The 118674-nt window shown below is 38.8% G+C and overlaps 7 protein-coding genes and 1 long non-coding RNA gene across 13 annotated transcripts; 3 read left to right on the forward strand and 5 right to left on the reverse strand.

Annotated features, from left to right (window-relative positions):
• The first annotated feature begins 4047 nt into the window (after nt 1-4047).
• gnb5b (guanine nucleotide binding protein (G protein), beta 5b) lies at nt 4048-13062 on the forward strand. The gene is made up of 11 exons (XM_062418216.1): nt 4048-4173; nt 5251-5362; nt 6094-6230; nt 6387-6428; nt 7663-7739; nt 7970-8102; nt 10775-10918; nt 11134-11225; nt 11845-11893; nt 12368-12464; nt 12872-13062. Exons 1-11 carry the CDS (start codon nt 4048-4050, stop codon nt 13060-13062), a joined length of 1200 nt encoding a protein of 399 aa, XP_062274200.1.
• Nucleotides 13063-19109: 6047 nt separating this feature from the next.
• Nucleotides 19110-23187, forward strand: bcl2l10 (BCL2 like 10). Its single transcript, XM_062415881.1, has 3 exons — nt 19110-19157; nt 20168-20629; nt 22077-23187. Exons 1-3 carry the CDS (start codon nt 19125-19127, stop codon nt 22197-22199), a joined length of 618 nt encoding a protein of 205 aa, XP_062271865.1. The 5' UTR covers nt 19110-19124; the 3' UTR covers nt 22200-23187.
• A 3368-nt stretch (nt 23188-26555) lies between these two features.
• LOC133979645 (uncharacterized) lies at nt 26556-30179 on the reverse strand. Its single transcript, XR_009925064.1, has 4 exons — nt 30089-30179; nt 29721-29815; nt 27944-28020; nt 26556-27518 (listed from the first exon to the last, which is right to left on the reverse strand). It is a non-coding gene; the product is annotated as an uncharacterized LOC133979645 (long non-coding RNA).
• Nucleotides 30180-31551: 1372 nt separating this feature from the next.
• trpm7 (transient receptor potential cation channel, subfamily M, member 7) lies at nt 31552-70273 on the reverse strand. 2 transcript variants are annotated; one of them, XM_062420844.1, is made up of 40 exons: nt 70107-70273; nt 61439-61518; nt 60239-60277; nt 58242-58443; nt 57520-57733; nt 56536-56660; nt 56192-56363; nt 55498-55672; nt 53810-53933; nt 53337-53409; nt 52044-52144; nt 51416-51550; nt 51246-51299; nt 51020-51160; nt 50735-50869; nt 50164-50441; nt 49829-50057; nt 49070-49225; nt 48548-48691; nt 45391-45519; nt 44804-45055; nt 43654-43828; nt 42695-42827; nt 42299-42477; nt 41895-42027; nt 40832-41604; nt 39625-39719; nt 39216-39312; nt 39012-39088; nt 38862-38899; nt 38539-38567; nt 38036-38089; nt 36963-37007; nt 36510-36575; nt 34784-35067; nt 34608-34690; nt 33748-33953; nt 33033-33084; nt 32770-32876; nt 31552-32548 (listed from the first exon to the last, which is right to left on the reverse strand). In XM_062420844.1, exons 1-40 carry the CDS (start codon nt 70107-70109, stop codon nt 32436-32438), a joined length of 5700 nt encoding a protein of 1899 aa, XP_062276828.1. In that variant the 5' UTR covers nt 70110-70273; the 3' UTR covers nt 31552-32435. The 2 variants fall into 2 exon arrangements, with proteins under 2 accessions (XP_062276828.1, XP_062276836.1); XM_062420852.1 differs by lacking the exons at nt 31552-32548; nt 32770-32876; nt 33033-33084; ... (13 more) ...; nt 42299-42477; nt 42695-42827 and adding an exon at nt 42842-43506 and having other exon boundaries at nt 43618-43828.
• A 997-nt stretch (nt 70274-71270) lies between these two features.
• Nucleotides 71271-84333, reverse strand: zgc:123258 (uncharacterized protein LOC641502 homolog). 4 transcript variants are annotated; one of them, XM_062420711.1, is made up of 17 exons: nt 83841-84095; nt 82408-82518; nt 81890-82072; nt 81389-81478; nt 81052-81185; nt 79625-79779; nt 79420-79516; nt 79185-79286; nt 78211-78292; nt 77315-77389; nt 77036-77092; nt 76503-76556; nt 75517-75616; nt 74969-75049; nt 74242-74402; nt 72424-72457; nt 71271-71741 (listed from the first exon to the last, which is right to left on the reverse strand). In XM_062420711.1, the coding sequence occupies exons 1-17, from the start codon at nt 83889-83891 to the stop codon at nt 71701-71703; spliced, it is 1608 nt and encodes a 535-aa protein (XP_062276695.1). In that variant the 5' UTR covers nt 83892-84095; the 3' UTR covers nt 71271-71700. The 4 variants fall into 4 exon arrangements, with proteins under 4 accessions (XP_062276695.1, XP_062276681.1, XP_062276703.1 ...); XM_062420697.1 differs by having other exon boundaries at nt 71271-72457; nt 83841-84101; XM_062420719.1 differs by lacking the exon at nt 72424-72457 and having other exon boundaries at nt 83841-84081.
• A 709-nt stretch (nt 84334-85042) lies between these two features.
• LOC133981866 (type-2 ice-structuring protein-like) lies at nt 85043-86881 on the reverse strand. Of its 2 annotated transcripts, XM_062420730.1 has the most exons (6): nt 86753-86881; nt 86506-86602; nt 86264-86391; nt 85967-86101; nt 85773-85884; nt 85043-85383 (listed from the first exon to the last, which is right to left on the reverse strand). In XM_062420730.1, the coding sequence occupies exons 2-6, from the start codon at nt 86558-86560 to the stop codon at nt 85307-85309; spliced, it is 507 nt and encodes a 168-aa protein (XP_062276714.1). In that variant the 5' UTR covers nt 86561-86602; nt 86753-86881; the 3' UTR covers nt 85043-85306. The 2 variants fall into 2 exon arrangements, with proteins under 2 accessions (XP_062276714.1, XP_062276722.1); XM_062420738.1 differs by lacking the exon at nt 86753-86881 and having other exon boundaries at nt 86506-86678.
• Nucleotides 86882-101446: 14565 nt separating this feature from the next.
• LOC134003503 (putative gonadotropin-releasing hormone II receptor) lies at nt 101447-106391 on the forward strand. Its single transcript, XM_062442768.1, has 4 exons — nt 101447-101603; nt 103016-103619; nt 104664-104868; nt 105678-106391. Exons 2-4 carry the CDS (start codon nt 103071-103073, stop codon nt 106205-106207), a joined length of 1284 nt encoding a protein of 427 aa, XP_062298752.1. The 5' UTR covers nt 101447-101603; nt 103016-103070; the 3' UTR covers nt 106208-106391.
• A 3944-nt stretch (nt 106392-110335) lies between these two features.
• wdr93 (WD repeat domain 93) lies at nt 110336-115943 on the reverse strand. The gene is made up of 15 exons (XM_062418230.1): nt 115839-115943; nt 115369-115570; nt 115020-115084; nt 114669-114747; nt 114439-114521; nt 114238-114316; nt 113956-114100; nt 113797-113861; nt 113378-113464; nt 113157-113288; nt 111949-112156; nt 111757-111817; nt 111487-111643; nt 110972-111158; nt 110336-110826 (listed from the first exon to the last, which is right to left on the reverse strand). The coding sequence occupies exons 1-15, from the start codon at nt 115908-115910 to the stop codon at nt 110730-110732; spliced, it is 1719 nt and encodes a 572-aa protein (XP_062274214.1). The 5' UTR covers nt 115911-115943; the 3' UTR covers nt 110336-110729.
• Nucleotides 115944-118674: the final 2731 nt, after the last annotated feature.

Here is a 118674-nt window from a genome sequence, read left to right on the forward strand (position 1 = left end):
CCGATTAAATGCCATAAAGCATTCTGACAGGCACAAACAAGCTACAGATGTGATGAAGTAAAGAGAGATTAGAATGTGAAGTTGCTTTCATTGGGACCACACGCTATCAATCTGCCTTTTGTTGTATTGTTTGGATTTTTAGGTAGTTGAGAGTACGCTTGTGTAACGAGTACATATCTGCAGGTTGAGCAACGCTAACTGAAGGAATTAACCATATGAATGTTTTAAAAATGTTACTGAAGCGTATCGCGATTTTAGCTGCACATTGTGGACAAAGCCTTATCTGAATTATTCTCTATCTGAATGACTTACACACATGTGACGGCCTCATTGCCTCTAACCTTAATTGATTGGTTGTCTGGGATTTGGGGAGTGGCTCATCAGGAGAACTAAATCACACAATTTATCAAATGTGTTTACCCCAGATGAAGAGCACCAGCGATTGAAATGCGTGACCAAATCCCGTGCAAACTCCACATGTGTTTGTTTACCAGTCTTTCGCCAGCTCCTGAAGCACTGACGATAGGCCTCAGGAACCAACTCATAAGCCTTCAAAACCGATGATTTTACTACACTGTAATCTTTACAGTCCTCTGAAGATAGCGCAGAATAGACTTCTTGAGCGTTACCTGTAAAGACACACTGCAACATTAAGGTTCGTTCCTCATCAGGCCAAGATCTTGAATCGGCAACACGTTCAAACAGACAGGTGTCTACGTCACTCATTAAATTTTGGCATCAATCTCAAATTACTGGCAACATCAAAATGTGAATCAGTGGTTTGCCCATTTAAAGCAGATGCAGAACATTTTTCCTTCCCTAACTAATGCCAATTTTTGTAGTTCCAAATCCAATTTCATCTGTTCCTTTTTGTATTTCATTTTTTCCAGTTCTTTTTCATGATCCAATTTCAAAAGCAGCAATTCTTTCTGCTGTTCAAATGTTAAGCCAAGTTTAGACATACTTATATCAGTCTCACCCCCTCCGTCCAGCAGCACACCACCTTCCTGCACTCCCCAAATCCCAGACAACCAATCAATTTAGGTTAGAGGCCATTAGGCCGTCACACACATGATCGACATATTTCGTTCTGTCAGTGCAGTATTTTGTTTTCCACTGTAAAATGAATATACATTGTAAAATGTGATCTCTTTTTTGTCGTTGTTGTTTTAAATAAGGTGTCCTTTTGTCCTACAGTTGTTGTCACAGATGGGTTGCACTGTTTAGCCATTGGTCAAAACGCACTTTTTAAACATTGCAGAGGAAGTCAGATGATGAATAGAAGAGTAGGGACTGTAAAAACAGATATTTCACATTTCAGGATATGTTGTTTTTTTTCCCTTTGATTCCTGCCACCTCTAAACTGTGGCCTGTTAAAGCTTCCTCTAACACATTCCCTGTGTGAGTGAGTGAGCGCTTCCTTTTTCTTAATCAGTGCTTTGTTTTTTTTCTTGCTGTTTTATTAACACTATCAATTAATGAAAGCCACAAGTAAGGAGACACACTCTTGTGAGTTTCATGGAGTCAGACCGTTGTTGTGGTCTGATGTATTGAGAGAGGAGAGAGGGAGGGCTGGCCTAGTTTCAGAGAAGAAAAAACCCCCACATTCATTCATTGGTTGGTATTGTTGAGCAGAGCTGCAGCGTCTTGTTCCCCTAGGCTTCTCTTGGGCTCTCAAACAGGAGAAAAAGTCATTTTGTCACTCTGCGTTCTTACATTAAGGAGAGAGTCGGTTGTATGATATGACGTCGACATTATAAATTACCATTGTTCTCATCAGCACTTGCATTGATTGTGCCATTTTAAAAACAATTGTTAAAAGAGAAGATATATCATCACCCCAGCTGTCGTGACACTGACTGGACATGCTGAAGCCAGTACCAAATGTTTCCTCTCCGACCCGTGTGTACATTTGACGAACTGGACTGTTTGTAGTTTCTGGTAGCTGTGCTTAGTGAATGTGTTCACCGTTAAGAAACTAAGAAACTTGGAATAAATTGTCAAATCTGTAAAAGTAAAATAAAAGAATTCAGCACTGTCTGTTCGTCTGTGGGAGTTTTTATTTTTATGTTTTTCTCTTCTCCTTTTAATACTTTTTAAGAAATTCAAATTATTTCAGTCCACCTGGTTCACATAAACAGATGGTACAGTATGCATTGATCTGTGTTAGAGAAGATGTATTTATCCTTTGACCAGACAAGTTTATTTCCCGCTCTCTGAGATCAATTTTCTCCCATTTCAGTGACAGTTTAAGGCCTTAAGACTGCATGAATGTTATAATAGTGGAAGCCAATTTCAGACAGTGAAAGACAATAAAAAGAAGAGTTAGTCATTATAAAGAAATGGTCATGACTTACTGAAAATTATGAGATAAAAAGTCGATATACTAAGTAAAGCAAAATCATGAAATTGAGAGGAAGTCATAATTTTGATTTAGTAAAGCAAAATTAAGAGATAAAATCTACTTAAGTTAAGGTGCAGAAATACTATTAATAAAATGTCAATTGTTATATTTTTTAGCTCATTTTTTTTTACTTAGTAAGTCAGACTTTGGCTTCCATACATGCAGCCTTGTTAAAAGTTGTAAAGTGGTTTGATGATCATCTGATAACACTGATCAAATGAAGCCAGTCTTCACAAAGTATCCATTTAAATTCATATTACACTGAGGAGGAAATGTAATCTACAAGCAGTTGAAGGATCTGTGATTTGTTTAAGGTAACAGTGTAAAGGTAACACTCCAGGCCTTGCAGGTAATGCTGCAGGAACATATGAAGCAGAGCAGAGTCACAGCTTAAACAATTCACTAAGAAGCTTACTGTTCCCTCTCTGAGTGACAATCCTCTTCACTGGAAAACTCAACTTAGTTCTTCAGGGAGAAATACCTGCCGGACAGAGAACGACAAAATCTCTTGTGAGGTAAGATTTTATTTTTTCCGATTTTGTTTTTAATACAGCTGCTATGAGGAAAATATTTAAAAATAAGACGTTGGTGTGTTTCATGTTACACATGTAGCTACACAGTGTTATAACTTGGGATAAACCACTCTTACTTCAAACCTGTAAAATAGAAATGCTCAAAACTCATCTACAGTAATTCTGTACATAAAAAATGTCATCATTACCTAAAAAAAATTGACCTATTGTGATCATTAGGAGCCTTTACAAACTGCAGTGATGAAAATAAAGACCATCAGTTATAACAAGTTTTTGTGTGAGTATAATGGGAGACATCTGAAGGCTCATTTTTAGGTGGACTCATATAACTCCACAGTATTATCTTATTGTATTCACTATTATAATACTTGTTATTATAGTATTATTACTTGTCCATTTTGAACATTGTGTAATATTGGAATCAGCAGGACTGAAATGTGAGGATTAAGTTAAGTTATGTCTTTATAAATGTTCATTATATGTATTTTCCATAACAAGAGACATTTGTAAAAATCTGAACAAAGTGAAGGAAACTATGCTTACAGTATCAGTCTGTTATTACATTATTGTACCTATAAGTTATATGAATATATGTTTATATTTTGACATTTATAATTAGAAAACAAGTTACTGCTTCAAATAAAGATATAATATCTGTACAGTAGAATTTAGATGTTTAGGTTTGGAAGTGTTTATCATGTCCTGTGTTATATTCTGAGTGTGTATGGATGTTCCCAGAATAGCTGTGCTGCACTCCTATCATCTGGAGCTCAAAGAAGGATCAGGCTGGAGTAGATTACCAACTACTTACTGCCTCCTACTCTGCCACACACACACACACACACACACACACACACACACACACACACACACACACACACACACACACACACACACACACACACACACACACACACACACACACACACACACACATACACACACATACATACACATACATATGCCTAGTGGTCACAACCTAGTACTACGATCAAAAGAGCCCCAGTCAAAGCCCCCAAGAAATGTCCAAAATGTTGTGTAACCTCTTGATTAAATCTGTGTTTGTTGTTTTTGTGCTTTCCAAAGCTGTGTGCGTGATCACCTGCAACCATGTGTGACCAGACGTTCGTGGCGGCCACTTTTGGCCCCTGCGACAGCTGCAGCAAAGCCAGTCCTCTAATGAACATCTACATTAAGAATGAGGCCATCAACTACTGTTCCTTCTGTGTGGAAATGGTACGTTTCTGTTTCTCGTGACAAAACAGCTGCTGCATTATTTCACTGCCATGTCTTCAGTTCAAGCTTTTATCATTTTATTTGAATCCATGTATTGTGGATCTATCAAGCCTCTGCAGCTCATTTCTCCATGTCATTTTCTGCTTGATAGGCATGAACCAAATAAATACTTAAATAGTTTGTCTTTAAACATTGGCTACTGAGATGCTTTTAAATGCAGAAAAGAGAGATGAAAGCCATACAAAGTCATTAAAGTCAGCATACTGGTACAAACCCGAACACAAACTGGAAATATCCTACTTTCAGGTCTCATGCATCTATGAACATGTATGATAATAACAGCAACCTGTGAGGTGTCTGCCAAGCTTCTTCATACGATGAGCCTAGTTTGATGACACTTTGTGTTGACACACAAACAGAAAAGGCACAGATGTTACTTATAATGTTGGCTTAGTTTAATTTAAGTGTCCACAGAGGTAAAGACAGTGAGCCAACTTGAACAACATCAGGACCCTGAAACTGAAGTACATAAATGGAATTAAGCCATTGTTAATCTTGTTATTTATACCTATGCTTTTCCTACTGTGACAAGTCAAAGTGTCTTCCATGAAAAAGGCCCGTCTGCAAATAATTTTTATATTCTTTGTCCAACAAATCTATCTAGACTGCATATATACCCATATATGCATTTTCATATATGCGTCTTAGTCTTAGTCTTAGTCTTAGTCTTAGTCTTAGTCTTATAATATGGCCTAATAAAAATATCTTGCTGAAGTGAAAAATGCAGAAATTATCCACATTACTCAAATTCATCCTGAAAAGTCAGAGCTAAATATGAATGTGCACCAGTGTAAATCCTGTCTAAGTGCCTGTAGTGAGCAGTAGTGCAGAGGGAGGAGGAAGAGGAGGAGGAGGAGGAGGCTGAGCAGTCAGTGTGATAGCAGAGTTACTAACCCCTACCCACCAACCATCCGCCCCGTATCCCCAAATCCTCCCCGTTTTGTCCCGTGTTTCCCGACTCCCTCCCCTCTTTTCTCATTGTGTTGATCTGTTATTGTTGTTGTTTTCCTCTCAAAGATGGCTTGTCAGGGGCTCCAGAAAGGGGAAACCCTAGCATCACTGTCGAGAGAGAGCGACAATCTCAAAAAGAAGCTGGAGGAGGAGCGGGCAAAACTCAACGACGTGGAGCGTAAGTGTCCCGAAATCATTGTCAGTTTTTACTCAAACACCGGGTTGTTTATTTAAAACAAGTTAACGAGCAGCTGTAGGTCTGTATAATGTGTGCGCGTGGTAATGGTTTACATTTTTTACGATTTAATGAAGTTTAAATCAGGACACTTTTTGTGTCTGTATTCAGCGACGATGAGAAGAAACTGCTGCCAGTGCAGGAATGTAGCAATTACTTGCCCACATTGAATTAATTACTGTATTACTTGTTCTATTTTATAATTGAGTATTTCCATTTTCTGATACTTTATACACTCCACTATAATTAATAGTTGTACTCTCTCCTCTAGCCTACGTTTTTATGACAGCTACTTTAACTTTACAGAATGAGAATTAATTTGCATAATAACATTATAAACTGTGATCTGTTGATAATATTTTTTAAAAACTAGTTCAAATCATCTCCAAGACTAACTACAACATGCAATGCTGCTTCCATACTAATAATGCAATAATACATTTCTTGTATAATAATATGACAGGTGCTATTCTGCTGCCTATGAAAAAAACAAAAAACTCCAGATCTTGCATAATTAAATTATTGGCCTTAAACCAGATCTGTGTGTGTGTGTGTGTGTGTGTGTGTGTGTGTGTGTGTGTGTGTGTGTGTGTGTGTGTGTGTGTGTGTGCGTGTGTGTGTGTGTGCCTGTGTGTGTGTGTGTGTGTGTGCCTGTGTGTGTCCTGCTACCTCAGTGCACCAGGTGGCTGAGAAGACTGAGGTGTTGAATGCCCTCACCATAAAGACCAGACGTGTGCTGAAGGGTCATGGGAACAAGGTGCTGTGTATGGACTGGTGTCAAGACAAACGTCGTCTGGTCAGCTCCTCACAGGTAAACACCTGCACTCCCATACAGATGTTATACAGTACATAAACAGGCTACAGTTTAGTGTTATTTGTCTGACTTGACAGTTTCTATGTATATGCTATGTGGGCCTGTGGCATATGATATGTTTGTAGTAATATTGATTTGTTTCTTCTAATGCAGGATGGAAAAGTGATTGTGTGGGATGGATTTACTCTAAATAAGGTGAGGAGCTGTCTATGTGGTACTTTTGTGCATATTTTACAGAAGGAGTGAATTCATTTCAGTAATAGATGACAATAAGTAAATTAAGGGCTGAAAACCAAAAGCTTTAAATTCTTTTAAACAATAAAATTACTTCCAAAAAGAACATTTGTTAATTAAATTAAATATGAAATGATAAAATATACAAAATGTCCCTTATCAACATGACTTTTGGAGGAGTTCTAATATTTCTTTGTTACAATAGGCTCAGATAAAGAGTGGAGAAATGTGAGGATATGGAGGTTAAGTTGTTTTTTTTATTTATTTGAAAAGTACTTGAAAGTTTTTATTTTAATGGTAATCTCAATACTCAATTCAAACACACACACTCAAACTCAAACTTCCTAAGAAATTCGCTTAATTTCTTAGGAAATCACATTTCATATGTCATGAGGCTCCAATTACTACAATACCCATTAGCCCGGTTGAAGAAGGAGATGCATAATCCAAAAATAAAGTGATTAAACATGTTCTACAAAATTCATTGTCTTTATTTTACTGAACATTATCTGTGTGAACAACAGAATTTGAGCTCAATTGGATGTTTCTTCCTGCAATGAGACTCAGATATTCGAAAGTGAGTTTAGTCAGTCCAGTCACACAAAACTATCTTTGGACAAAATTTATAGGACATCCAGAGGCCTGGTAGCCCAGTATAACCTTACCTCCACCTCCACTCTGTTATGCAAGGATAAGCGTTTTTTGTTTTTTTTCTTTGAATGTTCAGATGTTCTCTTCACCACATGTCCTGGTGTTGAATGGGTGGGTGGGTCATCCTCTGCTGCCATACTCCTCTGAGAGAGAGGGTGGGACACGACCACATGGAAATGCCCTTAAAAGATTAACTATCCATCTGTCCCCCTGTAATGACTCTGTGTGTGTGGCTGAGTGCACTTAAATGACAGTCAGGATTCAGCCTGGTTTAACCGTCGTGACTCTTGATGGAGTAGAAATAACCACACTGAACATAATCCCCATTAAAACTCACCACAGTCAGGTTCACTACAGATGTGTGTTTGTGTGTGTGTTTGTGTGAGAGAGAGAAAATAGTTAGTTTTATGCTTATTAAGGACAATGTGTATACATATATATTTTTACCAATAATAGATTACCACAAACACCATATTCATGTTTTTTTCTCTTGCATGTGTTTCTGTGTCTGTGTACGTGTGTGTGTGTTTGCTTCATGTTACAGGAGCATGGGGTCGCCCTGCCGTGTACATGGGTTATGGCATGTGCTTATGCTCCCTCAGGTTGTGCTATAGCATGTGGGTGAGTACAACACATTTTATTGTATAGATTGCATAGATTGAATTAACTGGTATTCTTATCAATAATCCTTTTGGAAATGCAAATTAGTGATTTTCATATCACAAGCTCACTTATATGAGGTATATGTATCTCTATCCTGTATCCAACATTATAATTATACACAGTCTATGTATGTACTGTAAGGAACGAGGCACATTATTTAACATTTGATGTTTCTGTCTCCTCTATAGTGGACTGGATAACAAGTGTTCAGTGTTCCCGCTGTCATTGGACCCAAATGAGAACCTGGCTGCAAAGAAGAAGTCTGTCGCCATGCACACCAACTATATATCAGGATGCACCTTCACCAACTCTGACATGCAGGTGAGCACCAGTGTAATGCCCTGTATGAAACTGGAAATAAGAGGCCCAATGTACATGACACTTTAATAATCTATTACTAAGGATTAAATGTGTTTTTCCTACTTGAACGGATAAAACATGCATTCAGAATACAATTTAAGACACTGCTTGTTTTGTTTAAGTTGTAAGATTTGTAGATACAAGGGTGAATATAGACTTGATTCTGAGATTCATGGTAGCAATCCAAACCTGATGGGTTTGGTGCTGTGTGGTGTATAAGCAGTTGCTTCCCATGGTTTGTTCATATTGCTAAATGTTCAGTGTCTATCCTGCCTGTCTCCCATGAATACATTTAGTACATTTGCTGACATTGCCACATTTTACTCCACTGTGCTCCTCTCTCAGCTGACAGTCAGTGCAGTGGGAGAGGCTTCAGCTGCTAAACCACCAATTTCACTTAAAAACAATCAAGCCTCACTGTCCTGTAAATAAGTGTTTTAGGATTATGATATTGTCACATCAGTTTTTCCCCGTTTTTTTTGCATAGATGTACTGTACCTCTGTAGGTTCATGAGTCAGCATCAATTAGACTTCTTTGAGGACTCCCCAGCAGGAAAGAACATGAAGGGACCTGAGATATTCTGAGACTTAGATATTTGACTTAAATAATTTACTCCACTCTGGCAGGGTAGAGGAGCACAGTGGAATGGGAGGTAACAAGAGGACAGGAAAGAAGAGGAGAGGGGAGATGGAGGGCTGGGCTGAGGAGGGGGAAGAGAAGACACACAGAAGGGGGGGGGGGTTGTCCACTACTCTGGGTGTATTAATAGACACTGAGTGGCTTTTATCAAGTAAAGAGTGGGGCACACTGACCTGAGGGCAGAACATTTAACACATACACACATGCATGTTTTCTTCCTGTCTGTCTCTCTCTCTGTCACACGCACACATCTCTCACACATCTCCTCTGTCATACTTTGTCTCAAACACAAAGACACATGCGTGCACATGAGCACGCTGTCCATGCCATTAAAATAGAGCTTGAGGCAAAAGACTGCTGGTTACATTGTGGGCTCAGAAAGTCTCTTTCTTTCCTTACCAAAGTTGTTACAGCAGTAAGTAAGTGTATGAATGAATGGATGATGATTTTAAAGCAGCTTACAGGAGTGTGCAGATGTCATACAATCTTGTATTGCGTTGTATCTGTGTGTGCATGTCCAATGAGTGCATTAGTTTTCAGCCAGTGAGATGTGACATATAAGATCTGCTGATGCACTGAGATGTGGGTTATGAGTTGTGAGGCTTTCATTTACATGTGGGACCACTGGGCATTTTAATGAACCCCCCTGCAAGTATTTAATATAAGGAGACGAGCGGGGGGTAGTTAGCAAACTCAGTGGAGAAGGACTGATGCAGAGGCTCTTTGTTTGATCAGTGAAGTTACCATCTGTGTGTGTGTCAGTAATTGTGGCTTACTGATAATTGCATTCATGTTGAAACTGGAGCTACCTCTCAGCGCAGGCAGGATGTGGTGCGTTCTGTGCCTGAGGTCATCCAGCAGGAGCTCTCTAATCCACCAGTCAGCAGGGATCTCTGATGCCTGCGTGTGTCTCTAAGTGCCCATAATCTGTTTTCATCATAGGAACTGCTGACATTTTGTGCACTTGTTTGTATGTGGATACATGATGCGTAGTGAGAGTCTTCAATGTTTATGGAGAGGTGCTGACCTTTGGTTTTTGTTATTGTATGTGTGTCTGTGTATGTATGTGTCATAATGCCATTATATACTTTCATATGATAAAATAGAGCTTCACAGCATTTGTCTACAATGCCTCTCCACACTATTAAAACAGACTTTAGAAAGATAGATGGTCGTGATGATGATGATGATGATGATGATGATGAAGATGCTTCTTTTAAGCCAATTTGGATGTCAGAATGATCACATGTTGGGAATTTACTGGAATAAACCTTAGACTTTTACTTTCAGTTATAATTATTGCACCAAGATGACATTTTCTTGTTTATTTATGGGCTCTTTCATTTCCATTTAAAATTGAAAACGAAAGCAGCTAAACCCATACAAGAAAAAAAATGTTTTATGTAAAGCAGCTCTTTTTAATATTCATTATGTAAGGGTTTAGTTAGTTTTCTTGATGTAGTCCAATTTTTTCTACTTTTTTCAGGGAAGGTATAGCATGAAATTTCAGTGTACAATTTTGAATTTTTTCTTATAACCATTTTTCATATTTTTTCTTTCGATGACCACCAGCAGTGCCATAATAAACCTGAGTCATGGACATTCCAACAAAATATTTCCTACAGTGTATTTGTCACTGTTGTGCTGAGGTTGCCAATGTTGCTTCACAGTTTTTAAGTTTCCACTGAAATTGGTGGCTTGGTATCGTGACTTTCCACCTAAAAAAAAATCATACTGCAGTGTTTTTAAAGAGAGCAAGTTCCACATTGAGATGAAGTCTACCTCATTTGAAGTAAATATGACAAAATATACTGAATATACATGCCTTACTCTTTCAAAAAACTACTTTACAGTCAAATAGGCTTCATGATTTCATATTGTTGATTGTTTGTTTATCATTGTATGTTGAACATGTGTGGTGTGCGTGTGCTCTGTAATGCATGTGTGTGGATGCATTTGTTCATGTGTACTATGTATTGTATGTGTCTGTTAGCTCCTGACCTCCAGTGGCGATGGCACATGTGCCTTGTGGGATGTGGAGAGCGGGCAGCTGCTGCAGAGTTTCCATGGTCACACAGCTGATGTCTTGTCCCTGGACCTCGCCCCATCTGAGACTGGAAACACTTTTGTCTCTGGGGTGAGCGAGATAGTGTGTCTGTGTGTTACTCTGGGTCGTGGGAAAAGCCTGTAACTGATGGTTCTCTTTGGATTCAGTTTTCATAAAACATTAGAAACTAGATTTCTACAAAACAGAAACAATAATCCATGTCTTGTGTGTGTGTGTGTGTGTGTGTGTGTGTGTGTGTGTGTGTGTGTGTGTGTGTGTGTGTGTGTGTGTGTGTGTTTTATCAGGGCTGTGATAAGAAGGCCAACGTGTGGGACATGCGCTCTGGCCAGAACATTCAGTCTTTTGAGAGCCACGACTCCGACATCAACTGTGTAAAGTGAGTTCAGTTTTTTGATAATGACAAACGTCTCGCTGTGTCTCTATTTAGTGAAAAGAAGAATAAATGAACACAGAACACAATAAAACTGAGAGGAAGAGTAGAATTGATAGTACTGTTGGCACTGCTACATCTGCTGTTGTTATTACCAATGAAAACCCAAAATTAGTAAATTCCCTCCCAGATAATCACAATGCATAATGACAATTGCTCAACATCTCACAGGACATCTAAGGGACTTTGTTGGTTCTGTAAATCAAGTTTTCAATCTGGTAAAACTTTCTGAGGCCTTTAAGTTGAAAATAAATTAACAGAATTGCATGAAATCCATTTTTATTTTATATTTCACAACCTTCCAGTTGTCCAAGATTATTTTAAAAAGTGATGTGCTTGTTGGGGATGTCAAATCTGAGCTGTTCATGACTGGCTGTTTATTCAATGTAAAAATAAAAAAATAAAAAAGAAGATGTTGGATTAGAGAATTTTTATTGCATTGTGATCATTAGTCTGCACTGAGGTGAAACCAAGTTTCAGCCTTGTGATGTCAGTCTGTCTATCATGTAGAAAATTCACTGGTGCAGAAATATTTCTAACTCCACCTCCCCCCATATGTGTTCAGGTACTACCCCAGCGGAGATGCATTTGCATCTGCCTCTGACGACTCCACAGTGAGTTTTATCATATGATCTCATATCAATATCATATTAATATGTCATATCAATATGTGTCCTGTGATTCCCAGTGCATCTGTTGAAAAAGTTATATGGATTTATTTGGCTCACTCAACCAATGTCCTTTCATAATTTGTTGTCTAGGTGAACTCAGAAATCTCAGTGTTTTTTGTTTTTTTAATTATAAAATATAAAATAAAATATACAGTGGCAGGCTACATCAGTCAGAATAATAATAAATACATACAGATACAATTCTAGGTTCCTGATATGATTCCTTGCTGCATCCATTTGCTCCCATTGGCTATACTGTATGTGATATCATGTGTGATATCAAGTGTTGAAAAGCTAAAATTAAAAAATTAAAAAAATAACACTGACCCCATCACTACCACTCACGGACTAAAATTAGATTTTTTATATTTTATATTGTTTGTGTCTGTGTGTTTCATGTCTGTTGGTTTTCCTCAGTGCCGTTTCTATGATCTGAGAGCTGACCGTGAAGTAGCCATCTACCAAAAGGACAGCATCATATTTGGTGCTTCCACTGTGGACTTCTCTCTGAGTGGTAAGAAACTTGTAAAACACATGAATGCAAATTAGTGTATCAAATGTGCTCATTAAATATTTAGTTGCCTTTTTAAAAGTTTCTATATATAATCCGTCTGATTGCCTTTGTTGTTATAATTACCATTAATCGATAGTGAAGACCCAATGCTGTCATTAAATACTTATTGACCTGGACCTACTCATCCTTTGGTAGTTTAAAGAATAATACACATTACTCATCAGCATCTTAAAAAATATTAAAGTACTGAATAAAAATAAAAGTATTTTAGACATTCAGTGGAAGTGAAAATTTAAAACACAATTTCAAAAAATCATTTGTCTTTCTCTACTTCTTCTTATTCCGAAATTCCCCACTTCCTCTTTTCATTAACTGTGTCTCCTCCTCTCCTCCTCTGCCACCCCCAGGTCGCCTGCTTTTCGCTGGTTACAATGACTACACTATAAATGCATGGGATGTTTTAAAGGGAACTCGTGTTTCCATCTTGTTTGGCCATGAGAACCGTATCAGCAGAGTGAGAGTGTCACCTGATGGCACAGCGCTCTGCTCTGCCTCCTGGGACAACACCTTACGGGTGAGCAGGAGTTTCCCAGAATAGCACGACTTTACCATGGAAGTGTTGTTCCTTTTTAATATTTGTTTCTTACTGGCACATACTAAATCCAAACACTGTCACTGTAAATAAACCATAATGATGCACAATGTACTTCTTCCTCTTTGGATGTATAAAAAATTATACATGTATAGTATATGTACAATAGGTGTATCTAAAGTTTCGACACACATTCCCATTCACTTGAATGAGAAAGTGTGTCCAAACTTTTGACTGGTACTGTATGTTTAAGTGTTTTCAAATTTCTCCTTTTCAAACTTTCCAAATTTCTCTGGTGTCCAAAACAGTTAATGAAGAAGTTATTCACCATATTATTAGTCAAAAGTACAACTGGACCTTGTGTTATGAATAAGGACAGACAGGTAGAAACAGCATGAAAAGTAGGGATTTTTATTGTAAGGGGAGATGTGCTCATTATATTAACTAACTATTATTAGAAAACGTTATAATTGCAGTGAATTTTGTAAAAAGGAAATACATTGAGATACTTCTTTATTATAATGAGAAACTTTTCTCTAACTTACATTTACTTTTTTCTTTTCGGCAAAAAGGGTATTGTATGTTGAAGTTGTTGAGATGTGAACTTATGCTTAAATATGCAAATGAATGTTTTGCAAGTTTTCAGCCTTAACCCACATCATTCTTCTCCTTCCTCTAATGCAGATTTGGGCCTAGAGTGAAGATGTCACCAGATTTATGCCAAGACTGCAAGTTCTTGCGTGAAATCAACAACCCTGCAGGAGAGTTCAGTCTGACAAACACAAACCTAAAATCTCTCCTCACAAAGAGAATATATTGTTGTATCATACAGTAACCGAGGATGGTTATTCAGTATGGATTGGCTCGTTGTTATTGTTAGCTTGACGATTGATATTGTATTAATGTTTTAGAGTAATAGTTATTGATAAAATGGTGGAAAATCATTGTACAGATAACCAAAATAACCCATAGAAATAAGCAGCATGTATCTGCTCTGCCATGTAGACTAACATTCAATATTACTGAATATTTTGTAAATGATGTACATTGCTTCATTGTCCCCCGTCCAGAGCCATACTTTAGGTGTACATGCCGCTGTTATAACTGTTCTGCCACTCTGCCATAGGTTACAGTATGTCGTGATTATCCAAAAGAAGACAACTGTAAATGTAACCGCTAATTCATCTTATTTAAAAATATACATAAAAACAACTTAGGTAAAGTCTTTGTGAGAAAAATAAAGAATATTTTAAGTATATTTTTCGTTGCTTTTGTCTTGTCTTCTTCATAATGCTCTATGGAAGTCCCAAAGCCTTGTACAAATGAATGAATTAAGCTTGCAAGCTTGAGTACTTCACAGTGAGATGTAAGCTCTATAATATTCACAATCTTGTCAACAAAAAACTTCAAAATGTTAAGAGACACATAAAACGTTTTTCCCTCTAATGCTCAACGCTCACGACAAATCTTTTCTGGCAGAGTTCATGGTTCAGAGTTAGGTTAGAAACTTTTTTTTTTTTAATGGAGCAACAGTATCCTGAGTGCTTTGGCAGATGGAAAACAGTGAGGTCAACTCCTCCATATTAAAACAGAAGGGGGACCCTGAGTGAGTCTGAATAGCACTTTTGAAAAGCTGCAGAAGTTGACCTAGATTTGGTCCTGATGGCTGAAATTTGCATTTCTTTCCTTCAGTGGAGGGCAGAGATGTAAATAGCCTGAGTGATTTTGTTATTATGACCTTGTGATTGGTTGAGACTGTCTGAAGCTGCTGTTGTGACAAGCAAGAAAGTGAAAGTATTAGATCTTTACACTGGAGTTTTGAGAGGAGTTTCACTTCCCATTCTTTTGAACTGACTGCCACCAGGGGGCACTGCACTGAATCAAAACTAAGAGTTTTGTTCCTATCCTGTCAAGGACACTGAAGTAATGTTTTAATATTTTAAAGGAATAATTCAATCAATGCAAAATATCACTTTTTTATTTTGGGCTTTTGGATTTGTAATTTTATTAACAGAACTTCTAATCACATCATCTGTACATCACAGCCAATGATGTAGTAAACCATGTGGGTGAGTTTTGTATATTAAGATGTACTTTTTCAACCATTTGTTTCCATTCATTTCTTTATGGTATGAAAGTTACATCATCATTTCTGAGTAATGTACTGTAGTTTGATTGCAGATTAATTTTTTAAATGTCTCCACTGCTGTCTTTTATTATATAATTATGAATGCAGACTTTGTGTTTGATTTTAATTTCAAATGGAAATAAATGGAAACCAATGACTATCTGTAATAGAAGTAAAGATTCATCTGAACCTTAACACCATGAATTTCAACATGATCATTAAAAACGAATAAGAATAAGAATTAAAGCCGCAAGCGGCGATGGCGGGCCCTCGCTCACCCATGCCACCGCGGGGCTTGAGGCATGGTGGGGCTGTGGCGTGAAGTAGAAAGTGAGAAAAAACCTGGAAGGAGGCCAAAAATGCAATGTTTCGTTCATCCAGTAGGGGGCAGTCGCAGGTAGTTACACATATGGTCTGGTGTGGTCTGGTGTGTATTCAGGGCGGCCACTCATCAGTCATGTGAAGTTTGGAGTGAATAGGACAAAGCATGAAGGAGTTATGAGAGGTTGATGGTTCATCCACCAGGGGGCAGTAGAGTGTAACAAAACACAAGCGGTTGCGTTCAGGGTGGGACAGTGATTACACATGTGAAGTTTTGTGGAAATCGCACAATGATGATGTCAAATATGGCACTTCCTGTTTCCACTAGGGGGCGACACGAGTGAGATCGCCTATGAGCGAATGGAGACGTTGAGGTCGGCACCCTGGACCTGTGTACCAATTTTCATGATGATACGAGTTCAATAAAGCCATCAAAAAGCCAAACGTATTTTCATGGCGAGGAATTGATGGTCGCCGCGTCGCCACACGGACGCCATTACTCGTAGCTTCACAGTCTTCATAATGTAGCTTCACCAACTGGTTCTGAATGAAGTTGATGGGGCAAAGTATGTAATTTTAATGAATCTTAGTTAACTTCCTGTTACCACCGGGGGGCGCTATGAGTTACGTGGGAAGTTAATATATCGGGACGTTCAGGGCGGAGCCATCATCATGTCCAGCAAGTTTGAAGCTGATTGGATGAAGTATGTGGGCGTGAGAGCCACTCGTATGTACATGGCGAGCACGCCAAAGTTAGGTGAGCCCTGGCAGACACGCCCTTTGACCTACGGATGCGCAGAGCACAACTTAAGCTCAGCTAGGTCTGGAGATGTTGCGTACCTAATTTGAACTTGATCGGGCGAACGCTGTGGGAGGAGTTAATTTTAGGCAGGAAAAATCAAAACCAAAATCGCCGACTTCCTGTTGGGTTGAGGTCATGAGGTCAAGAGGCTTTTTTGCATATGTGGGTATGATACATATGTGTACCGAATTTTGTGAGCATAGGACAAAGTTAGCAAAATTCCCTATGGGCATTTTTGGACTTTGTAGGGGGCGCTATTCCGCCATTCTGCGTCGACCATGTGCGACCACCCAAAAATATCGAATTTCGGATGAGGCCGGACGTCCGTGCAAAAGTATAAGCATTTTCGCATTTGGGAAAGGGGCGAAATTGGGGCACGAAATGTCGGAAGAATAATAATAATAATAATAATAATAATAATAATAATAATAATAATAATAATAATAATAATAATAATAATAAACATTACAATTTCAATAGGGCTTTCGCCAGGCGACTTGCAGTCGCCGCTCGGGCCCTAATAATAATAAACATTACAATTTCAATAGGGCTTTCGCCAGGCGACTTGCAGTCGCCGCTCGGGCCCTAATAAAGAATACATCATCTTTTGTAAAGCAGCTGAAGCTTGAAAAATACTGGTAGGGTCCTTTAAGTAAACTTCATCCTCAAAGATTAAGTCTTGCAAGCCTCCTGAACAGGATGAAAAAAGCTGCTACTGTATCAATTAAATTGTCCACCACAGGCCTATTGATCCTGACTTGCACTGCTTACTTTTAAGGATGGCTAACTCAAATGAAAAAAACACATCAATTCGCTAAAATTCAGCTCTTAACAAGATATTAAGAGCTGAATAGACTTGTAGGCTTTCAGTTTAACATTTGATTTCTCGAGCATTAAAGCATTCTATGCAGGAGAATATATTGTATGTCTGTGTTTTAACACTGCTGTTTGTCCATTTTGTCAGTGTTTGTCCTCAAAGCGTTATTGATCCCAGTCTCTTTATCTGACACGTCTTTATTTTTGTAGTCAAAGGTCAGACGTCCTCATCCACATCATCACTTCATATATCTCACGACATCCCGTGAGAATAATCATGAGCTGTTTTTTAATGATTACTGCACTGTGGGTGAAAAACACAATATTTCACCTGCGAGGTTGTTTGTGGCTACTATATCGACTGCAACATCCTTGTTGCTTTAACATGGATAAAAACAGGAAATATTAACACTTAAAGTATACCCCTAAGACTCCAAGCTTTCATAAACTTCTAGGTCAAAATTATGTATTCCAGCAGCTCATAACAGAAAACATATTATGTCATCATTCTTTTTTATTTTAGAAGTTCTTGGGAATACAAAGGGGAAGACACCACAAGGGAATTACCAAGAAAGAGAGATGGCAATTAAAGAGAGAGGAGACAGCCAAATAAGAGGAAAGAGGGTTTTACCATGTAGAGAAAATTCCCAAAATATAACCACCTGCAGCATGCTATCTAACACTGTCTACTGCACTGAATGGATTACTAATAGTTTTCACTTCCTCATATACTGTCAACTCACTGAGGGGGAGCAGATTTTGGTCTTGAATGTAACTGTGCATCAGAACCAAGAGTGAAAAACCACAAGTTTCAATGAAAGTCTCCTTTCAGGCCCACGTCCTGAAAAAAAGCTTATTTTTGTAATTCAATCAACCAGTCATACACTTCTAAAACTGTTATGTGATTACAATGATTGTTTAGGGATATGGACAGAATGGGCTCCATCCATAGCTCACAATATCTGTGTAATGTAGACAACAAACTTTCATTACTGATTAATCTGCTGATATTTTGGGAAAATCCCCATCACAACTCACCAAAGCCCATGTTTAAGTATTCAAATTGCTTTTTTATGAGACCCATAATCCAAGAATTCTGAGATACCCAGTTTACTATCATAGAAGACAATAAAAAAAAACAACATAAAAACACTACACAAATTCACATTTAAGAAGATGGGCCAATTCACTTGGGGATTTTTTTTTGTAATAAACTAAATAAACCAGGGATAGTAATAAGTAATAAACCAGTTAATCGACTAGGCTAAAAGTTTCAACTCCTGCAGCCACAACACACACAAATACACACACACACACACACACACACACACACACACACACACACACACACACACACACACACACACACACACACACACACACACACACACACACACATCACATCAGACCATGGCCACTTTTGGGGACAGTAGACTCACATTAATTTCCTGGAGACTTACCCCAACCCTAACTATGACCTAACCCTAACCTTTACCCAGGGACATGACTTTATGAGAGGGTACAATATTCGGAACACCAGTCAATATAATGTACCCCAGTACGTCCCACTTAGTACGACCTCAGTAATAAACATAAAGTAGAATTATTACTTTTTTTGGACAATGTTAACAAAAACTGAACATGTATAAGCTTCATAAATATAGAATTTATAGCAGAGCTGTTGTATTGGATTAAATTAGATTGCACAGGAGTAATGAAGAGATCAGTGAGTGTATTAGGTACAATTCATCCCTTCATGATATGACGCTTTATTGTCTAATTCGTGTTCATACGTTTAATTATTATTTTGTGTGTGTGTGTGTGTGTGTGTGTATGTGTTCATACGTTTAGCTTGCTTTTTGTATTCCATGACGATATTATGACGGGGATTTTTGATGGATTTTCTATGGGTAGCAGCAGACACATGGAGGAGGGGTTTTACATAAAAGGCCGGTAGAAGGGAAGCGGCGAGTGTACTGAGGTTCTGCTTCCGCCGTCCGTATGTGCAGAGAGCAGTCTGATATCGCTGGGAGGGTAAGCTTTTGTTCCACTTACGCACGGAAAATGTGTTTTAACTATTTATACACGTGTCTGTTTAATACTATGTGAGTGTAGTAAGGCAGACGTGTTTGTATTATACTATAAAATGTGTTTTAATGCGGGCGTTGAGCTCTCGTAGTTGAGCTGGTAGTGATCGCAGTGAGTGTGGTCCTTTGTGTCCTCCATTGCTCCGGTGACAGATCTACGGTGAGAAAGGTTCACCGGTTCATGTTAAACCACCTTTATAAACGCGACATTAACGCTCTGCAGCCCTCAGACTTCAGTGATATTTACATGGGGTTGTTATGCTTTTAAATAAGCTGTATTTAAGCTGCAGGTTATCCGGCTTGTGTTACCGACAGCTAATGTTGAACTCAAGCTGCTTCTTCTCATGCTAATGCTAGCCGCTATTGCTTCAACGCTAACGGTATCTTGATAAAATATTGTCATTTTTTTATACTACAAATATATTACAGAATAATACCACAAAAACACAACCAAGTCTCCACAGCTGGCTTCACACCTTTTTTTTTAAACATGAAAAAATGTATATGGACAATGTTAATATTTAAAATAAAAATATCATTTTAAGGAAGGCTGAAGCTGACTTTTAACTGTCAACTGTTACGTCATTTCTTTAAATGCTGATTGGTTAATACACATTTAATTGGTTAAGCTGAAACATTTAGTGATAGACAGGAAATTATTGGTCATTTATTAGCTAAAACACTAAACATTCCCTAGCTCCAGTCTGTCAAATGTGTCTCATTTTGAATATCTCTCAAGATGCTGATGTTTTCTAGACTATATAATTAATTAAGAAAGTAATCCTCAGATGCATTTAATACAAGTACTAATCAGCTGCAGCTGTAAATTGGTTACTCTTTTGTTTCTGTCCACATACTGTCTTTGTCTTCATAGAATTGCAATGATTTTATCCTCACGTTAACCAAGCTTCACACATTTACTTATGTGAATTAATTATTTTTTTCCTCCCTTGGTAGAAAATGTGTGGGCTATGGAAAGAGACCCGGGCTCTGGCAGTGGACTACCTGTCCATTTGCTGCACAAGCCCACGTCTAGCCCCTCCACCTCCCAGCGAGTCAGCCGGTGCCATGAGGCATCTGGCCCAGGTCATGGAGAAGCAGCATCAGGCTCGCTTCCTCTCCCTTGCTCAGACCTTCTTGGGGCACTGCGGGCCGGACCCCTGCTCCAGCCTCAGGAAGGTGATGGAGGAGCTAGTGGGTGACGGACACTTGAACTGGGGACGGGTTGTGTCCCTTTTCACCTTTACTGGGGTGGTGGCCAGACTGCTGCTGGAGCAGAAGGGAATGAAGCCAGGGCTGGACCCTGGGCAGGGGCAGGAAATGGAACAGGTGCCTGGAAACTGCAGGGGATTGGCAGAAACCATAGCTGACTACCTTGGAGAGGAGAAGAAAGACTGGCTGCTGGAGAATGACGGCTGGGTAAGTCTTAACTACGTGTATGCCTGTATACTGACACTAATGCAGAGCTGACTGAGTAAGAAAAGACAAACAGTGGAGATACGTTTTTATTGTATCAAGGGCATCAAGCCAGTTTTAAATTAAACTGCTATAAAAAATCCATGCATGACGTGAAAGTGAGTTATAAATCTACCAGTGTTGGAAACCACCTAGTTCGATAGGATCATGTTTACTTCTCTGGTGTAAACGTGGCTGGCAATACAATCAGAGCTTAGTTTAGGTGGAGCCTTTTTTTTTTGCTATTCTCTTGTTTTTGCTGGAAACACAATCATTCAAATGTGTCGTGTGGCTGCTGTGATTATAGGACCTTTATAACAGCATTAGGGAGAGTATGGAGACTGTGTGCTACAACAAGGTGAACCTCAATGGTGTAAATTCAGGCTCCTGATAAACAGTGTTGGGGTTTAGATTATCAGAGTTTTTTGTCATGGCTTTATGGCAGCATTCAGCTGGTTTAGCTGAAGGAAATTAAACATGCAAAGACAATTTTAAACCTGCTTGTTGTGGTGTTATTTTTTTACTGGAGACACTTAAAGGAATTGTATGATGGACTCAGAAGTCTCACTAAAACAAACTACAGTCTAGTCTATGTCTGCTTTTGTGAATGAGCTCGCCCTGGCCCCCTCCCAAACACCCACGTAAACACACACACATACACACACCCCTCCTTTCTTCTGCTGGCAGCTGGTTTCAACAGACACGTAACCAGCTCAGCCAGATGGACTTTTGTAGTAACAGTCAAAGCCTCAGTGTGTTGAATTTGGCTTTGCCCATATTGAAAGTTAACGTGGTATGACTAGAAAAACACACAGCTGTAAAGAAGCAGACACCTGGAACAGAGAGCAGGTGCACTCACTGGTCAAACCTGCGACTTCAGTCTGAAAACATGATGAAGAAATGCAGCTGCAGGAGGGGCAGACCTGCACCTGGCTCCCGTTTATATTGTCTTATAAACATGAATACATTTGCCTGCAGTTTCTGTATAAGATCTGCGAAAAGTGGCACACATTTTTTTTTTTTATACCTGCAGGTTGACACTTTGACATTATTCATCTTTTGCACTTTGAAAAACTGCTGCGTTGTCAGGATGTTTGAAAAGTTGCAGATATCAGCGGCACCCTCGGAGGGTAAAATAGTTTTTTGTGTTAGTTGAGAAACCCAAGACTGTCAATGACTGTGACATATTTTCCAAAATGTTTTGTATAATTGCCACAAGCTGTCAGTTAGGCGACTGATAGTTGAAAGGCATTTTGTTGAACAGTTAACACTCGCTCATTTGTATTCTATACTTATTGTGAATGCAGGAAAAACTTAAAGTTGCAGAAAAATGGATTCTATTGCAAATAAGCCAAAAAAGTTTCATGCTCGTAAACTTAACACTTTCTCATTTTTTTTCATTTTTCTGTAGGAGGGGTTCTGTAAGTTCTCTCGCAGTGCCAGAGAGGTGAACCAGGACTCATCCTTGAAGACAGCACTGTTTGCTGCTGCTGGAGTCGGCCTCGCTGGACTCACCTTCCTCCTGGTGCGCTAGCTGGCCTTCTACGTCCTGAAATGCGTCCAAGTTCTCATTTCATTTGGCACACTTTGGTAGATATTTGATTCATTATGTCTAACATCATTGCTGCAAAAAAACAGCTTAATCTGTAGTGAATTCAGGGTTGTGAACTCAAGTCATCAACTGAATGTTTGCACATACTCAGACCCCTCTAAACAGTTTTATATGTCACTTTTGGGTATTTACATAGACTTACATTTTGCCCTAAGCCTAATCATAACCACTGACCCAAAATCTGCGCTTTACCAATTGGGGACATGGTTTTTGTCCCCAAATGCACAAGCTGTCGCCAGTCAACTGATGTTACGTCTGGTTTATGTCCCTGAAAGCTTAAGTCATACACAAACATACAGTAATATCTGACATTTTGTCTCATGCTCCTTAAGATTGTAAAAATGATCTCAATGCCTTCAGAAATTTTGGAGTGAGTGACATCAGCTCGCATATCGTAGACATGTATAGAAAAAAGAATAAAGCACAGGTTTCTGCACAGGGACACCTTGCTTTCAGAGTTTGTATTTTCAACTGTGCAGCTAAAGAAAAAAAAAACTTGGATTTTCCCACAGCTTTTAGTTATGATTTCTAATATTGTCGGCTGCCTTTACTTCACGTGTTTTATCTGAGTTGTGTATGTGGTAGAACCATTCTAGTGTACAATGTATAAATTAATATATTATATTTATATGAGATTAAACTGCTAACGGTGGCCCTTTTCTAGGCCACCACAGCCCTGTTTTTTCATTGTTTCTGTCTTATATTCATGTAAAATGTCTGTGATTCACACGGTCACCAGGGCTGAATGCAGCAATGATGACCAGAAAACGGTGCTATGATATGTTGTGAAATGTTATCAATCTACAAACCAGGGACCAATCTGACTTCTGACATATTGCTATTAGAACAAACCGTTGCTTTAGCATTGATTCCCCCCCCCCCCCCCCCCAGATCTCCTGAAGCATTATATTTTTACATTGTTTTGGTTCTATTTATTTGTCACTGTTTTTGTAATAAAAAGTTATAACCGTATACTGCTTGTGATTCTTGTTCTTGTGCAGTGATTAACATGTTTGTCACCTCTACAACTGTCTGCTTTCTCCAAAATGTCTACACAGCAGGACACTGTAAGAGGGTATGAATAGTAAATGATTGTCCCTCCCTTCATATGCAGACATGTTTTCATAAATAAGATATGTTCTGCTGTCTGTCTCCGAGCTCCTCTGACCATCACAATGCTCGAGTTACACAAGAAGCTGTAAGTGCGGCAGCTTCACAACTGTTCTGTGAAATAATTCCCAGCAGACTGAAGCTGAGAATAATAGGAACAAATCACATTTTATCATAGTCACCATTGAAACTGTTAGTATGAAAAGGGCATTTTTTACATTTCATTTGGGGAATAGACATCCTACAAACACTTTCAAATTGGTTTCACATTGCTGATAAGTTTTGTTGTTTTGGTTCTTGGTTTTGTGACCTGCCTTGTATGTTTGCACAGTTAACTTACTTATTTGGCAATACTGAACCATGTTTGCTGTAAATAAAACCGTCAATCTCAAATCTGACATTTATCAGTGTCCGTGCTGGAGGACAAATCTAATGGAAACATTTTTTAAATGACCACATATTCTTGCCGTTTCTGTACTGCACTCCAGCTGTGAGGGAAATTGTATAAATATGAAAACTGCTTGTGTGAAACTGGGAAAAGTTAAAATGAGAGTCATAGAAACCATGTTTGTGCATTTGAGGAGCACATTCCTCTGTGACAGAGAAACAAAGAACATCTGTTCATACTGAAGCATAACCTGCCATCTCTGTCTGGGTATAATCATGCATAGAGTAGTCACAACAACTCCTAGAGGTTGGTATGAAAGAGATAAAAGAGTATTCCCCCAACTCTTCAGGGCCCACTCCTCTGCAGCAGATTTTGTGTATCGAGTGTAAGTGAGCTGTGCAAAGTGTGACAATATATGTATAGAGAAATTGTTTCTTTCCCCATTGAAGTCAAGCGCAAGAGGTGAATTGAGGTCAACCGCACAGCCAACATACAGTCTTTACTGGATACAGAGAAGCTTAAGTTGAGTAATGAATAGGTCTGTAATTGGTCTACGTCTGCTGCTCCTACTTTTACTGGCCACAAGGCTTTTGATTGACAAAATCAATAGATCAAGTAATCAATCAATCCTAATTTGTCACAACAAAAGTCATCTCAAGGCACTTTTCACATAGAGAAGGTCGAATGATATCTTGTTTCAAGTGGATGCTCTGGTTTTTTGTTGCCACCCAGCGTAAGGGCTGAGTTACTCAACTGGATCAGCCTGTTTCGGCGCGTCTGCTTTCATCAGTTTGAATGAAATAGCTTGTTTAATCTTATCAACTTCCTTTGCTCTGCCCTCTATTTACACAGCATTATCAGCACGTTAGCATGCTATCTACAGAAACGTGTCAACACACAGAGGGAATTTTGTGGTTAAAAGACTAGATGTAGCAGATATCCAGTTGATTTGATTAAATCAGACTGATGAATCTTCATATAAGCTTTGGATCTACTTTTAAATGCATTTTAACACACAAATGAATGTGGATAAACTTTGAATTTTTGTCCAGGAGGAATGATTATGACTCAAACCTCTTTCAGTGTTCATAAAAGCACCTGACTGTTGTTTTGAGGCTAGAAAAATTGTGAACCTGCCCTTTAACATACTGCATCATGAAAACAAAGATATACAGATAAATGAGACTGAGATATTTAAATGACAGAAGAAACTCTCCACTGAGGCCACTGTGCCAGCTTCTCTCTGACAAAGAGCCTGTGTGTTGGCCTTTTCATCTGGTGTGAGCACTGAAACTGATCATTTCCCTTCAGTGCTCTTCACACGCTCGCCCACATATACTAATTTCTCCACTACGTTCACAACACACACTGCTGTTTGTGAAATAGAGAACTACTACCGCCTCTGATGTGGATATCTGCGTTTCCTGTTGATAGTTTTTTTTAACTCCACCAGCACCAACAGAGCATCACAAACAGCAGACAATCTCTTGTTATTATCACTATCTGTTTATTTTATGGATTACAACATAGAGATTACGTACACAGCACAGCAGCTCCCCATAAGTGATTTAAAACTCAATCTGAGGGTCTTAAAAATGCAAATTTCAGAGCCTAAATATCTGCCTCCATTGTTTTATTCTATAAGCTGATTGATGTGATGAGACTCTGCCTTGTCTGGATTCAGCTATCTGTCCCTTTAAAGGCTGGCAATCAGTTTCCAGATGGGTTTTTCTTGCTGCCAACCAGACATGTAGATTATACCACATCCTCACTGATCTGACATGTTTCTGTGAAACCCCCTCAAAGAGAAACACGATGAACTCTCTGACCGCTCCAACACAGATGCAGAGAGATGGTATCAAAATCTTTTAATACAGCACGCTCAAAAATCCATGAATGTAAATAATTATATATACTCCAGCTAAGGCTGGGCAATATATTGATATTATATTGATATCATGATATCAGACCACACATCATATTGTAATATTGTGATTGGCATAAGTGTTGTCTTTAGCTGGTTTTACAGTAAAGTAATTTGCTGAATTTACCAGATTGATCCAGCTCTACTATTATTTGCCTTTACCTCCTTACAACAGTCATTCCTATAATAATGTTGCTCTATAATTCTATGACAGGAGTAGTTACTAGTGATTTTCTTATAGATAAATTATACAACACTCATGTTTCATCAAAATAAGGACTTTTACTTGTAATACTTCAACTACATTTTTCTAATAATATTTCTGTACTTTTATTTTCTTACTGTTAGTATTGGCAATTTTACATGGCAATTTTACATGAGTAAAGTATGTGAATACTTTTCCCCCTGATTGTATGCAGGTTTGGTGAGATTTTAGCATACACTGACCTTCATTCAGAAATGGTAAAAGCATACACACCCAGATTAAAAAAAAAGATGAATAAAATAAAAACTTCCACGTTCATGTCATGTCAGCTGATGTCACTTATCTACATAAAAGACAGGAAGCTGTATATTTGCATCCCATCATGATTGATTAGATCTGGTGGAAACAGAGGGACGTTGGAGCGGGGACAGTTCAGGAAGTCGAAGACGCTGTGATCTGTGTTCAGGTGGACGATCATATCAGTCTGCCAGGCACACAGACAGCACTGTTGGTACTGATCATTACACAGGAGGAAATTTGACTACAGGCGTGCCTGCTGCGTGGCCTTCTTCTCCACAACGCCTTGCTCACTTTTAATCAAGCACCATGAAAATCATCAGAAATGATCACATTATCGGATTTTCAGTGATATTTTATTGCATTTCTTGTTGGGATTGGTTAAAAACTGGTTAACAACAGCATAACAGTAAGTCATTTAAATAGTTACATGTTATGTGTAACATTTGCAGTGCTCAGCTCATCACAACCAAACCAAACACCATACAGGGAACAGAAAGAAGGGCATAAATGGCAGATATGAGTCCATGTTCATGAAGTGTTTGAGAGTATAAATGACAAGCAAGAGGAAATTAGTGGTGCACATTCTGCCAGCAAACACACAAAGATCACATAGTTGGGCGTTTTTCAAGAAACATGCCGATTCACTTTCTTACAGAGAATTAGATGAGAACATCAACGCCTCTCTCATTAGGGGAAGCTGTCAGTCTTCTTGTTTAACTCGCAGCATAAAAGCTAAAGCTAATAAGCGTTTTACCAAAAATGTCAAACTATTTCTTTAAACTCCTGGCATGTGACAGGAAACTTCAGAAGTTATCTAAACACAGAAAAGCTAAATATGAAATAAATATGTGGATTGATAAGGAGTTATATTTTCGGATTTTCTGCATTCTGTACATGCAGCTGTGTAGATATTTTATTTATGCCAGATGGACATGATGAGAGCAGTTTCTCAGGCTCCAGGTCAGCTGAAAAGCTTCTTGGTTTGCGTCGTGTACACACCCATGTTTTCAGTGCATACATTCATAAATAGAAGTACGAATCAGTGCCCAGCTCCTCAAAGCTCTCTCATCACCTTCTTGTCTTTGTCCGTATTCATGAGGTCTGATCTTTTCATGATGGTGAAACTTAAAGGCCTTGATTTTGGTCTACAAACACAAATGTGTCATATTTTCTTGTATTCAAATAGGTGGGTGTGAGGGATCCTGTTGTATCTTTCATCTTCTAATGGTGAACACATTTGTTCTTCTGGTTCACTGCCTTTGATGTTTTTTCCCCCCCTTTTACCCCAACCGTCTTCTTCACCAACTCCACCATCTGGTTACATGAAACACAAGAAATTCAGTAATGCTATATGGGACTGCTTTCTTTCTTTTTGTGTGATTTCTTCTTTTAACTGCATCCTAGTGAGAAGTGTAATTTAATTAACTTTGATGACCTCAGTGTATATGAAATGATGACTATAGCAATGTTTCCTGGTATTTTTCTGCTTGAATAAACAGTCACTTTGGATTAAGGAAACATCTATAAAGTAATGAACTATGTGATACCAAAACAAAGACTAAAAGCGCAATAAACTGACATACTCATACAACATGTGCATATTAAAACATAACTGAAAGTCTATTAAAACTAATACTGGTGTTTTTCTTTTCTCTGCCATATTGTAAAAAAGACACTTTACTTTTTAAAACGTGTAGATATGTATATACCTGTACAGTCCATCTCACTAACATACTAACCTGTGAAGTATCAGGAAACACTTCTGTATCCAGCTTGGAGTGGATCAGTTCACCATTCAGTGACACCTCGAAACTGTCTGCGGGGGTGAAAATAAGATATTGAAAATGAAAATACAATCAATTTAATATTAGGTACAGAAGTGCTAAGGTTCATAATGTGTATTTATTTTTCACATAGACACACTTTACAGTAGTATACTTTTTTTTTTTTGTCTTAATCTAAGCTCTACCCCCCCCCCTCCCACCCAAATTTTAAACAATCATTTTTGGTGTTTTGTAACCAAAAGGTGGACATTTCAGTTTTAATTGATTAATATCTCAGTTTTAGTGTGACACAATGAGGTCCATTATTATCAATTATTTAATATTGACAAGCAGGTGGCAAAAGCAATACCTCAAAATAATGTCTAAAAAAACTGCAGCTGTAACCTGCATGTTAAAGTTGGAGCAACTTGACTTGAGCATAACAAAACAGCTCCAGTTTCACATTAAAACATATGAAAACTATGTGGGGTGACAAATACACATGATGGTTGTTTTTCTTTATATTCAACTCATCTCACATTATACTGTGGATATAATACACTGACTACCTACATGTATTAGTCTGGCTGTAATGTAGGCTGATGTGCAGAGACTTAACATGGAAACTGACATTTTGTGACTGGATACGGAAGACCATTGCTGCCAGAAAAAAGGGGATGAAAAAGTAGGAATGATAAAATAAATAAATAAGAGGGCTAGAGGATATAGGGATGTACACAACCAGAGGACACACAGAGAGAGAGAGGGAGGGGGGGGGGCATGATTGATTTTCTCTGAACCTTTGTAATATGTTCTTGCTTTCTGAGGTGAATTAATCTTCTGTGCAATGATGCGTTTAAACTTGTAAAGTTAAAACCTGTAAAGTTGACTCCCAAGACAACTTCTTTTTAGGGACCCTGCATGGTGACTCCATCTTTCATCTACATCTTTGATTACTTTAACAACCAAGAAATGCATATATTCTAAACTCTTTCCCATTGAGAAAGAAATTGGTTCAATGCACGAGTTTAAATAAATCTCAAAAGTTATTCTCATAACCTAACCAAATACTAATACTGCTTGATATGTTGTTCATAATTATTTTTGTCTTCCTCAAATTTGCCCATGAAGATGCATGAACATGTGCAAACAGGAAAAACTTCTTTCTCGGTAAGCCATTTATTGTTTTGACCCTTTTGGATATTAGTTTCAACTCATGTATTTAGTTCTCTGTGGGATTCAGTTGTAACTTCCTGTAATATTTGTATACATATATTTGTAAAATTTGTTTTATTTTACATTTTTTGTATTTACATATGTTCATGATGACCTCCTTTGTAACATGGCTTCATCGCAAAGTCATTTAACACTTTTTTTCAGTCTGTGTGAGATTTCATCTCTTACACGTCAGCATACTGTACAGTGTACAGTATGCTGTTCTAGTTCCTCAAATGTATACGGTACTTCTTCCTCGACCAGTCTAGAAAAAGTATTTATGATGTGATTGCTTACTGGAAGTAAAGTGCTCTTAGGTTTGAAAATGTTCTTGTGTTAACGTTATCAAGTTAAAATTATGATATAATCAACAGAAAGTAAGTCAAAATTATGACTCAAAATTCTTGACCGTTTTTTTAACATAGTATTTTATAATTACTTCATAATAAAACATTTTTTCCCTCATTACCATTTTTTTCTTGGCTGTAATTGGCCTCTGTACTGCACTGTATGGGTGGACCCAGAAAAAGCAGCTTACCTGTTCTCCCCTTGACTCCCGTCACTAGCACACCAGGAACCTGCCTTATGGCACCAGCCAGCTCCTGGTAGCGGTACGCATAGCTTCATCCTTTACTGTAACACAACACAACACAGAGGGAAACACACATTAATAAACCCACTTATTGGTTTTTAAGTTTTTGTATTTCTAGTCAACATGAATATGAAAAATGTAAGTATGTACTTAATTTAAACCTACACAAATTTAAAGTAATTTTAACTGGAAAGTTGCCACATCCTTGTGTGTAATGACAGGAAATGCATTCTATCCACTAGTTTCCTCATTACTATGTATCTTTTTCTCACCATCTAAAAGTTAAGTGTAGCAGAATTAGATAAAAAACTTACCAATATTCAACAGTGACTGTAGCCATGGTTTTGCGGCTGATTCTTGTAAACCAGTATTTCATGTAGAGCTGTAAATACTCACACAAAAGCTGATCTGAATAAAATGCAGACTCATGATTCTAGCACTCTATGTTATGAGGTAAACCACTCCCACAGGGAGGGCAGACCAGTCTGTACACTGTACACATCATTATTACATGTGGACAAACTATATGACCAGCATTGTTTCAGTATCATGTTACAGTTGTACTGTAGCTTCTTTCTCTGCTGATATTTCATTGAAGGCAAACTGGCCCAAAATACAATAGGTGTAAAGTTAACATCATACAGTGTAAAATTTAAGAAATTTTAACCACAAACTTCTACAAAGTAAATATAAGTTGATGTTGCAGTGCAGAAGAACAAGATACCAAACTAAATATCGTATTCTCCTTAAAGTGAAGTGATGACTGACTACATGAGGATGTAGGCTCTAACAGTCAAACCTCTGTGATGTTCTCCTTTTAGAGAAGTGAGAGAAGCAGCACATTATCATACTGTGCATTCAGATTAGTGACGTGCAGTGGGCCGAATTAGGCCAGTCTATCAGTCTCAGTGAGCGATAGCGTGTCTCAGGTGAACAGAGGTTATTGTGTGTGGATTCATAAACCAGCAGCTGTTGCCCAACTGAGGAATCTGAGGCCTGCGTTCAAACACCAGACCCACTGTCTCCTTTTGCGGGCAGCCAGTCAAGAATTTACCAGCCCTTCATCTGCAGGACTCCACTGATGACAGACTTAATGCAGACAGCAACATTTTCAGATCCTCCCGACTTGTTTTAAGACATTTCAAAATATCCTATTATTTGATAACACTTTAATAATAATATAATAACGTATGACTTTTTTCCACATCACACATGCATTGTTCTGCACAGTGAAACTCAAATGGAATAATAAGCAAATGGGGGACACTGGGGACATTTCTACTAGGTCTGCAAATGATGATTTTCTTTTTCCAATAATCTGCCAGTTGTTTTCTTTATAAATCAAATCTGTTTAAAATGCTAGAATAATGACTAATGTCTATTATAGTTTACTATTACCATTTCATTTAGCAGACACTTGTATGAAAAGTGATATAAATCTAAAGTTCCTCAGAGACCAAAGTGGTGCATTCAATTTGCTTTTTTAATCCAACCGACTGTCAAACTCATGACATTAAGTTCATTAGGATACATAATAAAGAAAATAATTTAATCTTAAAATCTGTGAATTATTGAATGCTTGAACTATTTATTAAAATGTCTCTGGTTCATTTTCTATCAATCAACTGATCAGGTAAACATTATGAGATCATTAGAATACATTTTTTTGTTTCCTCACAGCTCACTTAAACTGTTGGGGGATATATCTGTTGGACTTACGTCTGAATTTAAGCCAGCTATCACAACACTTGTAAGACCTGAGCGATGTTGCTGAGGCTTTTTTTGGTGTTTTTTTTAAATGTTTTATTTGTTTAAAATGATTCCAGTACAAAATGTATACAGTAATACCCTTGTCAGTTCCCCTGAATAAAATATTTTATCTGTTCAGCTCATGCCAGATAACAGTATCTATAAGATACACTAGATTGTAATTTGCTTAAACAACAGTTGATGACAAAGATATAGCAATAGTACCTTTGTAACAATAAAAACTATCAGCAATATTTTGGTGGACACTTTCAATACAATAAAATTACACACATTGTTCTGTAAAAGTTGCATTGCAATCTGCCCATATTTTACAAGATTTTCAAATTCATGTATATCTTTTCATTTACTAAGAGACAAAAGTGATACAAGTCTTTATACATTTATAAAAATGATCTGGTGGCAAACTGCAGCGCTGCAGTGACTGAATCTCAGCAGGCGTTCCTCTCTGAAGCTGCTGTAACAGATGTACAATGCACTTAGATTTGTTCTTTTTTTTCCTTTTTTTTGTTAAAACAAGGCAACATCTCAAACTTCATAATAAATAATAAACCCTCTGCAATGATAGTGTACCTGTCGATATATCCAGTTCATATGTCGATATATCCAGTTCATATATATATAATTCATAAGCTTGTACAAAATATGTTTAAAACTTTTTTTACCCCCCGTTTACGTATTAAAAAACAAAGGTTATGATGGTTGTTTTGTGTTCGACACAGCATTTTGGTGGGACCAACAAAAACAATACACAGTCTGCATGCACTGGTTTCCATGGAAACACAGGTGTGATTCTTCCAGTTGATTGGATACGTCTTCCTGCTCCTTGGCTTTGACTACATTGATCAGAAGATAGTAGCCTCGTGATCATTTGCCCTCTCGCTTTAAAAGCCATCACAGCATCAGTCTCATTGATTGGCGGGACTCCTTGACGCCACCCCCAGGGTTGGGAGGATCATCTTGTGGGAACGTCACCTTATCTGGAGTGTACTCGTTCCTCTTTAGATCTGACAAAAAATAGGAACGAAAGAAAAAGTGTTATATAACTATAATATATCTATAATATGATCACTGGAAGTTAATCACTGGTAGCATATGCTAAATTAAGATTAACCAGCAGCCAAGATTAATCGGCTACCTTGAAGCTGAAAGATTTTTTTTTACCAAGATTGGGGGGTAATTCAGTTTAGGAAGGATGTAACTGATCAGCTGTAGGAATATCCCTCACCAGGAAGTTTGAGTTTGCGACAGCAGGAGTTGCAGTGATGCTTTGCACGGAAGTTTCTAATGGCATCGTCACCAAGGTTGGCGGGTCCGAATATCATATCATAAGACCTGCGGGAGTCCCAAAGTGCAAAGTTAAGTTGAAAAAAAAAAAGGTGGCTGATAAAGTTGAAATATTATTCACAAGTGAGTCACAAGAAGCAAAACAAATCACTTAAAGAAAGGTGAATGACGTGTGTAAGAAATAGTTGAAAGTGCACTTCTCACCCCTTCTCACCACTCTTTATGACTGATGGATCTGTCAGAATCTCTCCGACCCCTACAGAGACGCACACATCAAACACACAAACTTCATTAGCAAAAACATGACCTAAAAACAATATCAATACTTTTCAATGTACAGGCAGTTCATTTATTTAATAGAATAAACTGTAACTGGAGAAAAAAACCTTTAATATAAACACACAAGGACTACAACTAATGATTATGATTATGGATTAATCTAATTGATTAGTTGTTTGGTAAATAAAATGTGAATCATCATTTCCTGAAGCCTAAAGGTGATGCCCTCAAAAGTCTTGTATTGTCAACAACCCAAAGATATTCAGTTTATTATTATAGAGGACTATAAAAACAAGAAAAGATTCACATTTCAGAGACTGACATAAGAGAATTTGGACATTATTTTCATAAAAAAGACCAAATGATTAATTGATCAAAACAGTTGTCAACTAATCAATTAATTGACTAATTGTTGCAGCTTTAAAACACTTGTCACACACACAGGAAACACTACAATTAACAAACTCTCCCATCTTCATGACTGATTATTGATAATGTATTGATGATTATTCCTTACATTGAATGGGGAGGTGTGCTGTCCTTGAGTAAAGGACAAAAAATCTTTTCTATAAATTCACATGATTGCTTTTTAAGTGACTCAGTGTGTTGGTCTTGTATGCATCACATCTACTGTTTTTACCCTGCAGGTCGAGCACCAGCAGCTCTCCGCGGGTGTACTCGTAGGTCCAGTGGCTGAAGGCCAGCATGGTTTCCTCCAGGAGGTTTGTGGGGACGATCTCGTCTCCATTGTTGTTGTTGAACTTCCTGAACTCCCCAGTGATGCACTCCTCTATGGCAAACCACTGTCCAGCAGAGTGACAGTAGAGCAGAAACACCTCCAGAAACCTGCACACAGAGTGACAGTCACCTTAAAAACTCTGGTTTCAGGTTATTGTTGAGTTTGTTTGATTTAGGATTTTTCCATTAGGATGCCAGAAGTAATTCTGACTCGAAAAACTACATTGCATCTAAAGTGCAATTATCATTATGAGTAAGGAAATATTAATTATAAATGTAAAACTAAAATAATGAAATTTCTAAATAAGACAATGTCACAGGAACACAAATGTCTCGATCCCCAAAAAACGTTAAAGCTTTAATCAGTGACAGCTGCTTTGCATCACTTGGCACGCAGCTTGAAAAAAGCAGAACCACATGTGCTGTAAGACCAGAGGTAGATGTCAGTGAGTAAAGGAGGAAAAATGCAGCCTGTAAACAAACAACTGATTAAGTGTACTTTTCTGTGCGCTTAAAAAATAATACTAGAAGTGACCAGTGGTTCACAACAAGCATGCAGGTTACAGTCAAGTTGGGTGAAGGAAGAGTTTGCGTTTGTGTGTGTATATACATACATACATATATATTTGCCTTTCAAAACAACAACTATGCACATTTCGTGACCTGATTGCATAACTTTTTAAATTCCTATATGGAAATCGAAAATAAAGAGTGAAAACTAGGATGTGTGTGTAAATGGGATTTCTGTGTGTGCATGTTTACCTTGGTGAATAAGGAATAGTCTTCGGTCTAATTTGGTTGAAAGCAAATGTCAGCTTCTGAGCAGCTCGCTGTTGTTGGATTTCCTGGATTGTCAGAGAGAAACATCCATCAAACACCACCTTTACACTCTTTCATCTTTGTTTACATGAGTATCAAATTATGTTTGTGCTCCCTACCCTGAGACAAAGGTGCAGCACAGTGTCCTCCTTGTAGATGCTCTGCCAGGTTTGGACTACCTCAGGAAGGAAGGACTTGACTATATAAAGGTGTCCTGGTTTCAGGATGTCGTATTCAGACCATGTGCAGAGCACTTTGAGGGCCCGTCTCAGTCCTCCGCCCATCTCCTCCTTGCTGAGGAACTCAATTTTGGCACAGAGGCCCCGCTGGGCCCAGGAAGACATGCTGTTGTTGATGGTGTTGGGGGAGCTCTCCTCCAGACGGTACACAGTCACCGGCTCACCTGAAAGAAAGAAACAGTGGCAGGTGACAGTTAGACACACACCTGTAGAGTAAGGTACATTTTCACAATGTAATCTAACATTGACATATTCTGTGTTTGCTCCTGCTTCCCTGCCTTTGTCTCCTCCTCATCTGTCTCGGAACAAAAACATACTTAAAAATAATGCTGCATTACACATTTTGACCACTCAGAGGCATAAAGATTCCAAAACAAACTAGCAGCAACTGAACATTGATCTATGTAATATTATGCAGTGTTTCACACTGATATATTAGCCAATATTTACCTACTTCACATCCAGCAGACAAAGAGCAATATGAGTGCTCTGTTAAGAGTCTGTTTTATGACCATCTTCAAATAAAACCCTAATATTCACTGCACTGGTGTTTCAGTGAAGATTTGTTCCATTAACTCTGGGTGATGATGGGTGTGGGTCTCTATGGGCAATGCTACGTATTTGATTTCCTTCCTTTTTACATTACTTTTTGGGCATCTATGCAATTATTTACAGCAGAGAATCAGACAGGAAATTTGAGGGCAGAGAGAGAGGAAGGTGACAAAAAACAAAGTTCCCCGGAGGCCGGTTTCAGCATGATGCAGTTATGAGGTAATACATGACACTAAGAAGGCTAATTCTTTTACTACCGGTCCAGAAACTGTTGTTGTTTTAGGCTTCCGGTTCGCATGAGGAAGATTAGAGGCATCAAGAATAAATACACCAAATAAATACTAGGTGTGCCAGCTGATTCTGAAAGCACTTCTCTGAAGCTTTTAGACAAATATTTGCTGATGGTGAATGTGTCTTTAAGTATTTACTTTGGCCAGTCATTTCTTTACATTCATTACTTTTCCATGAGTTGTTGCCACCTTTTTCCAAGAACAATTAGGCAAAACGATGAGCTGAAAGCAGCAAAAAGCTGTAGGCTGTGATAGTTCTGGTAACTCTCTACACCACATTACACTAAGATGAAATAATAGTACAAATATTGCTTCATGGAGTTTTAAAATTACCATAATGCTGCCTGTTTCTGAGACAAACTGTGTGATGTGTTGACTGCAAATACACAACTGCCAACTTAACACCATAATGATGAAATGGCTACATCACATGACTCATAACCAAAAGCCACAATGGTGACAACAACATGCCCACCACTCAAAACTGCAACATCAACTCCTTCCAAATGAGTGGTTTGTCCAATGCAAGGACATCTACCTGAAAAAGACAACACACTCACGGAAGACAGCAGCTACACTTTGTTATCTGATAATTTGGGGGTGACTGAGAAGCAAACAGCTGCAGGTGTTGTAGGGGGGGAATAAAAACAATGTAGAAACCACACTCCTCTTATCTGTATCCATACTTCCTCATTCTCCAACTGCCTGCTGTCATTTCTCAGAACAGTCGGCAGTGCTTTCCCCTAACTTGACATATCTCTTACCTCTAGGGGGCACTGGGGTGAAGGGGATACTCTGGGACAGCCTCATCAAGTTGTTACGCTCCACAGCTGCAGAAGGAAGACACACACACACACACACACACACACACACACACACACACACACACACACACACACACACACACACACACACACACACACACACACACACACACACACACACACACACACACACACACACACACACACACACACACACACACACACACACACACACACACACACACACACACACACACACACACACACACACACACACACACACACACACACAGGTTAAGATGACTGCAACAGGGTTAAATTACTTTGCATGTTTATTCATTACTCTTTGTCTTCACCTATGATTCTGGAAATGTAAATACATTAAAATAATAAATAATAAAATAAAAAAATAATAATACAATACAGTAAAACTCTCCTGAATCCAAGTCTCACCTGAGTATTGGTAGCTTTCCATGGGCTTGAAAGGTGAGCCAATAGCTACAGGGAAAAAATGTGACTGTTAAACTTATTGCAAAACCTTCTACAGAAATAACTGATGGCTGTCAATGATCATCAGAGCACATTCATCCAATAAAGACAGGAGCTGTTCCAGCATCCACCAGCAGATGTCTCTTTACTAATTCACAACAACAGGCTTCATGCTCAACTTAACTGCAACAGTTTTACTTTCTGTAAGTGCATTGTGTTGCCAAGTGACCAAAAAAAAAAAAAAAACGCCTCGCAGTTGTATGCCTCTGCCAACCAGTGAAAGTGCTGTTTGCATCCATGTCTGTCCAGATTCAGTTCAACTGAGATTTGTGGTGAAGAATTTAATAAAAAGGTATCAAGTATTTTTTCTGGTGAAAGTGATCACTATATTGACAAACATAACTTTATAGTGAAAAGCTCGCTGAATATCCCTTATAGACTATTTGGATTTAAAACGTCATCACTTCATTATTTAATCCAGTTATACATTTGTGTGAAACTTCATCAAATTGTCATTAGCGTATGATTTCTTGAGTTATGGCCACAAAGATGTTACTGAGGTATCACATTCACAGGAATGGGGAATATAATAATATTTTTATTTTTTATCTAGAAGTATATAAATGCCTGCCTCTTAGCGTCATCAGTTTATTGTTTTTTTATGTTAAGAAACAGTAAATATTGGGAACAGGGCTGAAGTTTCAGATTACTTTCACTACTGATTATTTTCCATTTTTCATTAACTGCTTAATCATTTAATCTATTAAATATGAAGAAGTTGTGAAAAACTGCAGATCACAAATTCCCAGAGCCTAGTGCGACAAGTTCAAAATGCTAGTTTTGTCTGAAGACATTCGGTTCAACAATGATATAACTGAGAGAAGCAGAAAATCCTTAAAACCAATCGTAACAATAAGTTATTTATCAAAGTAGGTTATTAATTGTCAGGTGACTAATCAGCACTAATTGCCAGTGTAAGTATTCATGATATGAGAAAAAACTTTGTGCTGTTGGATCAGTCTGTGCAGGTTACTCACAGTCCTTTCTGGGTCCGAGGTGAGTGTGGCGTGGTGTATAGAGAGCAACTGCGGCTGTAACCACAAAATGAGACAATAATGGCATGAGGCACGATGAAGGTTTCATCCGGCAATATGACATGAAGTATAAGCAACTTAAAAACGATCATATGATGCAGTTTCCGCAAGCAGGCCAAAAGGCTTTTATACTGTATGTTCCAGTGAAGTGACCAGTTTGTAAAGTTTTAAGATATTCCACGACTGCCTAAGATTATTTGTCAAATTCTTGTTTGGAATAACACTAGAAATACAGTAAAAAAAAATGTTTATGGATGGTACAAAATGATTGTCCTCATGTTACTGTGGATCCTACATACACACAGTGGATGGAAGGAATGGGAAAAGGTCAAATGTCACTTTGTTAACAGTGTTTGTGTAATGCTGCTGAACCAGCTGATCCAGACAGAACAAATCCGACCGAATACATTCAGATGGAGGAATGACGGTGAAACTAGAGATCTTACCATTTAGTGCATCTTCCCCAGGAGCTCGACTGACAGAGAGTGAGACAGACAGAAACACAGGAAGAAAGGCATTAGTTACACAAAAGATTACATGCATAACAGTCTGGCTTACAAATCCTATCAGGAGCTTGTGTAATACAGTCACGTTTGGTGGTCTGAATAACCATGCATCACTGTGTGCTGGCTTTAAATATGTGAGACAAACAAGCACAGGTCACTGACTTAAATCAGACAAATCAGATCTGACTTTGACTTTTGTCTGTATAGGAGCTCCCTTAAAGTAACAAGTGTGTGTGTGTATGTGTGTACAGGACGTTACTTACAGGCTGCTGGCTTGGGCTGATTTAACCTGAATTCTTTCCTGGTAGATAAATCAGAAGTTGTTAAAAAATGACAGAAATCAGAATTTATAAAGTTAACAGGAGTTAATCTACACAGGATATTTTGTACTTAAAAATACACACACTGCTTACCAGTACTGCGGTCCTGGGGTCCTCATGGATTAGGATGTCTTCAGCTGACACTCTGCTCCTGTCCTTCTTTGTCAGAGCTACAGAGACACAAAGAATGATCACCAACCATCACGTGTTACCAGGATCACTGTTCAGACACAGCTGCTGATTTATGTGCTGCAGAAAATTTAAATAATTAACATAATTTGTGTATTGTAAACTTACTTGAGTCAGGATGGAGAAACGTTGGGTTTTTGTCAAACTCTGTGAAGCCAGCGTAGGAGTTGACTGCTCTGATGAGACCATGGCCTTCAGGCTGACCCTGTGACCAGAAAAACAGGCAGGGATGAAGAAAAAAGGAATGAGAAAGTAAACATTACTCCTAAACACTGATCAGAAGTGACTTCAATGTTTCTGAGAGAGATTGTGTCAAATGGTTGCATCAACATCAGAAAATCTACTTATGGGACCTTTAAACAAGTGTTTTACTGAAGATATATGAGAAATATATGTTCATATTAAGGCAAACATGACAGAAACACACCTAGACAAAAATGTTGGAGCTCCACACTACAACCTCCTCATGCCAATGTCTAAGCACATAACAACCAAACAATGATCTACACACACATACCTGCGGTCTGGTTTGTGTGGCCGGGCTTTGCTGTGTGCTAGAGATGGAGGTCTCTTTGGGTGTGGAGTGCTCGAGGTCCAAACTGTCTTTATGTCCTGAAACCAAAAAAACACAGTGAGGACACAACCAGACTGAGTGTGTGTTAAATTAGTATTTGTAGTGATTTGTAATTTAACCTACTGTTTAAATCACCAAATCACATTCCCCAAAACAAATAGACCAAAAAAAAGAATGTACTTTACTCTTCTGTTTTTTTCCTGTAATGTTTCCACCAAAAATATTTTTAAAGAATTATTTGTTTACTACCATTTTAAAGCATGTAGCATTCAAACAAGGAAAGCAAAACATACAGTTCATATTGTTCAACACAATGGTCAAATAATCACAATTCAAACATTTGATTCTCATGAGAAACTCCTCCCTTCACCTCCACCTGCCAAACACATCCTTAAAAATCAATAGTTAGTCCTTCATCATGGAAAACCTCAACCACTCAACCAATCATTCATGCTCCTGTTACATCATACTTGAAAACTGCAGAGCCACCCAGGAACAGAGAACAAAAAAAAAGGCCCAGACAGAGAGAGAAAGGAGAAAGGAGAAAGGAAAGGAAAAGCCACCATCTAGAGGTCTAGTGGGATCCTGATCTGGAGATGGACATGCCCGAGCACCCGGCAGACGCAGCCCTGAGCTGGACTGAAACTCAAACCTCTTGTTTCCTCTCCTGCCATGTTCCTTTTGTCAACTGGGACTTCAGACCCACTTTGACCCTCACTGCATGACGCTGAAGGATCTGGTGGTCCAGACGACCTCCGCTCCATGCGCTTTTGTCTGTGGAGTCTCCTGCGTGCCGCAGCAGGGCGAGTGCAACTTGGCAGGCTGCTAGGTTCGTGAGTGTCAAGCGTTGGTGATGAGGTCATCTGACCGGCAGCCTCAATGTCTGTTCCTTGTCTACTCATAGAGCCTGATCTGCCCTCGTCATCACAGAAAGCTTCGTTCACGTGTCCCCAACTCACCTTCCTCTCTCTCTCCCCCGCTCCTAACCCCTCTGTGTTGTCAGGCTTTGCAATGCAAGCAGGCAAGCAGGCAGACTGAGCAGAGCCCGAAGTCGAAACAACGACAACAGTAGGATACACACACACACAGTTCTCATCCTTCTCTTTTATCCTCTGGTCAACATCAGATTCAGCCTCATTCTCATACTTACCAACAAACGCCCCAAACTCTACGGTGGCGCTGTCAGGCTGGAAGGGCTGCTGGTAAAGTCCAGTTAGGGCAAGTTCGGGGTGGCTGGAGCCACTGGGTTGGGAAGGGGTGCTGCTGATGTGGAACTGAGCCCCAGTGGAGGGCACATTAGGCAGGCTGGATGGGGAGTCGGAATAGCCCGGCTCTTGTGGACGGGTCAGCTTACTCTGGGTGAGAGAGTGGCCTCGGAGACGCAGCTCCGGTGGGGAAATGGCCACAGCACTATGGACAAAGGCACTGGAGCCGGCACTGCCTGAGGAGCCAGCCTCTGCAGCAAAGTGCCCGAGCCCAAACAACCCCCTTCTCTCTGGGCTCATTGCTGGGTTCAGGTTGGGGTCCAGCCCCAGTCCTGCTCCAGTCCCAACCCCTCCCTCTACACCCATCCCAAAAAGAGAATCTGCTATGTTGACTCCTGCCTGGGAAAAAGAGGAGCCAAAGTAGGCACCGACACTACGTTTGCCTATCATGGACGATTTGGAGTGGGGGCCAGTGTCTGTTGCCACAGGGGCGATGCTGGGGACAACGTTCTTAGAGAGACTGAGCTCCCGGGTGATCTGATTGTGGACCTTGCTGGCCTCTGATGCCCTCTGGGCAGTTAGTGTCTTCAGAGTATCTACAGTCAGAGCTGAGAGGTCCTGGAGGTGGCCGATCTGGGAGTCCAGTGTGTGCAAAGAGCGTTTTATAAAGGTGACCTTGTTCCCAACCTCTTTCAGCTGCAGACACATAGTCTCAACCCTACAAAAGACAGAAAACAGAAGCTTTGGTTACCCACAACTCAGCTTGTTACCCGTTATTGTTAATGTTAAAAACTAGCATAGAATTTAAAATGTATGGTTAAAATTAAAATAAAGATATTTTCATACTGGTCTACTCTGAAATAAGTGACCAGTGCTGTAGCATGGCATGTTCACTGAAAAAAATTAATCTACAGTAAATTTAATTTTAGTAATTCACCTTTATCATTTCATTTTAAACACTTTATATTTTTGAATGTTGCCTCAAAAACACAGCAATAACAACCCCACCTTTCTGAGGTAAGACGTATGCGCTCCTCACTCCCCGAGTGAAATTGATCATCCTTTTCATGAAAGTATGTCTCCACACACTGCTCCTCAAAATCATGAAGCTTTTTTTGGTCTTCCTCGGTGAGAAACAGCTCTGAAAGAAGGAGAATCCATTACGGAGGTGTAGGATACAGCACCACGGTGCTTTTATCAACAGAAAGCAGAGACCTGATACTCATGTTGTCCTTACTGGTGGTTTGCAGCAACACTTAAAAAACTCAGAATATTCAACATCACTGAAAGCATATCAACTCAGCTTAAAATGTCTGTAATTACTGAAAAATATGAATAATCAGTGGCACAAATTGCTTAGTTTTTTCTTTTTTTTAAATTATCTACATTAAGAAGACATGAGGTGATCGTACTTGGTCCGTAGGTGTGCTCCTTCTTTCTCTTTCTACACATACAGAAGAGAGAGTAGATATGGCAAAGGAAGATGAAGGGGGGCGGGAGGACAGGCTTCTCATGGTAGGCCATAATGAAATGGTAGCGCTGGTATTTCCACACCAGATTGGAAATTGACTTCACTTGCAGATACACATTGCTAGAAAAGAGTACAGAAATGATATTGAGGATAATGACATTGAGAGGAATGCCAGTGATATTTTAAGTTTTTTTCTTTAAGGATGACGTTGATTTACCGAACCAGCCAACTGAAAATATGCTCAGGTTAGGGTAGCTATAAAATATATTTTTAACCACTACATACAAGCGTCCATCAGAAATATAAAAACATGAACACTGAAATGTTCTTCACTCACTTGAAGAAGGCGATGAGGAGGTTGACCATTAGTATATACTGTACAAAGAGGTAGACTGCTTGTAGGAGAGGAGTCAGCCATACTCCTGCTGTACACAGGCTCTTTATTGATGGTTCAGTGTTATTGGCACACACTGCGAAGAGAAAGAGCCTCTTAGGATAAGCACAGACACACACATTCGACAGATGGTCTTGTGCGCTTACAATACACTTTCCTTAATGGGTCTGAATCTGACTCTACCATGAATGTATACACACTAAGACAAAAGAAAATTCTGCAGTCAGCACAGATGGATATTGTCACATCTATCAAAATGTTCAAATAAAACCTGGATAAAATGATTGTGTAAGTATATAAATTTACACTGAAATATTGAATACTAAGTGTTATAAAATCCTCTCTAGATTTTTATTGCATGTATTCATTATGATTAAAGTGGCTAAGCTATAAGAGGAATATTCCCAACGTTACGTCTTTCTTTTCACTTGTATAACTTAAACATATGTTTGTACTTCTTAATTAACATATACCTGTTCCTGCCTTTCTAACATAAAGGTCCCAATCACAGTAATAAACCATGTGATAAATTTCAACGGAGTGTGAAACCTCGGGATGCCAACTCAGGTTATGGAGCACACTCAGGTATTTTGTTCCACCTAAGCTTCAAATGCGCCCGACTCAAGCAACCTTTTTCCTGTCGATTTATAGCTGAGTCGAGGCAGTCGATGCTGTGGTGAAGCAAAAAGCTCTGTCCTCCTCAAAGAGAACAGCGCGGGCTGCTTCTGTGTGTGAACCATGTGGTGAGAAAGAGGCTGTGAGGGGAACAATGATTAGGCTCTTGTGGGTTTGATTTCTAGTGCTTGTTTTGGGTGACAATCAGCAATCATGCTGTGATGAGAAGCTTTGAATAAAACTGCTCTTACCCTCATAATCTCCCCTACCATCCTCATCGTCCTTACCATCGATTTCATAAGCATACACTTCTCCGTACATCATCCAGTACGGTTGGAACACCACATCTTTGGCCAGCGTCCAGCTGGGCTCTTCATGTGGGTACAGAATGGCTTTCCTGGGTACGCCATAGCTCAGGAGGACTATAGCCATGATTACCACAATATAAAACATGTTGGCCACCTGCAAGAGATGACACACATACTCATTTCAAGTTGTCAGATTCTCTTTAGTACACAAATAAGTCTGGGAACCCTAAGTCAGCACTACTTGTTTCAGGCTCAAATTACAAAAGGTGCTTTTCTTTCTTGGTTTGTTTTGCCCATTTCAAAGCAACAGTTGATTTCAACTGCTGGGGAAAAAGACATTATACTAGCTAAGAAACAGCTATGAATTTGTATATAATGGTCTACTCAAATCTACCATCAGTTTATTTCATTTACTGTACTGTCTGTACAGTAAATTAAGCTAGCAGCTTTGAACTTTAACTTTAACTTTGAACGGAGCTAGGCTAACAGCTAGCTGTTTTGATTTAACATATTACCATCGTTTCAGCCAATACGCTGTTGAAGGTGGGCTTTGCTTCAAAAGGTTGTACAAATACTTGGTTTAAATTGCTTCATGAAGCACAGTACATAGAACACATGAAGTAATAGTAGGATTTCTGAAAAACAGTAGGTTACAATACCTGCATGTAGTTAATTAATGCTGTTTAAATGTGAAATGTGCAAATTGAAACATGATTATCAATATGAGTAATTGGTGAATGTACAAAAACAGCAACAACACTTTTACAGTATGTTCAGACTACAAGCTAAAAAAAAGCAAAGTTTTCTGTAGTACAGTCATGACTTTATGTATCACAAAATATCAAACATTTTAATATTATTTCTTACTGTATGTCAAGTGCTCTCCAAAGGACTGTATTTGTACATAATAAATACTGTAACTGTATCTGTTAGTCAGTCTGTTTCACAGACTATACAGCATGACCATAAAGAAAACGTTGAATACATTTCCTGTTTTTTGTAAATATGGGAGCATTTCAAAATCATGGATGTAAAATAGTGAAAGCTTTTACACTGCAAATCTTTTGCTTCTTAATCCATGTTATGTTCAGTGATTCTTATAATTATTCCAATACAAAAAAGAACTCACCATTTTGGCGATCATCATAACATACGGTCCAGCTTGCTGGTTGACAGCCAGGATGTCGAGAAGTCGCACGTACCAGAAGATGATGTTGAGACAATAAACTATCCTGCCGGGAATGAAGGCTTCCCCTCCACCCAACCTCAGGCCAAAGCCGATAAAGAAGGTCATTATGGCCAGAAAGTCGGACAGATTGAAATAGTCACTGAACCACACCTTTATCTTCTGACTTATTTTTCCTGCTTCAGACATAAACATCTGGGGAAAAAAGGAGAAGGAGGTGATATAATAATAAGTTAGTCAGTTAACAATCTGGGAATGTTGGGTCTCTTTAAAATTAAAACCTGAAGAGTACGGTTTAGAACCTGCTCTATGTGTTAAGTGCTTTGAGATGACTTTGTTGTGAATTGGCGCTATACAAATAAAGATTGAATGATTGATTAATTGAATCTTTTGGGAAATCCATTTGAAGGACAGGATAACAGAAAGGAACTGGTATCAAAAGCTACCGTCTGCGCCATAATTAAGAATATAATTAATAAAGTCATCTTTAAAGAGCCTGAATGCGTGAGAAACACCTCTGCTCCACATACCTCTCGAATCTTCTCAATGGCAGAGGTGAAGATGTAGAGGATGACCACCCACTCTTGAGGAGAAGGCCATTCAGGCATTTTCACCAGGACCACGTATGAGTAGAACATCAAGAAGCACAGGTAGAAGAGCTGACCACGAGAGACACACAAGAATAAGACTCATCAAAGTTGGACATGGAGAGAAAATTCTTGATCAAAGGTGAAGAGAGGAGTCATTTTCCCAAAAATGGAAGTGGTCTGTGTTGACAAAGAGCCTCTAATTCAGACAGTTCAAGAGAGGGCCTTCCACTAACTAAAATATTTAGAGACAAGTTCAACTGAGGCCCCCGAAAAGGTCTCAACCTCTACTTAGCACTTTTGGTTGGGACCAAGTTGTTTTCACTTGGCCTCTGAGCCCTCAGCCCTCAGCTGGAGGTTAGCTGTATGGATGAGGGCTGGTTGAGGGAGAGAAACTTCATCTTGTCTGTCTAAAGCAAAATTCACAGTATGCTCTCAGAAGGGAGGGGGTGTGTGTGTGTGTGTGTGTGTGTGTGTGTGTGTGTGTGTTACATAAGGAACTAGAATAGGAACTCTTAACAAACTAGTCATTTACAGACTTCATTTTAAGACCATTTTTTTTAATAGTGATTATGTACCACGTTACTGTGTTAACTGTGAAGTTGGTTGCTCATCAAGCTAACTGTAGTCAGACTGATCTCTGACATTATCTGATATAAGTATAAGTTGGTATCTGTCTGTTGTGGAGTTTGTCTGTCCAAAAATCAATTATTGCAGCTTTAAATCAAATACAAGTTACATTATGTAGATCAGAGATGAGAGTCTACCCATTTGTTTTAGTTTTTTTTCAATATACAATAGCTGTATGCTAATACTTATTTTGAAAAGGATTGAAAAGCATTTTGTGTTTATTGAATGAAAAGGGCTCAATAAATAAAATTATCATCAATTAAACAATAATATATAAATAAATATACTGTGTATCCTTTCAATGCCTTACTGTATTTTCATGTTTTTTGTTGTCAGCTCAGTTACCTACATTTACATAAATTACTTTAAAAACATGAATAACACTGAAGCTAATTTATATAAAAAATAAATAAGGTGAGAAATTATAGAGTAAGCACTAACATATAAAATGTGCTTTTTTGATTTGTGCTGTAAATGTGTGCTTGTTCAAAAAGATGTTGGACCTGGTTCAGATCACGTCGTACACCTTAGAGCAGCTTGAAAACTTGTGTTTTTTTATCTCCTGTATGCAAACTTGTAGAAAGCCACATGTTTGCATTGTCTGTTTTTAGTCTATATGGACCCTATTTTTTAGTTTGCACTAAGGAACTACATTCTGTATAAAATCGCAGGGTCACCATATTGCTGACTGTGGGACACACACACACACACACACACACACACACACACACACACACACACACACACACACACACACACACACACACACACACACACACACACACACACACACACACACACACACACACACACACACACACACACACACACGCACACACGCACACACACACACGCACACCTTGGAAAAGGTCAACCTTTTTAAAAAGCTGCTGAACCTTGAAGCTGAGAGTGAAGTGCTGGAAAAATCAGGCATTAACACTACAATCTGATGGCTAAGTCACTGCTGAGTGCTGCACTGATGTGTTGAAATCAGGATGGAAGCAGGTACAGCAGATGTAGATAAGCTATATTACATAGACTAGCGGTTTCAGTGATGCTATCAGCACATTTCAGTCCTGAATAGCCTGTAAAACAACCCTGACCCTGCAAATAGGACTCAATGACGACTCCTCAGTTCCTGAGAACTGGCCTCGGGCTTGAATACAAAAACACATGTAAGGCAAGTGAGAAGAGATGAGTGATAATCGTGTGTGTGTGCTGTGCAAGATGATGGGTTTCAGAATAAGCTTAAACCATTGCATTCTTTCTAATCTGGTTCTTAAAATAATCTGAACATGTTATATGCAGGTTAAGAAGTGCCGTTCATGACCCCAGAGGAAATAACATGTGAAGAGGTTCATGCTCTCCATCCATGATTCCTAATCACGGTGATGTTTGATCAGTCAGTCTGGGATTTCATGAAGAGACAGTAGAAATTGAGAACCTAAAGTTTTCCGACATGCTTGGTACAATCTACTTGCCAAGTACCTTGAAACACTTTTCTTCAGTTGATTGAACTTTATATGAAATTAAATGATGAATAAAAACTATTCATGACCTTATTTTTGACAGAATCCTCACTTAACTTTTAGTGCCTTAAACTTTAGCACAGTATTTCACAAGGTGGATTCCGAAATGTGTGATCGTGTTCCCCGGGCTTTCCTGTGGGAGGTGCTGTGAGAATATTGGTCCACTGTGTGAGTCATAAACTACTTTTATACACAGTGGTAAGAGAGCTGTTTTGCCAGTCTTAGTATCTCACTAATTTCTGTGTGGGAGTCTGATAAGACAAAGTTGCACCTTGCCCCCCCCCCACCAGTTTGTGGTATTCATGGAGAAACTATCAAGCGCAGCCAGACCGCAAGCTGTCTGGTTCAGCGACATTAAGATCCAATTTTGACCAAATCTGGCAATCCGGTACTACGACGAAGGGGGCTGTGATGGTAGGGTTTTGTTGAGGTAGCAGCGAGGCAAGTTGAATACATTTGAGTTACAGATTACAGATTAATGCAATTTTACAACTCAGCAGCAACTGTTTTATCTTTCGTCATGATGATTACAAGGTTAACAGTTCAATACGGCCAAAAATGTGCACTTTTATTTATGTGATTGGAAACTGCAGCATGATGTTGGGTCTTGTTTTGGCAAAAGTTGAATCCATTTCAACTTCTTGCCAAATGGCTGAATTTATTTTCTGCTGATCCCTATGCAGTGCTCACTCCTACAGTGTAAATGCACTGCCCTTATTCACATAAATAGGAGGGCTGCTGTCTTATACACATTGCCGAGATTGGTCTAAACATGGCCTTCAGGTTGTATCTATCCCCCGCGCATCAGAGGGGAAGATACATGGTTTGATTGACTGACTGCTAATCACAATCCTGCTCAGGCAAACCAGCAATTAATGGATGGTTGGATGAACGGGGAGATGAGTGTGTACATGTGCTCTCTGCGGTCATTGTTTGCATACCGTATTGGACCAGAACTTGACAATGGGAGCATGGTAGAAGGCATATATTTTCCTGGTTAAAGGCAGCTTCCTGGAGCGAACGTGTGTATCCATGTCAGTCTTGGCCTCAACATGATCGTGGGATCTGGACTCCTTGAACACATCCTGCAGGGAGGTTAAAAAGGCCCAAAATTAGACAACACCAGGCCACAATGTGGACAGAAAATGAGAGACAGATAGGGAGAAAGCAAAGTAAAAAAAACATATACAATGCACGTGAGTGGAAAAAGTAGCCAAATAAACAGAAAAACAGAGAAAGGCTAAGAAAGGAAATTAACGTTTATTACATAGTAGTGATGAAACGTGTTCACAGCTCATTATCCCTTTCACTATCCCGTCAGCCTAAACTGTAACAAATTGACTAATTTCCTTACTCCACTACTTGCTTTGAAGGCAGGAGAGGCCATATTTTGAGGGTTTGAAATGACAATAAGATGGAGAAAAGAAAAAGGTGACTCTAAGGTGAATCTAAGTAAATCTAACCATTTGGATGTCTTCAGCTATGTTCTGGAAGTTGTGTTCACTGTCCTCCATGGTCATCTGGTGGTCGTCCTGGCTCTGAGGGATGTGAGCCATCTCAGCCTTGGATTTGTACTCCAACAGTAGGATTGCAGGAGGCACCAAGATACTCAGTATCACCTGCAGACAAACAGTCCTTTGAATTACACACCTTAATAAAAAAAAAAAAGTAATTCAATAAACGTTTTTTATTGTCTAAGTATAAATTTAAACTAAAATCTGAAATGAGACTGACAGTGCAGTTTTGTGGCTTTTTGTAATTTTTTTTTTGCCTTGTCAAGTACGAGAACAATGCAGGGTCAAACAGTGATGGAATTATTCCCAGGCTGATATAAAAACATTAAAATGTTTGATACTATAGGTGATTGAAAACCGACAGATAAGAAGAAATGACAGCATGTTCACTGCTTGTGAGTATTTAAGTCAAAATAAGGAACTAACTTCAACAAGTAACTGAACTGAGACTGGCATTAAATATGGAAGCAAACCTTTACTTGAGCCACAGGAACACTCCACCTGTTTCCAAAACTTCACCAAACGCAAATATTAAAGCATTACAGAATCTTTATTATATATATTAAGCTGTGAATATTGGTTTTAGCACCTTCTGAGGTTCAACAGTGTGAGTTCAAGACATCACGGCCCTGGTTCCGCACTGTTGTTACTCCAGTTTTTCTTTCGTTACCCCCCCCTCGCCCAAAAAAATCTGGAGTGAACATGAACCTTGTACCAGGAGTTCTTGCGCATGTTTAGCCGTCCCATCCACATGTCTGACAGCAGCATCTGGGTGCAGGTGTGAGCCACAAAGGGCCGTAGGTGGGAGGAAACAGCCAACTTCAAACATGTGGAGTTGCTCCAGTTCTTCAGCTCGTATGTCAGCAGCTTCATGGCCATTGTCTCATCCTGCCTGAACGACTGCTCCAGCAGGTCCACTGCTAACGTCCCAAACTCACTGAAAAACATCAGAGCTGTTTGTAAAGGCTTTCACATTGCTTTTGCAAAGAAATTTCAGAAATGTTATACCTTTCAAATGATTTTAAAGCCTCAGATTCACTTACTTTGAGTACTCCTTGAGCTCTTCTGATGTGTCGTCCACCACGTCACTCTTCTTGGCCTCGTAGCCCATAGAGCGGCAGAGCTTACAGGCCACCAAAGCTTTCGCCATGTTCTCCTCGCCGTGCTGCCAGAAGAAAAGCGACATTTTCTGCCTCTTCATCAGCACAGCCCACACAAGCAGCTCATTGAAAGGGTAGGGAAACCGCCGTGTCTCTGGATCATCTATGTCTACGATCTCTTCTTTGCTCCTCTTTTTGTTCTGCTCAGCGGTGGACTCCAGCTGAGAGGGGAAGCCAGGAGCAGTAAGAAGGGTCAAAGCAAGACAAATGTTAGTCTTGGCCTTTTCATTGTTATTATTTTTCTCATTTAAATGCAGCTCTTAATGATTCTTTTTTAATCACTACATGTTTTTACCAGACAACAAACAAACCACAGAGAAGGCTCTCAGACAAATATAATATGAAAATCTTGGTTTATCTTGAACTCACTTTAAAAGCTTTCTGTCCCACACAGAGTGTGGGTAGCTCCAGTATAAAGAAGACATTGCTCTTTTTTTGAACAGTGAGAGTTTACCTTGGGTTTGTATGGCTGTGCAGTCTTGATGAAGTGGTTGTGCCTGGTCTTCTCCTTCTTGTCTGCCTGCATGCTGAACGACTCATGACTTTTCCTCAAGTGAGAACCAGGACCTGCTGTGTGGCGCCCCGACCTCTGCGCAGGGTATGAAACATTTCCATGATTCGTCTTCACTGATTTCACTTACAGTCCAAATTACATTCTGTTAATACCTTAAATAGTTAAAGCGTTGCAAAATAAACACCATAAACGACGTTTTGGACAAATGCAAATGTTCCCACTCACCCTGCTGTTGCCTTGGAGATTGTTGTAAATCATTCGAAAGCGTTTCCTGGTGTAGTTGCACCTGTAAGTCCCGCCCATCAGGTACTCGATGACCAGGCCCACATCAATCAAAGTGATCTTATAGTTTGGGGGCAGATGACTCTGTAAAAAGATACAGTGACAAAGTGAACAATAAGATCTAACAGACTGTGGTCAACATCATCTGATGAAAATCATCTGACTCTACCTGTTTAACATCTCTAACCAGGTGGAGGAGAGTTGGATTGTTGGGAGTTGTTTTCTAAAAAATAAAGACACACAAAGCTTTACTACATGCATGAACAAACACTATTTTCCCTTTCACAAACAGCCCATCTGTTTAATTTGGTGTATTTGACACGTTTCATCATATTTTACCATGTTGTAAAGCTCTTCCAGCCGATTGATTGTCAGGAAACGGTGCATGCTCACACCGTTTTCTATAAGCAACTTGACAAAGTCCACCCTGTCCATCACAAGTGCATCTAGCATCGCTTGCTCTAAGGAGCTCACCTATACACACAAACAGAGACAAACATGCTGTTATGAAGCATATTTTTTTTTATAGCAAATCATTATTTATAAAACAAATATGATACAAACATGCTGTTATGAAGCATTTTTTTTTTAATAGCAAATCAATATTTATAAAACAAATATGATAAGGGAGAGGACCCAAAATATGGTCAAAATAAAAAAATAAATATTAGCTATCCTCTCTTTCACACAAGAGCTAGAGTCCCCAAGTTTGAAAATAAACATCACCACTGAGGGCAGCTTATAATGACAATTGTAATAGGGTTCATGTTACAGTTAGACAAGCAGCTCATGGCAGCCTGCCCAAATCCAGTCCTCAGGCTCTTCAGTCGGCAGATCGTGGTCGGCAGAGATTATGGGGTCGTTTTGGGGCGAGTCCAAAGGTTTGGAGCGAATAGTGAGCTAAGCAAACAACCATGGAACTTGCGGCTCACACAAAACACACACTCAAACAAATACACAAACGTACCAGGAGCTGCTGTCCGTACACAAACACATGATTCTTGGCAATGTCTACGCGGTCCCAGGCCAGAGTCAGGACCAGCTGATCGAAGGCAGACGCGTTTGTGCCTGAAACACACAGGTACAGCCATGTGTAAAAGCACACACACATTAACACATATACATTTCCAGGCAAGTAAAGCCTTATTAACTGTGTATTTCCTGTTAGCCAGCTAGCAGGATTAGAGGGGGTTAGTAGAGCAGGGCCGAGGCAGTAATACAGTCAATTACACACTAATACAGCAACACAGCAGATTAGACTACAAAGTAAATCCCTGTTCAGTCTACTGCTCTCTTCCACTGTGATCTGCCTTATTGTCCTCTGAATCTAATGATGATGTTCCCCTCACACAGAAGTGATTGTCTGAATGTTAAACAAGAACCAAACAGGAATCCTGGTGGGCTAAAATCACCAAATTGACTAAATTGATTTCCAAATAACCAGATTTTTCAGGCGTAAAAATCCATACATGAAAAAGCACATATGCTCTTTATTGTGGTTTTAACAACAGTCACATCCAGCCTGCTACATGCTGCCTGCTGAGTAATAAATAAAGTGAATCAAAGTAGAAAAGAGAAAAGATCTTTAAGCCGCACTCAATATTCTTTAAAAGGCTTGAGAGCTTTCGAACCCCAGGGTCCTTTTGATCTCTAAGTTACTGTTTCACAGAGATGAATGTGCCTCAGGTCGACAAATATTTGCCTGAGTGGGCTTTTCAATCACTTGCAGTCCTCGGACTGTCTTTAGAAAGTCTAAACCTGTTTTTCCAGTCAAACACATTCTTGGCTTTGGTCTACATGGAATGAGGGTGAACACCCAACATTAATTTGCTGCACCTTACAATCAGTGCAACACCCCTATTTCATGAATCCATGAATAATTCCTTTACATGTAAATGACAGTGTCAGAGTTAACAATATAATAAAGAAAGGAACATCCTTTCTACAGCCTGTTGGAGAAACACAAAATGGGAAGGATTCAGAGAAAGAAGGAAGAGGGATAAGATGGAAACATGCAGCTTTGTGACTGACAGTGTTGGACTAAGGAGGCCCTGTGAATGCAGGCAACATGATCTCCTCAGAAACACAAAGAGAAGGGCACACAGGGGGACACTCTGTTCTCAAAGCATATCTATATCAGAATGAAAACATTACCAAGTCTTGAAATCTTATAATCTTCCAATGCCAACATTCAACATCTCAGAGCAATGTTTCTTTAAAAAAGAAAAAAAAAAGGTTCAGAGAGAAGTCATCGACTAACCTTGGAGTAAAGCCCTCAGAATGGCTACATCAATGTCCTGGTGATCCTCAGAGCTGATGTGAAACACAGTGATCTGTTTTCCAAAAAACAAGATAGCACTTATTTATCATGTTCCTGCTGACATTGTCCAGATGTTTACAAAGTTTTTTTTTTGATATAACATCAATTCATAAAAACTAACAGCCTAACAACTTTCAGCTGATGTCACTCATGTATAAGTAAACTTTTTATTTTGTTGTGTTTACTACTCTTCGTTCTTATCGGTTACCTTGTTTCTTTCACTACAGTTACCTGAATTTACTCTGGGGATCAATAAAGTCTTAAACTGCATTTGATCACAGTGATTTATCTATTACATCTAGTTAGTTAGTTTCCACAACTTTTTGTTATATTCATTAAGTGATTCTGACACTTAATTATCTCTATTAAGTCAAAAGAAAGCCTTGTCATTAGGTGAATGTGTACAAACTTACCAATTCTTTGCTCTTCATGCACTCCATCAGAGTCTGAAAGAGATGGATGGCATCACTGTGGCTGAAGTTGAAGGTTTTCTTGATGGTTGCGATGATGTCTGTCTCCACTCCATCAGGAAGACCACTATAGAAGAATTACAGCACGACACGGTTACTTGTTAGTCTGTCAGTAAAAAATCAATACAGTATTTCAAATCTAAATGTTCTGTCTATGATATGGATAACACAGAGATCAAATTAACCTAGTTTTCTGGCCTTAATCAATAACGTTGATAGTGTTGCTCTCTAGAGAATGAGTGTGTGCCACTGGGTGTCATCAAACTTTACTTGTAAATAAAGATTATTGTGTAACATTTAAGGGGTCAGTCAGAGTTCAAGTTAAATTTAGATTGTGAATTTTGGGAACACAATAGCTTGACCTCAACCAGCAGGAGTCATAAAGTGAAGTTACTGATAAAGCAAATTAACTCAGGGATCAACCCCGGCCTTTCAGTGTAATGACACTCATTCATTTTGAAGTTGAGCATGTCACCATGGAGATTGGGAAAAATGGCATCATCTGGGGAATAGGGAACTTTTATATACTTTTTTGCTAGCAATTTTGCGTAAGCTATGAAATGGTGGCTTACTAGTACTGAACTTTTTAAATAAAGTTCAAATATGAAGAACTGGTCCAATAGACTGTACCCAGAGTCCAATGTATGTTTATATTGCTTATATTTGCTCATTTTATAGGAAGTAATTCTGGAGAGAAAAACATAAAAGTTACATTTTCTTGCCACACTGTCTACTCCTATAATAGCCATAATGTGCTTCAACAGCATGTTTATAAAGCTCTACAAATCAGTCAGAGTGAATTTATTATTATTATTTCATATCACGCCCTTTTTCTGTGTGTTTACAGCTAGATTGGAAAAATCTTGGGTTGACAGAATTGATTGAATACTGATCATCAGCTCCGTATTCAGTGTGGAAAGACTGACGAGATAAGATTAGGCATATCCGCCAATAAAAAGATGCCCCCTGAAAAGCAGCAGCACAGAAATAGTCGTCAATTTTTTCACATAGTGTGTGATTATCTAACTACATTTTGTGCATTTTATGTATATTTCATTGGCTGGGTGAGCGTGTCCGCAGATTACGTTTATCACGAATTCAAAAATGTTTTCTCTCTTTTATAACAGGCTGGGCTGCGGTTGGGTTGTTAGAAATCCTTCTGGAACCGAAATAGATCAGAGTCACCAAAGACGCTGCCATTAAAGGAGTTGTAAAAAAAAAAAAGAACAGAAGAAGCAGCAAAGATCATCACTGTCTGCAGCACTGCAGTAAAACATTCATAACCATAATGACATTTTTATTTACTACACATCTAAATATTTCAGAACACAACACTTGCTGAAACCTTGATCTTACTTTTGGGAACCTCAAGTGTAATGGTTAACATTAGGTTTTCTCTATTTTACTCAATAAATCAACACAGTACAACAGTGTTTGGATAGATTCAGCCTTGGCATATCATCCACAGTCATCATTTTCTTTCCCCCGCCTGCCCCCGTCCTCTCTGATTGAGTGTGTGTGTGTGTGTGTGTGTGTGTGTGTGTGTGTGTGTGTGTGTGTGTGTGTGTGTGTGTGTGTGTGTGTGTGTGTGTGTGTGTGTGTGTGTGTGTGTGTGTGTGTTGTCGTCCTACCCTCCCTCCTCAGTCTGCTTGTGGACGTAGGCCAGTATATCAGCAGCTCGGCCAGTCCCCTCACACACCACCACTGGGACAGGAGGGCTCTCCTGAAGGTACTCCAGCACATTCAGGATCACATTAGGACCCCCCTCAAAGATCAGGGCCACAACAGGAACACCCTGACCAATACCTACAAGAAAGTGAACCAAAGGCCAGCTGAGAGTTGGAGCTTATGTTATATCATTGCATTCTTCTACTAAGCCTTTCACCAAACGCAGCCCCACCCAAATGACAGTTTGTGAGGTCGAGATGATAATGACCACTTCAGTGTTATCACCGTGCTTCCACCAAGCTTAAAAAAAACTGACTCTGTGATAACTACACCTTGTTTAGATCTGTCTGAGGGTACAGGACATCCTAGAAGATGCAACGCTAATTCACTATTAAACATTATAACCTTTTTCATACATAGTCCCCGATAAATTACAGCGATAATCTTTCAGGCACCACTAGTGATGTTCACTATTCACATATGCAGCTTTATTCAGTAAAATTCCGGTTTTGCACCCGATTCAAAATTCAACTGAAAGAAAAGAACCACAGACTACTTTAATGGATCTAAAGTGATCACGTACAATATGATTCTCAGAAAAACGAGTGGGGGGAACTTTTGTACTTAAAGAAAATGTTCCATTGCCGGTTGTCTTACGTGCATGTATTCTTTGGAGATTGATGTGCTTCTCCAGGTCCCGGCGAAGTTTGACCTCAGCGCCGTACTTGCCCACCGTCCCATCATCCACCAGGAGGAAATGGGAATGGAGACTATTGAGAACATTTAGTTTGCTGAGAGGGTTCAGTAGCGTCTGATATGGAGCGTTAATCTGTTGTGTGGAAATTAAGTGGTAACAGAGAAGTAGAAATTAGATGCTGATTTTTTTTAAAGTAACAATACAAAAAAAACAATCAATATTAAATAGTAAGGTCATTTGTTGTGATATTCTTAAAATACAGGAAAGAACAATTAGGAATGAGATTTTAAGAGATGTGTCTTACGTCTCTGCCGATAAGATCGTTCCTGTTTTCAATGACTCCCCACGGAGCGATCCCAATAGTGCAAATTTTCTTTGATGATTTCGAACAGTGTTCTTTGAGAGCGTCTCCCACATGCTTCGCCACACCTTTAGACAGGATGCAATTATCGGTCAGTTAACTTTCATGATCTCTTGGACAGGACATTTTATTACTACTTAATCTTAGCCATGCCTCACTTAAAAGTCTGAGTGATAATTACATAATAATAAGACTGACTTGTTAACTTATATATTTGAGTTTAAATCCATGACTGGTAAAAGTGTGCTAGATCCCAAAGCTTCTGTGGCCAATTTGCCTCGAGCGGGGCAAGTCTGCAACAGGTACATCAGTCGTGGAGTTGTTTATGAACCACAATCCTCAGCTGATGGATCTCATGGATTCAGCAGTAATTTGTGAGCCAGAGGACCGTCCCAACTGGCCCAGGTGCCAGAGAGGCATTAGAAGTAATCACTGGTCTGGGTAATTGACCCTGTGAGTAATGATTTAAACACTATGATCAGACCGCATCATCTTAACGCTGCGCTGTGGCTGCAGACACACCTTGGCCACGACACACAGTCAAATGATATGCTTCAAGCCCAGTATTAAAACTTCTGCAGCATGTGCATCACCATGCTGGGGGCAGGTTTGTGTACAATGAACATGTGAGGCACAGTTCTGTGAATCTGTGAATTTAAAATTTGCAAAGGTGCATGGATGGAAATTAATTAAAATTATTTTCCATTATGATTTGTCGAGGCAATTTGACATTAAATATTTCCTAAAGCGGTTTATTGAATTCTGGTTGCTGTGGAGAAACACAGCTGAAAACCACAATTACATTAAAATACTTAAATTAGATGACTTACTCAAATGACTTTTTCCTGTCTGAGATACACAGCTAGTAAGGGAGGGGGAGTACTTGCATTTTCCACAGACTAAAATAATTTCTCTCAGACTACAGACCTGTGTTGACTCCTCCGGTTAGAATCCAGGCCCCGGTGGTGACTGCAGCTTTGATGAGGCCCTTGCCCACCACTTGCTTGATGCGTGGGTGCAGATCAAAGTTCTGAATCCCTCCATGGACTGAGATGAGGATCTTGGGCAGCTCCATATGCCACTCCTTCAACATCAGCCGCAGGATGCTCTCCGGCCGCGAGTCGTTGGACAAACGCACATACTGCAGGCATTCACACAGACACAACAAAAAGCACACGCATGAACACATTAAGTGGAGAAAAGCAGCAAAAACTCACATTTGATAAACCAAACAAATAAATGGTGTTTTTGCTTGAACCATTACTTAAAAGATTATCTGATTATCAAAATAGTTGCTCTTTCACTTTCTTTAAATCGACAACTTATTGATCGACTAATTGTTTCAGCACTAGATTTTAATCATGTGCACCAGCAATTAAGATTTCTTTCTTCTTCATTTATCAAATCCAGCTTGAAGTGGTTTATTATTGATGACATACTAAGTTTTCAATATGAACAACATTTTATCAGTGATTTTTACTCATCACATTAGTACAAGGGGTAAAATCCATGTACACTAAACTTGAACAAAACATCTTGGAATACAGTGTTGGATCATTTTTCCACAATCCATGTGACAGTTATCTCACCAGCCCTCTTCTCACATAAAAAACTTGCCCTCAAGCAAAGAGAAGAATTTGCCCTCCTACCTTGGCTCTGTACGAGTGAGACCCTCCCTGGAAGTTGATGACACCATAGGCGTCAGTGGGGCTCGCCTCTGTGTGTTTTTCCACCGACCACTCCTCCAACTCGGGCAGGTTGGAGTTTTCCCCCAATTTCACGTCCGAGTACTTCGTGGCCAAGCTGGCTGTGAAGCCAACATGCTGCCGCACCAGCCGTCCACAGCAGCACCTTCACAATCAACAAAATCACTTTATTAGCAAGTTTTAAATTCTATCAAGGTTCTAAGTAACAGGAGACAAAACTTTTTTTGTACCCTGTAGATCACAAATACTTGAATATAAAAAACAAATGTAAATGTTATAGTGCTTTTTACCTAGAAAAACTGAAGCTACTTGTTTATAGGCAGTCTTGCCTGGTCCAATATGGCAGCAACACTGACATTGCAGCAACGGGCCGAAGCAGTCGATGTGGTGTCTATGTATATGTATGTCGATGAAAAGTCAAATCATATAATATAGCTGTGATAATATTAAAATAATATATTTTAAAGTATTATTAGACAATTGTTTTGGGAAGCAGGATAATGATATGGAGGAAACATTAAAACATGGTAGATGTACCAGGAATCCACGCCACACCTCATGACTATTAGTCTCTTGTATCCTTCAGCAAACAGTACAGAAAAAACATTTCCATGATGGCTCTTCAGTTCAATGAAAACACAAATCACTATTCAAACAAACCAAAAATAAAACAAAACTACAAGAGTCCGCCATGTGTGTACGGTCAAGATGCTAGGGAAGATAACATACGAGTATTTATTCATCTCGTCTTGTACCTAACTTTAGTGGATCATAATTTATAAGGTATGGAATTAATCTGCAGATACTCCAGTTCAAGATGGGACTAAACTTTTCTGTGGATGTCAGTTTTTAAGCCACAACAAAAGCCAAAATTTAGCCTGCAACAGTCTAGGTAAGCATTGTTTTTGACTAGCAGTAGTATATGCGATTAGCTGTGGGGACGGACGGACGGACGGACGGACGGACGGACGGACGGACGGACGGACGGACGTGCACACACACAAAATTATATCCTTGAAAAGTAACCTCAGGTTTCAGACAACCGTTAACTGACTTTTTCTGGAAACTTAAGGTAAAGTTTGTGATGAATAGGTGCACTATGGATCAAGGATTTTAAGAGTGGGTCCCCGTTTTATTTGTTTGTCATCATGCTCGCACATGGGCGACATGATACACATTCCAAACACAGCAAAGTGTGAGCAAAGACTGCTAGCAAGTAAATGTTTGTAAACAAATCACAATTTAAAAATTCTACCATTTTGGTAAGAAACACTGAATACAAACAAAAATAAACGAAACAGCACATGGCACTTTAACTCAAGCAAAGTAAATAATTTCATTGGTAATTTGAACAGAAACCAACAGTTATTTGAGAAACTACTATGCTGTAAATTAGAAGAAATATTTAGGGATGTTTTTGGTTATCAAACATGGCCAAGACTGATTAAAACAAATGATACTGTTTCACTCCTTTGATTATGGCTGGTAGAACAACAAACAACTGATAGACATCAAGACTGGAAAAAAGGACCGCATTTCAAAACTACAATATATCTCAGTAATATGATATAAAGCTGATCAAACAACCAAAATCTGACAAACAACCACAATGACATGGTTTGACAGAATTTCAACATTTCAGGTGAGCTCTAATTTTAAAGTGCCAAAACAAAGTAATTCTTATTACAATTAATGACCAACTCAAGCCTCTCCTGTTTTCTTGCCTCAATCAATTACCTAAGTCGAGAATGTGCATCCTGACACACAAAGCCTGGATGTTAATTGTTTCCTGAGGAGGGTCTCAGCTCAGTGGAAACACACAGTAACAAAAATTTGCCGGAAGTTTTTTTTGTGTGAAGTCACAGGTTAGCAAGGTTTCTTGCGGGCCAATCCTGTCTGGTAACAAAGAATGAGTGACACAAAAACCAAATGAGACTTACCGGACTAGCTGTTGACAGATCTGGCATCCTGGAAGGCATCTGAAAGGAATTTAACACGATCAATCACTGATTTAAACACTCACAAACCTCCAAATTGTGAAGTGCAGTTGCAAAGATAAATCAACATCTATAATAAAAGCCGAAAGTGAGGGCTGTGTTCCACTACTGAGAAGGAAGTTCTCAGTAGACAAAGTTGTTTGAGAACATTTAGGAAGGTTATCATCAGCTGGGCAGGCAGCCTGGTTAGATTGGCCTTTAATCAAGAGAGAGATAGGAACCCTGCCAAGGGGACTCTCACTTTGATCGCAGTCACATGCAGGCCTTTGTCGCAACGTTACATGGACCTGTGTTCACTAACACCTCTGAATCACCTATAAGCAGCGGCTCATATTGTTGTTAGTGCAAGAAAAACACTAGCAAATTATTGATGTAAAAGAAAACACGAGGAGAAGAGTAACCAAGCATCACTGTGAGTTTAAAAGTGGAAAGGAAGGAATGCAACTCATTGAAAGTGTAACTAAAAACAGAAATAGCTTACCCACAAAAGAGGGGGTTAAACAGTAAATGTGCGCAACTGTGGGAACAAGGCCTTCGCTTTTAATTTCTACTATTCTTCATAACTGGACAAATGGTTACTACCAGCTGCTGTACCTTTAATTTAGCCATTACATGTGTGCTTCTGATTCAGATTTGGTGCCCTGTGAATGAGTGGTTTGCCTGCCAAGCCAATAACAGCCCTCCATACAAATCTAACACTGCTTTGCAAGATTCCACTAAGAGTGCAGGGGGAAAACAACTGTTATAACAGACAAAACACATCCAGACCAGCTCTTCAGGAATAAAACTACAATTAAAAAACAGCACAAAAGGAAATAAATGACTGAAAACTGGATTCATATTTCATTTAAATCAAACAAATAGGAAAAGTTGTGACAAGAAAACACAAATGAGAAATCCAAAAATAAAATAAGAAATCCCATCGCTTGCAGTGAAAAATGATATGAGACGCAGGTTCATCACTGGCCTTCACCCTCAGTTAAAACTGTAATTATAGTGACAGACAAACATTAAAATTATGTGGAAACAGACTCATTTACCCATTGGAGAGTAGTGGTTAGGCCTTGCTTGACACACACCATACAATTACAATGTTTCCATGGCTAACACCACAAGGCGCACTACAGGAGCATAAACACATACCTGTGGGGGTCCTTTGACACTGGAAGTATGTACACACATTCCCTCTTGGTGAAAGAACTTTCTATCCAGGGTTTCTGGGACTGTGAACAAAGAAAAAACAGGTGTATAATGTTAGCAGCTGGTAATCCTTGTGCTTGAGTTTGATATTTGCATTTAATTAATTTAAGCTGCAAAACAAATTGTCACTGGGTGTGTTAAAAATAATGCTCCACAAATAGCGCTGACATTATATCCATTTTAGGTTCACAGACAGGTTAAGCAAGTGGAAAAGAAAATAAAGCATTGAATTATCCTGTTGTACTACAGTTAGCACAATGTTCTCTGTAAAAATGGACTCTAAAAAGGGCAAAACAAGGAGCTTGTAACCCCTTAATCCCAGATTTAGTCTATGAAAATCAAAAGGGATTAGAAGGCTTAATAAATACAAAAAAAGTAATATGTAAAATTAGGACAACTACAGTTCAGGATCCATATCTAAAAAGGTGTCTGCAAATGATTATGAGCTACATAACGCTGTCTCAATAAGTATCATGATTTTTAAATTCATTTTAAAAACAAGGATTTATGTCACAGGAATTTTCAATTAAGGCTTCACGTCTTATTGTTCTTCCAGTACAGCTCATGGGGACCCACAAGCGATTAGCACTGTTAATCCCTCCCAGCACAAAGAGGGAAACCTGCAAATACCGTCACCTGCAAACACCAAAGCGTTTCAACTATTCCTAAAACGCGAACAATAGTATTACAACAACCAGGGACGGAAATGTTGAGAACCAGGCAGGTACCATCTTGTTACTTTCAGCTGGAGCTAGCTGCAAATTGACGTCACATGTCAACTTCTCTCATTGACTCTATGTATCTACCCCAAATATCTAGATTCTTATCTCTGGTGTTCAGAGTGACTGTCATGCCCAATGCTGCCCACAACATGTACGTTGTACAAGGTGGCCGTACATCTAAACAAACAGGTCATCCCACCGCTTGACCTGCGACATTGAACCACTGAGTGTGTACCTGGATGTCGTCCTCTTCATCTCTGTGTTTAAGGGCTTTGTACAGGAACATACCAAGGCTCCTTCATGCATCTCCTGGACAAACCACAGTCACCACAGCCTCCCTTCAGCACAACCATTCGCTCTAGTTCTCTCCGTCTTCGTCCCTCTGAAGATCTGCACGCACTTACCATACAGGTCTCAAAGTCTACAGCGACACCGTTACCGTACAGATCCGGCCTGAGTTAAAAGCTGAGTGATCAGTGAGAGGTTGCAGCCTCCAAACTCCATCAAGTGTTAATCTGTAAGAAACCACTCAGGGTGCAGATGAATGTGTCTGAGACAAACTAGATATTATACTTAGGCTGGGAAGAAAGAGACGAGGGAGGAGGGGGTGTGGGAGAGGATTAGTGGATGGGCAGAGGCCTCAATGATATATACCTAGTTGTCTACTAAAGACACACCACCAACTGTGATTCATGCACTACACACAAAACCCCTTACGCACACTTACGCTTCAAGAGGTCTCTATTATTGTGAGACTGATTTCCAAGAGAGCAGCCATACAGCATTATAAAAACAAAACAAACACTCAGATCAAACTGAGGGCAGCAAACAAATGTATTTAATACACTGACAACTCATTGAGCCCACAATAGAGACTCACATATCTGTGAACAGCTCACACTCACATCTCCCATACGGAACAACTCTATATGAGGTACACTTGACAAAAGCTATTTTGATAGATTACACTAATTTCCATCTTATAAAAGGTGGCAGCACTATTAAGAGGACATTATGTGTTTTACAGCACGTCCTCAATGCTCAGACAGGTTGCTTGAATGTTATTTAAAACTTATGTTACCTGTTAAATGCTGTTTAGACAGAGAGTCCTGTTGCTGACTATGAAAGTTTTTTTGTCTTTTATTTTATATTTCGTTCACATGCTGCTGTTGCATCTGTATTGCAGATTTTTTTTAAATCCTGGGAGCAACTGACATTTTATCATCTAATTTAATGACCTGAAAATCTGCTGTGTATTGTACACGACACAGCGTAGACTAACCCCCAATCTAATCATATTATCAAAACTGCATATTTGAAAGTGAAAAACAAAAGTGAGTGCACCTGAAATGTCAGTAAAAAAATGGCTCAATTGATAATGACATTGATAAATGTAGGCTTGATTTGTCAAACAGACTGCTGAAGTCTCATTTTAACTTCAGCTGATCTTTAAAGAATGCTGTTTCACACCAAAGTGAGATTTTGTCCCCATTACTTTCAATGAAACTGCGTTAAAAGGGGGTTCTCTACAACTAGTTTAAACCAAAAGCCTTTTCACATACGGGAATGATAAAATTGTTTTTAAAACAGTCTTGAAAAAAATGTGAATCCACCCTTTAAATTTTTGTTTTTAAATCAATAGGAGCTTTCACTTCAAATTTGTGTGTGCATGATGGCTGCCTCACATATCCTGCGTCCATTTGGAGTGTTTGTTGTTTACGTCCTCAGAAATTAGTGCTACGTGTCTGCGAGATGCAATAAGAACATGAATACTAGGAGCAGTGTAGGGGTGGTATGGGGATGACAGGGTCAGGGGTCAGTAGACACGTCAGCAGCAACGTGTCCATTATCTTGGATAATGAAAATGATCATTAGTTGCAAACCTCGTCAACAGTAAAACAACCCTAACCATAACCCTAGACATACAAACAACTATGTCACAGCAGGGTAAACACAGCTGTATCTAATAACACTGATTGGTGGGTTTGATTCTGGTGTACCAATTAGTGAGTGTCGGAAATACTACTGTAATCTTACCTAAATCAAATATTATGAGCTGCAGATGGGTTTCCAATGCTATGACTCTAAATGTATAGATCCATGTATTTAAAAAAAGTAACGTTTGTGAGGTTATTTTCATGCGTTGCCTCGGAAACGTACAGCAGGTCATTGACTCTTGAGTGCCCTCTTGTTCACTGAACTGGTGGTCTAATCTGAGTCTAAAATCTAATGCACGGTATGGAGATTCACTACCTGCTCAACTAGTGGCAGATGTGAGACACACCTTACTTATATGTGCTGTGGAGCTGTGGAGGAATGCTTTGGTGTTGATTTAGATCAAACACCATCTAACAAAGTGTTAATGAGGGAGATAAAGCAGGACTGTGCTCTGCTAACCTGTAACCATGGTACCTGAGAATGTCAGCCAACAAAAGAGACTTGAGCGCTTTAGAGCCGCTGCCAAAAACACACACACACACACACACACACACACACACACACACACACACATTCACTCACTCTCCCACTTCCTCACTCCCTCCCTCTTCCTCTCTGGCTTCTTTCTCTAAGCTCCAGTGCAATGCAAGTTTTATGATTGCTTTTTTTCCCCTGTAGGAAATATAGTACAGCACCTTCCCATCTCTCTCAGTTCAATGATGTAGGATGCTGTAAAGGTTGTTTGCGGGTGACTGTGTATGTGGTCACATTTATCAAGTGTTTGTGATTAGGGATGTCCCGATCCAGCTTTTTGCACTTCCGATCCGATACCGATATTGTAGCTTTTAGCATCGGCCGATACCGATACCGGCCGATCCAAGCATGTATTAAAGATTAAAGATATTTACTTATTTTGTTGTTATACTCATGTTGAAAAGGGTTTTACTCTTAAGAACAACTAGCCAACTTAATTAGGTTAGTTTGAATAATCCACAATGGTTGGTAATAAGAAGCTGACCTGTTTATTCTTAACAGGGTTAAATAAACACAAAATAGACAAAATAATAAATAGTCAATTAACCACACAAACTGAATTGGCATCAGTGCTCTGCTCTTGAACAACAAGAGTGTAAACCAAGGCTTAAAAAGCCATCAGTGCAAACAATATTGTAAACTGTATGAAAAAAGCAAAACACACAAAAAAGCTGAGTAGAAAATAAATAGTGGGATGCTGGACAGGTCGCTAGGTGTGCTGAAAAACGCGGACCGGATTTGGGGGGAAAAGCTTACAAAAACTGGAATGGATTACCTACATTGGTGCGCTGGAAAACACGGACCGGAGTTTTGAAAACAAACTGGATCGGGAGTCCGGATCAGGATTTTCCCGTGCAGGCCGATCCGATATTGATATGCATTTTTTTGCTAATATCGGCGGCCGATCCGATCCAAATATCGGATCGGGACATCCCTATTTGTGATAGTGAATGTGTTTATATAGACAGACACCAATTTTAATCACCTACTATCTTTTATATTTTTCATGCCCCCCCTCCAAAAAAAAACACACACACACACAGAGCAATCACTGGCCTCTGTAACGTTGCCAACGCAGCTCTTCCTTCCCCCTCCTTCTTTTTCTCAACAATGTAACGGGTGCTGGCTGGTCAACCCATCATTCCTCTAACCCTGTCTGACGTAATACTGGGGAAGATAACATCTGGCTTGGCAATCCCATTACCCATTAGAAAGGACTGGAGGCTATGAGGTCTGCCTTCAGCGTGAGCGGTAGCCAAATAGAAGAATGGTTCTCAAAGACTGTCTTAGGGAACAATATTAACTTCTGTCTTTTTTCTTTTTTTTGGGGGGGGGGGGGGGGGGGGGGTTCCATTTACTTTGAGAAATTGGTATCAAAGTGTGCTGACTGTGATATGGCTTCAATGAGTTTCCCATTACTTGTAATGGAGGACAGAAAAAAGGTCTGGGTTTGAATAGGTAAGATTGGATTCATTAGAAAAAAAGAAATTAAAGGCAAATTTGTGCAACTACCTGCCCTCACCGTTTGATACAGATCAACTAATTATAATTATAATTGATTTTTAAAACAAAGATTACAATTCATCCACTGGTATATGGCTATAGTAGTCAGCATGGATGAAAAACTGGGGCATCCTCCACGGTACAGTGAGCTAAGGCTCTTGTCATGAGTTTTCTCTTGCCATAACCTTAATTCCTCACTACTGTTTCTCTTTCCATCAAGTCCAATCCCAGGAGAACTGCACAACCCTCAGAGGTACTAAAAGTCTGTGTATAGACACAGACATTGTACATTTTGGAGGGGCAATCACTTAGAGCTGAAAATATTGATTAAGAGAACATTAATAGGCAAAAATGTGATGCTCTTAAAGTTTTTAGAGCAGAAATGCCATGAGTTTCCTGGTTCCAGCTTTCGCAGATGGGACTATTTGCTGTTTACTTATGTCTTATAGGACAGTACATTGAATATCTTTGGGTTTTGGACTGTTGGTCAGGCAAAAAAAACTAAACAAAAAACATTAAACGTCCATTTTCATTATATTCTGACATTCTATAGACTTAAATTATAGATTTTATAGATGGGGGATTGATGATAATTAGTAATAGCTTTACAATAAATGTCACTGAACAACAGAAATCACTATTTAACACCAACAAAAGTGCTAACCCGCTTTCAAGTCTTTTGGGGGACGACCGAGTCATGTCTTAAGTCATCTGAGACAAATTCAAGGTCAAGACTCCTTTACGCTACAGTATGTCTGCCTCACGACTCAAGTCCATCATGTCTCTGAATACTGACATGCACATTAAAAAGCATTAGCATTAGCTCTGGGTATTTGAGCATTTAACTTTCAAATCTGCTTCTAATCATGTTTTTATATCGGTCGAGGCCAAGTCCTTTTTATTTATTTGTGTAAAATAAAAAACGACAGCGGTGCAAATTTGTGCTTCAAAAAAAAGGAGGTGCTCACAATTGTGCAAGCACGTGATGACTCAAACACTGAAATCATAGCATGTACATTGATGACAGAGCCGCTCAGAGCAAAGTGTTTGAGGAGGGCCCATGTGCAAAGGAGGGCTAGCAGATGTAATTTAGGAATGCAAGGTGTTAGGATAATCATTATTTTAAAATACAGTGACTGAATGAATTTCTACGAGCATTAAATCTTTACACACATGTCACAGCAGGCAAAGTCAGTTCAGATCTAACGTCACAATTTTGATGACTTAAGTGTGGCCCATGTAGAAGTCTCAGGTTCACAGCTGTGGATAGTAGTACCTGTAAAATGTTAAATTCCTAACATAAAATAGTGTGTTCAAATATCTATATATATTTGATGATCGAGTCAAAGGGCATTTATATTGGCTTCATTAAAAAAGGATATATCACACATTAAGAAGAAACATTTTAACAAACACAGGCTTTAATTGTTTGCACATATTAGTTGTTGTAAGATCTAGGCCTATAAAAGATGTTAAATGGAGAGAAAGAGTTGATTATAGCCTGCAGATAAAACTCCTGGAAGGTTGCACACAGAAGTTAAGTCAGCTCATACAGTCATGAGACCAAAGTGTGATGGCCCTCACACTGGTGCCCCTGGGCACGGCTGATGCACAGCATGGGCTGATGTCATGCTGTCCTACCTCCAGGCAGCTGTATAACCTAGTAATGTAAATCATGTGATGACTTGGCACATCTGATACTAGTGGTTGTGTTAGCCTAAGAAAATCCAAGTTAAATCAGTTTAAGGTTAAGAGATAGCAGCAAGCGCAGAGAGAAGTGCTCAAAAAAAGAGACTACTATAAGCACACATCTGCGTGAGAAGAGATTCAGGATATGCTAAGTTGCTATTCCATTCAGTGCTAATAGAGTACTCAAGAGCACAGTCAGCTGTGTGCCTTACCAGAAGCTTCAGCTCTGCAGAGCAGCGGGGTAAAGGACAACAGGGGTGCGCTCCATTCATAAAATCAACAAACTGAGACTGTGACAATTTATTTCTTCTTTTTTTGAAAGCCCAGTTCAAGGCCACTGGAAAAAACTTTATCAGTCAGTTTCCAAATGGGCTTGTGTTTGCGGTGCTAATGGATTAGAGCGTGAGATAACAGAGCTCAGAGAAGCACGCCACGGTCACTCTTCAGGCCAAAACAGGCATCCAACACACACACACACACACACACACACACACACACACACACACACACACACACACACACACACACACACACACACACACACACACACACACACACACACACACACACACACACACACACACACACACACGCGCTACCAGTGCATGAGTTTATACTGGAGCACAACACAGTGATGCAAGACCATTTTCTACCAGCTCACACAGCACTAAAGCCTGAGCTGATGACCAGTTCAACCAGCTTGCGTTACGTAAGAAACTGTGACTTGCAATAATAAAGCTTTATTACCAATTGGTGATACAGATCATATCACGCTGATTACTGTGGTGACCCAGTATCGGTTCACATCGTGCAGTTAGTGGTGATCCTTGCTGCACTGTCAGACTGCTTGGAGCAGCAGCACACAGCAGTGTCCCTCATCCAGGGGTAAGCTGGGGCATGTGACCGGCTCAGGCTAGCATTGTGGGAAATAAAGAGAGTTTTGCAGGGAGGTAAAAGACGCAACGCACCACAGTGGAGAGAGGTGTGGTGAAAGAATATCAATATGGTGATACAAGATCTGAATTTATCAGGGATTTGGGTGATGATATGTCCCTCTTCTTACAGGCCACAATACAGTTAACACAAATGTATCAGATGGAGTTAAATGACCAATACTGTAAATATCTCTAGGTCCATGTTAAATTAAGGAGGATTAACTAATAGCAATGTTAAAATTGTAGTATGACTTTTGATTTAGTATTTGAGTAATGTATTTAAATGACTGAATTCAGGTCAATACCCTTTTCCTCAGCAAAATGTACTAAAATCATGATACATAGAGATGTCATGATTTTAAAGAGTTGGAAATTCCAATATGACCCATCTCTAAACACACTGTGTACTAACAACCCTGACACAATAATAGCATCTTCTCTCTCCGCTCACCCTCAGCGCTTCCATCTACCACTCCAGAAAAGGACTAGACAGGAAATTATTGGGAGAAAGAGGGAGGCCGTGTTTCTTGTCAGGCCGAGGAAGAGGATAAATGACATCTTACAAAACAATGTTGAGCCCAGTCTTATCTCAGCAATGTCTGCAGCAGGCCTGTGAGACATTTAACTTTCAGCAAACAGCAATGAGTTGGCGTAAAGGGGTTTAACTAAGGTCTGAGACAGCAAATGCACTATTTCAGCATCTCTAAACTTTTCCAAAAGCCATTCAGTTTAGACGCACTTGGAAGCCACTCAAGGTGGCATTGACTTGTTACTGGCAATGACAGCGTGCCTTGTCCGACATCTGGGACAGCTGGCAGAAATGTGTCTTAAACAAGTGCCAGCTGCTCTGAACAGCACTCTTCTTTCTGCTCAGTGCCTCTGTTGTCTTCTTTATGTTTTGTAGCATTAAAACCGCTGCTAACATCAGGCAGCTGCCGCAGCTAGTTAGCTTGGGTTAAGTACCTAGCATATAGCGCTAGCGAGCTAGCTGTTTAGCCTGCTAGCGCCCGTGTGTGATTTTTGGGGTTTTCTTGCCAGACAGTGTCTCACCGGAGCGCACTTTGCTGCTTATGTCCGGCTCTGAGAGTCTCTGTTGAGCAGGCAGACAGTCAGCAAACACAGCAAATACCACCCGGCTCTCGGCTGGGTGCCTGACAGGCAGGAGGCAGCATGCATACGGGGGGGACCTGCCACTCAAACCCCCGATCAGTCACGACGATCCTCAGCGCCAATTTGACAAGACTATTAAAACCAGAGGAGGCAGCTGAGAGCTCACAAAGGATTACTTACCATTCTCTTCACCGTTGAGACTCAGGAAGAGCTGCGTCGTGGCTTTTATCCATCTATCAGCGTCTCTCTCGGTTAGCCTTGGAAGGAAAGCCCGGTGGAGGTTGGAGAGATCCGCTTCGGCTGCAGCTCCAACGGAAGGTTGCTTTTTCATAATTGTGCGACTCCAGACTGACGCTGCATGACGGGCCGGCTGACTCAGCCAGCCCCTGCACACTGTCACATGGCTGAGGCGGAGCCACCGGGCACATGTGCCTTTGTTTTAGTTCCCAATTAATACGATCAGCTGGCAAAAAAAACATCAAATATCTATATTCCGCGTTTCTCGTTTATGTGGTCTGGCTGAGCACTTGCAGAATCGTAATGAGAGGCTAAGTATAAATATGAATCATTTAAAAGACGTGTAACAGGCAAACTAATAGTTTATTCAAGTTTAACTATATATATATATTACTCATAGGTCTGCCAGAAGCTATTTTAAAAAATAACAAAAGGATATCCCAGGTGAAAAAAACACTGGTCTTTATCCTCCTCATACTTGCTCCGTCTTTTTTTAATCTTTTTAATCAAATATTTATTAAAGGGATATTTTACAACCTGGCAATTCTGAACTTGTTCTTATTACTGGATTGTAATAGGTCTATAAAACATTATTAGTAGTATTACTAGCCATTAATGATGCCATTTGTTACCACTTAAAAAAAAATCTTATGAAGTGTGCTTATTAGTGATACTACAGGGGTTTCCTCTGTTTTATAGACATTTAGTGCACTAATAAACAGTCCTAAATGAATCATGTTTCAAAGAGAAACAAAGTCCATTCAAAATATTTCATACATGCTTGTCAGAAGTTAGATTTTTGTTTACACAGGGCGATGAGCCTGTGTTCCCACTGAGCTACTCCTCATGCTTTTTATTCAATATAGCATATAACTAACAAGCTCTACTGAATCCTCTGCGCAGTGGCTACTTCCCCGTTTCCATTTTTAGAGTTTATTCATTAATACGTACTGTAACACTGTCTGGCCCCCAGCTACCTCACAAAACATAAAAAACGTCTATTAAATCAGTCACATACAGAACAAGTTACTGCCTGCCTGCGGATAAGTTGTTCATCTAGAGTAAGATTGAACTCAATGAAAAGAAAAACACATTTAAAACATTAAATATAAGTTGTTCATTTAATATAAGGCAACAAAAGCAATCACATCATACAAACAGGTTACACAGAAAATCCCTAAAACATTTATCAAAAATGTACCATATTTTGGCTGCAAGAAATGTACCCCCCCCCCCATGAAACAACCATCAAGCTAGATATTATAAAGTGCTTTCTCTTTTTTTGTATGCTATCATCACCAAGGCAGGATGTATAGGCAAAGCCATTACAGTTTTCTGAACGTGAACAGACTTTTCAGGCACTAACAAGCTTTTCAATTACTTAAAACATATCCGCTTCCTCACACAAGCCATTCACAGCAGTCACAATTGACCCATACTGTTAAGAATCCGTTGATCAAGTGTTCCCTTGGTTGGTAAATTTAATATTAAAATGTAAAAAAAAGCATCCAGCAGTCGGGTCCCTGACACTGGCAAGTCAGCATGTTTCTCTTTCTACGGAGCCGTCAGTTCTTCCCTCTGAAGAGAAAAGGAAGGAAAAAGTTAAACATTTTGTAATTTAATTGAATTTAATACCAAAGACAGAGACAGAAAGATTGCAACTTAGATGGGATTTAAATTTGTAATGCAAACTGCATTTACAACAGCGAATGAGCGCCAACACATCCCAAATCCATGCCACAGTCCTCCAGACTTAACTGCAAGCATCAGCATGCAGATGGCAACATAAACATGTTGGTAACTGCATGAAGGATGGAGTTTTAGGAGTTTTGATTCCCGTTGGTTGGAACAGATGAAGGGTTTTAGAAAGCAGAAAAGGGTACCCAAAAAAAACCAAACTGCAGAAATAAAGAGATGATGTTAATGGTATTCCAGGGCCATAGCTTTAACACAAGTCCCCGTTGTAGCACAGCTGAGAAGTCCCACAAACACACGGGAAGGATTATTTTCAATCAACTAGGGACACCTAGTGGTCATTTGATGTAAAACGCTGCACTGTAAACCCTTAAGTCCTTTATTAGGTCTTTGTATTTAATTCATAAAATCAGTTGTGTCATAGAATATCACATTGACCCTGGAAAGCAGGCGTTGAAATGTCAAAAGAAAAAGAAACTGGTGAGAAGATAAGGCACTGCAGTAAGCAACACTGTAAAATGGCAGGAGAGATGCGGGGAGAAGTCTGGTTTTAAGGGAAGCAAACCTGGCAGCAAAGGTTCCCTGGATGAGTCCAAGACCTGGTGAAGATGAAGCCAGGTCAGAATTTTATCTTATCTTTATGTGGCTCTTTTTCTTAGTGTCTCACACACACACACACACACACACACACACACACACACACACACACACACACACACACACACACACACACACACACACACACACACACACACACACAAAACACATAAAACACACAAACACAAGCAACTCCTGCGTGAACACACTACAATTATGTAACTTTGACATGTTCACTGTGACCAGCCTAAAGGAAGTTTCTAGTCACAGCAAGTTCATTTTCAGTCTGTACAAGCAATGATGGTCATGACTGTCTGGAAGGTACATAGAGTGGTTTGGTTGAGTTTAACAATACACAATTTGTAGTAAACTAGTATTTGTTGGTATTATTCTTCCATAGAAGAAGAAGTTTCTGTCAGAATCAGATGGTTCATGAATGTGTTATTATTCTCTGATGCTCCAACATGAACTTAATTTAAAAGCAGACTCAGTTCCTGTAATCTAGCATATTTGATTTTGCTCTGTTTCCTTTGTGGTCCTTGTTTTTAATTATGTTAAGTTTGTATGTTATGTATGCTTATATTCATATATTTACAGTAAGTCTATATACTGTATGTGCATTTGCTTTTTGCTCTTCTTTGTGGAGCCTTGCATTTTTACAAAAAGATCATCTCTACATTTCTCATTTAATGGGTGTGTCTGTGAGGCATTAAAGTCTTAGGACAACCCAAACAGTTCAACAACATCCTACTTGTGTGCTCATTCATTATAAAGATACGACACATTTATGTACATAACTGGGTGTAACACACACACACACACACACACACCAGGCAAAGGAACATGTATATAACAGATGTCTTTCCATTGCTGTGTATTCAGGTCCTTAAAGATAGCGCAGTGTACTGGGTTGATTGATTGATAGACTTTGTCAATATACTATTAGTGGGTGACTCAGAGCAATCTCTCAAGTGTTAGCCTTTGTTAAGGTTGGTTTTTCAGTACCTTTAGCTGCTGACAGCTGAGTGATGACAGATTTATGTAAAATAAGGGTTAGATTCAAGAGGATGTGAAACATTACTTAAGGCCCAGCAATAAAAGTAAGAAAATTGTGACCGCAGATTCTCTTCTATATTTTCTTAAAATAACTCAAAATATTTAAAATGTATCATATATGTGCATCATGCAGTAAGTTAAACACAGCACCACTCAGGTTTTATGCTTTTACAGAGCCAAACTTTCACAGACATACATTTCTTCAACAGTAAAAGGGACAGAGAAGAACTGCCTGGAGTAACATCCATTGATGCTGGCATTCAATGCATGGACTAGTTTTCTTGTAAGAGCTTCAGGTGGTCTTGTGTGACTAGCTTTCTCTTAGTGTACTTGCAAGACAAGACAGTTGCTTAACAAAACAGGAAATTACACGAGTTATGTAGCTGTGAATGCAGTGAAGCAGGGCTGCTCATGGCTTTTTTGGCTGAACAGTTAGATGCTTATTTTATTATGTTACGTACAGGCAGTTTGGCACTAAAGCATGTTAGCCTTTCACATATTAGTAATGTGAATATTCAATACCATTCTAGTGTCTGGCAGTGAGCATGACTTGGCATTAGGTCTTGCAGTCTTTGGCATAGCACTGTGAAGGAACTGGTTGTTCAAGCAAAAGAAGTGAAGCACTTCAGAAATATACTGGAACCTGATTGAAAACATTGAGGCAGTACCGTCACAGCTATCAATCAAACCTGTACAGAATTGCTTTGAATCCTCTCCCTGTTCCTCTCACCTCATAGGTGGTTCCTGCCCAAAACTGCTTCATTTCTCCCCTGCACCCAGCCACCACGGCCGAGGTTATCAGGGTGAAGGGCACCAGGTAGAGCAGAGCAGGCTGGCCCATCCCTGACAGCAGCATCACAGCAAATGTCGTTATCATTCCCAGCAAATAGGCTACAGAGAACAGGACAGACAGACATAAATCAGAACTCCAATCCAGAGACAATTAGCGGTCAGCTAAAAGGATGTCTGCTTTTCACTGAGCACAAGTGTCAAAGAGACTCACCAAAGAGATTTTGATACTATTGAAACCAAAACGTTCGACACTATAATGTATAAGGTAACGTTACAAAATACAACTTAAATAAGGTATGGAGTTCAGCTTGAAGAGTGTGTGAAGAAGAGAAAAAATGTGCAAAGCTTGTTCAGATGAGAAAACTAATATGGACAAATGGGAATGTTTTAAAGATATTGTATATGTGTGTACAATATTTCTAACATCTGAAAATATAACATACTGAACATTTATGCTTACATTATCACTGGTCCTATAAACCCTGGGCTCATGAAAACTGTTTACTACTTACTATAAGATTTATATTTAGCTTTTTATATTTCAGTTATTAAATTCAATTATTCCTTTTTCCAAAGACAGAAATGAAAATACAAGACACCATGTTTACATGTAGTACTACAAAGTTGTTGAATAACAAGATGTTTCTAGTTGAGCTTTCAGGTACCTATGCAGCAGCTGAGAAAGTAGATTTTCTTGCTGCTGTTGACCCAAACATCAAATCTGCTGCAGTAGGCCACCAGGAGACCTGTTGGACCAATGGGGATGCAGCAATGAGAGTGAGTCATACATCACAGTACAAAACCTTTGCTTTTGTTTGTCTGGTCTCAGTTCAGAGTCAGACAGTGCTGCCATTTTGTCTTCTGCTTTCTAAAAATAGTTGGTTTGACATTCAATTAAAAAAAGACAGCAGCACAAACCAAAATGAGGAAATAGCTATCAAAAGTAGCGAGTAACTTAAATTAGTAACGTTTCATCCAGCCAAAATTCTTCTCCATAAGCATAAATGACACATTACTTCTATTCTTTTATTCTTGTGTTTTGACTTCATTTATCCACACCATGGATTCAGTTTTTTTTTCTTCTGCCTCCAACAACTCATATCTGTTGGTTCAGTGTGGTCAAACTGACTGGCGCTAAGCAGCCATTGTTGTCTGTACTGAAAGTATTTACCAGCAATGTTATAGGTGAAAACTGATGAAACTTTAACTTCACCTGGAACAATGATATCTCCATAACCCAGAATGGAGAACTGCATCCCGCACAGGTTCTGAGCCCAAGCTGTGAACCGCGGGACACGCATCACCACAGGCAGCTGTGAAAACAAAACACTTCAGATGCTTAAAATGACAAAGTGTGACAACAGCATTACATTTATTAATGCAGTGACTTTCACTGACCTGGGAGGAAACAATTATCATCATATAATGACTGGTAATGACTGGTCTAATAGCAGGTTTGTCACCATTTAGGTTGTCAGTAAAAAAAATGGTTCAGTCTTGAGGTATACAACACATACTAATTCTTAAACAATGTCTTACTCCATATAGATACAGAAATATTCCCTAAACAAACACAATTTACGAAAACACTGAAGCCAAAAACCAATCTTACAACAATGCAACAGCAATGAATAAACTATTCATGAACAAATTCAGCTTGAGTAGATCTACCTTGTCAAAAGCCTAACGAGTGACTTATCAGCACCCACCACTTGATAATCATGTGAGTAAATGTGTGTTTCGTTCACTAACTTCAGATTTCATTTTTATGAAAGGATTATGGAAAATAAAAATGCCTCCTCAAGGCTTGTTTTCAGAGGGGATTTGATATCAATGGAGGAAAAACATTATATAAATGACAGGAACAGGATGTACAGCAAGAACAGAAACACGGGAACACACCTGAACCCTGCAGATTGTTATATTTCTGTTTAGGCTGTTTTTACCAACTGTACAATATTTTTGTTAGTCTGTCAATTCTTTTTTGTTTTCTTCTGCCAAATTTTAAGAACAAATCATTACTGTTTGGATAGTCCATGTTTGTCACACTATACAGAATAGTATATGAAACCATAGTAAAGCCCCACATTTTATCCAAGAGCAGTTGAAGTAAAGTTGTTTCTACTCATGATATTCTTTCCCCAGTCTGAGACGAGGCATCAGTACAACGAGTAGATGGATAACAAGGGGAAACCTTACTTTCTCGGAGGGAGCCTGGGGTTCAGCTGGGACCTCCACCATGTTACCTTGCGTCTACGACAGAGCCCACCCCACCCCAGCGCACAGTTAGTCAACCGGTCTATCATTCCACTCGGGTTCAACAACAAGCAGAGCAGATCAGCCAGGATGTTAATAAAGCCAGAAACAAACTTGACGGGGAACTCCACCAAGCTTTTGGTTTAAGTATGTTGTTCAGAGCTTGAGTGAGAAAATGTATTTATTCACAGAGAGATGATTCAGTCTTCATTCTCCTAATTAAGTTAACTTTTTTCATTTTTTTGTTTTTGTTTTGAGCTACAAGCAAGGAAAACAATGCCAGGGTCATAAAAACATGTTTAAAGGAAACTTTGTGAGCGATGATGATAACAGAATTAGTCTTTTCTCTTAAATCTAGGTATTCAAACTAATATAAGTTAGTTACTGTCATTTAAAGTTTTTCAACCACTTCAACAATGTCTAGACAATTCGGTGGAGTTCCCCTTGAAGGTATGAAGCAATGTAGGGAGACTTACCTTCTCTCCAGATGCATCTGGGCCCAGAGCAACCTGCACCATAATGCTGACTCCATTCTGTTGAGAGATGCCAAACAATTATATTACAGTTTGTCTGCATCCTGACAGCTAATAAAACCACCATGCATCACCACAGATGCAGAAACATCTCCTGTTAAATGACAGCAGGGTTGTTTCTCTTTTGCAACTCTTCTTTTTCTGGGTTGAATATTAAGGAGTGGCATAAAATGATAATACAAAATGTCACGGATATTTAAATGGAGGAAATGCATCTCATACCTTTGTGAAGAAAGGTGTGATGAAGACGAAGAAGACGTCATACACAAGCAGGAGGCTCAGAAGAATCACACAGATCTATGAAGTAATGAGGGAAAAGAGATTGAACTTAATTCAAACCATATTTCAACATTACTGCAGTGCTTTACAATAATCACATATATGACCAATGATTGTACAGTGTCCGTCTAATAGCAATATATGGGTCAATGACGTATAAGGATTTTCAACAACTCAATTTTAAATAATAAAAACAAGCATATCTAATGCAGTAGTTCAAACATTCAGAATGTTGTGTACCTGACAATTCATATTACAATTTGAAAGTGATTTTAGTGGGGGTTTTTCAAGATTAATTGGCACTGGCCTGAAAAAAAAGTCATTTGGTGCGACCATGATTCATCTTGAAATGTCTTATATAAATAAAAGATCATCATTTACAAAGATTTAAAAAAAAATGCAAATACTTTGTTTCCAAACACTTTATATTACTGAAAACTTGTAAAAAAAGATGTGAAGCGTGTTAAGTAAATTAATTTATTTCAAGATGAATCATGGTCGCACCACATGACTCTTTTTAAAGGCCAGTGCCAATTAATCTTGAAAAACCCACTAAAATCACTTAATTTCAAATGTATAATATGGAGCTTCAGGTACACAACATTCTGAATGTTTGAACTACTGCATTAGATATGCTTGTTTTTATTATTCTACAATTGAGTTGTTCTAAATCCTTATACGTCATTGACCCATATGTAAAAAAATATATAATTTGATTAATGTAAGTGACACTAAAACTAAAACTCCAATGCCTAACAAAGCACAAGGGATAAATGCCTCTGGACAACGCAAAGAAGGAACGATGAAAGAAGGGAGTGAGAGGCTGTGTAAGGAGGTACCTTGAAATTGGACAGTGAAATGGTCTTCATGAAGTTGAGGCAGAAAGCAATGCCAAGGAGATCCTGCAAGATCCAGATCCATCTACCAGGACACAAAAAAAGGTCTTGTTTTAACCTCAATAATTTACAATATAATGAAAAACTAACAATGTTAGTTACTTCTTAAAATCAGACAGACCTTTAATAGACCTGAGCAGCTGTTGAGTTTGTAGTCATTAACATCAGCAAAACATTTCTCATGTGTTTGACTTTCACAAATATTGCACACATCCACAAACAAACGCAATATTTGTGGATGTGTGCAATATTTGTGGTGTGTCTATGTAACTGTGGGGGCATTTTTGTGTGTGCAGCACTTGAGTCCAAAACAAATTTCCAAATATCATACTAAGCCGTTTATAAATAGGAATAAAACATTATTTTAAGGATTTTGTGACATGGATGCTGAGAATATCACTTCCTGTGTGTTGTATCAACCCTGCCAACATTATTATCACGCTAGACATAATCAGTTGTGATAATGACGTTGTTATTTAAGCTGCATTGTTATTCAAGACGCACAAAATATTATACTGCTAATAAAGTAATCCTTTACGTCTCAGAGAACACACATCAACTCTGAATCATAAAAGGAATTCTTAAGTTTTCAAGAAAATGTTTCAATTCAGGCAGCAGCCTTCTCTTATATGTATTCAGCAATTGCATTCGGGAAGGTAATTAAAAGTCCTACCATTACGTTTCTGGACAAGTTAAGCTCTCAACAGGCTATATAGAAGTTCTACTTTAACAAATAAACATTAAAACAGGCTGTTCTGATCTAAAGAGCACTGCTGCTGTGATGTGAAGTAATAACCACATAATTTATTGCTTTAGCACCACAACATCCCCCTGCAGGGGTGTCACAGGCACGTCTGACTGAAACCAAACAGAACAATTGAAGTTGTGCTTTGTGTACATTTGCGCCCTCACAGTACCTGTCCTCATTCCTGTAGACTCCCCAAATCACAGCAATGGTGATGCACACGGCAGCCAGTATGAGAGACCTCACTGAGAAGTTTGAACTTTTGATAGTGAAGCTAGAAAAAGAAAAAAAACAGAAACACTCAAATAAAAACTTTCAGGGTTTGAGACTTGCCTGCCTGAGAATGAAGCAGGAATGCAGCAAACCTAACTCAGCTTCACATCTTTTTGATGGAGTCGTGCTCTTACCTCCCAGTAGCACAACCCATTTTATCCATCACTGCATCTAGACAGCTGAACAGCGCGGTGGCAGATGCCAGGCAGAATATAGCGATAATGATGTAAACTGGGGGGAAAAGAGACACATGCCACATCAACAAAATACCAGATATTTGTACTCCTTTGGAATACATGAGTGCTTTTGTTTGTTTCTTTGTTTTTTTGTCCCACTCACCGAGGACATTGTAGAAGAAGTACATGAGGACGAGCATCCCGCACATCAGGGCAACAAAGATAACAACTTTGAGAGGAGAGTACAGGGACAGCTCTCCACTGTCTGCTTTGTTTTCGCCACCTCCTCCCCCTGCCGCACCAGTGTTCAGCCGCTCTCTGCCACAAATAGGAAAACATTAGAATACTAAACACTTTAATACCATGTTTTAAAATAGCACTGCACTATTCCATGACTAATAGCACTACTAACCAGGGCATAAAATTAGCACCAGCCACCAGCCAAACTCTGCTAGAATATGCAAGTTGCTGTATTGTAAATAAACAGCAACTTGCATAAATAATAAAGTAAAATCTGAATATTCACTAGCCTTTTGTCCTGTGGACTAAAAAATTATTTTTTTACGCTAACTAGATGAGCAGTGTTTCCCATTAATTATACAGACTGTGGCGGCCCGTCATAGTCTAATTTGTGCCGTCACTGTTATAAAAATTAGGATTATACTGTAATTCAGATGTTTTAATTCATACAATGTGTGTGTGTTCCTGTTTTTACATAACTGTTTTAATACTTTCTGTCTCAACGGTTTGCTGAGACTGGCAGAAAGACAGTTTAACACTATGTGTGATGGAGGAGTCACTTTTTGAACTTCTGTTTGTCTACTGATTAAGGGAATATGTTTGCCAGCTGTTGAGAGACCGTTATGACGCTGTCTATGGAATCAGTTATGGGAAGCGGCTGAGGCAGCCCAGGTAGAGAACAGCATAAAACCTATCTGACAACGCTCCACGGAGAGCCTTTTCTATTGTAACTCTGTCTGTTGCATTGGTAAACGCTCTGCTTGTACAAGCTATAAGATATTTCGAATCCAGTTTTCTTTGTTAAAGGTAATCATTAATTTCTTATAACAGCCACAGTCTCACAGTGAGCTGAACGTGTCCAAAACATTACATTGTTTTAGGGCTGAGCGGTATATTGAGCAAACGAGAAATAGGACGAGACGTTATCTTCTTTTGTGCGGATTATATTGACAGTTTGCTGTCACTTCTCGTTGCGTTGCTCTCCTCTGCTGTCAGAGAGTCTGTTCAATGCGGAACTATGGGCATTGGTCATTTTTGATTGTTTGATTGGAACATTTATTAACTGGTAAAATGTATTTCTTGTGCTTTGTGGGTGTGTCATCACCAGTTCAACCAGTAGTTAAATTACTAAGCACACAATTTTCTTCCCTAGAGAGTTGGACTGAGACCTCACCACCATATTTTCTCAAAATTCTGTGGGAAACACTGATGAGCTATATTCCCAATGATTTTATGGAGTTGACACTGACACTGCATATCAACAACATTAAAAACAACTATCGTCTCTGCTCTAGTTTGAATGTGTCAAAACGTTCACATGTGAGCTTGTGGTTAAATGCAACATCTCACCTCTCACATGCACCGCTCCAGAAACCGCCCAAGGCTACCGTGACAATAGAAATCAGTAGCATGACGGCAATACTGGGATCAATCTTCGAGTGCGGTGGAGCATAAAGCTTCACCTGCATCTCTTCACCAAACACCTGACGACATACACAAACATGAGGACATTTTAATAAGAAAAACTGCACACACTGCTTTGTGTGCCATTCTGAGAAAAGAAAAACAGTGGGATTGAATGAATGACGAATGAGGGGAGGACGAGGGTATGGGGATAAGCGGGGTGACAGTCAGGTATGTATTAACACCAAATTCAATAGCAAAAGTAAAGATAGAGCTGTCTGACCTGCTGTGCTTCCAGGAAGTCCCTGTACCTCATCAGTGCCAGAGGAATGTTGACCTTTGCATACTCTGAGTTATTGGCTGATGGAGTGATCTGAAGAGCCAAGAGGTGCAGAAAAGATTTTTATAAACACAGTCGGTACCTAGTCTTCGGTGAGATTTCATTTCATGTCATTTATGCATGCTATATTGTCAAACAAATATGTAAAAGGTGACACAGTGAACAAATCACGATTAAAAGGAACATAAAGATTTGTTTTACATGGAAATAATTATATAACTAGAAATGGAAATCCCCACACCACTGGTGTGTCACTTCCTAATTTCACTTCAGCATTTAGTATCTTGCATGTCACACTGGTATATCCTGACACTAGAATGATGATCCGGCACAGACAAAACAATACAAGGACCCTCGATGGGAGCTATTTACCTATTAACTTGCATTAAAAAAACATTCCTTTATATCAATTAAAATAAATATAGATTGATGTAAATGTCCTACCAAAGTTTTGTTGCTGGCAATGAGCAAAGATGTAGCTCCAAGATTCTGAGCAACCAAAGCTTTCTGGCTGAAATCACACTCTCCCCTCATCACCACCAATGCTTTGCCCTTTACCACCTCTGGACTGACCCCTTTGTCATCACACAGAAGAGTGGATGTCATGTTCACCAGTCGATACTGCACCTAGAAGGTGAAGACGACAATTTAATGTAATTTTCCCATCATGAGCTTAGAAAACATACGAGAAGTCACACATTACTGTACGTTACAGTACAACAAAATCACTTAATGTAAGGTGATCATCATTATTTATTAATTGTAAATCATGTGTCACCACATTCATCAAAGGGGTAACCAAGCCACCAAGTTGTAAATAAAGGCTGTAAGGTAATTCTCTTAAATTAATCTCAAATGTATCATCTTAAATGACAACTAAGGGCAGGGGACCACATATTATAACAAAATAGAGACAAAACAGAACAAATGGAACGGAGTAAATAAAAGTCAGAGAAACTTACAGCAGCATCAAGAGTTTTTGACAGGGGGGTCCAGGAGTGGTTGTGAACAATGCAGTACTCTCGATCTGTATCTCCATTTGAAATGTGCAAGATTGCCTCTTGGCAGTTTATCTGTTGGAAAAACAATGTTATTCTTTTTTTTCACACAGGCTTGAGTGTTGGAGAAAATATATAAAATAAATATATTACCCTCATCAGATAAAATGGATGAATCAGACTAACATGCTATGCTGACTAAAGGAGAGAGTTGAATGCAGTTCAAAAGCAGCTGGCCTGACAAACAAATACAGCATCGACAGACAAATCATCTAACATGGGTGGCATTAAGACAATAACAGAAATCACACATTTGTTATCAAGATCCACAAATCGTGAAAAGAATGTGTTGGATATATACACAGATTTGTAATGTACTTCTTACAATACGTTAGGAATGACACATTTATAAATATGGGAGAAGCTGTGTTGTTTCCCATTGAATGTTATAAAAGTGATCATAAATAGTCTGTTAAAATTTAAGTACATTTGACCTCATACTAAGTAAGATAAATAACACTTCCTTGTTGGTGACGTGGGAGAATTCCCCTCAAGCTGCCCAGACAGAAATTATTTGATATTTTATGAAGGTTTTAGATGTGATAAAAACAAATGTTGGGGAAAACTTGTTTTTCTTGGGAAATTAAAAATAAAAATAAGGGCAATCTGACATTAGTGCGCCCTCTTCCTTACTGATTCACATACAAGACAACTGTGAGTAGCGCTATTTGATTAATTTATTGTTTCTATTTGGACCACATTTTAAATTCACAAATCCAAATTCCTGCAAACCTTTTAGAGCTGACTGTTTATATCATTAAACAATACATTTCTTCAATATGTGAATGTACGAACAAAAAAAATCAGTTAAAACGTAAAACCACTGTAAGGTTTACGAGATATTGGCTTAGCTTTATATTGTTCATAACAACATTTGACTTACTCCACCTGTTACAAGTTGTATATAAAAGGTGCTGAAAACTTGACGTATGAGTTACTTGTTTCAATTTAGTTTTTAAACAACTCAATCTACTGCATTAGTCTCGCATTAATGATCAAAAATAGATTTTAATGAGCAGGATATGATTCACTTTCAGTTTAGTAAACTTTTAATGTCCTCAGTGTGCTCATTAGGCTGGACTCTAGCTGTCGATGCTAAGTGGACCAACATTAGCCCCGTTAGCTCCTCGACAGCACTAATTTCTCTCGGTACCTACAGGACAAGACGGTATATATATATAGATAGATATATATATATACAGATAGATATACAGATGATCACAGTCTGTTGACTAAATGCTCCGGGTATAATTTACACACTTACAGTCCTCATAGCTAGTTATCAGGCCCAGCACTCGCTAACCTTCACTTTCACTCATCAGCGTCAGTACACTTACCTGCGATGCCGAGAAAACCGATAAAATGACGATTATGAAAGCTCTTTCCATTTTGGCAACATCCGCTTTTTGATAGAGTCTGGCAGAATCAACATTAATTCACTTCTATGCAGCAGGGAGACACTTTTATATTGACTATGTTCCTCGTATCTTCATAATAGTTGCTGAGCTACGAGGCACTTCCTGTGTTGTTCTATTGACACGTGACCTGCAGGCATGAGCAGAGCACGTGACACGCTGACCCACTGCTTTCTATTTCACCTCACAGCTTCCAAACTGTGGGTCCAAACGAGACCAAACTGTGGCTTCAAACTGTAGGTCCAAACAGTACGTGGATCCAAGCTTTTTCTTTTTGGTTTGTAGTGGCAATTCGCATCCAATATATTGCATGATCGCCTTCTACTGGATTCAGACTAAAATCTCCATTTACTGAATACAATGATAACAACCCCTTCCCATATGCTCTATGATAACGTCTCTATTTTCCAGGTTTTTCTGAGAAACTAAACGCTTCTCTCATGGATGGATCACCAAACATGCCTACTGGGCCCAGGTCCAGGGGCTCAGGGGGGCTCTAAATCCGGGCTTTGGTTTGAAGTCATTATTATTACTTTGCATTTCTTGTCACATGGTCAAAGGGCTTAGTCATTCACTCAATGACAGAGCCCCAGGCGTCCCACTGAAAAACTGAAGGAATAGCCTAAACATTCACTTTGAAGATGTCAGATGGAAACTATCATGGTACCTTTTTTATCTTGTTGTAAATCCTGTTTAGGTACAGGTGAATTTAGTTGATGTGCTGCTGGCTATGAGTTGAGTGCACCTGCCCTGCCAAGGATGGGTGGGGGCTGTTAGACCTCCCTGCCCTGGGGCCCATTGTCTCATAATTGGCTCCTACATTTAAACAATGACTAAACTTACAGCAGTTCATTCACTGCAAACGTCTGAGTACATACTGCCTTACTGGGTATGACACATGATCCACGACATGTGATCCTGTCAGTCAAGTAGTCCAAATGAAAGTGAAACACAACCGATTTAGTTTATTATTTAGATCTTATTGGAGCTGTATGTCCATGACATTTTAAGTAATGCTGCAATATGTGTGTTACTGTGGCGTACATATTGACCTGAAAGTGTGCATGATGGAAGACAGTCACACTCAGACAAACAGTGGACTCATAGATGTACAGACCAGCCTGTTTCAGTACTTGAACTTTTAATTTTGGAATACAAGAAAGGATTTTGTTTTTCTATGAGGATAATAAAGCATTTGTTTTATAACTATTAAAGCTCCTCTTAGTTTCCTGTGGACATGGAACATATCTGCTGTAGTCAAATAATTACAGTTGAGATATGAGATGTAGACATTAGGGCTGCTGATGTAAACACAGCTGTGTATGCAAACATTCATGCAATCACTCCTCCACTGTGTGCGCGAGTTGGATGCATGTCTATGCGTTGACTTAGGATACAATGGGCTTTTTGACACACATCGATGGAAGTGAAGTTGAACACTTTGTGTCATGCCAGCATTTGTTATCTGTAAAAACCAAAAAACAAATAATTAATTTTAGAATTGATGAGGCCAACCGCATTCCATAACCTCGGACAGACAGAGAATACCATTGAGAAATATTGACTTTTTTAATATGTATTGTAGACTAATTAAACTGAATGCGTCAATATTCAAGCAGGTTTCACATTAAAGAGAAGTATGCTTAATGTGAACTGAAGACAAATGTGATTAAAGGAAAAAATAAATTAAAAAACATGTTGCTGTCAAGTGACATGAGTTAGTCTAAACAGCACGCTTCATTTAGGCTATAACTGTTTCTGTTATTCAACACATGATTTTACTGTGAAAACATTTCTCAGCACATCTGCCATTCATCAGTTAACCTTTCACTTCATAATTGTGTTGTGATTTACCTCCATAATTGATCTGCAGACAGCACTGCCCTTTTTTAAAACCATGGGGGTCTCCTTCACACCATGTTTTGTACTCGAAAGGTGTATTGTCAGCCCAGAACCAATCATCCTCCTAGACAGCAGGATAAAATAGATGTCTTCAGTAAGATAATTTAGAGCAGAAAACTTTATTCATCTGCGTCATGATACATTACCTCTTCACAATTTGAGCCTCCAATCCATGTGTTTGTATCCTGTGTAGTGATTTCCATTATAAGGCCCTGAATGCTTTGGTACTCCTCAAGGCTGTGTATCGATGCAAGGTTTGCATTCAAGGACTGACAGTTTTTCTTAAGGTTAAGACAGACACACATACAGACTAAGTGACATTGCAAGAACACTAAAGTCACAATTAGTAGCAATACACCAATTAAAAGGGAGTTGACAATTTACCAAAATGTGCAAGTAAACACTGCCAGGATTTCAGAATTATTTTAATCCATTATGATTACCTGAGCCTCGGCCCAACTCAAGTTTCTTGCAACATATTGGAAACAGTGACCATCATACTCAGTCCAATTTTTAGGACAAGGCACTGGTCCGAAGCTTGAGCCAGTGACATCTGAAATGCTGTTGATGTCTTTTGAAGACAAACAAGAGGAAAGAGTGATATATCGATATGATTTCAAAGCTCTAAGAAGCACATCGTACAGTATTTCTTTTGGAATGACACACACAAAGCCCAAACACTCACTATTTGCTCTAGTCAGAGCCATCATGGTGAACATAAGTAGAGATGTGGTCAGCATCCTTCAAATGAATATTATGCAGATGTCAAAGATGATGTTTATCTTCAAAAGGACAAGACAAAAACATTGAAAATAATCACAAGAGTGTGGACGAATATTTGATGACTTAGACATTCTCCAGGTTGAAAGAGACAATATGATGAGGGGTAGCAGAAAAAAAGAGGTAGCGAGGTGGAGGTGGGTATTGCAAACCTGCAGGAGAAATGTCTTCTCTTCCTTCTAGGCAGCGTCAACCTGCAGACTCGTCTTCCTGTGGAGATACTGAAAGAGAGAAAAACCTACTCTTATACTCTCATTGATTTTTTGTGCTTCTAAATCAACAAATCAAAGGGCACCCTATCAAACAGCTGCTTTAAGAGCAAATACAGTATCGTATTGAATCCGAGAAAGCCTGTCACATGATCATTTCCAATAAAAGCTCTGTAATGCAGCCAATAATTTATACTTTACTCCATTAAAATGTGTCTGACACATTATTAATTAGTTAATAAATGCTTAGATCTGGTGATGACTAGATAATACTCTTATTTTTGGAACATACTTACTGGATTTTGGGTTTATCACTCCACTGAGAATCCCATTGTTGAAGCACATCCTCCTTCACTATTTTATTAAATATAAATACTATAACAGACCCATTGTAAGAGACAGTGACTGCTTTTAAATTAAAGGCATTTTTATTTTGCTGCATGTTTTATATTACTGTATGTATTTGAAATCTTAGAAAATATGATACATCAGCTATTTTGCAGCAGAGAATCAGTTGGATGCAGTTCTTTTGAACAGAAAACTTATAGACTTGTCACCGTGGGAGTAAATACTAAAATGAATGAAGGCTGAATTCCATTTAGCTGTTCCACTTTCAGGGTTCCGTGCTGGCTCGCTGTCACTGTCATGGCTTACTGGAACAAGATTCTTAGAGTAGGATGCCAGAAGTAACTGGCCAAATATTCTTAGAGATATTTGTCCCTCTTTTTGGTGTTGTGACTTGTTATTAGCTGCTAGGAGATGGTCTTCAGCAATGGGAGGGAGTGATGTGCACTGATGAGCTTATCAAAATATACCATTTCAACCAGAGCATAGCGATGGATCTTGTCAACTCCTAGATCCACCACTGATATCAACAAAAATGTAATATTTTGATAGACCTTGTGCTCAAGGCAAAAGAGGGTACATGCTCTCCCCATGAAAAAGGCGGTTCCCAGAACATACAGAAAAACAGAAAATGCAACTCTGAAAGAAAGATAATTTGGGTTTGTCAAACCCAACAGTTTGTAACATTAGAAGAAGTGGCCTGCAGTTGACTCAGTGCCTGAACACTAACTCCAACCACTGGAGGGCGAACTGGGATAGCTTTAATATGAGGTAACATATTAAAGGCCCATACCTGTTACATTTGGCCAATATGACCATTTTATGTCAAGAAATACATTTTTTTCCATCCGTATACAATATTAAACTAAGCTAAGGAAGTATACAGAGCAAAAAACATCAACAAAGCAGTTGTGTTTGCCTCCTCATTCATGAGCAGTAGGGCATTGCAGAAGCAAAATCCCATCTCGTGGATGCAGAGCGCTAAAGCAGTGCACACAAACATTCTATAATGCCATAGTACTTCCCAGTTTATATGCTACACTGAATTACACAAGCTCAAAATAAACAGCACCAGAAAATGTACTCTGACCTGTCAAAGACCTACTAAACTTCCAGTAAGTTCCTTAACCTTACAAAAGCCAGAGAGAGATTAACCCATGCAGTGCATCATTGGCTGGTTAAGTGATATTTAGTAGATCAGACTTGGAGAAATATCCTAGATGTTTTGTGAAAGTAAATCATGACAAAGTGTGTGGATATATTCATATAAATGAAGGAAAACTGTCTTCCTGTTGTGTAAATTTCTAAATTCTGCCCCAACAACAGGTAGCCTATAAAACAATCATATGTATCTCTCGATATCAATCAATCTTTATTTGTATAGCGCCAAATCACAACAAAGTTATCTCAAGGCACTTTACACATAGAGCAGGTTCTAAACCGTACTCTTCAGGTTTTAATTTTAAAGAGACCCAACATTCCCACATGAGCAAGCACTTAGCGACAATGGCAAGAAAAAACTCCCTTTTAACAGGAAGAAACCTCAGGCAGAACCAGACTCAAAGTAGTAGTCTTTCATCGTAGGCCAACATATGAAATTGTGTTGCCATGGCTACTGTATGATCAGTGAACTAAGTGAGCTGTCATCACTTAAGGTGACTCACATGTTTGGCTATTTATAGATTTGAACTACAATATCCTTCAGTTTTGCCAGTATTTCTTTTCATCTCAATTAACGGCGGAAAATTGTCAATGCGCCAGGCGCATGGCCCAAAGGTGTTGGACTCAAGTCCCCTCATTAATCATAGGCGTGTTTTGGGCGTAACACGCTGTAAACCAATCAGAGTGTCATCTCCCATTCCCTTTAAAAGCCAGGAGCTCTGTCACTTTGGTGGATTGCAATTATAATGGCGCATTTGCCAAGCAATGCGTTTCGAGAATAAAACATGAGTTACTTTTGCTGAAAAGAAAGTTGGCTGATGAGCTGCTAGCCCGACATTTAATTCATACAAATGAAGAATATGGAGTTATAACCAGTGTTTGGCACGTTACTTTGAAAAAGTAATTAATTATAGTTACTCATTACTTCTCCCAAAAAGTAACTGAGTTAGTAACTGAGTTAGATCAATGTCAAAGTAATTAATTACCAGGAAAAGTTTGGTCTAATAAGCAGCAACACAGATCTATCAGGACGCTTTGCTGTAACAGGCTGCATTGATAGTCACACAAACAAACACGCACGCACGCGCACGCGCAGTCACTCTCTACAGCGCACTGGTGCTCGCTCCAGATTCCGGGAGATTGAGTCTCATTTGCGTCCTACTCTGTCTTTGGTTTTGCCTTAAGTACAGCCAGTCTTTGGCAGAGAGACAGAGAGAAACGCCTGTTCGAGTGAAAACCGCTTCAGTCAGGTCTGAAGAAGTAACGCCGCATTTTTTTGGCAGTAACGGTAACGGCGTTGTAACGGGGGAAACAGTAATTAATTTGATTACTCGTTACTGAAAAAAAGTAACGCCGTTAGTAACACCGTTTATTTATAACGCCGTAACCAGTGATGAGTGTAGAGGTTTGTGTCGTTATACTGCAGCAGCCTGGTGTCATCAGCTGATTTAATAAACAGTGAGTGGCTGTGCGTAAATGGCACTGCGCTCTGTGCAGCATCTCAGAGGCTGCAGACTTATCAACATATCAGTCCTACAGTATAAACAACTGTGAATAACAGACACTGTAAGAATCACCCACATTCATTAACAGATTAATACAGATGTTTTAACCACAGATGTTCAGATGATTTCTTGTTGATAAAATCACAGTCGTGGTTCTGAGATCCATTTTCCACAAAAACACCAACAACTCACTCTGTGCTGCATATTTTCGCGTCTCCTCCTATCAGGTCACCTTGCATGCAGCTGCACACCATACAGACATCGTAGTGCTGTATTGTCATTTATTTATCTTTTGATAACACGGCAAACACGGTAAACACGGCAGGGTTTTAATTGTTTAAAGTATCTAAACCTGATCTATCTCATCTCAAGAATATATGTTAAATATTGTTCAAAACCTGTTTTAATCATGTTAACCTTTCATACAGTTCTCCAAGGTACACCTCATTTTGAGACCAACACGTCTATGGGCACACAGACCGGTACAAGTGCATTTGCTATTTAGACAACACAGGCGCAGGGCGAGAACATGACAACCCTAAGAGTGCAAGTGCTTTATTCCAAACCTATAGGTAATTTCTATTTTATCTATCCAGTCAAACCTCTGCACCACCATACTCTTTGCCCAGTTGACACTTTCTTTGGTGTGCGGTGCAATGAAGTCATCAGGCCTGCAATGGCAAACTCCACCGGAGGGCAATGAAAACAAGGTGACTCAGGTGGTCAGAGGAGCCATGTGGTAGTCTCTTACTATCAAGCTGCACTCCATCATCCCTATGGCCACACGCAACAGAGAAAGACATGGAAAGAAGAGGGAGTTAGAAAAAAAATTAGAGAGTAGTTATTTATGCAGGTGGCAATACATTTTGTCAAGAAATATACTACTGTGTTAGGCCTGCTCTATGAAAAACTTAATCGTCAAGCAGTCTTTCTGCTCTCAATTTGATTTTTCGTTTATTTATTTTTGTTTTCTTTAATTTGGCCAATATTCCATAGTTTCATACTTTATCATATCGTGTTTGAGTCTTGTTCATTTCATGTTTCTTAGACTTGCTATACACTGAGAAGAACTCACAAATTAAAATAACCTTGTTCACCCGATTCACCAGGATTTTTCTGTAACAACTGGGTGTTCTGTAAAAAAGATATATGCTGTTAGCCCCATTAGCATCATTTGGTGTATAATTAGGTGAGCAGAGGGACAGTGAATTGTGTGTTCATCATTGCATTATGTTAATTTTCTTATTCTTTATAGCATTAATTTTAGACACTTTGTAGTTGCACCCAGAGGGAATGAGCATTAATGAATCTTTCACCACGGCTCTCAAAGATTTCAACTGAATAAGTGTGTGTGTGTGTGTGTGTGTGTGTGTGTGTGTGTGTGTGTGTGTGTGTGTTGGTGTGTGTGTATGTGTGTGTGTGTGTGTGTGTTTGTGTGTGTGTGTGTGTGTGTGTGTGTGTGTGTGTGTGTGTGTGTGTGTGTGTATGTGTGTGTGTGTGTGTGTTTGTGTGTGTGTGTGTGTGTGTGTGTGTGTGTGTGTGTGTGTGTGTGTGTGTGTGTGTGTGTGTGTGTGTGTGTGTGTGAGTGTGTGAGTGTGTGTGTGTGAGTCTGAGCAATTTATATGCATTCATGTTCTGAATGTGAGAAACATCATTTGTAGAGCATACATTTGCAAACAAATAGACTTACAGGAAATATCTATGCACAGATAATCATGTTGTGAGTTTACAGTTTAAACATTGCATACTCAAATGTGATTGAGGGTGCTTTGACGGCTATGGTGAGTTTGCAGATTTGACACATTTAATGCAAAATCCCCAAGCCATAGTTGCAGCAGTCATACTGGGGTCAGCAGACGAGGCAGCTTCTGTGTTTATCTCAAGGTTTGGCTGCATGAAGCTTCAGGGGTGAGACATAAAAGTCTCCATGTACACTTGAAGTTTGTCACCATATGGTTAGTTTTAGCTTCTCAACCTACCTCTGCCATGCAGTGAGGGTTGAATTATTATCATATTAATCCATTGAGGATGACACAAAGAGTTAACTTGCAAAAACAGATAATGGCCAGTGATACTTCCTGGAGTGCAAACACACACAAAAAACAGATTTATGATAATAAATACAAAAGAAACCCTTACATATTCCTTACTAATTCAGTATTTCAATTCAATAAGATGTAGGGAATGAGAAAAAGAGGCACATGTGAGATGAAAACAGTACTGCTGCCCATTCTGTCCATATATTTATATCACTGTGCAGTTCAACTGTTTAATGTGGTGGTTTTTTAAAGCATCACTTTATTTGCTTCATGAGCTCAGTTTATTGGGTAAGCTATGACAAACATGTCACAGGGTTTGTGAGATTCAAGTGGACAAAATCCACATTGAATCTATTTTTTGAGCTGTACACATATCCACATAAACTCTCGTTGACATGGTTACTGTGGGGACATGCTGTCATTTAATTACATGGGTATCCTGACCCAAATTATCTCTTTTTAATTCTAAGGTCTGTCAAAAGTGATCTGCACTTGAGCTAATTGTCCATCTGTCTTTGAGTGCTGGTGATATTTTTACTGCTGCAAAATTGTAAGCTGCCCGTGGAAAGGAATTTCATGTGACACTGATGAATCTGAAAAAAAAAACACCCATCTGATTGTATCTTGGACAAGCAGGCAGACTGGCTATTAGCTAATTGGAGCTGAGGACTATATTGTGTGACATTACAGGATAATCACATGATCACACATTACCCTGAATGGGTTGGGGGAGATTTGCATGAGTCATATATTTGCAGGGCTATCCAAGCAAAGCTAAATGGACAAAGAGCAGAAAACGGAGTGCTCAGTGAGAGGTCATGAGCAGTAACAGTCTGAAAATCAAGTCAAAGAGAAATGAAAACACTCAACACTGCAGACTATGTCATGACAGTGATTCCTATACAGTAACATCATCATCATGTGCTTCAAGGGCCTCTGTGACATAAAAAAGATAATTCAGAGATTCAATTGTTATTTATTTTTAGTGGATAATTAGGTTGTTTCGCTGTGCTTCAGCCTCAAGCTGAGGTAGTTGGTGCTTGGCCCTTACCTGTAGGGTCTAATGATTGGTCAAAACATAGTTTAACATTGTAATACTATAGTAACACTTACTTTTAACATTTGGCACATTTCACTATGACAGCAAACCCTAATGTGTCAACACCATGTGTCAATAATACAACAGATTAGGAAATCATTTTTTACTACAAAGCAACAGCAGGAAATCATTTTAACCTGAATAAATGGATCTCATTAATAGATTGCATAGATTTATTTAGCAGTCCAACAGGCTATCATGACAACATCACTGTATAAAGATCCAGCAAATGTATAAAAGTTCTTAACTTAATCTGACTGTTGTTTGGTGCCGGGCAGGTGACATTAGAGCTGTGTTTGTTGAAAACAGATGCGATGCTGGTGAGAGCAGTGAGACTCAACCAAAATAATATGGTGGCAATTGAAATAAAACAATGGCAAACAATGGCAGCTTTAAATGTATACTACAATGTAATGATGACTGTTTAGACAAACTGGGTATTATTCCTTTACTGTTTTATTTATTATTATATTTGTGTATGATTATATTGTATTTTAATAACTGTACAGCACTTTGGTTCAACTGAGGTTGTTTTTGAATGTGCTTTATAAATAAAGTTTGACTTGACTTGACTTGAGTTAACATGGATATATTACCATTCACTATACCTTAAAATAGCGGATTTGGACACGCCCCAAAGGCACTTGCGCCACGCGATTCACACTGTGCTCTATAGATCGTTAAAATGGGGCTCATAGTGTCTCTATTTCATGTGGGGAAAACTAAAATACTAGAAGCAATACACCTGGCTGAGGAGACTTCATGCTGGCTAAGGATCAATGTCCCGCTGTTTACATACATGTCCATTTTGCATTATTGAATATGTTATTATATACTATAATTGCAATGAAATGATTCATTGTCTGAAAATCAAATTAAGGAAAATTGAAACTTGCTTTGGACTGTATCATTCACTGCAGTTTAAGAGGAGTTTGCCTTTGAGGATTCTGCATCTATATGTACAATAAATACATACATACATGCATGTTAATTAGTTATCTAATTCGTCACAGTTATCATGTCTGGTTTTATTGTATCAAGCTTTTGGTTTTGTTTTGTTTGGTTTATTTTAAATATCTCCACATATGGTGTGTGATGTGCTTTTTAAAAACTGAGATTGTAAAGGTGGTAACCAGAGCCTGTGTTAACATGATGTTGTGGGTATAATGTTTACCATGTTCATCATCTTAATTCATGCTAACATTTGATAATTAGTACTGAACTCAAAGTACCGCTGAACTTGATGGGAATGTCATTAGTTTTGCAGGTATTCTGTATTGGACAGATTCAAAATTAACCAAAGTTATGATTTATTCTGAAGGGGATATGAAACATGAACATATAAAATACATAAATATGAAAATGTTATGGCAATGTATCCAATAATTGGTGGCACATTTCAACTCAAGACATGAATGTGAACCTCACAGTGACGCCTGAGGAAAAGTCTGCGGTTTTAGACATGAGGTTTCATCCTCTGGACACCTTGGATATATGTACAAGATTTCAAGGCAATCTGTCTAATATGGAAATGGAGGGTATTTTTTGGGACATTTTGGAAAATGGGACTTAAAGCACTTATCTGAAATAATATATAAAATAGAGGAAGTATTTGCAGTGAACAATCCAGTCATACCTGGATGATTGTGGTGTCTATGTTGTCATTCCAAGCAGATCTTATCCCAAGATTGTTGCATTTCTATAAAACCAAGAGGCCCACCAGGGAAAAACAGAGCTCCCTGTGAGTCAACACAAATAATGAACCACTGGTGGTAGTGGTGCTTCAAGGGCATGGTAGCATTTTAAATAACTTTATATACTTAATAAAGATACATTTGGATTGTAATCTTTGCATGCAGAAATATAAACAGATTATATATTTTCCTCCACCAGCTGAGTCATTGAGCATTTGGGATGAAAAAAAGCATGTTGCCACACGTACCAGTGAGAGGACTTAATATGATAAATAAAGTTAAATTGATTTGAATAATGTACTTAAGTTTGATTAATACATTAATCAGTGTGAAGCCTCATAAGCCCAACTAATGCACAGTATAATACCCTAAAACAGGGTTTAACTACTCTGGAAAGTCTGTCTCTATCCATCTCAATGATTGCTGAAAAGTTATTTTACACCGATTATGTTACAAAGTAATCTACCAGGAATGTGTGTTTCTACATATTTTATTGGCTCATGAAGTGCATTATCAGATGATGTTGGACTGTGTTAGAGCATAAGATGAGTCAAAGTTGTTTGCTGTGTGGTCCATGTTTTTGCAAGAACACCTCTTAATCAGGACCTCTGGGTTTAGACTTTTAAAGCTGTACAAATATTGGCTCAAGCATGTGTTTAGCTGGTACTATCTGTTTGTCTTTTAGCAATTTAAACAATATAAAACCACTTGCATGACACTTTGTAAAAAGCTCCATTGCAAGGTACAACTATCAGGAGTACAATAACACTCAAATTTACAACATCAGGGTGCTTGAGACAGAATTTCATTAACACCTAAATTTGATGCAGTATTAAATGGGCAGAGCAAATTGCCATTGATCAAATGTAGTGGCTACATACCTAATGACTAAAATACTTATAATTAGCTACACTTTGAAAGGGCATATCTCATATCCCTTTTCAGCTATAGTAACCTGAGCACATCACCTCATAAAACCCAATGTTTTGATCCTTCCTCATCATATAGTCTTTCTATACTATACATATATTAATTATATCATGGAAGACTTCAGTTATCTCTGTCATTAATGAATTTTCATTTGAAGTTCTGTCAGTTCAGTTTGTCACTGGAAAGAAGACTGTTAGGGTAGAGTGTAGAATTTAGGATGATAATATAAGAGCTTGTATCTTGAGGATTTAGTATCAATATTGTGCAAGAAAATGATGCAAGGCAACCATGGTGACAGCTTAGCTTGTTTTGTATGAACTTGAAGAGCACTGGATGCAAATTCAAGGTTTATATAAACTAAAATATATCATTTATAATATCAATATAAACTCTGTGTTTTTTTCAACATGTACAAAATTGTGTCTGGCTAGAAGAGGTTTGAGTATGGTCTAAGACTGTGTGCATTAGGAACAAAAGTGTAATATAATCATGTCTTCAAATGCACACCTCTTCTTGACAAATGGCCATTTAATGCATCATTAATGAATGCATATTTGCTTTTTTCCCATTTAGCATTAATTAAATAGTTCAAAAGCTTTTCTTTCCTGTTAATTTGAAGCTCAAACACAAGACTGGGTATTCAGTATTCAAGGGCTTGTGATGAATGAAGCCGGAAGACCAGGGTGACAAATAACAACATGTTTTAGGTCAGCATGTTCCCTTCCTTACTGGCCATGAGTTGAACACCACTTAACTATCTATTCTGAAGTGCAACCAGGGAAATTAATCCATCTCGGTGAATCACACCGGGTCCTACTACCAGGACATCACAAAAGATCCCTTATTATTAGATTAATAATGTGGAAATGTCTCGGTTTCTTAATATGAAGTGTAAACGTTGTTTTCTATTTGTCACCTGATTAATGACATCACCTGGTGAAGTTTGTTCAGTTCGATAAAAAATAGTTTTCTACTATTTAGAAGCCGTACAGGGAGTCAGAGCACTACTGTCGAGTCCTAGACATCTTTCATTGTGTCTTTGTTACAGTTATCAACCTTGTAAGTCTGTTTATGAAGACATCCATCACTGCACAGAACAACTGTTGCTAAACATAATATTCATATCCATAAACAGGAGACAGTCTTCTCACAGTGACTCACCATGCATTGTACTTAAGTAGCCTACTTGAACAATGCAGCCATAGCTACTTTCTACCAGAGCTCTTATAGTGTGATAAGAGCTGATTCAAAGCTTAGTTTGAATCAGCCCAGGATTTGTCTGCCAACCATCATCTCCAAGCAAACACTCAACTTCATATATGTAGAGGTATATGTTACCAGATAAATCCCCCGATTTTGTTCCTTATGTTCTGTTCATAGAACACATTTGAAAAAGAGAGAGACAGATGTAAGCAGGTAAAAGTGGTAAAACACTACATACAAATAGAGGTATTTAGTATTTACATGTCATTAAGCAGATATAAAATGGTGTACAAATGACAATAAATACATATAATAAATGAAAAGATAATTATGCAAAATATAGATGGGCACAATATTCACAAATCCAACTTTTATACTCATATGCCAATAAAATCCCAAATCACACCCAGAATCATACAACCTTAGCCTCATCAGATGTTATTTAAAAAAAAAAAAAAAAGGTTTACCTCACCAAATCTTAACTTGACACCATTAATAAATATGCACCAAGTTTTGAAGGACTCTGTCTTAGGTATACACTGCTCCCCCTCCAGTACACAACTTCAGATTTGATTTCAGTTTACAAAGCAAATGAAATGGACTACAGGTCCGTCTCTGCAACTTTTTCAAAGGACTGTTGTATTAAAAGTTGGACTCATTTCACACATCAGTAGTTTGATGATTGCAGTCAATCTTTCATATAATATTCAAATGCGACAACAATGCTGCTATGCATATGAGATGTACCTGAATTATTGTGTAGAGGACCACAGTGACCGTGGAGCTTGGGTCAGTCTCATCATTTGACATCAGTAATCTTCGAAAGAGTCAGGAGACGTGGGAGGACGTGTCTCTCTGGTGGGAGTCCTCCCCACTGCTCGGGGCTTTTTCACATGAGCACATTGATGAGATTTGCCTTAAGAGGGTGGTTTCATTGCAGCTGCTTGTTTCAAAAGACAAAGCAAGGCAATGATTTGTGTGGAGATTGCTACAATTTGACCAAATCTATCATTTGCCCCTGAGAACATCAATGCTCTATAATCCAGAGCAGTGCAGTTAACCTGTACATGCTGATTTAAATGCACTGCTTTATAGGTGTGAGTGGAAATGGGGGAAAACTAGAAGTACAGTGTTTTGCTGAATACAGTGTATTCACAGGGCTTAAGACTTACATATTTACATATCTCTAAATGTATTAGTTACATTGTATAACAGTGGTTCCCAAACTGTGAGTTGGGTCCCCCACAAGGTATATTAGATGATAAACAAAATAGAAAAGCAGAAAAAGAATTTATGCTACACAAAGGTATACGTTTATTTTTTCCTAATTATGTTTCCAGTTTCCAAAATGTTTTTTTTAAAAAGTCTAAATTGCTGTATTAGTCAGTATTATACTATCACAGTTGGTGATTGCAGTTTGACAAAATAAATGGGTATTTTATAATTGTTCCATGTCAACTGTTTCAAGAGAACAGCAACACATTTTTAAGAGGCAATAGAAAATGATTACTGATTGGAATGAGAGTTGCCTTCATCAGGCAGGAGTGTTTACTTCAATAAATGGATATTGATAAGAGGACCATGCTGTATGAATCTGGATAATGAGTCAGGCATTAACACTTTGCCATAACAGATTACTGTAGAGAATGAAGCAGTCTCAGAGCAAATCATCACTTAGTCATGCAATAAATGACAGTCGCCATCATTATTATGATAAAAGAAAGGGTTTAGCGCAATATATAAATGAAATACTGTAATGCTTTAGGTACAGAGACAGTTAAGAATGCTTTTTTACAGCACACACCAAAATTAATTTTGTGGTAATTCCATTGCATTTGTGGTGTGTAGATTTTGCTTGCAGCTGAGATTTCCTTTCCTTCTGAAAGGAAAAAAAAGTCCAACTGTCTGACAGCTACAATCTATCACTCCTGCTAAGCCCTTACTTTATTTCAATTTCTCACACTGCATGACCATGTAATGGACCTTTGATTATGTAATTATGGCCTGGTGGTGGCCCTCACTCTTTACTTTTTTTTCTTTTTGCATTTCTCAGACTGGAATGGATAAGGAGGAATGTGCAATGAGTAGTTGAAAGACTGCTTTAATTAATCCCTGTCACCTCTCCTCCTCACCGTGACATTTGTTCAACTTTCAGTGAAATATTACCATGGAAACAATCTAGGAGATTTACTCGTTTATGAAATATTTATTTAATCTAAATAACAATTTTATTATAGACAAAGTAGAAGACTTTCAGAGGGCAAATGTCTGCAAGAGAAAGACACTTGTAAAGATATGTAATTCATGTTAAAGGTTAATTCCTTTGTTGTGGTTGACAGCTTCTTTCAGATATGTACCATATAATAACATGTTCATGACTGTAGCTGAAACTTAAATTCTTAATACTGAGCACAACTGTGACAGCCTGCAGTGGTCAGTCAGCAGTGTATTTGTCCATGAGCCATCATGGTTACTAAACCAGGAAAGCCATAGCTCACAAATTTGATGCTGTTAAAGCAGTAGTTCACATTTTAAGAAATACTATACGCTTAACTGCTTTGTATAGTTTGCTGAAGATTGAAAGATTGATGTCTGTACAGTAAATGCAAAGGTACTAATGAACTCACATACACACAAATACTGGAATAGCTAGCCTGATTCTGTCCAAAAGTAATAAATGTCATATCTTGTTTGTTTGTTTGTGTCAGTATAATAACCATAGTGAAAAACTGGCAATTCATTCATTTATGGGGGTTATATAAAGAGCTATTTTGTAAGAGGATGAATAACTTCCTGGAGTCTCTGCTTGACAACTGCTCCCAGCAAAATAAAATAAAAAATAAAAAATGTTTTACACCTAAGAATTAATGAAATGACAATATACATGAACATGTTAAATAGTGAACTTTATAGCTGTAGTTAAGCAGATTTTAAAACCTTGGACAGAGCAGGGCTGTTTCCCCTTGCTTCCAGTCTTTATGCTAAGCTAAGCTAACTGGCAACTGCTTTCTGTAACTCCCTGATGTCCTTCTTCAATGAGAAAATTCACCAGATCCACCTTCACTTAGCCCCAAGCTCCTCCTTCAGCACCTTCCCTGAACCCCGTTTGACATCTCACTCATTCTCCTCCTTTCAGCTCCCCTCTGACTCAGATATCTCAGACTTCATCTGAAAGTCCAAGCCCTCCACCTGTCAGTTGGATCCCCTCCCCACAATTCTGGTGAAAGCCTGCCTCCCCTCTCTGCTCCCCCTCATCTGTGCCATCAGCGCACTCAGTTCATCCAACTCCAATCCTTCAGTTCCCAACCGTCCCCCATCACCACTGGTGTGGTGACCTACTCTTCATCATCTACCTACTTCCCCTCGGCAATATCTTCCGCAAATATGACATCCATTTCCACTGCTACGCGGATGACACCCAGCTCTACCTCTCCAGCAAACCCACTACTGCAACTCCCTTCTCTTTGGTCTACCTCACAAATACCTCCAAAAACTTCAACTGGTTCAGAACAGCTGCAGCTCGGATTGTCACCAGAACCCCCTCCATCCACCACATCAGTCCTGTTCTGCAGCAACTCCACTGGCTTCCGGTCAAGTTCCGAATAGATTTCAAAATCCTCCTGTTTCGGTCAAGGCCATCCACAATCTTTCCCCTCAGATCTGCCTCCTCCATCCACCTCTTTGTCCCCCCCGCCCGCCTCCTCACCATGGGGAGCAGGGCTTTCAGCCGCTCTGCCCCCCGACTCTGGAACTCACTTGCTCCGGACATCAGGAATCTGGACTCTCTCCCTCTCTTCAAATCGAGGCTTAAAACTCATTTATTTAGAATTGCATACCCCACTTAACTTGAACCACTACCTCACTTTACTCTGTTTTGTCTGTTTTACAGTCTTTTATCTGTTTTGTTTCTAATTGTTTTGTTTATTATTTACTGTTTTGTTTATTAATTGTATGGTGTCCTTGTGTGCCCAGAGAGGTGCCTTCAAATAAAATGTATTATTATTATTATTATTATTATTATTATTATTATTATTATTGGCTCTGGCTTCACATAACTCTGGTATGGTGGTATCAATCTTCTTGTCTAACTCTTGCCAAAAAAGCAAATAGTATGTGTGTTTCCCAAAATGTCAAGCTAGAAACTCATTCAAATGTTATATGCCTTCAAATGAGAGTTGAATTTTCTTGTTTGCAGATATTCTCATGTTTCTCACTGTCAAGACACTATTGCTTTTTCAAGCAGCTCTAAGTCTCATCTTCCTATGTCCTATTTCATGAATCATGTCTTATATAATAGCTGTTATTAGAATATTTCACACAGCAGAGGCAGCAGCCCAATCTGTGGTTTTATAATTAACATTAATCATAACATCAATGAGTATAATTACATTAATTAACTGTAATCAACATTTTTCCATCATATGGTCGCTTTCAATTTATTTAGAGGAAAATGAGTAGTGTTTTCCCCTCAATTGTTGTTTATCTGCCTATTCCACATGTTTCTTTTCTTTCCCCCCCTCTTCTTCCCAAAATGTCAGTGAACATGGAGTTACTGGATGTCAGGCCACACCCCGGGGGTTGATCTTGCACGGCTCCGATGGTTAAAGGTGGAGCGTTTTAGCGCGCAGGACGCTCTGGATATGGCCGGAGGAGCTGGACAGTCAGGTGTCAGTGCGCCTAACAAACAGGACACTTGCTTTCTTACTGAATCCAAATGGACCCTGATATCGACGAAGCTTTCTTCTTGCGGTGCTTTTTAAATACTTGGAGACTCAGACTTGCGCAAATGGAGACACTCTTCTTCCACTGCACACAAACGTAAGTTCATTTTTTCGCTTTATGATCCCTGTTGCTCCAGTGGGTGAAAACATTATAGAAACAATTTTAATCTGGTTTGAGGGTCACAAGTGATTCATTTAACTGTGCGTAATTTCACATACCTTGGAACTGTTAAATGTTTTATTGAAATGATTAGACTGTAGCCTATATAAAAACATTCAAAGTCTTTCATATACTTTACACTGCAAATCCTTGTTTGTGAAACTGGCACACGATCCTACAAAATACTGCAAAATACCATCACTGGAGCAGGTTAATAGTTCTGAGAATATCCAGAGATAATAAATATTATCACTAATGTTTCTGCAGTGTCTGTATGAGCGTGGTGTTTGTATTATTTAATGCCTGTATAGTTAATACAAATAGACAGCTCCAGATTCTCCGGACAGACCCTAACTTACAATGTCAGTAACATAATGTGATGATTTGTCTAATTATTTAACTAAAATGACGCTTATATTAAAATTATAAAACTCTCAAAGCCAACAATTGTGTGTGTGTGTGTGTGGGGGGGGGGCGGGGGGAGTCCTCGTGTGCTTGCTTAATTGTACTGGAAAATTAAATTAAAACGCTGTTTTCAAAGCTTTGTATCACTTGTTTAACTACAGTTCCTTTTCTTCCGACAATAATTCTTCCGGTGGAACATAACATCCTGAGGCTACAATTAGTTTTCAGCCTGTGTTTCATGGTCCTTTGATTTATGAAAGGCTTCAAAAGACCTTAAGTTTGTGCCTATTAAAATCTTAGTTTGACACTGGTTCCAGGTCCATGCTGGCGTGTTTGCATTGACAGAATCAGTCTAACCTCTTTTGCTTTGATGACATTACTATACTGACTGATAACACAACAGGTGACAACCAACCTTTAACTTGTTGGAGGTTATTTAGAAGAATTTTCTTTCTTTTCAATATTTTGAGCTCACATGGTGACTGCGATTTTATTTTCTAGAGAGAAACAAATAAACCATTAAATCAATTCATGAATTAACAGAAAAATCACAATTCAGTTTTGTCTTTTCAGTTTTATTGTCATGATATTTAAGTGAAGAACTGAACAGCTCATTAGGTTTGTAGGTGAAATATTAGCACATCTACATGCACTTGAGAAAAACATAGATGTTAATACCATGCATGTCAAATTAGCTAAATGAACTGTATTCATATTTTCCATGTTCCTCACAGTTTATTAGTCTCAGCTTTCCACCTCACTGAATTATAAATACGAATGAGGCTTCTGTACATGCATATTACTTCTTCTTGATGAGTGACTGTATTATTCATTCATTGGATGTCTGTGTTTCTATTGTAATGATCTTCACCCACTTCACGGACTCTGACTCATCCATCTTCTACCACTTTGACTCCCTTTTTTTGCTTTACCCCTGTTACCAGCACTGACCACCGTGGTGGATGAGCAGAATGTTTCTTCCTCTGCGTGTTTCAGAAAATGAACGCCACTCTCTCTGACTCTGCAGTGACCATGTATCACCAGACGACAGACTATCAATTTAACGCCAGCTGCAACTGCTCCTTACCCCCTTACAATTGGACGGCAGGGGGTGACGTCCTGCAGCTGCCCACTTTCACCACAGCAGCTAAAGTCAGAGTGATCATTACCTTCATTCTCTGTGGCATCTCAGCCTTTTGCAACCTGGCTGTGCTGTGGGCAGCACACAGTGATGGCAAACGTAAATCCCACGTCAGGGTGCTGATAATCAACCTGACGGTGGCTGATCTGCTGGTGACCTTCATTGTGATGCCTGTGGATGCCGTGTGGAACATCACAGTCCAGTGGCTCGCTGGGGACTTTGCCTGCAGACTACTGATGTTTCTTAAGCTGCATGCAATGTACTCCTGCGCTTTTGTCACTGTGGTGATCAGTTTGGATAGGCAGTCAGCCATCCTCAACCCCCTGGCTATCAATAAGGCCAGAAAGAGGAACAGAGTCATGCTGACTATGGCATGGGGTATGAGTGCCCTGCTGTCAGTCCCCCAGGTAAGGTCAGGTATCCAAACAAGCAACGTGGGCTAGAGTTAAAACATTGATTTTCATTAGATTAGGCTATAAACAGGTTTTAATTAAAAATATCCTGCCCAAAAAGTGGGCATGTTTACATACACAGAGGAACATACTTCTTAAACTCTGTTCAAAGTGTTTCTTCAGTTTAAGCTGTTTACAAGAGTATTTTTCATCCTGCAATTTACAATCTGCTCCATTAATAATGTTTTCCACAAATATAAAAACCTGCTAACAAGACAGTATGAGATGTGTGGCTGCCAGAAAGCCCTCCCAATGATGATCCCACTAGCAATACTAGTTTCTTGCCAGCATGTTTTCTGTTAACATTCAAATGTATTAATTGCCATGTGGGTGCATGTGCAGGCACAGACTGCAACCATTTAAACTGTCCGTGTTCAGAGTAATGGAAAACTGAAGTATTATTAGACAGTTATTAAAAGAAAGATCACTATTGCTATCACTGCTATATACCCAGAATACCTGTGCCTCTGCAATTTATTAAAATCACACAATATTAGAAATTAACATTGTTCTTCAGTTCAGCTGCTCATGTGCAACCTGGGAGAAGAGGATGAATGTAGATTTACCTTTGTTGGTCATGAGCTCTAAAGGTTGGGAACTACTTCTCTGAGAGACCTACCTATTGTAAGTTTAAACAGAGGCTGAGCTTCTTTTCAATAAACATATGAAAGGTGGGAATTCTCCGTTAAAAGGGTCATTTCAGGGAGTTAAATATAGTAGCCATACAGATAATTTTGTCTTTTATACTCACAGCAGTTTTTATATGGCCTTCTAAATAAATAGTCCCAATTAAAATGTATTCACTGTGATTTAGTTCTTCTCTGTAAAACATGTTAACTAAATTCCTCTTCCAGAGACAGTCGCCCTGCCTGGTCAACAAGAACATGGAAAAAGTTCACCAAAAGATGATCTGGCTGAACATAAACAAATTGGAGAAGCCATTGATGGTTCCTCAGAAGACAAGATGCCTTTCTGAATATTGTGAATTTCCCTCCTCAGATATTCCTTTTTCACAATGTGACCATCGTCCATCCCGAGGACTTCACTCAGTGCACCACACGAGGAAATTTTGTCAGTAACTGGGATGAAACGGCATATAACATGTTCACTTTCTCCTGCCTGTTCTTGCTGCCACTGGTTATCATGATCACCTGTTACACCAGGATCTTCTTTGAGATCTCCAAACGACTGAAAAAGGACGACTGTAAGTTCAGTTTGAGACTCTGTGTTTCTCTTAAAATCAATGATTAACAGTTATATAACAGCTACTGCACAGCATTTTTGACCCTTTTATGCACATTGATAAAAGCTGGGCTGTATTTTAATGTTATGTTTCTGTTAAACCTACACAGAGCTGTAGAACTGAAGGTAAAGGACCAGTTCACCCAATTTACATTTTTTTTCACTTCTTAAAAGCCAGTTATAGCTAACCTGATGTGCCAGATGGTTTGTTACAATGAACCATCCGAGAACTTTCCAAACTTTTTGGAAAAAGGCAGGCAGTTACAAAAAAAATTCTTGCAAGGGGATTGGATAAACAATCTTTGTATCGCCGTCTTACCTTGCGAGGCAGCTGGATTCAAAAGATCATGTGAGAATCCTCATAGGACGCTGATTGGTCCAATCCAGCTGCCTTGTAAGGTAAAGTTATAGCAACACATTTTAAAGCCATCCTCTCCTAAACCTGATGCAGGACGATAATCTTCATATAAATTATTGATGCAAAAAGATAATAGTGTTACATTTTGCACACATGAATGCATTAATAATTGGTTTGCATTCAAGCCTATGATAAATATATACTATGTTTACTTTTGTTCCTTTCTGCTCAGTTCCAAGTATCCTGAAACAAAGTGCATTTGCAGTGTTCGAAGAATAACACTCCCATAGCAAATCTAAATGCAAAAATACAATAGTGCAACATTTTGCCCACATTAATGTATTTATAATTTGTTTGCATGCAAGCCTTTTATAATATATACTATGTTTTGTCCCTTTCTGCTTTGCTCCCAGTATCCTCAAACGAAGTGCGGTTGCGGTGTTCGAAGAACAACATTCCCAGAGCACGGATGAGAACTCTGAAAATGAGCATTGTAATAGTTTTGTCTTTCATTATCTGCTGGACTCCATACTACCTGCTGGGCTTGTGGTACTGGTTTTTCCCTGACGACCTGGAGGGAAAGGTCTCCCACTCGTTGACCCACATGCTGTTCATCTTTGGGCTCGTCAATGCCTGCCTGGACCCAGTCATCTACGGCCTGTTCACCATTCACTTCCGAATGGGGCTCCGAAGGTATTACCGCAAAGCTGCTGCAACAGCTGACCTAGATAGTACTACAGTTATAACTGGATCTCTCACCTGTACCACCAACTCCTTCCCACTGAAGAGAGAGGTGAGCCTTGCCCGCCAGGAGAGGTTCATGTTGTCCAGTGATAATAACAGCAAAGTGGAGTCAGCGTCGCCAGGAAGCAGCTTTTTACCAGCAGACAATGATGCAAAGACACAACCCAATGAGTCTAGCAGCTCTGAAAGCATCATGTGAGGGTAAAACAGGGCAGAAACTCATTGTCAGTTTTTACTACTGTTGAGTAACTCTTTCATTTATTCTGTGTCTGATGTGTGGGGTAATATATTCTTTAAATATATAATGTAAAAAAATGATGTCACTTTGGCTTAGACCTACTTCGCAAAACTTTACATACCTCTGTAAATACCACAAAGACCAAAAAATCATTACAGCCATCAGTTGGAAAATACATAACCTTAGATTTCCATACGGGAACTTTAGAAAGTAAATTACTGATTGTATTACACCGACATACATGAGCTTCTGTTCTGGAGTGTTTGCTGTACGTGCTTTGTAAATTGTGATGTGGTTCTCTTGAATTAAATGTATTCAGGGCGATTCAAGGTGTCTTTTGAGTATCCATTGTTGTTTGAAACGTGGCAATTTTCAGAGGTAAAATTACAATAGGCCCTGTGGTGACACTTGTAAAGCCGTGTGATTTCTGTTATTGAATGCGCTTCGATCTCCATTCTGACGTATAACAGTAGGATCCTTGATCCATTTCTACCCTGATATTATGACAAATTGTGACTGAGATAATAATTTTAATATCATCCTCAGCTTTATGCGAAAAAACGTGGATATTTAATTTTGACATGCAGGTACAGGTGGAGTATAGCTGTATCAGCCCTCTTTCAAAGAACCTGAAATCCAGACAATTGGGAGATAATCGTAGCCTGTGATTTTAGAGGAAATTTATTAAAAACTGAAGTAATCAGTAAAACATTATTTATTTATTTATATATAATACATATAGAAAAAAATGATGGAATCATTATGACGAATGTGGAAATGTGTGTTTTTTTTCTCCTGTCTCACAAAATAAAATAGGTATATACTGTAATGTGTTGTATTAACAGCTGTTTTTCACAAGCATGTATTTCAACCCTACTGTATAGGCCTTTTATGAAGGATTTTCTAGGTCCTTTTCCACAGTGGCTATAAGCCATAATAATTTTAAACTGAAGAAGCTGACACATCTCACCCATCGTTCACTAATTTTTCCTCCATGTGATAAAATCCTTTCAGAGTTTCAATACATAAAATTGCAACACAATCATAAAAGTGTAGGGGCAGAAGATAAATAATCAACAGGTTTTAGTGCAGCTAACACACACACACACACACACACACACACACACACACACACACACACACACACACACACACACACACACACACACACACACACACACACACACAAATAACTAAGCCACACACACACAGGCTGTTGTGAAAAAAAGTGTTTTTAGTCTGCTGTAAAATGTTCAGTGTGGGGATCTCTCAGGTCCTCAGGCATGGCGTCCCATCTAAGTGGAGCATAAATACAAAAGGCAGCCTCCTCTCCTTTAGAGTTAGTTCAAGGGATTGTTAAAAGCCTAGAGACCTGAGAGTGCTTGCTGGTTTATATCTAATTAGCATGTATTTTATATAGTGAGGTGCAGGGCCATTTATAGCTTTGTATATTAGTAGCAGAATTTAAAAAATCAATGTAGTTTTGACAGGGAGCAAATGCAGAGATTGAAGAACATGGGTAATGTGTTCAGACTTTTTAGTTCTTGTGAGAGCATGAGCAGCTGCATTTTGAATTAACTTTAGTCACCGCACAGCTGACTTCGGAAGGCCAGTGAATAGATCATTACAGTAGTCTACTTGTTATAAATGCAGGGGATATAGTGATTGTGATAGAAAACCCCTAAGTTTTGAAATATTTTTTAGATGGCAGATCACTGATTTTGTGATATGATTGATATGGTTCTTAAAGTTTAGATTGCTGTCTATGATTACACCCAGTGTAACCATAATGAGCTGCAATTTTCTGAGTCTGAGCCTTAGCCCCAAAGACGAGTCTGTTTTGTCTTTTTTTTAAGCTGTAAAAGGTTATCTGACATACATACACGGTCGCCAATAAAGTTGGAATAAAATATTGTTTACCTCTTTCCATGAAATGATTGTGACAATGTGATGTATTCTTGATAGATAAAGTGTTGTTTTCAAAATTTTATTGATCAATCTCATTATACCTGGTCAAAGGTGATTACTGATTTGTATAAATAGAAAATAAAAAAAGGAATGTGTCTGAAAACAAAATTATTCCAACTTTATGGGCGACCGTGTATATTAATATCATCAATGCACTGAGTCAGCGAATGGGATCTAGGTCACAAGGGATATGGATATGTACAGTTATGAATTATCTGCATAATTATGGTAGTTTATTTTGTGTTTATAACCTCCAATAACCCCAATAACCCCCAGTAAAGCTTTTCAGAAATGAAAATGAGGCTTTCAAGCACAAATAAAAATCATTATCAATTCCCTGTCATAGGGAGACAATGCAGTGTGACCTGATACAACTAGTGAAGCCAGAATACAAATGACACACCAATACAGATTAGTGTTTCTGTGCCAAGAATAGCAGAGATGCTACTCAAAAAATTAAACTGAAACTGAAAACGCTCAGTAAGGAGAGCACCAAAACTACATTCAAGTCTTAAACCAGTCAAAGAGAACCAATCAGAAATAATTTTACAGATGCACATTGTTGATTGGCTATAGACGAGCATTATAGCCCTGACAGACAAGGATCTTCTGACTCTATTTCCATCTAGTTTGCTGTTAGCCTGGTACTCAATAAGTATGGACATTTTGGTTAGTATGTCTGCTTACCAGACATAAAAGTAGAGCACATACACATCTACTAATGCAACCAAACCATACATATTGGCATTTTAGATGAACTGTCAGTGGGCTCAGAGCAAGCGGTTAGCTCCAGGTCTCAACAGTGAAGCCAATGCAGAAATCTCTCTAGAACCAGTGCTTGGTTTGCACATTCTGGATTACTGTAGAAACATGGCAGTGCAACATGGCGGGCTCCGTGGAAGAGGACCCTCTCCCTATGCAGATATAATTTACATTGTCTGGTATTTATACACTAATTAAAAACATACTAATTTGTTCCAAGTCTGTTCCGCTAGATGCCACTAAAATCTACACACTGCACCTTTAAGTTTCAAATTGTATCCATAACTATTATGTACACAAGACCAAATCTGTTTTTCTGTTTTAACACAAAGAACTGCCTAAACTGCACTAAAAGCTTCACAGGACAGACAATCAAAGTCCCTAAATTGGTATTTTTGGTTTAAGTTTGCATGACATAATATCACATTTTATTTACAAGCACTTTAAGCTAAATTTCTGAACCATGTCCTTTCTTTTTTATGTACTCTGACATTAAGATGACATATGAAACATTCAAGGATCCCAAAGGCAACAAAATGCTAACGTACCATGACTGAGTTTGGCCCACTCAATGTGAATACACTCATCCATTTAAAATACATTTTAGAGATGGCCTTCTGGCTCTGGCACTTATGAAAATGTTTCCGAATTCAAAACACTAAACATAGAAAATCATTCTCTTATCTGCGGTAAGCAACTTTGAGAAGCAACCCTTTTAATATATGTTCATACATTTCATTCATTTTAATATATGTTCATATATTAATTATTATGCTTATATTTAGCCTTGTTTCATTTTCACTGCATACCCTGGTTATGTTGTGTAAGAAGCCCCACTGACTTGAAGATTGTAGTTGTCATTGTTACTCCCCAACAACAAATGTATTTCCATACTGCCCTTATTTAAAGCCTGGAGTCACACACAAAGAAATTGAGTTCAGAGTTTAATAGAGAGATAGATACAGATCAGATCAGAGTGGGCAGGCATTATTGCTTTGACTGATTTCTGTTGTTTTGATACTTTGTAAAGTGTTCTTCTCAATTATTTCGAAGACTGGGTAGTGCTCCCAGACACTGGTCTTAAAACTGGTCACATCTTACTGACAGAGAATTTTCTTTTGATTATTAGTCCCTTTTTTGATGCAGCACATCTCAAATACACAGTGCTGACATACATTGATGCCTATGGTGATTTTCCACTTATAGTTTATTTTTTATATTTACAAAATGATGTATAGTAAGCACTATACAGCATCCATATATCATATGTTTAAGAAATGTAATGTCCACACTGTATGTCAGACAGTCCAACAGAAATGAAGAAAGAATTAGCTAACAACAGGCGGTAGGACTGAGTGCTACGCAAAAAACACTATATCATAAATAGTATATTGGAAAAAATGTACCTTAATGTACCCTAAGTCTTACATCTGTCTTCAGAAGCAAAGCTATTTCAAGCCAATATCTACAGAAAATGTCATTTATTTTTAATTAGTTTCATACATTTATTTAAAAAAATAAAAACACAGAATATGCTGTAGTGCATTGATAGCACACAAGTTAAAATTATATTGGGGCAACATTAAAGACAGAATGCAGAATGAAGAACGGCATAACAAAGGTGGTGAGATTTGAAGAAGCTTTACAATAAACATACATACAGTACCAGCAGCCTCTTAGACGTTAAATAATGTTACAATATCATTACCGTACTGCAGTAACTCTGTAAAAGGCTGCAGTTTGTTGTAGTTCTTCAGGAACCATGTCTTTGTTGTAGCATCTCTGCCGTTTCCTGTAGTTTCTTCCATGTCTGTGTTAAAGTTTTGTTCCTTTCATCCACAGACAGAGCTCTTCACATGAAAACAGAAAAAACACAGTTAATGGACTACAGTCTACATACAACTATCATCTGACTCATCTCATGTAATTTTCACAAATGATTGGAGACTTCATATTCAGATGAGTTAGCGGCATATACACACGAAGAATACACACCTTTGCTGAAGGTAGAGATTGCAGGAATCGTCTAGAGTGTCAAAGTTCAATGCATTTTGTTGCTGCGGAGAGTCTGGAAGTGAAACATTATACTGCTTCATGATGTCAGGCTTTCCAAAGTGGAAGATGAAAAGCTGACTCTGGCATTGTCCTTTAGCAAAAGCACTGCAGCTGGGTTCCTGGTCACCTTGGTGAGACATGCAATGATTTAGTTACAGCATTTATTCAATTTCATGAAACCTGATTTGTACAGCTTTTGTACTGACAGTGGGAATCATTCACAAACAGTGTATACACAGAAATCTGTGCATATGAGTGATTCAAGAATATTTGTGGCATTCATCAATTTTCTTGATAAATGTATATGTGAGTCTCACATATACAATTTATTATAAACATATTGAATGTCGAACACATCAAGACTTTCACCAGTCATTTACTAATCAATACTTTTCTCCTGAAGCAGCGTGCTATGCTGTAATGAATAAGAACTATCAATTTTTCTTTGGGTTTACCTCGTATGAACAAAGCATGCTGTTTGGCGCTCAGAGCATAAACAGGATTGCAGGGAGTCGCCAGCAGGTGAGTTGTGGGAGGAATCAAGAAGCACACAGTGGTTTTGTTGACAACATCTTGCAGTAACATTTTTCCATTTCTTTGCACCACAAGTGACTAATTAACCGGCAAGAAAAATGAGACAACAGGACCCAAAGAGACTAAAATTAGATTAAACATCATAACAATTACTCTTGTTTTCTTTTTATCAACAACTTCGGTGTTCCTACCAAACCCTGCAGGAACGACACTGATGCAGTGATTGTTGGCAGGTCCCCACTGTCTTCTGGCCTGTAGAGATATTGAAAATCATACATGAGCCTGATCAACATCATGTTTTGAGTAATATAACATGATACAGATGGACCTAACTGCTTTATCTGACAAGAAAAAGATACATGCATAGATTAAAATTGGATAACCTTTCAGTGAGCTGCATAGTGCAGGATTCTGTTCCTCGTCCTGTGGTGACTGTATGAATTACTCCATTCTTACAAACCACCATGAGATGGATTTCTACTGTGGTGAAAGTCTGGGAATCATCAGCAGACAGAGGCCAGTAATCTACAAAGTGCAGCCTGGAAAAGACACTCTCTGCTGCTAACATTGAGACAACAGACAATGGAGAGCCTGAAGGAAAGACAAGAGAAAGACAAAGAGAATCAAACAGCCCATAACCCTGTTTATATCACAAATCTTAACAAGCAAAAATGGCTGTTGGCTGTTAGCGTACGCATGTACACACACACACACACACACACACACACACACACACAAAAGTCAACGTTTTTCTATCCACACACTGATTCAGCCTCATTATTGCTTCTCAGTTGAGTTTCTCTCGGGGAAATCCTAAATATATCTCACTACTAACTAAGACGAGGAGCTCAGCAGAACTCACTGGCTCGTGCTTTAATGTGCACAGCTGTATGTGTTTGTGTGTGTGAGGGGCTTATTTAACCACATAGCCACTCTTTTTTGTTTATATGTGTCTCTAGAGAAAGAGGTGAAGTAAATAATTGTGTCATTCATGGCATCTTGGTGGATTCAGGTGTCTTTTTCTCATATTATGCAGTTATAGAAGAATTAACTGGTCTGTCATGATTTTCATCTCTGTGTGACATCTCAAGAGTAAAACAGAGGCCACACAGCATTGCTTCAAATGTCTTTTGATATATTCAGGCTTAACCAAACCCAACTGGCATTGTTGATCTTACTTTGCACAAGTTAAATAATCTTGATGAGAATATAAAGTGCATGTACTTACAGGAACTTGTTAATGCTGATGCTTTTGATACAAATGGAACAATGACGAAGGAGTGAAAGTAAACGTATGGAATAAACAGACTCTGCTCAGTATTATTGTATTGTGAAGTAGTTTTGATCAGTATGTGGTTGACCTCTGGCATGATACTGATACAGATAATGATACTAAAATAAATCAGCTAGTCGACTTTGTTTTGGGCTTTTTTTCTTATGATAATGCTCTAAACATGTGGATACTACAATATTAAAAATGGACCTGGCATTTTTTAAAAATAAACAATATAAAAGAGAAATAAACTGTGTTATTAGCAAACTGACACTGATTTGATAAAATGTTAAAGATAGCTGACTGAGATTTGCTCACCAGAATGTCTGTCCCAGACGCACACCAAAGCATTGCTGAGGCCAAGAGCTATGAAACAGGTGCATCTACTAACAGCAGAGCAGACGATTTCATTTGCATTCGGACACAGTACATCTGGCAAAGGTTCCATATCTGCTTAAAAAGCACACATTTAGTTTTACTGCTCTCTCTAGTATAAAGACAAAGCACAGAACTTATGAGCATTTTATCAAAAAGCCTACCTGGTTTGTTCTTAGGTACTTTATGCAGACAATAATGGAGAAGATTATGGCTGCCACTCCACCACACACAGACAGACACAGGCAATCCTGCTGAGAAAAGGTCAGAGATTAAAGATGACATTTATAGTAGCATGTCCAGTTACCACAGATTGGAAAAATGCCTTTATAAGGGATCAAATGAATATAAGGGATAAAATCTCTACCCTGGTGCCTGTCAATCTGTCATACATGTGTGGTTATTCATCTAAACATAAACACCCTGCTTATGATCTACTATTCTGGAAACTGCTGTATTTTATTTTATTTTTTGTGAAACAACACTATGTAATTATTTTATATTATTCTTTAACATAAGAAAATCACATATTTAACACTCAAATTTCAAATAGACCCACCACCTCCCCTTCTTGATTACAAACCTGACTTTGCTTTACTATTGCTGGGAAACTGACCACAGGGCAGAAGAAAGTGCTGAGTGCAACGTCTGAAAAAGAGTCCATGTGTATATATTAATGTGGGGACCTCTGCTCAAACTCAGTTGTGAAATGCTGATTGTATTAGTGTAAACTTTATTCTACCTTGGGTGGTCATTTGTTTCTTTTGCTTTTTCTGCATCTGTATTGTAAGACTGTTCCTCCTCCTGATGGTGACTGCTCGTGTGTCCGTCAAGAGCTAAACAGTGCGTCAAAATGTCTGCCGTCTGCAACACTTCAAGTGAACCGTCTGGTGTCGTTAAAACAGAAGAACACAGAGAGAAAGATACAGATATACACATTATCACTTTAATTTGCATGCACACAAAAAAGTCTATTTCTGATTTGTTCAACAACACTATTTTGTGTTTAAAGTAACACATTTACCTGCTGGAGTTTTGGGAGGCCTGGTTTTAATCACCAGTGCAGCTGGAGACCATTTCACATCTCCAGATAAGTTTGGGTCCTGAGGATAAAAAGAAAGAACACATTTTCAATAGCTGCAGATCATTCAGTTTAAAAGTAATTTTATGCAAAAAAATAAGTGCATGTTTAAACTAGCCTACCAGTCCAATTACAGGACAATACCTGTTGTGATACTGCCATCTCTAACTCTTTCCGCCATGCTTCTGTAGGGAAGTGATAGACGTCGAGCCAAACAGCACCATTGCCTGATAGGAGATAAAATAATACAAATAAAAAATAAAATAAATAAAGATAAAAAATAATTTAAAAATCAAGTAATTCAAAAGTTGAATATGCAGTCTATTAACTGCTTATCAAAATCAATCAGCTCAAACAGAAAAGAAAGACCTTACAGCTGATTGATGCAGCTCCATAATTTCCCCCTTTAGATAGTTCAAATGTCAAGCAAATGCTCCTCTGGTTGATATCTTCCTGGTATTGAAAGATGTTTTTTAAATGTTTTATTTTTACTTGAATAAAATTACAAAAAATAAAAATGACAACACTATGCAATGAAATATGTAATAATTTTCAAAACAGTAGCAAAAAACACTGTATTTCTCCTTAGCCTTTAAATAAAATGATCAAACATTCAAGTGAAAATTAAGATTTTAGTATTTCATCTTTACAGATTGGGTGGTTTCCTAACAAAATACCAGAGGGTATATCTCATGCGATGGTAGATATAAAGTGACAGTACTCACCATGATGTTAATAACACTGAGGAGGTGAATAGCTTCAGAGTGATATGCAAAGACTCGGGCAACACCTGAAGTCAAAAACAACAGCAGCTCATGTCAGCACGACAACCATTTTTAAACAAAGAACCTTCCTCTTCTCTTTATGGAAACCTCTTGGGGCATTTCTGGTTTTAACCATTCTTTTCCCTGATTGACAGGTTTTTTCTCAGTTCATGACTTCAGGATAAAGCCAGGGCATCTGACGTGTACAAATGAATGTCAGTCTGTATTTGTCAACAGATAAAAACCTGGCGGTGAAGACACACAAGTTTTATGCAGGAGCATAAAATAAGATAAGAAGCGTACTACTCACCCATATCATCAATGCTGCCAAGCAGATAGGTCGACTCAGCCATGCAGATCATTTGAACTGATGTCATTTCCAACCTGTCCTTCAGCCACTCTGCCACACAGATCAGAGAAGATGCACACCACACAGACAAACCCCCGGAGTGACCCAGACTGAGGTATCTGCCATCCTCTGAACACGCCATGCAGTTGGTGCTCTCTGGCAGCTGATGATAAGTGATAACAGTCAAAACATAATACCCAGAGGTCATTAAGGAAACACTGATCTTTCTCCACAAATAAACTTGACCAGTTTTTCATTTTTTCTAAGTTATTGAGTCCCAAATGACTGCCATACTCAAAACTGGGTGCAGACATACTGCTCATAATGATTAACAGTGTAGTCATTGTTTTCCTCCACAGTTTGTCAAGTCATTAACATTAAACATCTCTGACTCACTTTCTTAAAGAGCCTAATCATTTTAAACACTGTACCTGTGTCGCACTGGATAGCTCCAAAGTAGGTGTTTTATTTCTGGATGTCTCTGATCTGCAAGTGGCTTCCATGTCTGGGTCTGTTTTACTTTAAATGGTGTATGTGGACATCCTATGATTTAAAAATAAATAAATAAATAAATAAATAAATAGACAAAGCATTTAGTTTTCTGCGACTTACTGAATTTGATGCAAGCTCACAGTAGCAGGTAAGAGGATGGGTAGTTAAACATGTCATGTTGCTGTCTTCACTTCATGTACGCTAATGGGGTTCACTCGCTATAAGCAACACTTTTCAATACAATGCGCCACTAAGACCTTAGAAATAAAGTAGAACTATCACCTTTCTGATAATGTAAACAAACACTGAAAACATATAAACTTCATAAAATGGCAGAGCTGTTGTACTGGATTACACCTGCTTGATAGTAGGCTACTGCTGCTGAGGTGAATATGACCTTCTTTCAGTTTTTATTGAAAGGCAGCTATTCCTGTATGGTCAGCTATAACATACAAGGTGAACAAGGAGAACAGTAAAGGTGAACTCGTGTTGAAAGTACAAAATATCTCGTAGAAATGCCATCGTTGTAAAAGGTAGTATTACCTGAATCTGGTCAAATGTAACGACGCCTCGCCTCGGATTGACCGCGTTCAGAGAGTTTCAAGGTCGCCATGACAACATGTGGGTGGCGCTGGTTGCAAACTGCTTATTTAGACCCGCCCTCGACACTCTCTTTGGAAAGTGATAGAAAGTGTGCATGTTCTGTTACTTTTTTGAAATGTACTCATTACCTACTCAATTATTATGTGTACCTTTTTGTACTTACTATGTACACGTAAACCTAAACCTAACCAGTCTAAGCAAAGCAGGCAACAAATAGTAGCCAATCAGGGGCAGAGGAGGGCGGGTCTGAGGTAAATTGACTCATTAAATGTTTAAAACAGCTAACTCCTGATCACTCAGTACCATCAATTCTTCATTTTACGGTTATTTTTGAGAGGAGCACGGTTTGCAAATTTCCACACAATCGTTTAATTGTCTCTAGACCAGATAAAGTCACGTTTAAACTGCTCCCGATGTCTGTCAAACTCAACCTGCTTATAGGATCAATATGCGCAATTAGAGGCTGTTTCTCCTTTTGATCATATGGCATAACATCGGCTGTATAAAGCCACAATAGTTTAATAAAAAAGCACTTTGTCAAGTGATTATATTCCAAAGAGAACTAATAACTAATAAGAACAATTTGGTTTGCCAAGTTGTGAAAAATCCCTCTGGTGTTGATCCTTTTGCATGTGGTAATAATGCTATGTTGTTGATCCATGAATACATTTGCTGGCTTTTATGCCTTCTAATAAGCAATTTACTTCTGCAATTGTACATATTAAGTTGCTAAAAGGATTTTATTTCATGTTCTCCACTGTTTTATTATCAGCAGGGTCTTTGTAATAGAGCAAAAGTACTAAGTGTTGTACTGGAGGATAAAAACCTGGCAGCATTTTATGTAATAAAATATGATTTTCCCATGACCAATGACCACATATTTGCAGTCTGATAAACCCACATATGAAGAAATAACCAAACATCACAGTCTGTTAGATAGAGGGATGCATAGATGAGCAACATTGTGATGAAAGAAAACACAAATAAGGATGATCACCTGCATAGAAAGTTCAAAGAACAAGGTTTATGAAAGAAAAACTAAAAACACTGAGTTGCTGTGATGTTTTTATTCTTTTGAACTTTGAACAACAGGACAGGAGAAAGTTAAACATGTGTAAAATGCAATTCATGATGCATACTTTCCTCTCTGACTTCTCTCTGTGACTTTCCCTTCAGCAGGTTTGTAGCACATAAAAACACCCACTGAGCAGTACACACCAGTGCCTTGTGAATGCTCAAAACCAGTACACTAGTGTGTATATGTACACTATATTGCCAAAAGTATTCACTCACCCATCTAAATAATTTCAATCAAGCGTTCCAATCACTTCCATGGCCACAGGTGTATAAAATCAAGCACCAAGGCATGCAAACTGTTTCTACAAATATTTGTGAAAGAATGGGTCACTCTCAGGAGCTCAGTGAATTCCAGCGTGGTACTGTGATAGGATAGGTCCTATGTGATAGGACTGTGATGTTGTGCAACAACTCCAGTCGTGAAATTTCCTCGCTCCTAAATATTCCACAGTCAACTGTCAGTGGTATTATAACAAAGTGGAAGCGATTGGGAATGACAGCATGAAGTGGTAGGCCACGTAAAATGACGGAGCAGGGTCAGCCGATGCTGAGGCGCATAGTGCACAGAGGTCGCCAACTTTCTGCAGAGTCAATCGCTACAGACCTTCAAACTTCATGTGGCCATCAGATTAGCTCAAGAACAGTGCATAGAGAGCTTCATGGAATGGGTTTCCATGGCCGAGCAGCTGCATCCAAGCCATACATCACCAAGTACAATGCAAAGCGTTGGATGCAATGGTGTAAAGCACACCGCCACTGGACTCTAGAGCAGTGGAGACACGTTCTCTGGAGTAACGAATCGCGCTTCACCATCTGGTGATCTGATGGACGAGTCTGGGTTTGGCGGTTGCCAGGAGAACAGTACTTGTCTGACTGCATTGTGCCAAGTGTAAAGTTTGGTGGAGGGGGGATTATGGTGTGTGGTTGTTTTTCAGGAGCTAGGCTTGGCCCCTTAGTTCCAGTGAAAGGAACTCTGAATGCTTCAGCATACCAAGAGATTTTGGATAATTCCATGCTCCCAACTTTGTGGGAACAGTTTGGGGATGGCCCCTTCCTGTTCCAACATGACTGTGCACCAGTGCACAAAGCAAAGGT

Source organism: Scomber scombrus, chromosome 1, assembly GCF_963691925.1.
Source record: "Scomber scombrus chromosome 1, fScoSco1.1, whole genome shotgun sequence".
NCBI classification, from domain to species: domain Eukaryota; kingdom Metazoa; phylum Chordata; class Actinopteri; order Scombriformes; family Scombridae; genus Scomber; species Scomber scombrus.

Excerpts from the sequence above, each read along its gene's own strand:
- LOC133981866 (XM_062420730.1), bottom strand. The coding sequence starts at position 86,560 with ATGCTGACCACATCTCTACTTATGTTCACCATGATGGCTCTGACTAGA. Across the intron at positions 85,885-85,966 it reads GAGGCTCAAATTGTGAAGAG|GAGGATGATTGGTTCTGGGC; the intron begins GTAATGTATCAT and ends CCTGCTGTCTAG. Across the intron at positions 85,384-85,772 it reads TCTGCAGATCAATTATGGAG|ATAACAAATGCTGGCATGAC; the intron begins GTAAATCACAAC and ends TGGTTTTTACAG.
- zgc:123258 (XM_062420697.1), bottom strand. The coding sequence starts at position 83,891 with ATGGAAAGAGCTTTCATAATCGTCATTTTATCGGTTTTCTCGGCATCG. Across the intron at positions 81,479-81,889 it reads TTGCCAGCAACAAAACTTTG|ATCACTCCATCAGCCAATAA; the intron begins GTAGGACATTTA and ends TTGGCTCTTCAG. Across the intron at positions 74,403-74,968 it reads CTTTCTCAGCTGCTGCATAG|CCTATTTGCTGGGAATGATA; the intron begins GTACCTGAAAGC and ends TGTTCTCTGTAG.
- bcl2l10 (XM_062415881.1), top strand. The coding sequence starts at position 19,125 with ATGTGCAGAGAGCAGTCTGATATCGCTGGGAGG. Across the intron at positions 19,158-20,167 it reads AGTCTGATATCGCTGGGAGG|AAAATGTGTGGGCTATGGAA; the intron begins GTAAGCTTTTGT and ends CTCCCTTGGTAG. Across the intron at positions 20,630-22,076 it reads TGCTGGAGAATGACGGCTGG|GAGGGGTTCTGTAAGTTCTC; the intron begins GTAAGTCTTAAC and ends ATTTTTCTGTAG.
- LOC134003503 (XM_062442768.1), top strand. The coding sequence starts at position 103,071 with ATGAACGCCACTCTCTCTGACTCTGCAGTGACCATGTATCACCAGACG. Across the intron at positions 103,620-104,663 it reads CCCTGCTGTCAGTCCCCCAG|ATATTCCTTTTTCACAATGT; the intron begins GTAAGGTCAGGT and ends TTCCCTCCTCAG. Across the intron at positions 104,869-105,677 it reads ACGACTGAAAAAGGACGACT|TATCCTCAAACGAAGTGCGG; the intron begins GTAAGTTCAGTT and ends CTTTGCTCCCAG.
- gnb5b (XM_062418216.1), top strand. The coding sequence starts at position 4,048 with ATGTGTGACCAGACGTTCGTGGCGGCCACTTTTGGCCCCTGCGACAGC. Across the intron at positions 6,429-7,662 it reads ATGGATTTACTCTAAATAAG|GAGCATGGGGTCGCCCTGCC; the intron begins GTGAGGAGCTGT and ends TTCATGTTACAG. Across the intron at positions 10,919-11,133 it reads GAAACACTTTTGTCTCTGGG|GGCTGTGATAAGAAGGCCAA; the intron begins GTGAGCGAGATA and ends GTGTTTTATCAG.
- trpm7 (XM_062420844.1), bottom strand. Across the intron at positions 50,442-50,734 it reads CACAGCCATACAAACCCAAG|CTGGAGTCCACCGCTGAGCA; the intron begins GTAAACTCTCAC and ends TTCCCCTCTCAG. Across the intron at positions 42,478-42,694 it reads CTCCTCATCGCCTTCTTCAA|CAATGTGTATCTGCAAGTGA; the intron begins GTGAGTGAAGAA and ends ACTCTTTTCTAG.
- wdr93 (XM_062418230.1), bottom strand. The coding sequence starts at position 115,910 with ATGGAAGCCACTTGCAGATCAGAGACATCCAGAAATAAAACACCTACT. Across the intron at positions 115,571-115,838 it reads AGCTATCCAGTGCGACACAG|CTGCCAGAGAGCACCAACTG; the intron begins GTACAGTGTTTA and ends ACTTATCATCAG. Across the intron at positions 111,818-111,948 it reads ACTATGCAGCTCACTGAAAG|GCCAGAAGACAGTGGGGACC; the intron begins GTTATCCAATTT and ends ATATCTCTACAG.